Genomic DNA, 102785 nt, shown 5'->3' with positions numbered 1-102785 from the left:
CACAACATCGTATCAGCTCAGACTCCTGAGCGCCTGACTCCCCTTTCATTTGAGTCCAGGTGAAGTAAAACACACCTTATCTCAATCTAAGATCATCACAAAGCTGCTGTTTACGCACACATTAATTTATCTGTTCTCTCTTGTAGTTTGAAATACGCAGTGTGTGGTAGGGAGGGCTGTGGTAGCTGGAAAGAAGGGAAAAAAGAAACCTTTATAAAATAAACTTTTCCTGCACTTTGAACTTGACCCCGTTTGATTCTTAGTGTGAATCTAATCATCTCATTTAACAACAGAAGCCGCACGCAGAGTGATGATGAACCTTCTTAATGGTGAAATTCTAAATAAGTCTCTAACAACCCGACTCTGTATTTTCCTTGATGAATCAGAAAGCTGCTATCTGCTGCTCTTCACGGAGCCGACTGTTCCTCTCACCGCCTGGGATGAAACCTGTGTTGGACGTGTCTTATACGCCACCTTTTGGACACTTAGGGAAGTACACACTAAAATCCACATCATAAAAAAAAGACAAAATCGCAGTTTATAGGCCACAGCCTTTTGTTGTCTCATAGTGAACACACACTTGTTTTTAATTAGTTGTATTTCTAAAAATGAATTGGCAGTGCCTCCAAAAACCATTTCTTTAAATCAGCCAGAGACTGATTATGTAAAAATAAGAATACAAAAAGACATGAGTCATTGCAATAATTTATTTAATGACTTCGAACTGCACAAAGCAGGGACAGATGATTGTGCAGATGAGCCAGACAGTTCTCAAAAAACACAAATATAGGATGCTATTTTTACAGATGTGACTGTAATGGCTTCCTCTTTACAGCCTCAGATGGCACAGTGCATGAAGCTTGCACGAAGAGCAAAAAAAAAAAAAAAAGACAGTCCAACTTGTTGGGGGGTAAAGGCAGACACATTTGCATACCCTGTGAGTCTTTGATGCATCTTGAAATTCAAGTCTAGCCCATAAATATTTGAAAAGGAGAGTGCATGAAAATCAACATTTTTGTTACATTAAATTAACATGTGTTCTTCTCCTGTTCTGCATGGTTAATTAGAGAACACCATTCAGTCAGTGAGTGAGGATGAAGGAAGGGGAAGAGTGGGGTGGGGGTGTAGGGGTGTAGGGGTGCTGCTTTGATTACAGTGCAGCCCGAGCAGGTTTCAAAGGTGTGCAGCTGATTCATGCTTAGGCATACAGTGATTAGTATTCTCGACAAGGGTTCGCAATTATCTAAATTATAAAAGAAGATTCTGAAAGTTGTTCTTTTAAACCTTCGACTACGATATTAAACCAGTTAAGGCTAATGTGTCTCTGGACATGAGATATTTTAGCATTCATAAGCAGCGTATTCACAAATAATGATTATTTATACACACTCTGATGCAGTTGTAAGCAGATTAGCATGCCCTGTCTTCAGTTAAGAGTGGATGCTCATAGTGTAATAATGACCATGGTTTGGTTTCCTTTTTGTTTTATTCACCAATGAGAATATGTTCTCAAGCATTAGTGACACATCAGCGAGCCGTGGCCTTACTGGAAGAACATATTGGTTTTACAGTTCATCCATCAGTAATCTGGCTTGTCCTAATTGTCCTGAGTTTCAGCAGCATAACATACTGTACATCCACCTCCACAGATGTAAACAAGCAGAACCTCCACAAAACCAACATGACTTAGTCATTACTGCATTCCAAATGATGCAATTAACTCAAACACTATTTGCATACATGCAAATAAATCCTTCTCTCTCTTTCTCTCTCTCTCCCCCATTTGGACTTGTGCAATGTGGGATGCTCTGTTCTCATTAGATGACCCAAATCCCCTATACATGTAACTCTGGATTTCATCAAAGTTTAGTCAGGATCTAATATTTCCTTTCAAGTTAACAGCAAACCACTGATTAATCATGTTGAAATAAGGGCCGCAACATGCCAATTCTAATTATACAGTTATCAGGGACATCATCGCACAGCCCCGTGCCAGCTGTACTACACATTTACACATATACCACAAACAAAAGCTTGTGAATATTGATCGATAAAGGAGGATGTTTGCACGCCATCATTAGAGGTCCCAGAATATTTCCTCTACAGCAACTAAATAAACAGTTTCATGTGTTCCAGTAAACTCACAATTTCAACTTACAGGACTTCCCTTAAGCAAATAATGCATGTATTAATATGTGTATTACCTTGTTTTATAGATCTTTTCATTGAAGTCACTGAATGTAGAACAGTAAATTTCCCCTAGTTTAGTGTGTGCATGTAGATGCTAGATTAAAAAAGAGGCCCAGGGGCATTTGGTTCATTTACAAGAGCAATTGCTTTTATGTACAAAAAGCCCAATTCACTGTAGGTATTGTAAAAGCCTTCCATTTAAGGAACACAAGACTAATTCATTGTTCAACAGAACACCTTCTCAACTCACACTTAATCATTTATGTTGGAGGAATTGTGTTCTCTTGCTATTTAATGTAGTAAACGTAATATTCAATATTTAACATGTTTATCTCCCAAATGACACCACAATTGAAAAAAGGGTTAAATAATAAAAAAGGTATTGTTTTAAGTTTAAGTGGATACTGCAGCATGACTGTAAGTCAGCCTTCCCTCTATTCTTTTTATAGCGTGCACACACGTTGGGAAGAATATTCAGTGATTCCTAACTCTTCAATTATTCAACAAATTCCATTTCTTACATATTAAAAAATGTACCGTATGTGGGACTTGGAAATGATAAAACAGCATAAAATACTATTTTGAAATCAAAGCACCTATTGCATTGGCTTTCTTGGTTTTGTATTTGTACAATTGGACTACAATCTGGATCCCCACGGTGTGCGTAGCAGGGCACCCCGGCTGCGTTTCCACTGTAGTGTAATCCTCAGACATTCAATGCAAGTAACAATAATATTTATGTGATTGAAATATGTATCACTGGGACTCACTGTCAGATTTCCTTCTCTGTGCGCCTATCATGGGAAAACTGTGAATATGTTACACATGCATTGTGCAGTGTAGTGAACAATATAGATCTGAGAACAAGGTCAGGCTCCTCAGCATGCTGTCAAGAGGCTCGCTTTTGCAAACACAGGGCAGGTAAAAAAAAAAAGTCAAAGCCGAATCAATGTCACTTTCAAGATACTATAAACAGACAGAGGCTCTTACAGGTTAGGATTTTAAATGAAGACATTTTATTTATTATATTTTATTTAAGGTACAAAAACTACTTGACTTGAAAACATCCCTGTCAGGATACCAAGCAGCAGACTCTCCTCCTCTGAAGAAGCATTTCTGAAGCCAGTAAGTATTTAGTAAAGGATTAATGCGGGAGGCCTTGATTGCGTTTAACAGAACAGGACCCAATTAGCATAATAGGCCCTCTTTCATTCTCTTTGAAGTCCAGAGCATAGAATAACAAATGTATATGAACCACCAGCCAAACGTCAATACATGGAAATGCCACAATCCTCAGTGGAGGGTCTTGGGTGATTTTTTTTTTATTTATTTATTTTTTTGCAGGAGGAGGGAAAAACATCCTATTTTATTGCAAAATAAGCAAAACAGAGGATGCGATTGGTCTTCTAGCCACCAGGGCCAGCATGCTCTGTGGGGCCCTGATCCTGGAGGAGAGATGGAAGCAGAGAGAGGATGTGGCTGCCAAAGGGAGGTGCATCCTCCCTCTCAGGTGTTTTTCAAAGCACACCGCGATGCGGATGAGTGAAAGTAATTGCTCTCCAATTAAAAATAAAGATGTCACTTGGGAGGGAGCCGCAAACACAAAGGCTAAGTGAGCAAAAGGGAGGGCGAGGGCACAGTATCCTTTAAAAGGGAGCGCATCACATCCTGGTGTTAATGTGGCGGGGTGATTCATGAGAAATGCAACTTGATAAATATTTGTGTTGAAAACTGCTGTATTTGGTAATAACCGCACAGTTGCAGATTCTATTTAAAAACGTACTCATGCATACATATATTATTTTCCTTTTGAATCAGAAGTTCAATACATGAATTTCTCGGAGGTTTCTTTTACAATTGCAACAGAGACATAGTTCATGATTTAAAGATATGAATTCTGTACTTCAGAATCCGGAGTTATTAGTATCCACCTTCTTGGTTGAAAATACACGGAATTAAAAATGCCCTTTTGAGATGGAAAAAGCTTTGAACTTAAGAAACATTTCAAGAAGCCTCTCCTTTTTTTGTATTGAAAGTTCACCTCCTTTGAGCATGCCATAGTTTGGTTCCTTTTTCAAATAATAGACTCAAGTTTAATAGGTCAAGGCAATCAATGTGAAGGTTCAAAGAGAATCTTGGAGCTATGAAGAGTGCACATTTTGTACTTTTCCTTTGTACATGATTTGAATAAAAACAGTCGATAAACAGAATCAGTGAAATATAATGAAGAACAAAGGCCTGTGCCAGGTTAAAAGATAACAGTTTTAAATGCAGGTCTGGAATTTAAAGAGCAACACTATCCTGCTCCTGCAGTGGAATGCGACCGACCACTCAGAACTCAGACTGAATGACTTTATTGTTCGTCATTATGTCGATTATAACATCTAATGAAGAGCATTAGATGTTTTTTCCCCTTAATGTTGAAGCTATGCCTGCCTCACACTGGAGACTTTTACATCTTTTTCTGCAGTGTGATGCTTTGTTGGTGACTTTGAAACCTTTCTGTGGCCTGTCAGCGGTGACCTTGCCAGTTGTCTAATGTGTGTGCTTCTAACTGGCTGTACAAGATACACAAATGTTGTAGTCTCCGCTTACAATGTTTAAATTCTCATTTTTTTCCACCACAACATCCTCTCCTAGCACAGCCACCGTGTTCTTGTGGTTAATATGCCTTCGAGACTGAGGTAATAGGTCATACTCATTCAAATAAATTTGCTATAAATAATATACAAAGAAGCAAACACTTAAAATAATGAAATAAATACATATGTGAAGGAGCAGATACTGTGTTAATATCTTTAATATTTACCTTTTTTATAAATTTTCATTGTCCAACCCTCCCAAGTCACACAAAAAATATGTGAAAGGTTATTCTTATCCTGATGTAAGCAAAAATAAAATTCATTTTGGCAAGCCTAAAGGAGACTGGCAGTGCTACAGGTACATACATACACATGAGACTTCAAGTGGTTTGGTGTAAGAATAATATTGACAAAAATACTATCATCATGATGCATTTAGTACTGCTTCTTCTTTTGTACCTGAAGAAAAAAAGTTTCCAATATCGATCACACTGCAAGAAAATGCATTTCAGTCATGACAGTGTACAATTCAAAGTGCAATGCCTTGTATAAAACATCTCGTTATCATTGTCAGATTAACATTTGTTAGACACTTCCATGGTTAATAATAAGCACAGCAGCTCCCACGGTAAAGTCTTCTCAGGAAAGTTGCTTTCAGCAGCTTAGGAACATTTTAATGAGTCGATGCTGTGTGAGCCTCAAACAGCAAATGAAATGTTTGCTACTTTTTTCTTTCTATTGCTGTATATAAAGATGTCACAAAAACTTGAAAATCCCATGGAGAATCTGGTGGTTTGTTGTCATCGTGGATTAGCACCTCAGTGTCCAGAAATTGCTTGAGCTGAAAGATAAGAAATGAGTACAAAATAAGAACAAAATAAGCAAAAAGATATCATGCTACAATTTGTAGATTAACCAAATGAATTCTGCTTTGAGATGTTTGGAATAGATTCGAGCTGATTTATAGGGATGCACCCCAGTCAGTACAGAGTTTACAAGAGCTCTGCAGTGGTGAGTGTGTAAAGTAACTTCCATTCAGACAAACTGTAGTAAGTGTATCATTGTAGTGACCTGCAGTTTCAGTGTGTTCATACATCCTCAATACACAGTTTCAGTGTGTGTATTTGGTTTCATTCTTGATTTTATTTCTGACTGAAAGTCAATGGGGAAACCTGATGACTTCTGACACAGTGGAGGGTTTTTTCTGATGAATGACAGCTGCCACACATGATTTTATAAATAGTGTTTACAAATAACTAAACTGTGTGTTCTACAAAATCAAAATGTAGTTTCACAATAATTTAATACACAGCTGGATGTGTGTGGGCACTATAAGCAGCACTGCTTGCTAGAAGAGCCTATATCTTTGTATAAGAAGGGGCAGACTAAAGTAATCACTTTATCTGAGCTGCCAGCCATTTCCTTCCTGTCAAACAACTACAACTGTCATATGTGTCTGGTCTCGTTTACATAAGTAAATGTGATAAAAAAAAGGAGGGGACTGCTCCTTTACGATTGTCAGTAGGTAGTCATGCATTAAAACTCAAAGCTGAATGCACAACATTCAAACACTGAAAGGAAGACAGATTGAATTAGTAGCAGAAAGATGCACCAGAAAAGTGGGGAAAAATGATGATGTGTACATTCAGACATCAATCAGAGCTTTGTGGCTTCAGGCTGAAGTTAGTAGTGACCCCTGAATACATGCAACTGTCATATTAATGCAGCCCTAAACACATGATATATAAAATATTAAAGCCTCACACACAGAACAACAGCAAATGAAAGACCATGCAGATGCACATGTTTGCAAGGAATAAAAAAATCTTATAAAGTATGACACAGTCTTGATACAATAGCTGCACTGTACTGATAGTGGAGGGGTACTGGTCATATAAATTAATTACTAGGAAGTTAATTCAGTGATAAAATATGTTAGCATTGGCTGATTTTTTTTTAAAGTGATAAAGCAGCCTTCTTCTTCCTGTACTTACAGTAACAACAGTGATATTGCACTGTTTGGCTGCCAGGCTACAGATGGGGAGCTAATTGGTGCTGAGGAATACAGCTGTGCCGACTACTGATCTGTCAAGGTGCTAAATCAAAAGGTGTCTCTTTTGTTAATTATACACAATGCTACAAACAGTCGTGCTTGTTTCAGCCCTTTCTTTCCTCAGCCATCCATAAATATTTTGGCAGTGATACAAAAAAAAAAAACAATTTACACACAATTATCACAGTGGGTTGAGCAGACTGCCTGCAGATGTTTGTTTTGATTATAATGGGAGCAGAGGCAGGCTTTTCCTAACCTAGACAAGATGTGTGTTTCCAACAATCACAACAGAGCAGTGAGCGTGCAGAGAGCTGCGAAGCTGAGGATAAGTGGAAAAAAAAAAACATTAACGTCATAAGACATGCAGGTAGCGGCCTTACTTTATTTATATTATTGTTTTTGTCGTGTTAGACAAATGTGTAGTGAATTCCGTTGTTTAGAGGAGAGGGAGGCGCCAGAGATACAGGAGGAAGAGGAGGAGGAGGAGGAGGAGGTGGTGGAGGAGGAGGAGGGGGCGGGGGAGGAGGGTTAGGGAAGTTAACCTGTGGTGGGACTGCAGCGTGAGGAGAGGACAAAAGGAAAAGAGAGAGGACAGAATGTTAGTGTTTAGTCAACCGGAGAGTTTTAAGGCAATATTGAAAACACAGAACAGCGAAGTATCAAACTGTTGAAAGTCTGTCACTATATTTTTTATTGTTTATCTCTCTTTAATGGTTTAGTTTTATTGCTACTCTGGAAAGTCAGCTCAGAGGCCATTTCCTCTAGGTTGAGATTAGATGAGAGCTAAAAAAAATTCACAAATCAAGATAATTGATCTCGTGACACTAAATGAATGGCTGGTTTTATCGCAGCAACCATTTCATCTCATCTCTTGACTCAATGTTGAAAATAAGCAATGCAAAATTCACATACACAGTGAAACTGTGATACCATATATAAATGGTATTAATATTTGTACTATTTTTTACAGTGTCATCAAATATAGAGGACAAGGTTGCAACTCCAAATTCACTGTGAAACAGCATCTGAAATGGCTTATTTACATGATATTTACATTAAGTTTACAAACTCTATGTGCTTTTTTTCACCTTCATGCTGTAACCTGCAATTTTTGTGAAACATTTCAAGATGTCTGATGAGAAAAAAAGCGCATTAGGGAGGTAAATGGGTGTAGTTAATATCTTCCATCACATCAGTCATAAAAAAAACAGCAATGAATAGCTGAAGAGGTACTACACAAAATTTGGGATTTGTTTCAACATCCCTGACAAGTAATTACCCAATGATTTATCAGCTCTGAATAACAAATTAAACAATCAAAAACACCTTTTTAATACATACTGTATGTAATTGCAGTGATAAATATATCTGCTTTCATGGTGGCATTACTGAAGGCTCTCATGCATAATACTGAAAAAAAAGCCTCTTTTAATTTGGGGATTTGAAAGTGCACCGACATCCCTCACTTTAACACCAAAGGGAGAGAAAAGTCATTGATTCAGTCTCCACTGACAAGATGCCACTAGTTATATTCTCTGGCATTTCTCTATGCTGGAAATAATGTTATAATTGTTGACTTTGCTTCACTGTGCATATTAAGCTTCCACATGTGCTGACAGCTTGAGTGTTACTGTGTGTGACAGATATATGTGTGCATAGGTGAGTGTGTGTGTGTGTGTGTGTGTGTGTGTGTGTGTGTGTGTCTCAGCTAGGCATACAGACTGACAATCTGCTGCAGCTACAGTGAAAATTAACTTGCCTGTCTGCTGTGGAGTATGAAAGGGATGAGATGTGAGCGCTGTGTCTTTTATGCAGGTTCAGAGCTGCGTTCAAAGCAGCAGCAGCAATGGTATGCAGATGGAGAGTAGAGTTTGACTGGGTCATTGATCAGCTCACAAAATGGCCTCATCAAGAGATTCCTCCCCTGTCTAAAAGATTCTACACGGATTGCAATTAGAGACCATGTGAGCTCCTAATAAGGAATAATGTTCACTTATTAGGAAATGAACAGCCGTATTGCTCGACTGTGCACCTTACACCCTTCTCATCAATGCAGCATTCTTGAAAGGCTGCTTCCCTCTCTTTATCCCTTTTTTTACCCTAAAAGATGTCAATTTGATGCCAAGATAGATTTCACTCAAACTGCCAGCACTGGTGCCTTTTTTTTACATTTACAGATACAGTAATCATTCATGTGGAATCATTTTTCACTACCTTTACCGATCTACACTCTCAAATGGACAGTAAAACTTTTAAATTACATAAACGACCAACCTGCCACAAGTTTGCTTTTAAGTGAAGCCTCTGAGGCGAGAGCGTAGGACATGGTGATGATCCTCTCCTGCTCCTGTAGCGCTGAGTCCAGTGCCACCAGCCCCACCTCTGGCTTTTCCACAGTCACTGTTGGTGTTATGTTTTGCACACTGTCCCAGAAGAGAAATAAAACCACCAAATTACCAACACACACGTCTTGCTGTACACAGTGAAAGACTGTATTCAAGCGGCTAGATGTAAGAAAATCTAATAATAATACATGAGAAGTTTATTTTAAATTAGTCTGCACTTAAACTCTACCTGGACTTTGCCAAGATGCTTTTGATGCGCTCCACCTTACGATGACGCTCCTCCACCTCCTGAGGACTAAGTGGCTCCTCAGGCTCTGAATCGACATAGCGCTCTGGAATCAAGACTTTCTGAGGCTTGGATAGCTAGAAAACAGACGTAGTGTGTGCACTTAGCCACAAATCTGCTTAAAAATCAGGAATTGTACAAGTAGAGGTAGGCATGAGCAAAATGATAATAGGCAAGGAACTTGCATAGATAGAAGAGGATTTTCATAAACTGTATTTTCAGAGCACTCCATCACTCAAGTGTATTAAAGTTAAATCCTAACTTGTACAGTCTTTATGGTTTAACTTAAAGGAATACATCATGTTTTTGCACTCTTGTGTTCCACCAGCACCAGTAGCCCAATGACTTTGTAATTTCAGTTATCTTCATCAGCTGTACTTCCTAGAAAAGGAAATTTACCTCTTTGCCGAGGTCCAGGTCATAGTCCAGTGGTTCCAGGTCGACCTCGTGGGTGGGGGTGGGTGTAGCCATGGAGCGGAAGGTCAGCCATTCATCAGAGTGCGAGCGGGGTCTCTCTTTGTGCTCTGGAGGTCTTTCCTCCCCCTGGACACTCCTAACTCCCTGAGCCTCCTCCCCCTGCACAGCCCTCTCGAGCAACTGCAGGTCAAACTCCTGCTCTCTCTTCCACTGCACAACGCACACAGGAAAAATACAGACTGTGAAACAAACCCCAGGATGCTGCCATCAAGTCGTCTTGACATACAGTACTATACAACACTTTAGTTATCACTTGCAAAATGAAAAGCCTGCAGAGTGTTTGTGTGTGTTTCACTGTGTGTATGGGTGTGAAGAAGAAAAAAACGGGTACATGCATAGAGTATGCATGCATGCATAAAAAGAAAATAAACACAACATGCTCAACTTCTCTACAACAGTGATAAGAAAGACAGGACAAACAGGAAAGAACGCTTCACTCAAACTGCTGACAGTTCTGCCAAACACACCCTTATCAGTTGCAGTCATGGAGAAAATATAATCAATGAAAAACATGGCAATGAGAGTTCTTCAGAAAATAACTTTTATTTTTGCAAACACATTTTATAAAGTAAGGTTCCTCTAACTAGCATTAATTAGCAGATAAACCCACTGAGCAAACACTGAAATCAATTAGCCTGTGTGCTGATATGAATATCATACAAGGTGTTATCCAAATAAAATGCTTCCTCTCATAAAGTAAATGGGGACACTAGGCCCCAAACCATAAACACTCAGTCAATCTTTATGGACTGCCAAGATGAAGCTGAGATGAGAGGGACTTAAGTAGCTCAGCGTATGAAAATGTTTTGGTCAGTAGAAAATAAGTAGACACTTTCTTTGTCATATACATTCACACACACTCACACTAACAGAGATTAGACACCACAACAGCAGACTTAAACATCTAAATGAGGAGAGACAGGACACACAGTGTGGTAGTATTGTGTTAGAGTGAAATCAACCATAGCCTAAAAATGAGAAGATCACTGATGGAGAGAGATGGACAGTGAAGAACAGTGTTGAATGTGATGGTAGCATGTATCTGAGGTAATTAGTGTGTTATGTGTTTGACAGGCAAGATATATTTATTTCTGCTAATTTTTAGCATCCCATATTTCATGCAATGACATATGTCATCGTCTTTGTGCTACAGTTTGTAAAGCAGAGCCTGTTATCCACTTATCTCTATAGGACTTTTTTTCACATTTCACATTTTAACATGGTACATAAGCCCAAGCACATTTGTAAATAATTCAAATTAATAACGACATTCAGTTATATTGGAAGGTCCTAGTTTTTGCATGTTGGCACGCTGACATTCTTTGCACCTACTGAGCCAACATTAGTATTATTAGAATAACCATTCTTTTTCTACTTTCACAAGTCAAAATGTCTGAAAAGTCTGTAAACAACTTTTTAAATAAGCGCAGTTAGAGTCACAAAGTAAATTATCATACTGCACTATATGGTTTAATCGACTGCACTGAGTGAAGGCATGCATGTAGATCGCCGCTCTCGGTTTGGTTGTCATCATGCAGAAGTGTGATATCTGTTCTAGTAACATACTGATCCCAAGTCTGCGGAGAGCGGGCGCGTCGAGCGCGATGACGAAGAAGAGGCGTGGCGGTCTCCGTGGCTCAGGGTGCGTTTGCGCTGACGGACGAGGGCCTTCTGGTGCCTCTTCATCCTCTCTAGCTGCTCATCAGCACTCATTTTCCCCCTCTGCTGCTGCGCCGGGTCCCCAGAGTACAGACGCTCCAAGGCACTTTTTGGTCTCTCCTGAGAGGGAGGAGGAGGAGGAGGAGGAAGGAAAGTTGACAACAAGAGCAAAAGGTGCAGTGGAAGGCAAAGACAAGAAAGTAAATACAAGCAAACCTCACAGGACAGTAAAACACACAGCAACATTCAAAAGTACAAATAATTATACATTTTTGAAATTTTGATATATGGTCATTTTGTTGGTTATTAGTTCTTATTACTGTTTATCTACAAGATTGTAGTTCTTATTTCAAAATATGTTCTTATATCAAATTTCATCTTAAATCTTAAATTGCATGACAATAAAGACCTTTAGTGGCGTTGTCCCCACTAAAATACTTTTTATTTAATACTCCCCTCACTAACTCCCCACCTGTGAACGCTTCCATGATGGAGCACTTGAGAGAGTCTCAGAAGTATTAATGTGAGCTCCAAATTTCAAAGATTTCAACTCCTGATTAATTCATTCTTGAATATCATTGATGTTGTCAAGAAATGGCGTGACATATTCTTCTATGTCTGTGTATCTGCTGTGACTATTGATCTGCTGTGACTATTGATCTGGGTATTCACTCTGTTCTTTGGAGCCTTACCTTCATGCCAGCTGCTGAGGTCGCTCTTCGGAGGGTCACATATGAGGAAATGCTTGACGACTGATTTACCCTTAGCGAGGAGCCAGCAATTCCTGGGTGGAAGCCAAAAAATATTAAAACACTGCTCTCTTAGTAGTGTAGTTAAAAAGACAAAAAACTAATCCACTCCACCTCTGCTAGGCAGAGTCTGGTAACCTCCATCATGAGCAGACACAAAAACACTGCAGTCTCCAGCTCCCATGAGCTCTGGATCACTTAGGAAAGGCCTAAGTTCCACCTGAGATTCACAGAGAGCTTATGTTAGAGATGCATTCAGACATTACAGCGTACACACATAAAACACATACACACATACTGTATGTACCTTACTGTCTCCATTCGTGTGCTGGCCAGTCTCTCTGTCCCTTTTGCGTTCATCTGACTGTCGTTTGAGGCCGCGTACAGAGGTGTGTCTGATGACTGTCGTCTCCCGGGGCAACGGAGGCACCGCAGGAGGGTGCTCATCAGGACTGTAGAGCTGAGGTAGAGGAGGTCTGGGAGGCACATCTTCCTCACTCTGAAAGAGGATGACTACTGATAAAAGCACGCTATTATTCTAATCAACAGGAGACAGTGACATGCTTTATGTAAGCCAACGCAGGTGAGATAGAGGTAGACTAAACAATGCCTACAGTCGACATTAACATTTAGATTTACATAACATTTACTGTATGTTTTTTAGTACAAAACTTAACATCTGTTTTGTTAAAACTTTCAATAATCAAAAACAAATACATCAATAAATGATTTAATCACCAAAAGATTTATCAATACAGATATTGATTTTCTTTTCTATTTAAATGTCAAATGCATTTATTGGGTTTATTTATGTATTTACAAATGTAATCATTTATGTATCATTTTTTTCTTTGGAGTTCCCCCATTTTTTCCCTCACTGCAATATATGCAAATTAGGGGGCATTTAAAGTGTGCCACGAGGTCAACAATAATAAACATTTACTTCCTGAGTCTTTTTGGCAGTTCTTTCCCTTATATGTATTCACTATATGTGTATCCCTTTTTACATTTTATGAACTAAGCAGTAAATGTATTATTGGGGGGTTAAAAAAAACATATTTATGATCAAATTAGAAAAATTGCCACCACCACTGTTGAAAATTTTAATAGTAGTCTAGTAATTTATGATGATTAATAAATTAATAAATAAATAAATGAAAAATGTGCTGCTAAACTGACGCAGAATAGCATAGAATAAAAATGTATGTCTGTGACAGGGGCCACTTACCCATTTAACCCCACTGATGACAGAGTGGTGTAATGGCTGCTGACTGGGACTGGAGGAGAGCGTAGGGGCGTGGCTGCTGGGGCTGAGGTGGGGGCTGTGCTGCGGCTGATGCTGGGACAATCTCATCTCCATAGCAGACGGGCTCCCAGACACAGAAGGCACTGACGACACCGACACTGAAGGCACAAATTTCCTCTCTGGGGAATTCAGTGTGTATGAACATGTAACATGAATACAAACACACACATGCTGTAAAGACAGTGTTTTCTTTTCCCTGTGGGAACTGTTCAATGCTTTAGCACAGAGCATATAGCTAAGAGCTATAATGATAAGACACAGTAGCAAGAACAGCTGGTTCAATATGTATCACACAGTCAGCTTGTAGCTGGCTTTGTGCAGTCTCACCTGGGTTGGTGACAGAGGAGATAGTGACTTTGTAGTTGGCTTTACTGGTGCTGAGGCCTGCAATGACATCCTCAATCCTCCACAGCTCCTTTCTGATCTGGACCTTTTCTTGCTGTTCAAAGAACCACAAACACATTAACACATTTTCTTTTTTGTAAACTTACTCCTGCAGAGCTTTTTGCCAAAATACATATTTTAATTTGAATCTGATGCGGGATCTTCTAAAAAGATATGAACCACTTATAAAACCTGCTTTTCCTGTGCATATGAAATCAGCAGTTGATCTTTACTATCAACACCATCTGTGAAAGTGACTGCTTGAGTTCACAGAGATGACAGAGTCACAGACCTGAGACAGATCGCTGCGGGTCATCTGTCCCTGAAGGGCTGACTTGAGCCAGTCTACATCTTTCTCCAGCTGGCTGTACTCATTCCATGCATTCTCCATCTCCTGTAGAACAAAACATAACACACCTCATGTGGCAGTAAGGTGTTCAAAGCTGGACTCTTCTGATGCTACTTTAACGGGTTTATGCTCAACCAGCGTGTTTACTTTCATCTTGTCTTGCGGTTTATTTTGTGTTCTTTTAAAACCCGGCTTTTTCACTTTAGCACTAAATATTTTGAATATTAGTGAACATGTTAAGCAAATCATTTTCTGCGATTGGCAGAGAAAGCTTCCCATAAGTTTGTCTGTAGTATCAGGTTTGTCCCCGAAGACTCATTCTGATAGTGACAGTCAACCTGAAACAATGTGCCCGTTACAGAAACCATCAAAAAGGAACAGCTAAAATTAGAAGAGAACAACTTGTCAACATACAGTGCACAGAGTGTAGAAGCATGAAGAGGTTTTTTATTGTAAGTATAATGAACTGTTGCAGTTTGGGTCTTACTGTGGAGAGTTGGGAGATTTCAGCTCTGATGTGGACCACGTCCTCTTGTAGTAATTTTTGCTGATAAGCAATTTTCTCAGCATGAGCCGGCTGATCTCTGTACTCCTCCATCTGCTGGTGGGAAACATCCAGCACAGACTCCAACTTGTCCTACAGAGGGACATGAAAGACACTGTCATAGCATTACAAGGACCATGTACAGACCACACTTAAAGAGCTACTTTATATACAGTGTGTAAGGCAAAAACCTTATCTTCCTTCAAAGTGCGTATTCTGGTCTCTAGTTCTTGCAGAATCTTGTCTTGTTCACACAGTCGACTTAATTTCACCTACAAAAAAAAGACGTTGAAATAATAAAAACACAGGAAAACAAAGGATGCTGCCCATATCTACATCGACTTTATTTTATCCACTGTTTACTTGCACTGAATACAGAGGAGAAAAAATACGAGGATGATAAGATACAGCATCTGTTTACAACACAGACGGACTCCATTCTTGTCTTCATTCAACAGTATTCTACAGTGCAGCCAGATGAGACAAATTGATCGTCTACTGTAGTCTCCTCTGCCTGTCAATAAGGCTCATCTATGTAAAAAGCCCCAAGGAATTCCTCTCATCAGCGCAGTGAGAAATATCAAAAGGCTCTATACTGTCTAGTTTGGGGGCAAGAGCTGGTAATACCCATTATGAGTAATCATAATCAAAAATCCATATTTTCAAATTCACTTTTGGAGAAAGCCGTGTTTACTGAGAGTGACAGATTTGTTTTCCCAGAAATGGGTTATGTGTTTGTGAAAACAACATAAGGCTGCCTAGTTCACAGTCTTTCTCACACAGTGCATTTTTTTTCTCAGATCTATTTATCATTCTGTTCAATTAATAATTAAGCTGTTTTTATTTTGCTGCCATATATTGTTGTTTTTAATTGCATGAAATATTCATTGTTCAGACAAATTTACTGGCAATTTCTTATAAATTGTTAAAGTGGAACAATGCTAATGATGAAAAGCCAGGACATCCATCTTATTTACCTCTATTCAGCAGAAAACAAAGCATGAGAAAAGCAGGATCAGGCTAATCAAACTGAAAAATTTAACAGCTCAACATCTAAAACTCCCATTACATGTATTTTTCCCTTTAAATTGGAAGGAGGAAAATAAAAGCTGTGGTCGATACTCTCAGGCCCTCGTGGTGCAGTGTGGAAGGGTGTCCCCACAGTGTTGCATCGTACATACGTTCCCGTCTCTCTGCACCCTCTTGTTTACCACAACTTAAGGACACACACACACAGACAAACCGCACTAAAACACACAGTAAAGTCAGACTAAAGTCAGCCGTTTCTTTGTAGTGGATTGTCAGAAGTTGGAAATGGAGATCTTAAAGAATAAGAAAAGACGGATAAACAGGGTGCTTATCTGTCTGTTTCTGTAAACCCTGAGAACATAATGATTCACTTACATCTGCGTCACTCTCTGCTATTTTCACAGGCCTTGATGGTCTTTCTTTTTTTAAACTCTCACGTCCAGTAACCTGAAATATTATAATAGTCATTAATAAATTAAAATGTTTAATAACACTACTGAAAATAACATTGATATTAATAATCTCAATTATATGTGAAGCATACAGCGAGACTGCTGAATGAAATTGTGAACAAAGAAAACATGAGCTGGGGGAAAAAAAGCTTTGTGCTTGAAGCTGAGCGAAAACACGTTTGTGTATAAGAGTTTCTGCATCTTTGTGTTTTGAAATGGAAAAAAAAACAATAATTATATAAATAAATAAAAAACCCAAAACTGCTCTTTCCTTGCTCATTATTACTGTCTATTAAACAAGAAGGATATTTTCTTTAAATCATGTTTGTTTGACTTTTAAAATCAGTGTGTCTTTAATGTTGAACTGTGAAGTTATTAGGGCCTCTAATTTCATTTAAATGTGGAAAGTGGGCATGTACAGTCTATATATAGAATAGACTACATTAAGGTGTCAGATTTATTTTGTAAGTTCATAAGTTTGAATTAATTTAGAAAGAATAAAGTATGAAATAACACCCAACATGGAGTGGCATACAGTACATATCGTAATATATATCTAGAGAGCGATGATTGATGGGCCATTAACCCGAGGTGTCTTTATTACATGTGTGGTTTTAAGGCAGAGAGCTTGAAGTCAATAGCTTTTGTATATATCATGGTAAATAAAATTCAGTCATGTCAATCCATCCAACAGTTAGTGAGATATTTTAATCAGTCAAATCAAATTTAGCAAGGTTAAATAAATGTGTCTGGATTTTAGTTTTCCTTTGTATATTACTTCCATTATACGTGTAAAACAATAATACTTCTTCTATTGTTGTTTTAGTTATGATGTTTCTCTCATAATTAGTGTAACACTATGTACAGAACATATAGAGATGGTCAGTCTGAGCGTCCCAGCCAGACATTTTCCAGATAAGTGAGAATTTGTCGACCTTTTTCAGTCACAGTTAGTGATGCATAGAGCTACAAAGTGTGGGTGGATTATTCATGAGACGCCCACACTCAGAATCACCACACCCAACGCAGCAGTCAGGAGAAGTGTGACCGGGAAACTTGGTTAAAGGGCTATTCCTTTTATTTTACATGTCAAAGTCAATTACTATAAATCCTATAAGGGAAGCTTAATAATGTATTCTGTGGTTGTAGAGGGATCTTTCTCAAGTGTGGGAAAATTATTCAAGTGTTCACCAGGATTCCTTTTCTTAGGTTAGGAAATATTATGACAGTCTCATACATGAGGGGCACTGAGATAAAGGATGTCTGTTCAGAAGTATCAATCATCAACCATCAGTACTAGTTACCACAATGAAACTAGAGGCCCTAGAACACATCGCAATCAATATCTGTTTATTTCTCAAAGAGCACAGTTGGGTCATTTCTTTTACTCTAAGGGGCAAAACAAAAGCAAAGTGAAGGTTTCAAATAGACATTCACTGAAATGCTAAATGGCATGCACGGAAGCCCTGTTCCATTCCAACCTCCTTCTAGTCATCTCAAATCTCATAACAGCGACGAAGCATTGCATGGTGGATGATCAGATGGAGGAATTCATGTGCAAAATCCAGCATAATCTCCAGAGATGCATCACATTCCATTTGAAAAGCAGGTCTAGTTCACTTTGTATGCACACCATCCTTACATTCCAACAATACCCAAAACTTGATGTGGGGTTTTCAAACTCATTGTGTACTGAAACGATCATCGGGTCAATACTTTGGATCTGTTTTGAAACAGGAAATGGAGAGGTGTTACAGGCTGTGTTGAACCTTACTGGATGACTGCCCTCCATTCCAAAACATTTTATTTTCCACTGATGCAATGTGGTGTTAAACATACAAATCAATTAGGATCAAATGCTTTGCACAGCTGTGAATGGGATATTTGGCAATAGCTAGTTAAATACAGCAGAGGAGAGGGGAGGCAGTTTCCCTACTTCTAACACTACCATAGGGAATGAAGCACACATGACTTATTTTAGAAACAGTCATGTGGTTGTGAAACTTTATACTATTCATCAGATTATTAATGCAACAAATAGCATTTACACAATAAGAAGACAGTTAAAAGACTTCCATCAGGAGGAGACAATAAAAAGCACAGCGCAGAACAGAGGACAGACAGGGACAGAGGAAACGGGGAGGCAGATGTCAGAGGCAGCAGCAGGAAAACCAGATTGCAGTCCAGAGAGGGGAGATGAAGAAGAGGATGAAAAGGATAAAGTGGCATTTACTTTGTTGGAGCCCACCTTCAGATCTAGATACTCCAGGTCCTTCTTCAGTTGTATGTAAGTATCATCAGCCTTTGAATGAGCAGGGGAGAGATAAATCATTTGGAATGAAGCTGCAAAGGATAATGGGTGACCAGATGAATCCTGAGGCCTTTATTTGCTGTTTAAGCTTTGCTAACAGAACTTTAATTAACTTGCTCTCAATTACAGTGTTCATCTACCTCAGTATTTTTATCTACAGTTAGTAAAGCCAAACTCTAATTAAGTGATCATGTAGTCTCTGAGCTGGTTTAATGCCTCGTGTTTGACCTCATACACAACTGAGCAACGCAGCTTTTGTGCATGACATGTGGTCAAACCGAGCGTTTATATTTCTTCATAAGCATGGAGAATGGCCAGAGGATGGTTGGATGTCAGAAACTGGGTGGAGTCGTCATTACTGAGCACCATTGCAGCTTCGCTGTGGTCGGTTTGTTTTAGAGCAATGTACTTTTTTATTTTACAGATTCTGGCCCGATGGCTGCTTCAGAATGATAACACCAAGAACAAAAGATTCATCCAGCACTCAGATATCTGGATAAAATGTGCTCATGTATTTTTTTTTCTTTTTTTTTTGTAGATGTAGAAAAAAATATATGTATTAATGGGTAGTATGAAATACAAGCACAGTAGTCAGGCAACATGCTTCAAATATGGGATATCATTTTTTACAAATATCACACAAGGCTGTGACAGTAAGTGAAAACTACAAACATAGAAGTTTGATACAGTCCATGCCAACATGGCTGCATAAACAAAACAATTGAGCCATACAAACAGTCTTTCAGAATGACAGGGAGTAATGTAGGGGACTAACAGGGGCAGTGGGGGGGGGCACAATGCACTAGCAGGAGATGCATTAGCACTGCCTTAGGGAAGTATGAGGGTCCCTGACCTGCATGCTGGGGCCTAGAAGGCCGTTGTGCTGGTACTGCTGCAGGTGTGCGAACGCATTGCTGGGGCTTTGCACACCAGCCATCTTGGCCTGGTGTCTCCGAAGCTGAATTAGGAGCAGAGTCAGCTCCTCTGGCTGCAGCCAAGCCCAAGTTTAAGGGCCAGAGGCCAGTGAAAGCACAGAGGGATGAGAGAAAATATTTGATAACCATCTGGGCATTACAATGGCTGAGTTATAGTTGCTGAGAGAGCCAAGTGGTAGAAAGGCCAGTGTGCTGCTGCTTCTATTCATGTTCTCACTTGGAGGAAGGACATATTGGATTTATTAAAGCTGACAACACAGAAAAACATTATATGGTATAACAATTAAACCAGCTACAAAATCAGTGAGCTCTGATGAACCTGTTCAATTCTTGATTTTATGGACCGGCTTTTCTGTACTACTACATAACAGGCATGTTAAATAATGGCACATTATTAAGTTATGTAGTTACAGTAAAAGAGGATCATACCGTTTTTCCATGCAAGCTGGGAGCACTGACAGTGTGTGTGATGTAGCCCATGGCAGGAACGGACCTCCTCTCTAACTGCGAAGTCTGTGGAGAAAACGCAATTTATGGGCTTGTTATTACAGATTTTATAGGATCCAATCAAACAGAATGACTAATCCACTAAATAATCATCAATGGTGTGAGAGGTGGATGACTGTATCACACTGAATTAAAGTTAAACCATTGCCTCCAAGTCTGCAAACAAATCTGACGACACAGCAGATTTATTTTTTTTCATCTATCCCTTTCTCCCTTTCATCAGTCCTCCTCTTATTCGAAACAAGGTGCGCCCTGAGTTTGAGATGCTACAGGGCTTAGAAAATTTGACGTTTTTGCTTAACACACAGAATTAGCAAAAACCAGGCCCACTACAGAACCTTAAAAGGACACAAACAACAAGAGATTTAATTAACTACACATAAATTATACTAAACCTGCTTTCTTAAAATAACATTTGTTTGCTACCAGCAAGAGAAGCACTGTAAGCCATTCCCTCTGAGATTCCCATGCCATAATTTTTTTGCTGTATAATAGGTTTTTTATTTAAATGCAAGATCAGAAGAAAGAGACCGCCGCTGATGTTTGAGATACAGTAGAGATGTTTATAGGGTGCTGAGGAGCCCTGGGCAAATTGGATTAGCTGCTAATAAAACATACTTCTTAATGATATTCCACAGAGGCATACAGATTGCTATTACTTAAGCGTACTCTAGCCAGAGAACACTATCAGCCTCAAAGATGCTGGGTGCACCAAAACTAAGTGTCGACTAAATTTAGTTCCCATCCCAAACATCGCTCTTGCACAGTCACTGTGGCTACCTTTGTTATAAATGTATGTTCCTCTAAAGAGGTTTCCATAATTGTGCATCGCTCTGTTTTATAGTTGTAATTAGTGTCTTGACACTTGGGTGACTGATGGAGGAAACAGAGCGTCTGTGACACTTTGTTTACTTGTGCAGGGCCAACGGGTTGGTTACAAGGCTTGTGTGTGCTGGCAAATGTGGTGATGGTTTGGAGGGAGATCTTTTCACATGTGGAGGGTGTGGTCAGGAGACAGCGTAGGGTGTGGATAACAGGACGTCCCCTCGCTCCGTCTCCTGTGGCGGCAGTGGTGCTGTCTGAGCACTGCGACGGTTTAAGGGAACGGCAGAGTTTTGAGTCACATATGCTCACACCACCTGTGGAGCGGGCCTGGGTGTGGACTGTGTGAATCTGCAGATGATTCACATGAGAATCAAAGTGTGTGCTGGAAAGTTGGAGCCTTCTCATGCTCCTCATGCTAATCTTCCCATGGTGTTCCTGTGTGTGAGCTCACAACATCAATACACACCTCACATCCACTATCCGAAGCTACCGTGAGAATGGGACCTTTTGTTATTCAGCTCACTGCATGTGACCAATGACAGGCTACTGATGTTTGCTGTGGGCTAGTATTACAGCTCCAATGACTGACTATCACTATGGCTGGCATATGAGTGTAGCTTACGATGAGTGTGAACACTCACTTATCACTCTTATTTTTCCACCTAAATAGCCCTGTTCCCAGCTTTACATGACACAAACTACTACAAAGATTTCTAGAAAACATTAAATTGATAATCAAATTAATGGCTAATCTAATTTATGTTGATCGATGAATAAATGACTCAATAACTTATTTCAGACTCAGGGCAAACCACCTTTTTTCTTATGTGTAAGTGTCGTACCTGAGAAAGATGTGCACAAAAATGGCCGGGGGAGTTTGATCTTGTGCTGTCCCCAGGAGCAATTTCATCCAGGGGCCTGACTGTGCGTCTGTCTGAAGGCGTGTGTGGCCTGCGTGGGGACAGTGGTTTGAAAGAGGGGGGCACTGATGGTGGGACTTCACATGGTGATGGAGGGACAGAGATGGAGCGTGGCATCTCCACAGTAACTCTGAAGGACGAAGAGTCTGTAAAGTTAGGCCCAGTGTAGATAGGAGCGGTGGGGCTGCCATGGCGGAACTGCTGCCTCTGCTGCCACTCATACAACTGCCATACCATCCCCTCCTTGGAGGCCATTCGCTCATCGGTGGACATACGGAAGTGGCTGAGGCGGTCGTGGGCGTACTTATAGTCACTTGGCAGGTTGCATGTTGCAGGAGGTGAGCTGCTGCCAGATGGGAGACGGGGGGACTTTGGCAATGACTGATAGGTGATGTCTGCTGTGCTGCATTTGGGTTTTAGAGGAGGAGTTCGTTGAGGGAGGTTGTACTCAGCAGAGGAAGCACTGTTACACAGAGACACAAAAAGGTCTTGTAATAGCCACTAGAGGGAGCCAGTTATTCAAGGATGTTCAACACTAGCCAAGCTACTGCCATAGAGAAAGGTGAGGTGATGCACAATGACTGTGTGAAGGCAAACTGACCTTTTTGGTGGGTCCCCTTTTTGAACTTTGACCCACTGCTCCACCTGAGCCAGCGTGTTCTTCCTCTGCACGTGTTTTTCTGGATCTGTCCTCGAAACAAAACTCCTCTGGTAGACAAGATTTCCATTTTGTTCTGGTGGTAGAGCCACTTGGATCACAGTCTGCTGTCCACTTTTGTGACTGGCACCATTGACAGCATCTGGAGACAGTCTTTCTACTCTTTCCTGTGGGGCTGACTGACTGACTTTCCCCTGAATCTCTAATCCATACCTCACCTCATCTGCATGAGCCAGTCTGATACCATTGTTCTGGATTTCCTCTCTATCTGTCCTTTGAATGCTTTCTGACTGACTGACTGAGTTCTGGTTGAGGTGGATGTGGTTGGTCTGTGGGACTGCCTGCTGTGCAGTCTTCTCTGGTTTCTCCACCTCTCTGTGGAAAAGTGAAACAAGATGATTAAGTAAATTAACAAAAAGTCATATAAAAATGAAATGAGCTGCTTTGGATACACTGGTCTTGAATGACAAAGAGCATGAGCTCAAATGTTATTACACTTACAATTATTTGACCGTCATTTAATTCCACTTCTTGACAATTTAGTATGATGAAGTGCAGCACTATTGTTGAAGCAAGGGATTACACAGCATTAAACAGTGAAATGAGAACACAATGGGCACTTCAATTAACCTTAACTGAACCTAAAGGTAATTTTCTAATCCATTTCCAGACTGTGCATATGGTCGGATTAATTACTGAGCTACTTTCTGAACAATAACAGGAGTTATTCATTCAATTTCTATCTACACCTTTTTATACATTTCAGTGGAGAGGAAAGCTGGAGAGCCATTGCAGAGCAAATCCCCCGGGAGCTGCACTGACAGTCACTTTGTCTTCATCAAATAGCGTGGCTTAGCATTCCACCATTCTTAATGTGTTCAAATGATAGGACTTGAATTTCATTTTTCATTGTTATCGTTATCTTACTGTTACTAAGGCAATGATTTTAAACATCTATTTTTTTATTGTTATCAACAATTTCCAATTTCATACAACTGAAGGTTGTTAATATTATTTTACTGTAGATAATTAAGACAGATTACTTCCCACCAAACTCTGAGGATTTTTACTGTTCATTTATTTTACTGTACTATGTATTTATTGTACTATGATATTTGTCTCTAAGCAGGGATACAACTAGAAATGTAACATTGTACAAGTACTGACTTACAATGGCCTCTAGGTGGCAATACTGCATCACCCATTCAAACTATGCAGTACATTCAGATACTTTTAAAGGTGTCTAAATGTAGTTCGTAATGCATCTACCACAGATGCAGTATGCATTAAAGATTAGACTATAACTGCAAAGAAAACAATTTTGCTTAAATCTGCTTAGCAGCAGAGAGTCTACTGTTGGGTATGAGCTGGCAATATGATGCAACACATCACATCTGCAGTTCAGCAGGTCAAGATACAGTATGCACACACACACACACATATACAGAGTATATACTGCATCAGTTGCCTCCTTAGCACTGCAGTCCAACACTGAAGTTTCTACCTCAAACAGTAACTGAGGTATCGACACTGTGTTAGTGAGTCACTGTCACTAACACAGCAGATGATTAAATACTTCTATTTGAGTGTAACTGTGACAACCAAGTTCCTTCTCTAATATAACCTACAGACATATTCAGTTCACAGAGAATGTTGTGCTTTATGGAAAGTGCTGGCACTGCTAGAAGCCCAACCAATTGGAAAGGTGGATCCTCTTCTCTGTGGAGCAAGACCAACCTCTTTATAGTGTGACTCTGCTGCATCAGTGCAGCCTGGTTCATGGCCCGGATCCAGCCATTCATGTCCTCCTGTGTGTCCGCACTGAAGAAATATGTCCGCATCCCGCAGTGTTCCGCCTGTGAGCCAATCACAGAGTTCTTATTGTAAATGTAGGAGCGCATTCCAGTATGGCTCGCCTATCAAAGAGACAGAGAGAAAGAGAAATGGAGAGGATAAATATGAAAGCTTTTCACTGAAGACATTAAAAAGCTGCCATGGAGCCTGCAAAGTGAAAGTGTTTACTGACAGCTGTCAACTTGGTGAAGTTTACAGCATTTTACTTTAAAAAAAGGGGGGAAAGGGAGAAATTTGCTGCAGTAGAAACACCATTTTGTTGTTTCTTGCAAAAAAATCATAACACAGGATATATTTCCCCACTGCTTTAAAAAATCCCCCCTTAGCATACAGAAGTTAAGACACGAACTGCAGGGAACGACCACACAGCAGCAAAGGAAATGCAGTTATGGGCTCCTTTCACTACTACAGTCAGGACACACATACACACAAAACCATGCATCAAAAGTATTAGCTTACCTTTTATATCATAACTTCTGTATGGTGCTGTAAATCTAATAGCTTGTGTTTGCAAACGAAATGAGTCATGATGCTGTTAAGCAACCATGTCACAGTAAAGTTGCATTCAACAGTTTTTGCACATTTTAGTTTATGTACTGTTGTTTCACTTGAATATAACTTTGGCATCGCTCCATTGATATGCAATGCAATTAGAGAGGAGAGTGAAGAAAATGGCCACCCCCTCTCTGCCATGATGATGGAGATGTGATAACGGATAAGTAGCTTGACAAGACAAATACCAGAGCCACTCATCTTACATGTGATGTGAGTAATCATCCAGCAGAATAATCTCTTACAACTAACCAGATTTGTAAAATTAGCAACTGATTGATTAACTTACTAAATATCTGGACTGTCTATACATTTTCTTTTTGACTCAGTGGTTCATAGTATCGAATGTGAAATTAATGTGAGGATTATTGCTGACTCTTTCTTTGAATATTATACACCTGTACTGGATGAGCATTGCACCATTTTTGTGGACCTCACACTGTGCCTACAAAGACAGTCCTTTGATGAATATGCAATTTTCTCTACCCAATTTGCTCACAGAGAGCACGAAAATAATCACAAATACATCACTGTCCAAACTCATATGGACTGCACTGTACACGTAAAATAACCAATAACAACCTCACGGCTAAATTAGCCTTCATATGTGCTCTGGCATTGTCCATAGATGACTTGCTGTAGTCATGGCCATTCATGATACAACTTAAATGCACATTTTGCAATGTGCATTCAGTAGCTAGATGGCAAATATGAATCAAAATGAGGTGAGGATGTGTTCTCCACTGATGAGTCCAGAGTTAAATCAAATACCTATTCATGCAAGACTCCTGCGTGATTCAGGACGGCCGACCACAGAGAACAGTACTCACTCCGCCCGCGCAAACACACCGGGTCACAATGGGAGGCAATTGACAAACAGGGAATGAGAGAAACACAGTGAGATGAGCAAAAAATAGGAGAACAGAAAACAACAGGAAGTTACAGCTGATAAGTGCTGGATCAAAAAAAAAAGACAGAAATGGCTCCAGCAGGAATGAGTAACCGTGGCAGCCTCACAGGGGCTTTGATAGTTTACAATCAGACACATCCTTGTGGAATCACAGCACAAAGTATCAAAGCACGTTCCTAAAACTTCAATCAAATTCATTTGGAGAATAATTTTCTCACCATCACCATCTTACATAGCTCTAACAGTCTGAAACGACACCATCTCCTGAGCTGTTGTCATGCTTGCTTAACAGCAACAGACATTTTCCAAAGCACCTCACATATATGTAATGAAATCCTGTTCTTTAATGCATGATGGCTCAGGGTGAAATGAAGAAAAAGTGGGGGTGGTGGGTGGGTCCCCTAAATATAGGTTGGTACAGCCGAGCCCTAACTCATCTTACCTAACCTTACAGATACTCCCTGACAAGCAGGAGGAGACGGTGAACTGGCTGAATGTATAATTAATATTCCAAGCAGCACACTTATCATACAAATTCTATTGTATGTAATGTGGTCTTTAAAAGGCAGGAGATACAGTACAATATACAGTGCAAGCGCACACATTAACATTCACACTGGGGGCATGCACACAGACACACAGAATCCAAAATCCCAAGTACAAAGGAGCTGAAAGGATTGCAGCAGAATGCCCTGAAGCTGCAGTGGTGCATCAGATGCTCGGGCACAGTTGGTCTCTGTGTTTCCACAAAGTAAGAGTTAGATAATGTCAACCTACAAAGACACATGAACACCTATGCTGTTTTTGCCCAAAGCTCAGGAGTTAGCACATATGTTTTGTAATTAGCCATACATTTACCAATCTGTTGCTTTAAATATAAATTGAAATCATCATGCACGGCAGTACTGCAGCACCTAAACACAGTTACAATGTACATTCTTACATCCATTTATAACCCATGTCAGGTATGCTAACGTGATCAGGTCGTCTTCTGCAGACTGTGACCAGAATACTTAAATAGCAGTACTGTAAACCTGCAAGTCTGTTAAAAGTTTCATCAGACTTACTGTTATACAAGAAGCCATAAAAGTAAATAAAATCATCCATCTCTTCACACAAGTACAAGACAGAAAAAAGACCATCAGTAGCAGTGAATTATTTTCGAAAACAAAATGACAGGGATACGACAGCAGGAAATTTCTAACCAGAGGACACCTGCGAAGAGCGCAGTGTGAAAGGAGTGGTCACAAATACATTACAAGCTACATTTCTACACGATAACTTCATTTACAGAGCTTACTCAGTAACACTTCAGCGTTACCTTGAAAGCATATTTGCGGTTTATGTGGTCATCAGGGTCAACGGGTGAAATGACATAACTGGGCAGAGGGATGCTGCCAAGCACTGTTTCTTCTCGGCTGTCTGTGAAGTGAGAACACACACAGACACACAGAGTTATTGTGTTGTGTGTGTTATATGTTGTCACAGGCATTCAAAACAACATCTAATTCTGCCAAAATCTACGAGTGGCTTTAAATTTACGAACAGCAGGCAAATTAGTGAAGGCATAATTCATGGGTGACTCTATCTGTCTCTATGAGGTTATGTGGCAGCATGTGGCACAATGTGGCTTATCTATTATTCAGTATGATTAATGGAAGAGTGGAGGTAGATGCTATGGCAACACAAGCATAGACTACACCCTGTAATAAAAAGCTCAAGTTTATGAGAAAGGAAAAGTTGAAGGAAGAGAAAGCTGAGGGAGAGTAGGAGATAGCAGGAGGTGGCATGCATTTAATTACATGTGTCATTGATCAAAATGACAGCAGAGGAGATCACTAGGTGCCTGATTTCATTTTTTTGCCAGTTAAACCCTGACCAAGTGTCCTTTTCACAGACTCACCTTTGTAGTAAAACAAGCAGTAGTCTGACAAAACAAACCACTTCCGTTTCCACAGTCGCATTCCAGAGCTGTCCTGGAGGTGAAGGAGGAAACGCAGCACACAGTGTATTTAGAACTCCTCCTTGCAGGGACACATTTTAATTCTCACTTTAATTAAAAAGTGTAGTTTGGGAATAGCATGCTCGTTAGCAGTGATCAAGGGGAGAGGAGTGTGTGCATATTATTAGAACAATAATTCAACTTGTTTTATAAAAGCTGCAGCCTCTACAGTGCTGTAGCTCTCACTTTTGTACTTTTTTTTGGACTGTGTAAGGGTAATTGAAGCATTCATGAAATGAAATACAATGATGGATCATTTGTTCCCTGCTGTAATCAGTTATACAGTAAATGGAAGTTATTTGTGATTATGCCAATGTGTTTGTGCTGTCTTTTGGATAAGCTCACCTGTTTATAGAGCCAGCCTCTTACCACAACTGGGATGTTGAGGTTTCTTTTAATAGCATGATCTCTCTTGCCAAAACTGTGTACTTTACCGCCACCTCTGGAGCCCTGCAGGAAACAAAGAAAACCCCCAAAGAGCTTATTGTGTGAGCACTCCATTACCACTGACATATTTTGGATGTTAATGTATAATATGCACAATGTTTGGCCTTGGTCCAGTATTGAGTTAAAGCACATGAACACCATGTTGTTGTTGCATCCCTGTCAGTACACTACACTACTGCAGACCTCTGTATGACTTCTACCTGTGAAACTGAATAAGAAATCCTGGAAGGGCTTTGTTGTCTTTTGTTGACCTGGGATCAGATCACAAAAATATGGCAGCAAAAAACAACTGGCTATTTCTGTGGATCCGTGTGTCTACTTATAAAATCGGGTGTATTTTTAGACAAGGTCTCCATTTCTCAGTAGTGTTTTTTTTTCTACAAAATTATGTAGACAATTATGTAGTGGTGTGCAAAATGGGCAATTCTTATATAGAATGTAATTGCAGCTTTTTTTAGAGTGCAAATACAAGTTGTTCTAATACATTTTCACAGCAAATAAATGTTATAAAAATGAATAATTATACATTAGAAAAAGATTAATAGGATAATGGTCTGATTAAACCAACCAACCGAAAATATATTTTATTCTGCTGTAAATTTAAGAACATCCACAAGTAAAACACTCTTGATATGAATGGTGGCTAGACCCTTAAAAATAAGAAACACTAATGCTCACCTTTGACCCTGAGGTGACATCCACTGCTGCTGAGGTCACCGCCTTGGAGGACTCTGTGACCATGCCGGGAGATCTCTGATTGGCCGCTGACTTGGACATACGGGATTCTATCCTACAGTTGAGAAAACAGCGTAGGAGATCAGTGACACAGACAGGATGAGAAACACTGGACAGAGATTTTCCCTCTCAGCGACTCTGACAAGCTACAGACATGTAATGAACTACAGTGCAGCCCTGTGCTGAGCTTTCAGATACGAAGGATACGACTGTTTCCTGACACCAACACGAGACTTATCACAGCCAATGGCTTTGCAGCGGATGTGTCAACAGTGACCACAACACCTCAGTAGCACTTGGACTCACATTCACCCCAGGTCATAGATCTTATACACAGGAAAAATAACACCTGTTAGGTACATCACTCCTGGCCTATTGACAGCTGGTATAGGTTCCAACTCCCCATCAATGAGATCTCATTGCCAAAGTGGCATGGATATTATCTAAGTCTATTATCTACTTAAATTTGGGGGAATACTGGGCATGTGTTTTTGGTACATGGGAACAAGGTGATGATATTTTTAACCTAGAGTTCCACAGTTAGCATTGATGATAGCACTGTTATCAGAAACATTCTGGATTATGGAGTTTCTTTAAGGATGAGTGTGAAAGAATTGGTGACATCTAGTGGATAGGCCACAGACTACCAAATGACCCGGTCACCGCGTCCTGTAAAACACTAAAGATTGCTTTACAGTAAATTTCACAATAGGCTACTTGCAGACATCCGAGGCTTGTAATGATGCACTAGTTATCTTGATGGCCTCTTTACAAGATGTTACATCATGACCACATTTTCAATGGCTTGCATCATAACTACTCAACAATAAGCTTATTTAATCTTGGGAGAATTTTAGAATAACAAGATAGTGAGGCAGCCTAATGATTGCAGTTAGTGTAGCACGACTCTCCCTATTGGCCAAAACATATCTCAAGTACAATGGGCATGAAAAGATTTAGTATGTACATAGTTCAGCGAGGATGTTAATATAACAAGAAGCAAAAGCAATATACGTTAAAATCACAATACTGGAAAACCATATTTTTCAAAGCTTGATCTGTGTAAACCACCGATGACAACGCAGACTCTAGCACATTCAAGGTACCAGTTTTGACACAGTTTTACTGGCCATCTTTTTGCTTTAAGAAAACACTAAGAAAACCAAGAAGTGGTGCAGTAAGTCATTGACAACCTTTGTATGGTGTGCCAGCAAAAGTAGTCCATTAATGTTCCCATTTACTGCCACTATTAATGTAAATAGTTCAGCATCTTGTATTGTCTACTTTATACACTGAGTTGTAGCAACATGACTTGCATTAATGATCTAACCTTGGTTTCCACTATCCATTCATTTATTTTCTCTCTCACTGGCCTACAAAATAACTCACACTTAATCTCTTTCTAAGAAGGTATAACACTTCTAGGCAACATCAAAACCTGATCTTACAACAGAAAACAATGTGTGACATAACAATGCAGCCAGAAACTGGCTGAATCATTCCAGGAAGGGGTTAAAAGCAGTACTGAAGCTGTTGTTTTTTTTCCTGTTTTATGTGCTGCACTGCTTTATGTAAGGAAAATGAGATAAGGTAGAGATGTATGTCAGAGACTATGGCAAAATAATAGCAGTAAAGGAAAAAGAGAGAAAGAGAGAGACCACACTGGAACAAAACTTGCAGTATCTGCACTCAAAGCTTGGAGTGCAGCCAGAATTTTTACAGGATGTTTCTGTCGTATCAAGGGGATGCTGCTGTTTTATGTGAAGCTTTCATACTGTTTACCACCACTGTCATTGGAACAGTTCCCTAGGAGATTTGTTGTGGCATGTGGAGGAGAGGAGCAATATTTTACATTGTGTAGTGTCAGGAGTGGAAAGTCACTAAGCTCCATCTGTCCCTGGTTCGCTTGCTATGATTGAAATGAAGGCATATTTGACATTCAGGTGGTGGGCATGCATGAGGGGCGTTATAGTGTAATAATCCATGGCACACAACTCAGAGGCTTCAGGCTGATCGACCTCTCTGTGGGGAGTTGCCTCCTGCAGCTCCTTCCTCCTTCCTGCTCTGTCTTTGTCTCCAGGGAGAACATTGTGTTTCTCCTTACTTGGAAGTGAATTGGTGATTCATGGAAGAACCCCACTTCCTATCTAGATATCATTATACACTGACTAAACCTCATACTATCATTGTGCCATTAAATTGTCGAGGTTATTGTGAGGTTAAGCCTGCATTGCAACCATAAAACTGCAACCCAGCTGTCACACACTTACACATAAAATCTATTCTTTTCCGAGGAGGATAGAAAAGAATGGTGCAAAAACAAGTAAATGAAAAAACTGACATTCTTTCACAAATTCTTTCTTTTTGAAGTGAGTTTGTTCGTCACAAATAGCACAATATTGTGTTTCCTCTGGCTTTGGAATGAAAGAGAAAGTCTGTGTTACAAAATAATGATGCAGCATTTCCCATGGAGTGTCTACTGAGAGGTGTTTCAATAGTGTTGGTGTGATGTAAAAACATCAGTGTAAATTTTCCCCTTGTGTGGTGGAGGAAGTACTGAAGCTTGGTACTTAAGTAAAAGTACAAATAACCAGCAAAATATATACTTAATACATAAAAGTAGAAGTGCTACATCAACAATCCTACTTAAGTAAAGGTCTTAAGTACTTACTTTTAAATGTACTTAAAGTATTAAAAGTAAAAGTACTCATGCACCAAATATATATTATTGATTTCCATTGCAAAGGATACATGAACAGGTTAAAATAATCAAAGAAATTATCTTAAAATTAAAATTGACAATGTGTAGTTAATTTACATTTCCAGTACAGAACCAGCTATGGACAGGTCCGTGTGTCATGAGGCAGGCTGTGGGCATCAAGTGAACAGAGTGGCTGGTGATAAAAAAACAGGCATTCACCATTTTTACTGTGTAAGTATTCCTGCTGTAGATTAATGTTATGATTATTGTTAACCAGACATTAATGGATGGATTTGTGTTAGCAGAACAGTAGCTAACTAGTTAGCTAAATGAGCCAGTGCACCGGCATCATGATTGAGGCACAGAAACACAGCTAGCAGCGGTGATAATAGCTGCAAAATGCAATGGACTAAAAGTATAAAGTATGCACTATTTTTACTTAAGTAAAGTTACGAAGTACAAATACTTAGTTACATTCCACCACTGTCCATCATAACAAGTATATAGTCTCTATTAACTACTCTACTAGTATACCCAGCTATGAACACACAGGGAATGAGTTATTATCATTCATTGTTAAGACATTTAATTGTTGATTGATTTTATCCAAGTTAAATGCCTCTCTGCAGTCTAGCCCTTAAAACCCAGACATATCTGTCTTTCACTTCCCATGACTTGTCAGGTGTTTGTGGGCGGAGCACAAACCTGATGCCATTCTTACTATAACAAGTTTTACAAGAGTAGAAGTGTCATGTTGAAATAAGTATGCAAGTGAAGCACCCATAACTTAATAGTACACAAATCCATGGCTCACCAGATCAGGACTAGAGACAAATGAATGACAGTGTGGAAGATTCCGATGAATCACTTCAATCAGTTTCCTGCTGCTTTAAATGGCCAGAATGTGGAGGCCACATGCTTGTCTCTCAATGTGCTTCTGCTTATAGTGGAATCTTTGCTATGCACGATCATCTTACACCAACCAGCTTAAATACGATCACACACCTGCTGCCTTGTACTGTGTTCTAAACCTGTCGTGCAGCTTTAACGGCTTTACACGATGAGATTCAATAAATCCAACCGCCATGCCATGACAATATATATGGCAGTAAACAATGCAATCCTGCCATCCTCACACAATTCCAATTCTCAAAACATCATCGAGCACACGGTCTGTTTTTATGACTCGTTGAGAAGAACTGCTCAGGTGAACCAAAATATAATAAAAGCAGACATTTAAGCAGAACTTTGCTGATGGATGTGACAAATTTATGAACACATCATGGTCAAAAAAGCAGAAGAGCTGGCAGAATTCATATCCAGTGCCATTGGAGTGCAGTCAGTTTTACTTAAAGTATTGCAGTGCCCTTCATTTATTGTTCTATGACTGCTGCTCAATTCTGATGAACACTTAAATGGAAGTGGGCCGCTTTCACTGTTTGTCAGTACAGTCAGCGAGATGCATGAGGACTGAAAATAAAGGGAAATTTTGTTTCCCGGTTAATTTATATCAGTACACATTGCAAACTAAAGCATGCAGCATTCTGCATCCTTCATTTAAAAAGCCAACTCACCTATCTTGTAGTGTGTATTCTGTGTTTTCAGGGGAAATCTGTCCTGTTACAGGATGTCGAAATGATGTAGTCCTCAGGTTGTGGCTGCAAAAAGTGAAAAAAGAAGAAAATGAAACAGCTATAAAGTCATTAATCATATTCCTGACTGATCAACGCTCTGCACATCTGTTTCGCTACATCAATTTGAAGGACACTAGAAAACCAGAAGTTTCTAAGCTTACAATGACACCTCTGTAAAAAAATATAAATAAAAATAGCAGCATTACAGCCAGCCATGGCTCATATTCTTTTCCACCACATGTGTGGAACTCGGCACTCTTGCTAAGCCAGCTCCCCAAGCCTATTGATTTTAATTAGATGGGACCATTCATTGCTTTAAATAGAGCATAAACGTATGTTACTGTCACATGAAAAAGCGACAGTAGACAGTAGTGGTTGAACCAGAAGGTTTGGGCTTTGACACAGTTTTTGTTCATATGCATTAATCTATGATATACAGTATTTATCTATAGTTAAACTTCACATATGTTGAGATACTGTATTGCTATCTATTATCTCATCCCTCTAGATTAGCTAGGCTAACACTGCTTGGATATACAAGCATTAAAAAGAGAAATGTGCCATTGTTCTATTTAATTATGCACAAGCTCATATCTCAGGGGTCATTTTGGGTTTTTTGAGTAATCTGAAAGACAGTTACTATTTTTTATCTGGCAAAAAGACACACAGATTAACTCAGATTACTGTGTCTCTTGCCATTGCAAAGTGATGGAGTGCAGACACGGATGTCCTCTCGCTGCCCTTGGAATGGTTGGTTTTGTAGAATATTTCATGAAGGCTCTCTACCTATCAAACTTACTCTCTGCTAATAGTGTTATTGAGCATTTGTCTACTTTGTCATCTGTAAAACACGTCGTATCTGTGACATATCATTGTGGCATATCACCATACTACTAATACAGAGACTTCACCTGGCATTGTATAACTTGTTTGGCCATGAATTGATTGTAACAGGTGTTCATTTATATGCAAATGTACTACATTCTAGCTTTCAGATGCTGCTGGCTCTCTAACTCTTTTTTAGACGTGTAATTAAGTATAAGTGTTACACAACATGTCATAGGATAAAAAGTGCATCTTATCTGGTAAAATAATGAGACAAATGTCCATCATACAACAAGGACAACATAAGTCAGTGTTCTAGTTAGGTTAAAGACTGAGAGCTGTATTTGCAGTATTAACCAAAAAATTATGCTTTCAGGTTTTTGTGTGTGGTGCATTTAATTTCCCCTGACCCTCTTTGATTCTCTCCTATTATCATCATGCACAGTTTATTGATTCATCGAGGCTGGGTAATGCTGTGCACAAGCCTGCAACAAAAACACATTAAATACTGCTATGCAGAGGCATAACATCACAAACACAGCTCTGTATGCAAAGATAAACAAATGACTGAGATAAACATGTTTACACTATCTCCCCCTTAAAGTGTACCAAGAGCAAAGGAGTGACTGTATTCAGCAGTAAGCAGGCAATTCTCTAAAGGACAGAGTGATAGAAAGCAGAAAGCAGTTCTTCACTGCATCATCATGCAGCAAAGGGAGGAGAAACAAACTGAGCAGAGTGGAAAGATTTATGAGTTGACATTTCAGCAAAGTTCACAGGGAATGATGCAGTCCTGCCTGCACAAAAAGCATGACATCAAACACAAACAGCACTTTACATTTAGGTACAGTATACACTGTGTCATATATTCACAAAAACACAGAGAAACACACACACAGGCTACTAACAATACCAGTTACTGGTAACAGCTCATAATTTTCTGAGCTACATGGGGCTCATACAGCACTGCACCAGCCTCCCCTGTTAATTAGGAATCTGCATTCTTTGAGGCTTTTGTTTTAGCCGCATTACTTCTGAACTATTTGTCACGGAATTTGCAGCATCCCCAGTAAGTGTACAAACAGTGCAGCACAGTAGGTCTATTTGTTTGCAGAAAAATGGCTTCTATTGAGGCCTGACAGCACTGAGCTAAAGGGGAGATTTTACTTCTGCTGTACATAAACTACCAATCTGCACTAGTGTCTGCATTAGCTGTCAGAGCTAGTTGGATGCCATGTATGTCTGGAAATAATGGACTGCCTTCATATAAAACATTATCCAATGAAAAAGTGACACCACACAGATTATTTTATACATACAATACAAAAAATATCTTATTAAGTTAGTCATTGTGCAGAGGGAAGTTTTCATTCCAAAAACAGCCACTAACATGTTCTACTGCGCAAGAGCAACAATCATCAGGTCAAGTACAGTTTCTGTTTCCGTCAGGCCAGAAAAAGAAAACAAACAATAACAGGCATTTCTCCATGAAAACAGCTTTAAGAAGGCATCTCTCAGTGCCAAAAGAAATAGCTTTTTTCCTCCTTAGATCCTTAGAGCAGCTAATTAACAACTGTATATGCACTAAACTAATCTTGGCGTTTAGACGACTTTAACTGCGAATAGCATGAAATCTGAGACTAGTGTCAGTCTGGTTTAGATTCCAGCCACGGCTTAAATAAATATGTATAAACAGCAGCACTGCTACTCTCTCTCCTTGCTGCAACAACTGGGATCTGGATCCATACTTCAACCCTGGCATGCCTTTCCTTTTTTTTGCAGCAAAACAATAGGCTCAGAGTAATCCCTGTCCAACACAAGGGCTAAGTCTTGGCAGCAAGGGCAGCAAGGGCACCGCTCTGTGCACTGAATACCTCTCTCTTTCTCACACCAACAAAAACTGTACCCACTACAAGCACAACTCTCTGCTACTATTAACTCCTCACATGTCCCGGTCTACAATACAAATAGAGGAAACACTCTCACCTGTTGTGAGATTATGAATCATTATGAATCAGCTGCTGCGGTGCTGCAGGTCACGGAAATCCTCTCAGCATTACTGTGGCAGGTGGAAGATGCAGAGGGAGTCAGTCAGTGGCAGCTGGCATCCACAAAGAGCAGAGTAAAGTGGAGCCAGCAGGATGTGGGCTGAAGGGAACGCTCTTTATCTCCATATTCTCCTGTTTGAGCTTGCCGTCTGAGTTTCATCCCACACTTGCTGTGTGGCTGCAAAGAACTATCTCCCTCCCATCAGGGGAATGCCTCACTTGATTATCAGATCCTCCTCCCTTCCCACTTTCTTTTCTCCTCTTTCCAGTTCTCTCTACCTCTTTCTCAGAATTTACTAGATGTTATTTATTAATTAATGAAAGTGTGAGCTATGCAGGTAAAGCAGACATATGTTCATGTTGTTTATTTCCTAATTTTCTCAATGCAGCCATGCTTATTAACCAGTGTCAGGTTGCTACTACAATGTAAAAAAGATTGACAAACAATCTCAATGTGATTGTTTGTCACACATGTGTACCACTGCAAACCTCTGAGTGGCAGCATTGCAGCTAAAATAAAGAACACAAGAGGAAATGCTAATAATTTTGCTGTCCACAGTTAGCAGTTGCTAATTTATTGCTCTTTGTATGCTTTTAAAGCTCACATCAACAAAGAGTGAAGTTTCTGAAATATACCTTCACACATGCACAGTATACCCACCGTGGACTATTTTAGAAAACCATTCAACACTTATATGAAACACACTATTTAAATCAAGGTCTAGAAATATAATGAAACCTGAAGAGTACATAACCCTTTGAACTTTTCAGGCATTTTCAAGGGCACCTCAGAGTATCTGATTTTTGAGGCTTAACAGTAACACTGACCTGTGACCTAAGATTGAAAGTAATCCTGGGGAATGCAGAGGGATCAGGTGGTACCAACACACTGTAGGCTTATAAGAAGATAGTGAATCTGACAGACAACCAATAGCTTGTGGGCTCAAAGTACAGTGGTACAACAAATGTCAGAAACAATAGCCTGCATTTGATCTTGCATTTTAAGTCTGAGTGAAGTAGGGGTGTGCGATTTGACGATAAATGATCGTGAAGGATTTGAACGTACCGGCGATCTACCAGAACGGAGAGATCGTTTTATCGTCCATAGAGCATGTTCTATTAATTGCAATTCTATGTTCGCGCAGACGCATGAGTTTTTTTTCCTCGGCCAACTCTCAGTGCGCTTAATGTGAACCTGACCAACCAATGACAGCCTCCCTGTTAGGAAGCTACGGCTGAAAACGAAAAGAGAACGGAGCAACTGGTCCCTAAAAACAAACTCCACCGTTATGTTCGGTGCTGCCGACAGCGGCGGCGCGTGTTCTAAGCCTGTGTGTGTGCGCGCGCGACGTGTGTCGCGGTGGAAGGGCCGCGTGTGTACGAATGTATGCTACGGGCTATGGGCAGCAGTGGCTCAGTGGGGGCAGCAGTGGGTCAGTGGTGAGCAGGGTTGTCCAATAACCGGAAGGTCGGCGGTTCGACCCCAGCTCCTCCCTAGTCATTGTTGTGTGTCCTTGGGCAAGGCACTTTACCCGCATTGCCTCCAGTGCACTCACTGGTGTATGAATGCGTATGAATGAATCGGCGGTGGTCGGAGAGGCCGTAGGCGCACCTTGGCAGCCACGTCTCCGTCAGTCTCCTGTGGCTACCACTGGTAGCTTACCACTGCCACTGTGTGAATGTGGTGTGAAAGAATAATGCATCTCAATGTAAGCGCTTTGAGTGCCTGCCCAACAGAGCAGAAAAGCGCAATATAAGACCAATGCATTATTATTATTACTACGAGCACGTACGCGCCCACCTCTCTGAACATTACCAGCTCGTTATATTCAGGTTCGCTGCTGTTGTGCCGTCAGCAGCTCTTCTAAACCTCTGTGTGTGTGTGTGTGTGTGTGTGTGCGCGCAGTGGGAGGGCCCCATGTGTACATCAGATGCAGACAGAGGCAACAGCTGATGACGTCACCAAAATAATAACGCAGGCATTTGATGAAGAGGCTCCATATGAGGACTAAACGGTGGACAGAGCTGACAGCAGCAGCTCCGTTTGTCCTTAGATATGATTCCCATGAAAGTTTGATCATTTGTTCTAAATCACATTGAACTTTAAGAGTTACTTAAGTCTCAATACTGTATTTATTGTTTAACCTTAGGAGGCACACTTCAGTCTGTTTAAATGACTGTTGAATAATACTTTACAGAACTACATTAGTCTTCCTTTTAACCTATTTGAAATAAAACTTTATTTTGTTCTGTAATTGTTATTTAAATTTTCATGTTTATTGTAAACTAATACTGAATGCACGTTGTTTGCCTTTAAAATCTACTGATAGTTTTTTTTTTGAGTAGGCTACCTGAAGTCATTTACACAGAAACATGCAAATTAGTGTCAATGTAAAAACAAATCGTGATAAAATCGAGATCATGATTTTATCATTAAAGAATCGTGATATAAATTTTTTGCCATATCGCCCACCCCTACTGAGCACTGCGTCGGACTTAAACCACCTCATCCATAAACTGTAAATAAAGATGGACAAAGTGGCTCCGCCTCCACCCGTTGAAGGTAACTCCACCTTGGAGCCAGAGAGAACATCACTCTCCTAATGTTTTCAGCATTGAGCTCAACACAAACAGGATGCAGTTTACTTAATGTTTCCCAATAGCATCATGCTAAGTTACAGTTAGCTGCTGAATGCTAGCTGGCCGTTTGTAAGCTGCTTGAATGTGTAATTAAAGCTAATGATTGGTCTGCTAATCATGTAAGCCTGCTGGGTAGGGTTGTTCAAATTAATTAAAATTTAGCATCCAGGTCTGCCTCGAGCCCCTAGCTTGTGGTGCTCTGTTTTCAAGATTCAAGATTCAAAGGGCTTATTGTCATGTGCACAGTATAGAAACTGGTTTCCCTGTACAATGAAATTCTTACTTTGCTGCTCACACTGAATGCCATAAAGGTTTAAGAAGTCAAAATAGAATAATTTGCAAAAGAGCAATTTGAAGAGCAAAAAGATGCAAATAAGTACACAAAAATATAAACTATGGAAGTAAATGAAGCTACATACATATACATGTAAATGTGCATGTGTGCTACATCAGCTGTTGTGCAAATTGAGCAGAGAATGAATCATAGTGCAACTGTCAGGAGGTAAACAGCTGTACATGTGCAGTTGGATTGGATATTAAGGTGCATAAAGAAAGAAATAGATAAACAGTATTGCAGTTACTGTTACTGCATGCAAACATGTCAGCATGTAAACAGTCAGTGTGTATGTGCAGGGTACAGTCCATTTTTTACTGTTGTGTGTGTGTGTGTAAAATTAGAAGGCTAGCAATCTAAGCTAGCATAGCCAGCCAGAAGTAACTTAGCTAAACTGCATATCTGCTAGCATCCTAACTAAAAAATGTACACTTGAAAACTCCTGCTGATCAGAACCTGTCACAAACATAAACTTATTTATTTGTCTTTCTATTTACTGTCATTAGGTTTTAATTTTTTTGTCTGAGTGTTTCGGTTTGGACACACCAAGCACTTGTTCAGAGGGTGCAACCCCCCATTAAAATACATGGGATCTGCCCTGAGAGGAGTAACAGGAGGCTGACACACCTCTCTCTCCAACATTACTTAAGCTTAATTAGGCAGGCAGAGCTGTTACCATGGTGACAGGCTGTCACACAAGAAGCATACAAAACAGCCATATTTGTAGTCTTTATCAGACTTTAGGCATTATATCTGTCATATTGATCATCCTTCAGCTGTATAGTATTCGGTATTACTTCTTTGTCAATCATTATGATATCTGCCATATTCATCGCTATGGAGCTGTTTGCTACATGTCCACATCGCATATACTGTGTTGTAGAGCAACATCTTGTGATTCTGGCGGTGTCCATATTTTTTGTCTGAAGGCTTCAGTTGGGACAAAAACAGAAGTTGTTTAGAGGGTGTTTTTACATTGGAAACACATTAGGAGGGGGACAGAGAGAGCTGCAGTCAGGGGCATTAAGAGCAGCAATAAACATTCAGGTTGCCATGGATACAGGCAGGCATGCCTTTGATTCAAAGGCATACCTTTGATCCTGTGTTAGCCTGTCACCACGGTAACAGCCCAAAGGTATATAAAGGTACACCTTTTTGCAATAAAGGTATTGTTGGTCAGTTCCAAAGACAGACACAGCAGGATATTTTGGGGAGTTCCGTGGAGACGAACCTGCCTGAAGTGCAAAGCAATAGGCGTCCTAAAGGAGAATAATTTCAAGCGTGATTACTGGACTAAACGCGGAGAACAGAAGGATCAGAGAAGAAGGAGAAACACATCTGCAGAGGAGGCTAACATCTTAGCAACAGGTTTCTTCATACAGTCAGATTCGTGGTGAGTACTAACAGTAGTGAGTGATAAGTGCAACTTCATCGCGTTCATTCAAAGAGAGAGAGGGAGAGAGAGTCGTGTGCATTTACGCACATGCTGTGTGTGTGTGTCTGTGCGTATTGGGGCGAACTCCATTCTGTGTGATAGAGAGACCAGAGAAATGTAAACCCAGGGACTGTAGAGACGGTGGAGCTCTCTGTGAAGTTACATTGATGTTAGACTCAACTCAAAAAAAAAGCTGGGAGGAAGCTGTTGTCTACTTAAAGTTACAGTAGATGGTATTATTTGGCTGATGATCTGTTGTTTGCCATATCTGCAATGGACATAAGGAGAAGGGTTACAGGCTGGAATTAGTAGATCTGATTCCAGAATCGCAAAACAACATGTCCACATAAAAATCATTTAGTCTCCCTAAGCCTCAGCTATTATTCCAAGATCAGACAATTCACCTCCTATTCAAAGCAATTATCCAGCTGCTGTTCAGATTAATTCAGCTGCTCTTATGACTGATTCAGCTTGTGTTCAGAGTAATTCAGCTCTTGTTCTGCCATTCAGCTTCTATTCATATGCATTCTGATGTGTTTTTTTAATATTTTTAGAGTTCAAAGCAATGCTTCAGCTTCTGCAATCAAGAGAGAAGCGCGAGAAGAAAGAGCGCCAAAAACAAGAGAAGCGTGCGATGAAAGAGCGCCAAGAACAAGAGAAGCGTGCGATGAAAGAGCGCCAAGAACAAGAGAAGCGCGAGAAGAAAGAGCGCCAAAAACAAGAGAAGCATGAGAAGAACGAGCGCCAAAAACAAGAGAAGCGTGCGATGAAAGAGCGCCAAGAACAAGAGAAGCAAGAGAAGAAAGAGTGCAAAGAACGAGAGAAGCGCGAGAAGAAAGGACAGACGGTGAAGCAGTTTATTGTGGAATCAGACGGCTTGATCACTGGACTGGAAAAGGCCAACGGGACCGTCCTCACAAAAGAAAATGAAAATCTCAGAAAGGCTGCCGAAGAACATACCCAGTGTTCTTCCAAGTATGAGGAGCTGGCCAACGAAGCCTGCACTCTGAGGAGTGACCTACAGAAGGCCAACAAGACTGTCCAGGAAAAAGACAGTGTGATAAACCAACTGTCAGAGGACAGGTCCTCCTCAGAAGATCAGTTGAAGGAGTGTGTACACCAGTCTCTGACTCTGCAGCAACAGGTGACTCTAGAGTCACGGGTAAAGTTGGAACAGCTCAGTGAAAACCTCAGAAAGGCTACCGAAAAATATACCCAGTGTTTTTCCAAGTGTGAGGAGCTGGTCAACGAGGTCTGCACCCTGAGGAGTGACCTACAGAAGGCCAACAAGACCGTCCAGGAAAAAGACAGTGTGATAAACCAACTGTCAGAGGACAGGTCCTCCTTCAAAGATCAGCTGAAACGTGAGCAGGAATCAAGAGAAAGCATTGAGATATACCTTGATGAGCTCAAGAAACATAACAGCAAACTTCATTCAGAGGTGGTTTATCAGGCTAATGTCATTACTGACCTGTCTGCTGAAAACACTCATGTCTGCAACGAACTGGCCAAGAGCAAGGCCAGGTTCAGACAGTTGAAGGAGTGTGTAGACCAGTCTCTGACTCTGCAGCTAAAGGTGACTCTAGAGTCAAGGGTAAAGTGGGAACAGCTCAGTGAAAACCACAGAAAGGCTACCGAAAAATATACCCAGTGTTTTTCCAAGTGTGAGGAGCTGGTCAACGAGGTCTGCACCCTGAGGAGTGACCTACAGAAGGCCAACAAGACCGTCCAGGAAAAAGACAGTGTGATAAACCAACTGTCAGAGGACAGGTCCTCCTTCAAAGATCAGCTGAAACAGGAGCAGGAAGCAAACGAACCAGAGGAGCTCAAGCAACGTGACAGTGACCTGATTGCTGAGAGCAAGGATCCCTGCAACCAACTGTCCAAGAGCAGGGCCAAGTATAGACCGTGGGACCAAAGAGCTGGTAGAAAGACTGCCAACACGATTAAAATCACTGTAACCTCCAAAGAGAGAATGTGTCACATAGACACCAGAACAGATCAAGGCCAAGGTCACACAGTTGGAGGACAGAGAGCAGGAAATCCTCCGTGCTCCAAGATGGAAAAAATTACAGAACCCACCAAAGAAAGAATGTGTCGCAGAGACACCAGAACACAAATGGGACAGGCTGTTCCACATACACGATCAAGGCTACCTAGACCAGGACAACCTACATGACCAGGAATACACAGACTACCAGGACAGCCGGGACTACAACAAAAGTGTAGACCACCAGGACCGATACAGCCTGGGCAACCCGAAGATGGGGATAGGGATAGTTGTGGAAAGGAGACAGGCGAAAGACAGACAGGAAGAAGTCGCGCGCGACGTGTGTCGCGGTGGAAGGGCCGCGTGTGTACGAATGTATGCTACGAGCACGTACGCGCCCACCTCTCTGAACATTACCAGCTCGTTATATTCAGGTTCGCTGCTGTTGTGCCGTCAGCAGCTGTTCTAAACCTCTGTGTGTGTGTGTGTGTGTGTAACCTATTTGAAATAAAACTTTATTTTGTTCTGTAATTGTTATTTAAATTTTCATGTTTATTGTAAACTAATACTGAGTGCACGTTGTTTGCCTTTAAAATCTACTGATAGTTTTTTTTTTGAGTAGGCTACCTGAAGTCATTTACACAGAAACATGCAAATTAGTGTCAATGTAAAAACAAATCGTGATAAAATCGAGATCGTGATTTTATCATTAAAGAATCGTGATATAAATTTTTTGCCATATCGCCCACCCCTACTGAGCACTGCGTCGGACTTAAACCACCTCATCCATAAACTGTAAATAAAGATGGACAAAGTGGCTCCGCCTCCACCCGTTGAAGGTAACTCCACCTTGGAGCCAGAGAGAACATCACTCTCCTAATGTTTTCAGCATTGAGCTCAACACAAACAGGATGCAGTTTACTTAATGTTTCCCAATAGCATCATGCTAAGTTACAGTTAGCTGCTGAATGCTAGCTGGCCGTTTGTAAGCTGCTTGAATGTGTAATTAAAGCTAATGATTGGTCTGCTAATCATGTAAGCCTGCTGGGTAGGGTTGTTCAAATTAATTAAAATTTAGCATCCAGGTCTGCCTCGAGCCCCTAGCTTGTGGTGCTCTGTTTTCAAGATTCAAGATTCAAAGGGCTTATTGTCATGTGCACAGTATAGAAACTGGTTTCCCTGTACAATGAAATTCTTACTTTGCTGCTCACACTGAATGCCATAAAGATTTAAGAAGTCAAAATAGAATAATTTGCAAAAGAGCAATTTGAAGAGCAAAAAGATGCAAATAAGTACACAAAAATATAAACTATGGAAGTAAATGAAGCTACATACATATACATGTAAATGTGCATGTGTGCTACATCAGCTGTTGTGCAAATTGAGCAGAGAATGAATCATAGTGCAACTGTCAGGAGGTAAACAGCTGTACATGTGCAGTTGGATTGGATATTAAGGTGCATAAAGAAAGAAATAGATAAACAGTATTGCAGTTACTGTTACTGCATGCAAACATGTCAGCATGTAAACAGTCAGTGTGTATGTGCAGGGTACAGTCCATTTTTTACTGTTGTGTGTGTGTGTGTAAAATTAGAAGGCTAGCAATCTAAGCTAGCATAGCCAGCCAGAAGTAACTTAGCTAAACTGCATATCTGCTAGCATCCTAACTAAAAAATGTACACTTGAAAACTCCTGCTGATCAGAACCTGTCACAAACATAAACTTATTTATTTGTCTTTCTATTTACTGTCATTAGGTTTTAATTTTTTTGTCTGAGTGTTTCGGTTTGGACACACCAAGCACTTGTTCAGAGGGTGCAACCCCCCATTAAAATACATGGGATCTGCCCTGAGAGGAGTAACAGGAGGCTGACACACCTCTCTCTCCAACATTACTTAAGCTTAATTAGGCAGGCAGAGCTGTTACCATGGTGACAGGCTGTCACACAAGAAGCATACAAAACAGCCATATTTGTAGTCTTTATCAGACTTTAGGCATTATATCTGTCATATTGATCATCCTTCAGCTGTATAGTATTCGGTATTACTTCTTTGTCAATCATTATGATATCTGCCATATTCATCGCTATGGAGCTGTTTGCTACATGTCCACATCGCATATACTGTGTTGTAGAGCAACATCTTGTGATTCTGGCGGTGTCCATATTTTTTGTCTGAAGGCTTCAGTTGGGACAAAAACAGAAGTTGTTTAGAGGGTGTTTTTACATTGGAAACACATTAGGAGGGGGACAGAGAGAGCTGCAGTCAGGGGCATTAAGAGCAGCAATAAACATTCAGGTTGCCATGGATACAGGCAGGCATGCCTTTGATTCAAAGGCATACCTTTGATCCTGTGTTAGCCTGTCACCACGGTAACAGCCCAAAGGTATATAAAGGTACACCTTTTTGCAATAAAGGTATTGTTGGTCAGTTCCAAAGACAGACACAGCAGGATATTTTGGGGAGTTCCGTGGAGACGAACCTGCCTGAAGTGCAAAGCAATAGGCGTCCTAAAGGAGAATAATTTCAAGCGTGATTACTGGACTAAACGCGGAGAACAGAAGGATCAGAGAAGAAGGAGAAACACATCTGCAGAGGAGGCTAACATCTTAGCAACAGGTTTCTTCATACAGTCAGATTCGTGGTGAGTACTAACAGTAGTGAGTGATAAGTGCAACTTCATCGCGTTCATTCAAAGAGAGAGAGGGAGAGAGAGTCGTGTGCATTTACGCACATGCTGTGTGTGTGTGTCTGTGCGTATTGGGGCGAACTCCATTCTGTGTGATAGAGAGACCAGAGAAATGTAAACCCAGGGACTGTAGAGACGGTGGAGCTCTCTGTGAAGTTACATTGATGTTAGACTCAACTCAAAAAAAAAAGCTGGGAGGAAGCTGTTGTCTACTTAAAGTTACAGTAGATGGTATTATTTGGCTGATGATCTGTTGTTTGCCATATCTGCAATGGACATAAGGAGAAGGGTTACAGGCTGGAATTAGTAGATCTGATTCCAGAATCGCAAAACAACATGTCCACATAAAAATCATTTAGTCTCCCTAAGCCTCAGCTATTATTCCAAGATCAGACAATTCACCTCCTATTCAAAGCAATTATCCAGCTGCTGTTCAGATTAATTCAGCTGCTCTTATGACTGATTCAGCTTGTGTTCAGAGTAATTCAGCTCTTGTTCTGCCATTCAGCTTCTATTCATATGCATTCTGATGTGTTTTTTTAATATTTTTAGAGTTCAAAGCAATGCTTCAGCTTCTGCAATCAAGAGAGAAGCGCGAGAAGAAAGAGCGCCAAAAACAAGAGAAGCGTGCGATGAAAGAGCGCCAAGAACAAGAGAAGCGTGCGATGAAAGAGCGCCAAGAACAAGAGAAGCGCGAGAAGAAAGAGCGCCAAAAACAAGAGAAGCATGAGAAGAACGAGCGCCAAAAACAAGAGAAGCGTGCGATGAAAGAGCGCCAAGAACAAGAGAAGCAAGAGAAGAAAGAGTGCAAAGAACGAGAGAAGCGCGAGAAGAAAGGACAGACGGTGAAGCAGTTTATTGTGGAATCAGACGGCTTGATCACTGGACTGGAAAAGGCCAACGGGACCGTCCTCACAAAAGAAAATGAAAATCTCAGAAAGGCTGCCGAAGAACATACCCAGTGTTCTTCCAAGTATGAGGAGCTGGCCAACGAAGCCTGCACTCTGAGGAGTGACCTACAGAAGGCCAACAAGACTGTCCAGGAAAAAGACAGTGTGATAAACCAACTGTCAGAGGACAGGTCCTCCTCAGAAGATCAGTTGAAGGAGTGTGTACACCAGTCTCTGACTCTGCAGCAACAGGTGACTCTAGAGTCACGGGTAAAGTTGGAACAGCTCAGTGAAAACCTCAGAAAGGCTACCGAAAAATATACCCAGTGTTTTTCCAAGTGTGAGGAGCTGGTCAACGAGGTCTGCACCCTGAGGAGTGACCTACAGAAGGCCAACAAGACCGTCCAGGAAAAAGACAGTGTGATAAACCAACTGTCAGAGGACAGGTCCTCCTTCAAAGATCAGCTGAAACGTGAGCAGGAATCAAGAGAAAGCATTGAGATATACCTTGATGAGCTCAAGAAACATAACAGCAAACTTCATTCAGAGGTGGTTTATCAGGCTAATGTCATTACTGACCTGTCTGCTGAAAACACTCATGTCTGCAACGAACTGGCCAAGAGCAAGGCCAGGTTCAGACAGTTGAAGGAGTGTGTAGACCAGTCTCTGACTCTGCAGCTAAAGGTGACTCTAGAGTCAAGGGTAAAGTGGGAACAGCTCAGTGAAAACCACAGAAAGGCTACCGAAAAATATACCCAGTGTTTTTCCAAGTGTGAGGAGCTGGTCAACGAGGTCTGCACCCTGAGGAGTGACCTACAGAAGGCCAACAAGACCGTCCAGGAAAAAGACAGTGTGATAAACCAACTGTCAGAGGACAGGTCCTCCTTCAAAGATCAGCTGAAACAGGAGCAGGAAGCAAACGAACCAGAGGAGCTCAAGCAACGTGACAGTGACCTGATTGCTGAGAGCAAGGATCCCTGCAACCAACTGTCCAAGAGCAGGGCCAAGTATAGACCGTGGGACCAAAGAGCTGGTAGAAAGACTGCCAACACGATTAAAATCACTGTAACCTCCAAAGAGAGAATGTGTCACATAGACACCAGAACAGATCAAGGCCAAGGTCACACAGTTGGAGGACAGAGAGCAGGAAATCCTCCGTGCTCCAAGATGGAAAAAATTACAGAACCCACCAAAGAAAGAATGTGTCGCAGAGACACCAGAACACAAATGGGACAGGCTGTTCCACATACACGATCAAGGCTACCTAGACCAGGACAACCTACATGACCAGGAATACACAGACTACCAGGACAGCCGGGACTACAACAAAAGTGTAGACCACCAGGACCGATACAGCCTGGGCAACCCGAAGATGGGGATAGGGATAGTTGTGGAAAGGAGACAGGCGAAAGACAGACAGGAAGAAGTCGCGCGCGACGTGTGTCGCGGTGGAAGGGCCGCGTGTGTACGAATGTATGCTACGAGCACGTACGCGCCCACCTCTCTGAACATTACCAGCTCGTTATATTCAGGTTCGCTGCTGTTGTGCCGTCAGCAGCTGTTCTAAACCTCTGTGTGTGTGTGTGTGTGTGTAACCTATTTGAAATAAAACTTTATTTTGTTCTGTAATTGTTATTTAAATTTTCATGTTTATTGTAAACTAATACTGAGTGCACGTTGTTTGCCTTTAAAATCTACTGATAGTTTTTTTTTTGAGTAGGCTACCTGAAGTCATTTACACAGAAACATGCAAATTAGTGTCAATGTAAAAACAAATCGTGATAAAATCGAGATCGTGATTTTATCATTAAAGAATCGTGATATAAATTTTTTGCCATATCGCCCACCCCTACTGAGCACTGCGTCGGACTTAAACCACCTCATCCATAAACTGTAAATAAAGATGGACAAAGTGGCTCCGCCTCCACCCGTTGAAGGTAACTCCACCTTGGAGCCAGAGAGAACATCACTCTCCTAATGTTTTCAGCATTGAGCTCAACACAAACAGGATGCAGTTTACTTAATGTTTCCCAATAGCATCATGCTAAGTTACAGTTAGCTGCTGAATGCTAGCTGGCCGTTTGTAAGCTGCTTGAATGTGTAATTAAAGCTAATGATTGGTCTGCTAATCATGTAAGCCTGCTGGGTAGGGTTGTTCAAATTAATTAAAATTTAGCATCCAGGTCTGCCTCGAGCCCCTAGCTTGTGGTGCTCTGTTTTCAAGATTCAAGATTCAAAGGGCTTATTGTCATGTGCACAGTATAGAAACTGGTTTCCCTGTACAATGAAATTCTTACTTTGCTGCTCACACTGAATGCCATAAAGGTTTAAGAAGTCAAAATAGAATAATTTGCAAAAGAGCAATTTGAAGAGCAAAAAGATGCAAATAAGTACACAAAAATATAAACTATGGAAGTAAATGAAGCTACATACATATACATGTAAATGTGCATGTGTGCTACATCAGCTGTTGTGCAAATTGAGCAGAGAATGAATCATAGTGCAACTGTCAGGAGGTAAACAGCTGTACATGTGCAGTTGGATTGGATATTAAGGTGCATAAAGAAAGAAATAGATAAACAGTATTGCAGTTACTGTTACTGCATGCAAACATGTCAGCATGTAAACAGTCAGTGTGTATGTGCAGGGTACAGTCCATTTTTTACTGTTGTGTGTGTGTGTGTAAAATTAGAAGGCTAGCAATCTAAGCTAGCATAGCCAGCCAGAAGTAACTTAGCTAAACTGCATATCTGCTAGCATCCTAACTAAAAAATGTACACTTGAAAACTCCTGCTGATCAGAACCTGTCACAAACATAAACTTATTTATTTGTCTTTCTATTTACTGTCATTAGGTTTTAATTTTTTGTCTGAGTGTTTCGGTTTGGACACACCAAGCACTTGTTCAGAGGGTGCAACCCCCCATTAAAATACATGGGATCTGCCCTGAGAGGAGTAACAGGAGGCTGACACACCTCTCTCTCCAACATTACTTAAGCTTAATTAGGCAGGCAGAGCTGTTACCATGGTGACAGGCTGTCACACAAGAAGCATACAAAACAGCCATATTTGTAGTCTTTATCAGACTTTAGGCATTATATCTGTCATATTGATCATCCTTCAGCTGTATAGTATTCGGTATTACTTCTTTGTCAATCATTATGATATCTGCCATATTCATCGCTATGGAGCTGTTTGCTACATGTCCACATCGCATATACTGTGTTGTAGAGCAACATCTTGTGATTCTGGCGGTGTCCATATTTTTTGTCTGAAGGCTTCAGTTGGGACAAAAACAGAAGTTGTTTAGAGGGTGTTTTTACATTGGAAACACATTAGGAGGGGGACAGAGAGAGCTGCAGTCAGGGGCATTAAGAGCAGCAATAAACATTCAGGTTGCCATGGATACAGGCAGGCATGCCTTTGATTCAAAGGCATACCTTTGATCCTGTGTTAGCCTGTCACCACGGTAACAGCCCAAAGGTATATAAAGGTACACCTTTTTGCAATAAAGGTATTGTTGGTCAGTTCCAAAGACAGACACAGCAGGATATTTTGGGGAGTTCCGTGGAGACGAACCTGCCTGAAGTGCAAAGCAATAGGCGTCCTAAAGGAGAATAATTTCAAGCGTGATTACTGGACTAAACGCGGAGAACAGAAGGATCAGAGAAGAAGGAGAAACACATCTGCAGAGGAGGCTAACATCTTAGCAACAGGTTTCTTCATACAGTCAGATTCGTGGTGAGTACTAACAGTAGTGAGTGATAAGTGCAACTTCATCGCGTTCATTCAAAGAGAGAGAGGGAGAGAGAGTCGTGTGCATTTACGCACATGCTGTGTGTGTGTGTCTGTGCGTATTGGGGCGAACTCCATTCTGTGTGATAGAGAGACCAGAGAAATGTAAACCCAGGGACTGTAGAGACGGTGGAGCTCTCTGTGAAGTTACATTGATGTTAGACTCAACTCAAAAAAAAAGCTGGGAGGAAGCTGTTGTCTACTTAAAGTTACAGTAGATGGTATTATTTGGCTGATGATCTGTTGTTTGCCATATCTGCAATGGACATAAGGAGAAGGGTTACAGGCTGGAATTAGTAGATCTGATTCCAGAATCGCAAAACAACATGTCCACATAAAAATCATTTAGTCTCCCTAAGCCTCAGCTATTATTCCAAGATCAGACAATTCACCTCCTATTCAAAGCAATTATCCAGCTGCTGTTCAGATTAATTCAGCTGCTCTTATGACTGATTCAGCTTGTGTTCAGAGTAATTCAGCTCTTGTTCTGCCATTCAGCTTCTATTCATATGCATTCTGATGTGTTTTTTTAATATTTTTAGAGTTCAAAGCAATGCTTCAGCTTCTGCAATCAAGAGAGAAGCGCGAGAAGAAAGAGCGCCAAAAACAAGAGAAGCGTGCGATGAAAGAGCGCCAAGAACAAGAGAAGCGTGCGATGAAAGAGCGCCAAGAACAAGAGAAGCGCGAGAAGAAAGAGCGCCAAAAACAAGAGAAGCATGAGAAGAACGAGCGCCAAAAACAAGAGAAGCGTGCGATGAAAGAGCGCCAAGAACAAGAGAAGCAAGAGAAGAAAGAGTGCAAAGAACGAGAGAAGCGCGAGAAGAAAGGACAGACGGTGAAGCAGTTTATTGTGGAATCAGACGGCTTGATCACTGGACTGGAAAAGGCCAACGGGACCGTCCTCACAAAAGAAAATGAAAATCTCAGAAAGGCTGCCGAAGAACATACCCAGTGTTCTTCCAAGTATGAGGAGCTGGCCAACGAAGCCTGCACTCTGAGGAGTGACCTACAGAAGGCCAACAAGACTGTCCAGGAAAAAGACAGTGTGATAAACCAACTGTCAGAGGACAGGTCCTCCTCAGAAGATCAGTTGAAGGAGTGTGTACACCAGTCTCTGACTCTGCAGCAACAGGTGACTCTAGAGTCACGGGTAAAGTTGGAACAGCTCAGTGAAAACCTCAGAAAGGCTACCGAAAAATATACCCAGTGTTTTTCCAAGTGTGAGGAGCTGGTCAACGAGGTCTGCACCCTGAGGAGTGACCTACAGAAGGCCAACAAGACCGTCCAGGAAAAAGACAGTGTGATAAACCAACTGTCAGAGGACAGGTCCTCCTTCAAAGATCAGCTGAAACGTGAGCAGGAATCAAGAGAAAGCATTGAGATATACCTTGATGAGCTCAAGAAACATAACAGCAAACTTCATTCAGAGGTGGTTTATCAGGCTAATGTCATTACTGACCTGTCTGCTGAAAACACTCATGTCTGCAACGAACTGGCCAAGAGCAAGGCCAGGTTCAGACAGTTGAAGGAGTGTGTAGACCAGTCTCTGACTCTGCAGCTAAAGGTGACTCTAGAGTCAAGGGTAAAGTGGGAACAGCTCAGTGAAAACCACAGAAAGGCTACCGAAAAATATACCCAGTGTTTTTCCAAGTGTGAGGAGCTGGTCAACGAGGTCTGCACCCTGAGGAGTGACCTACAGAAGGCCAACAAGACCGTCCAGGAAAAAGACAGTGTGATAAACCAACTGTCAGAGGACAGGTCCTCCTTCAAAGATCAGCTGAAACAGGAGCAGGAAGCAAACGAACCAGAGGAGCTCAAGCAACGTGACAGTGACCTGATTGCTGAGAGCAAGGATCCCTGCAACCAACTGTCCAAGAGCAGGGCCAAGTATAGACCGTGGGACCAAAGAGCTGGTAGAAAGACTGCCAACACGATTAAAATCACTGTAACCTCCAAAGAGAGAATGTGTCACATAGACACCAGAACAGATCAAGGCCAAGGTCACACAGTTGGAGGACAGAGAGCAGGAAATCCTCCGTGCTCCAAGATGGAAAAAATTACAGAACCCACCAAAGAAAGAATGTGTCGCAGAGACACCAGAACACAAATGGGACAGGCTGTTCCACATACACGATCAAGGCTACCTAGACCAGGACAACCTACATGACCAGGAATACACAGACTACCAGGACAGCCGGGACTACAACAAAAGTGTAGACCACCAGGACCGATACAGCCTGGGCAACCCGAAGATGGGGATAGGGATAGTTGTGGAAAGGAGACAGGCGAAAGACAGACAGGAAGAAGTCGCGCGCGACGTGTGTCGCGGTGGAAGGGCCGCGTGTGTACGAATGTATGCTACGAGCACGTACGCGCCCACCTCTCTGAACATTACCAGCTCGTTATATTCAGGTTCGCTGCTGTTGTGCCGTCAGCAGCTGTTCTAAACCTCTGTGTGTGTGTGTGTGTGTAACCTATTTGAAATAAAACTTTATTTTGTTCTGTAATTGTTATTTAAATTTTCATGTTTATTGTAAACTAATACTGAGTGCACGTTGTTTGCCTTTAAAATCTACTGATAGTTTTTTTTTTGAGTAGGCTACCTGAAGTCATTTACACAGAAACATGCAAATTAGTGTCAATGTAAAAAACAAATCGTGATAAAATCGAGATCGTGATTTTATCATTAAAGAATCGTGATATAAATTTTTTGCCATATCGCCCACCCCTACTGAGCACTGCGTCGGACTTAAACCACCTCATCCATAAACTGTAAATAAAGATGGACAAAGTGGCTCCGCCTCCACCCGTTGAAGGTAACTCCACCTTGGAGCCAGAGAGAACATCACTCTCCTAATGTTTTCAGCATTGAGCTCAACACAAACAGGATGCAGTTTACTTAATGTTTCCCAATAGCATCATGCTAAGTTACAGTTAGCTGCTGAATGCTAGCTGGCCGTTTGTAAGCTGCTTGAATGTGTAATTAAAGCTAATGATTGGTCTGCTAATCATGTAAGCCTGCTGGGTAGGGTTGTTCAAATTAATTAAAATTTAGCATCCAGGTCTGCCTCGAGCCCCTAGCTTGTGGTGCTCTGTTTTCAAGATTCAAGATTCAAAGGGCTTATTGTCATGTGCACAGTATAGAAACTGGTTTCCCTGTACAATGAAATTCTTACTTTGCTGCTCACACTGAATGCCATAAAGGTTTAAGAAGTCAAAATAGAATAATTTGCAAAAGAGCAATTTGAAGAGCAAAAAGATGCAAATAAGTACACAAAAATATAAACTATGGAAGTAAATGAAGCTACATACATATACATGTAAATGTGCATGTGTGCTACATCAGCTGTTGTGCAAATTGAGCAGAGAATGAATCATAGTGCAACTGTCAGGAGGTAAACAGCTGTACATGTGCAGTTGGATTGGATATTAAGGTGCATAAAGAAAGAAATAGATAAACAGTATTGCAGTTACTGTTACTGCATGCAAACATGTCAGCATGTAAACAGTCAGTGTGTATGTGCAGGGTACAGTCCATTTTTTACTGTTGTGTGTGTGTGTGTAAAATTAGAAGGCTAGCAATCTAAGCTAGCATAGCCAGCCAGAAGTAACTTAGCTAAACTGCATATCTGCTAGCATCCTAACTAAAAAATGTACACTTGAAAACTCCTGCTGATCAGAACCTGTCACAAACATAAACTTATTTATTTGTCTTTCTATTTACTGTCATTAGGTTTTAATTTTTTTGTCTGAGTGTTTCGGTTTGGACACACCAAGCACTTGTTCAGAGGGTGCAACCCCCCATTAAAATACATGGGATCTGCCCTGAGAGGAGTAACAGGAGGCTGACACACCTCTCTCTCCAACATTACTTAAGCTTAATTAGGCAGGCAGAGCTGTTACCATGGTGACAGGCTGTCACACAAGAAGCATACAAAACAGCCATATTTGTAGTCTTTATCAGACTTTAGGCATTATATCTGTCATATTGATCATCCTTCAGCTGTATAGTATTCGGTATTACTTCTTTGTCAATCATTATGATATCTGCCATATTCATCACTATGGAGCTGTTTGCTACATGTCCACATCGCATATACTGTGTTGTAGAGCAACATCTTGTGATTCTGGCGGTGTCCATATTTTTTGTCTGAAGGCTTCAGTTGGGACAAAAACAGAAGTTGTTTAGAGGGTGTTTTTACATTGGAAACACATTAGGAGGGGGACAGAGAGAGCTGCAGTCAGGGGCATTAAGAGCAGCAATAAACATTCAGGTTGCCATGGATACAGGCAGGCATGCCTTTGATTCAAAGGCATACCTTTGATCCTGTGTTAGCCTGTCACCACGGTAACAGCCCAAAGGTATATAAAGGTACACCTTTTTGCAATAAAGGTATTGTTGGTCAGTTCCAAAGACAGACACAGCAGGATATTTTGGGGAGTTCCGTGGAGACGAACCTGCCTGAAGTGCAAAGCAATAGGCGTCCTAAAGGAGAATAATTTCAAGCGTGATTACTGGACTAAACGCGGAGAACAGAAGGATCAGAGAAGAAGGAGAAACACATCTGCAGAGGAGGCTAACATCTTAGCAACAGGTTTCTTCATACAGTCAGATTCGTGGTGAGTACTAACAGTAGTGAGTGATAAGTGCAACTTCATCGCGTTCATTCAAAGAGAGAGAGGGAGAGAGAGTCGTGTGCATTTACGCACATGCTGTGTGTGTGTGTCTGTGCGTATTGGGGCGAACTCCATTCTGTGTGATAGAGAGACCAGAGAAATGTAAACCCAGGGACTGTAGAGACGGTGGAGCTCTCTGTGAAGTTACATTGATGTTAGACTCAACTCAAAAAAAAAGCTGGGAGGAAGCTGTTGTCTACTTAAAGTTACAGTAGATGGTATTATTTGGCTGATGATCTGTTGTTTGCCATATCTGCAATGGACATAAGGAGAAGGGTTACAGGCTGGAATTAGTAGATCTGATTCCAGAATCGCAAAACAACATGTCCACATAAAAATCATTTAGTCTCCCTAAGCCTCAGCTATTATTCCAAGATCAGACAATTCACCTCCTATTCAAAGCAATTATCCAGCTGCTGTTCAGATTAATTCAGCTGCTCTTATGACTGATTCAGCTTGTGTTCAGAGTAATTCAGCTCTTGTTCTGCCATTCAGCTTCTATTCATATGCATTCTGATGTGTTTTTTTAATATTTTTAGAGTTCAAAGCAATGCTTCAGCTTCTGCAATCAAGAGAGAAGCGCGAGAAGAAAGAGCGCCAAAAACAAGAGAAGCGTGCGATGAAAGAGCGCCAAGAACAAGAGAAGCGTGCGATGAAAGAGCGCCAAGAACAAGAGAAGCGCGAGAAGAAAGAGTGCCAAAAACAAGAGAAGCATGAGAAGAACGAGCGCCAAAAACAAGAGAAGCGTGCGATGAAAGAGCGCCAAGAACAAGAGAAGCAAGAGAAGAAAGAGTGCAAAGAACGAGAGAAGCGCGAGAAGAAAGGACAGACGGTGAAGCAGTTTATTGTGGAATCAGACGGCTTGATCACTGGACTGGAAAAGGCCAACGGGACCGTCCTCACAAAAGAAAATGAAAATCTCAGAAAGGCTGCCGAAGAACATACCCAGTGTTCTTCCAAGTATGAGGAGCTGGCCAACGAAGCCTGCACTCTGAGGAGTGACCTACAGAAGGCCAACAAGACTGTCCAGGAAAAAGACAGTGTGATAAACCAACTGTCAGAGGACAGGTCCTCCTCAGAAGATCAGTTGAAGGAGTGTGTACACCAGTCTCTGACTCTGCAGCAACAGGTGACTCTAGAGTCACGGGTAAAGTTGGAACAGCTCAGTGAAAACCTCAGAAAGGCTACCGAAAAATATACCCAGTGTTTTTCCAAGTGTGAGGAGCTGGTCAACGAGGTCTGCACCCTGAGGAGTGACCTACAGAAGGCCAACAAGACCGTCCAGGAAAAAGACAGTGTGATAAACCAACTGTCAGAGGACAGGTCCTCCTTCAAAGATCAGCTGAAACGTGAGCAGGAATCAAGAGAAAGCATTGAGATATACCTTGATGAGCTCAAGAAACATAACAGCAAACTTCATTCAGAGGTGGTTTATCAGGCTAATGTCATTACTGACCTGTCTGCTGAAAACACTCATGTCTGCAACGAACTGGCCAAGAGCAAGGCCAGGTTCAGACAGTTGAAGGAGTGTGTAGACCAGTCTCTGACTCTGCAGCTAAAGGTGACTCTAGAGTCAAGGGTAAAGTGGGAACAGCTCAGTGAAAACCACAGAAAGGCTACCGAAAAATATACCCAGTGTTTTTCCAAGTGTGAGGAGCTGGTCAACGAGGTCTGCACCCTGAGGAGTGACCTACAGAAGGCCAACAAGACCGTCCAGGAAAAAGACAGTGTGATAAACCAACTGTCAGAGGACAGGTCCTCCTTCAAAGATCAGCTGAAACAGGAGCAGGAAGCAAACGAACCAGAGGAGCTCAAGCAACGTGACAGTGACCTGATTGCTGAGAGCAAGGATCCCTGCAACCAACTGTCCAAGAGCAGGGCCAAGTATAGACCGTGGGACCAAAGAGCTGGTAGAAAGACTGCCAACACGATTAAAATCACTGTAACCTCCAAAGAGAGAATGTGTCACATAGACACCAGAACAGATCAAGGCCAAGGTCACACAGTTGGAGGACAGAGAGCAGGAAATCCTCCGTGCTCCAAGATGGAAAAAATTACAGAACCCACCAAAGAAAGAATGTGTCGCAGAGACACCAGAACACAAATGGGACAGGCTGTTCCACATACACGATCAAGGCTACCTAGACCAGGACAACCTACATGACCAGGAATACACAGACTACCAGGACAGCCGGGACTACAACAAAAGTGTAGACCACCAGGACCGATACAGCCTGGGCAACCCGAAGATGGGGATAGGGATAGTTGTGGAAAGGAGACAGGCGAAAGACAGACAGGAAGAAGTCGCGCGCGACGTGTGTCGCGGTGGAAGGGCCGCGTGTGTACGAATGTATGCTACGAGCACGTACGCGCCCACCTCTCTGAACATTACCAGCTCGTTATATTCAGGTTCGCTGCTGTTGTGCCGTCAGCAGCTGTTCTAAACCTCTGTGTGTGTGTGTGTGTGTAACCTATTTGAAATAAAACTTTATTTTGTTCTGTAATTGTTATTTAAATTTTCATGTTTATTGTAAACTAATACTGAGTGCACGTTGTTTGCCTTTAAAATCTACTGATAGTTTTTTTTTTGAGTAGGCTACCTGAAGTCATTTACACAGAAACATGCAAATTAGTGTCAATGTAAAAACAAATCGTGATAAAATCGAGATCGTGATTTTATCATTAAAGAATCGTGATATAAATTTTTTGCCATATCGCCCACCCCTACTGAGCACTGCGTCGGACTTAAACCACCTCATCCATAAACTGTAAATAAAGATGGACAAAGTGGCTCCGCCTCCACCCGTTGAAGGTAACTCCACCTTGGAGCCAGAGAGAACATCACTCTCCTAATGTTTTCAGCATTGAGCTCAACACAAACAGGATGCAGTTTACTTAATGTTTCCCAATAGCATCATGCTAAGTTACAGTTAGCTGCTGAATGCTAGCTGGCCGTTTGTAAGCTGCTTGAATGTGTAATTAAAGCTAATGATTGGTCTGCTAATCATGTAAGCCTGCTGGGTAGGGTTGTTCAAATTAATTAAAATTTAGCATCCAGGTCTGCCTCGAGCCCCTAGCTTGTGGTGCTCTGTTTTCAAGATTCAAGATTCAAAGGGCTTATTGTCATGTGCACAGTATAGAAACTGGTTTCCCTGTACAATGAAATTCTTACTTTGCTGCTCACACTGAATGCCATAAAGGTTTAAGAAGTCAAAATAGAATAATTTGCAAAAGAGCAATTTGAAGAGCAAAAAGATGCAAATAAGTACACAAAAATATAAACTATGGAAGTAAATGAAGCTACATACATATACATGTAAATGTGCATGTGTGCTACATCAGCTGTTGTGCAAATTGAGCAGAGAATGAATCATAGTGCAACTGTCAGGAGGTAAACAGCTGTACATGTGCAGTTGGATTGGATATTAAGGTGCATAAAGAAAGAAATAGATAAACAGTATTGCAGTTACTGTTACTGCATGCAAACATGTCAGCATGTAAACAGTCAGTGTGTATGTGCAGGGTACAGTCCATTTTTTACTGTTGTGTGTGTGTGTGTGTAAAATTAGAAGGCTAGCAATCTAAGCTAGCATAGCCAGCCAGAAGTAACTTAGCTAAACTGCATATCTGCTAGCATCCTAACTAAAAAATGTACACTTGAAAACTCCTGCTGATCAGAACCTGTCACAAACATAAACTTATTTATTTGTCTTTCTATTTACTGTCATTAGGTTTTAATTTTTTTGTCTGAGTGTTTCGGTTTGGACACACCAAGCACTTGTTCAGAGGGTGCAACCCCCCATTAAAATACATGGGATCTGCCCTGAGAGGAGTAACAGGAGGCTGACACACCTCTCTCTCCAACATTACTTAAGCTTAATTAGGCAGGCAGAGCTGTTACCATGGTGACAGGCTGTCACACAAGAAGCATACAAAACAGCCATATTTGTAGTCTTTATCAGACTTTAGGCATTATATCTGTCATATTGATCATCCTTCAGCTGTATAGTATTCGGTATTACTTCTTTGTCAATCATTATGATATCTGCCATATTCATCGCTATGGAGCTGTTTGCTACATGTCCACATCGCATATACTGTGTTGTAGAGCAACATCTTGTGATTCTGGCGGTGTCCATATTTTTTGTCTGAAGGCTTCAGTTGGGACAAAAACAGAAGTTGTTTAGAGGGTGTTTTTACATTGGAAACACATTAGGAGGGGGACAGAGAGAGCTGCAGTCAGGGGCATTAAGAGCAGCAATAAACATTCAGGTTGCCATGGATACAGGCAGGCATGCCTTTGATTCAAAGGCATACCTTTGATCCTGTGTCAGCCTGTCACCACGGTAACAGCCCAAAGGTATATAAAGGTACACCTTTTTGCAATAAAGGTATTGTTGGTCAGTTCCAAAGACAGACACAGCAGGATATTTTGGGGAGTTCCGTGGAGACGAACCTGCCTGAAGTGCAAAGCAATAGGCGTCCTAAAGGAGAATAATTTCAAGCGTGATTACTGGACTAAACGCGGAGAACAGAAGGATCAGAGAAGAAGGAGAAACACATCTGCAGAGGAGGCTAACATCTTAGCAACAGGTTTCTTCATACAGTCAGATTCGTGGTGAGTACTAACAGTAGTGAGTGATAAGTGCAACTTCATCGCGTTCATTCAAAGAGAGAGAGGGAGAGAGAGTCGTGTGCATTTACGCACATGCTGTGTGTGTGTGTCTGTGCGTATTGGGGCGAACTCCATTCTGTGTGATAGAGAGACCAGAGAAATGTAAACCCAGGGACTGTAGAGACGGTGGAGCTCTCTGTGAAGTTACATTGATGTTAGACTCAACTCAAAAAAAAAGCTGGGAGGAAGCTGTTGTCTACTTAAAGTTACAGTAGATGGTATTATTTGGCTGATGATCTGTTGTTTGCCATATCTGCAATGGACATAAGGAGAAGGGTTACAGGCTGGAATTAGTAGATCTGATTCCAGAATCGCAAAACAACATGTCCACATAAAAATCATTTAGTCTCCCTAAGCCTCAGCTATTATTCCAAGATCAGACAATTCACCTCCTATTCAAAGCAATTATCCAGCTGCTGTTCAGATTAATTCAGCTGCTCTTATGACTGATTCAGCTTGTGTTCAGAGTAATTCAGCTCTTGTTCTGCCATTCAGCTTCTATTCATATGCATTCTGATGTGTTTTTTTAATATTTTTAGAGTTCAAAGCAATGCTTCAGCTTCTGCAATCAAGAGAGAAGCGCGAGAAGAAAGAGCGCCAAAAACAAGAGAAGCGTGCGATGAAAGAGCGCCAAGAACAAGAGAAGCGTGCGATGAAAGAGCGCCAAGAACAAGAGAAGCGCGAGAAGAAAGAGCGCCAAAAACAAGAGAAGCATGAGAAGAACGAGCGCCAAAAACAAGAGAAGCGTGCGATGAAAGAGCGCCAAGAACAAGAGAAGCAAGAGAAGAAAGAGTGCAAAGAACGAGAGAAGCGCGAGAAGAAAGGACAGACGGTGAAGCAGTTTATTGTGGAATCAGACGGCTTGATCACTGGACTGGAAAAGGCCAACGGGACCGTCCTCACAAAAGAAAATGAAAATCTCAGAAAGGCTGCCGAAGAACATACCCAGTGTTCTTCCAAGTATGAGGAGCTGGCCAACGAAGCCTGCACTCTGAGGAGTGACCTACAGAAGGCCAACAAGACTGTCCAGGAAAAAGACAGTGTGATAAACCAACTGTCAGAGGACAGGTCCTCCTCAGAAGATCAGTTGAAGGAGTGTGTACACCAGTCTCTGACTCTGCAGCAACAGGTGACTCTAGAGTCACGGGTAAAGTTGGAACAGCTCAGTGAAAACCTCAGAAAGGCTACCGAAAAATATACCCAGTGTTTTTCCAAGTGTGAGGAGCTGGTCAACGAGGTCTGCACCCTGAGGAGTGACCTACAGAAGGCCAACAAGACCGTCCAGGAAAAAGACAGTGTGATAAACCAACTGTCAGAGGACAGGTCCTCCTTCAAAGATCAGCTGAAACGTGAGCAGGAATCAAGAGAAAGCATTGAGATATACCTTGATGAGCTCAAGAAACATAACAGCAAACTTCATTCAGAGGTGGTTTATCAGGCTAATGTCATTACTGACCTGTCTGCTGAAAACACTCATGTCTGCAACGAACTGGCCAAGAGCAAGGCCAGGTTCAGACAGTTGAAGGAGTGTGTAGACCAGTCTCTGACTCTGCAGCTAAAGGTGACTCTAGAGTCAAGGGTAAAGTGGGAACAGCTCAGTGAAAACCACAGAAAGGCTACCGAAAAATATACCCAGTGTTTTTCCAAGTGTGAGGAGCTGGTCAACGAGGTCTGCACCCTGAGGAGTGACCTACAGAAGGCCAACAAGACCGTCCAGGAAAAAGACAGTGTGATAAACCAACTGTCAGAGGACAGGTCCTCCTTCAAAGATCAGCTGAAACAGGAGCAGGAAGCAAACGAACCAGAGGAGCTCAAGCAACGTGACAGTGACCTGATTGCTGAGAGCAAGGATCCCTGCAACCAACTGTCCAAGAGCAGGGCCAAGTATAGACCGTGGGACCAAAGAGCTGGTAGAAAGACTGCCAACACGATTAAAATCACTGTAACCTCCAAAGAGAGAATGTGTCACATAGACACCAGAACAGATCAAGGCCAAGGTCACACAGTTGGAGGACAGAGAGCAGGAAATCCTCCGTGCTCCAAGATGGAAAAAATTACAGAACCCACCAAAGAAAGAATGTGTCGCAGAGACACCAGAACACAAATGGGACAGGCTGTTCCACATACACGATCAAGGCTACCTAGACCAGGACAACCTACATGACCAGGAATACACAGACTACCAGGACAGCCGGGACTACAACAAAAGTGTAGACCACCAGGACCGATACAGCCTGGGCAACCCGAAGATGGGGATAGGGATAGTTGTGGAAAGGAGACAGGCGAAAGACAGACAGGAAGAAGTCGCGCGCGACGTGTGTCGCGGTGGAAGGGCCGCGTGTGTACGAATGTATGCTACGAGCACGTACGCGCCCACCTCTCTGAACATTACCAGCTCGTTATATTCAGGTTCGCTGCTGTTGTGCCGTCAGCAGCTGTTCTAAACCTCTGTGTGTGTGTGTGTGTGTGTAACCTATTTGAAATAAAACTTTATTTTGTTCTGTAATTGTTATTTAAATTTTCATGTTTATTGTAAACTAATACTGAGTGCACGTTGTTTGCCTTTAAAATCTACTGATAGTTTTTTTTTTGAGTAGGCTACCTGAAGTCATTTACACAGAAACATGCAAATTAGTGTCAATGTAAAAACAAATCGTGATAAAATCGAGATCGTGATTTTATCATTAAAGAATCGTGATATAAATTTTTTGCCATATCGCCCACCCCTACTGAGCACTGCGTCGGACTTAAACCACCTCATCCATAAACTGTAAATAAAGATGGACAAAGTGGCTCCGCCTCCACCCGTTGAAGGTAACTCCACCTTGGAGCCAGAGAGAACATCACTCTCCTAATGTTTTCAGCATTGAGCTCAACACAAACAGGATGCAGTTTACTTAATGTTTCCCAATAGCATCATGCTAAGTTACAGTTAGCTGCTGAATGCTAGCTGGCCGTTTGTAAGCTGCTTGAATGTGTAATTAAAGCTAATGATTGGTCTGCTAATCATGTAAGCCTGCTGGGTAGGGTTGTTCAAATTAATTAAAATTTAGCATCCAGGTCTGCCTCGAGCCCCTAGCTTGTGGTGCTCTGTTTTCAAGATTCAAGATTCAAAGGGCTTATTGTCATGTGCACAGTATAGAAACTGGTTTCCCTGTACAATGAAATTCTTACTTTGCTGCTCACACTGAATGCCATAAAGGTTTAAGAAGTCAAAATAGAATAATTTGCAAAAGAGCAATTTGAAGAGCAAAAAGATGCAAATAAGTACACAAAAATATAAACTATGGAAGTAAATGAAGCTACATACATATACATGTAAATGTGCATGTGTGCTACATCAGCTGTTGTGCAAATTGAGCAGAGAATGAATCATAGTGCAACTGTCAGGAGGTAAACAGCTGTACATGTGCAGTTGGATTGGATATTAAGGTGCATAAAGAAAGAAATAGATAAACAGTATTGCAGTTACTGTTACTGCATGCAAACATGTCAGCATGTAAACAGTCAGTGTGTATGTGCAGGGTACAGTCCATTTTTTACTGTTGTGTGTGTGTGTGTAAAATTAGAAGGCTAGCAATCTAAGCTAGCATAGCCAGCCAGAAGTAACTTAGCTAAACTGCATATCTGCTAGCATCCTAACTAAAAAATGTACACTTGAAAACTCCTGCTGATCAGAACCTGTCACAAACATAAACTTATTTATTTGTCTTTCTATTTACTGTCATTAGGTTTTAATTTTTTTGTCTGAGTGTTTCGGTTTGGACACACCAAGCACTTGTTCAGAGGGTGCAACCCCCCATTAAAATACATGGGATCTGCCCTGAGAGGAGTAACAGGAGGCTGACACACCTCTCTCTCCAACATTACTTAAGCTTAATTAGGCAGGCAGAGCTGTTACCATGGTGACAGGCTGTCACACAAGAAGCATACAAAACAGCCATATTTGTAGTCTTTATCAGACTTTAGGCATTATATCTGTCATATTGATCATCCTTCAGCTGTATAGTATTCGGTATTACTTCTTTGTCAATCATTATGATATCTGCCATATTCATCGCTATGGAGCTGTTTGCTACATGTCCACATCGCATATACTGTGTTGTAGAGCAACATCTTGTGATTCTGGCGGTGTCCATACTTTTTGTCTGAAGGCTTCAGTTGGGACAAAAACAGAAGTTGTTTAGAGGGTGTTTTTACATTGGAAACACATTAGGAGGGGGACAGAGAGAGCTGCAGTCAGGGGCATTAAGAGCAGCAATAAACATTCAGGTTGCCATGGATACAGGCAGGCATGCCTTTGATTCAAAGGCATACCTTTGATCCTGTGTTAGCCTGTCACCACGGTAACAGCCCAAAGGTATATAAAGGTACACCTTTTTGCAATAAAGGTATTGTTGGTCAGTTCCAAAGACAGACACAGCAGGATATTTTGGGGAGTTCCGTGGAGACGAACCTGCCTGAAGTGCAAAGCAATAGGCGTCCTAAAGGAGAATAATTTCAAGCGTGATTACTGGACTAAACGCGGAGAACAGAAGGATCAGAGAAGAAGGAGAAACACATCTGCAGAGGAGGCTAACATCTTAGCAACAGGTTTCTTCATACAGTCAGATTCGTGGTGAGTACTAACAGTAGTGAGTGATAAGTGCAACTTCATCGCGTTCATTCAAAGAGAGAGAGGGAGAGAGAGTCGTGTGCATTTACGCACATGCTGTGTGTGTGTGTCTGTGCGTATTGGGGCGAACTCCATTCTGTGTGATAGAGAGACCAGAGAAATGTAAACCCAGGGACTGTAGAGACGGTGGAGCTCTCTGTGAAGTTACATTGATGTTAGACTCAACTCAAAAAAAAAGCTGGGAGGAAGCTGTTGTCTACTTAAAGTTACAGTAGATGGTATTATTTGGCTGATGATCTGTTGTTTGCCATATCTGCAATGGACATAAGGAGAAGGGTTACAGGCTGGAATTAGTAGATCTGATTCCAGAATCGCAAAACAACATGTCCACATAAAAATCATTTAGTCTCCCTAAGCCTCAGCTATTATTCCAAGATCAGACAATTCACCTCCTATTCAAAGCAATTATCCAGCTGCTGTTCAGATTAATTCAGCTGCTCTTATGACTGATTCAGCTTGTGTTCAGAGTAATTCAGCTCTTGTTCTGCCATTCAGCTTCTATTCATATGCATTCTGATGTGTTTTTTTAATATTTTTAGAGTTCAAAGCAATGCTTCAGCTTCTGCAATCAAGAGAGAAGCGCGAGAAGAAAGAGCGCCAAAAACAAGAGAAGCGTGCGATGAAAGAGCGCCAAGAACAAGAGAAGCGTGCGATGAAAGAGCGCCAAGAACAAGAGAAGCGCGAGAAGAAAGAGCGCCAAAAACAAGAGAAGCATGAGAAGAACGAGCGCCAAAAACAAGAGAAGCGTGCGATGAAAGAGCGCCAAGAACAAGAGAAGCAAGAGAAGAAAGAGTGCAAAGAACGAGAGAAGCGCGAGAAGAAAGGACAGACGGTGAAGCAGTTTATTGTGGAATCAGACGGCTTGATCACTGGACTGGAAAAGGCCAACGGGACCGTCCTCACAAAAGAAAATGAAAATCTCAGAAAGGCTGCCGAAGAACATACCCAGTGTTCTTCCAAGTATGAGGAGCTGGCCAACGAAGCCTGCACTCTGAGGAGTGACCTACAGAAGGCCAACAAGACTGTCCAGGAAAAAGACAGTGTGATAAACCAACTGTCAGAGGACAGGTCCTCCTCAGAAGATCAGTTGAAGGAGTGTGTACACCAGTCTCTGACTCTGCAGCAACAGGTGACTCTAGAGTCACGGGTAAAGTTGGAACAGCTCAGTGAAAACCTCAGAAAGGCTACCGAAAAATATACCCAGTGTTTTTCCAAGTGTGAGGAGCTGGTCAACGAGGTCTGCACCCTGAGGAGTGACCTACAGAAGGCCAACAAGACCGTCCAGGAAAAAGACAGTGTGATAAACCAACTGTCAGAGGACAGGTCCTCCTTCAAAGATCAGCTGAAACGTGAGCAGGAATCAAGAGAAAGCATTGAGATATACCTTGATGAGCTCAAGAAACATAACAGCAAACTTCATTCAGAGGTGGTTTATCAGGCTAATGTCATTACTGACCTGTCTGCTGAAAACACTCATGTCTGCAACGAACTGGCCAAGAGCAAGGCCAGGTTCAGACAGTTGAAGGAGTGTGTAGACCAGTCTCTGACTCTGCAGCTAAAGGTGACTCTAGAGTCAAGGGTAAAGTGGGAACAGCTCAGTGAAAACCACAGAAAGGCTACCGAAAAATATACCCAGTGTTTTTCCAAGTGTGAGGAGCTGGTCAACGAGGTCTGCACCCTGAGGAGTGACCTACAGAAGGCCAACAAGACCGTCCAGGAAAAAGACAGTGTGATAAACCAACTGTCAGAGGACAGGTCCTCCTTCAAAGATCAGCTGAAACAGGAGCAGGAAGCAAACGAACCAGAGGAGCTCAAGCAACGTGACAGTGACCTGATTGCTGAGAGCAAGGATCCCTGCAACCAACTGTCCAAGAGCAGGGCCAAGTATAGACCGTGGGACCAAAGAGCTGGTAGAAAGACTGCCAACACGATTAAAATCACTGTAACCTCCAAAGAGAGAATGTGTCACATAGACACCAGAACAGATCAAGGCCAAGGTCACACAGTTGGAGGACAGAGAGCAGGAAATCCTCCGTGCTCCAAGATGTAAAAATTACAGAACCCACCAAAGAAAGAATGTGTCGCAGAGACACCAGAACACAAATGGGACAGGCTGTTCCACATACACGATCAAGGCTACCTAGACCAGGACAACCTACATGACCAGGAATACACAGACTACCAGGACAGCCGGGACTACAACAAAAGTGTAGACCACCAGGACCGATACAGCCTGGGCAACCCGAAGATGGGGATAGGGATAGTTGTGGAAAGGAGACAGGCGAAAGACAGACAGGAAGAAGTCGCGCGCGACGTGTGTCGCGGTGGAAGGGCCGCGTGTGTACGAATGTATGCTACGAGCACGTACGCGCCCACCTCTCTGAACATTACCAGCTCGTTATATTCAGGTTCGCTGCTGTTGTGCCGTCAGCAGCTGTTCTAAACCTCTGTGTGTGTGTGTGTGTGTAACCTATTTGAAATAAATTTATTTTGTTCTGTAATTGTTATTTAAATTTTCATGTTTATTGTAAACTAATACTGAGTGCACGTTGTTTGCCTTTAAAATCTACTGATAGTTTTTTTTTGAGTAGGCTACCTGAAGTCATTTACACAGAAACATGCAAATTAGTGTCAATGTAAAAACAAATCGTGATAAAATCGAGATCATGATTTTATCATTAAAGAATCGTGATATAAATTTTTTGCCATATCGCCCACCTCTAGAGTGAAGTAAAACATAAATCAATGTTGTGCAATTCTACTAATCACAAGATAAAAGCGGCCACTTAATTTAGCTGAGCTGCTGACTTAATTTCCAGACCAGTGCAATTAGCTGTAATGAATGTATCATTAATATCAGCAAGTTGTTAGTGTGCAGATGATATTCTTGTGTGGAGTCCACAGAATAGGATTAGGAGGAAATCAAGGATGAGCTACACACATGACAGGCTAAATGAGGTACCACAAACCGTTCCTGAACCATCATTTCAGTGCACTGACATCTCATCCATTCAATGTACATGTGATACAGGGTGTGACAGGAGGACATCATCATCATCATGAAAGCGAGAAAGATATCACAAACGTCCAAAAACAGTCTGTAGTGTCCCAGGCCTAGGAGGCAAAAATAATTAAGCCTTAATAACTATGGTTTGTGGAGAGTACCCAGACAAGGGGAGCTCATTAAGGAGATAAGCACTGAGCAGCAGGATTTCCACATGTTGACTGACCTTTTTCAGTCTTATAGAAGAGCACTGCAGCAGCCTCGCTGGGCATCATTTCCCTGACATTTCTGGGAGAATTATCTGGGCAGTCTCTCCAAAGAGTTACTGGTAGATTTCCCTTTGATTCAATATGAAAACGAGGTGAACCAACTCCACATGGACTGAGTGGATTTTTCTTGTCATTGCACTCATTCACTAGGATCATCATCATGTTCATCTTCATCTCCAAGCTAAGCTGACAGTGATTACAACCCTGCTGAAGAGTCTACACATGCAGGCAGTCTAAAACAGGATGAATGAAACAGGAAAACCTTGGTCAAAGCTCTGTCTTTATGGAGCGTGTAGGCATCCAGCAAACCACTCAAGTAGCACTGAGCAAAGACGGGCTCAAGCAGGCCCAGTGCAGAGCTGGAACAGGTGCACAGACTTGCCAGTGCCTGAAAGACTGTTCAGACAAAGACTTTGGCAGAAATTGAAAGAACTGTCAACTTATTAGCATTCAGCACACGCACGGTTCTGACACAGCACATTTCAGTGCAGCCACAATAGTCCTTCAGGCCATGCTGATCCAAAACATCAACAAGGTAACATTTAATTGAATTACAGTGTAAGAAACGCCTCTGTTGAGCTAATCATTAAGAATAATGATGCACAGTAACATCGACCAGAGTACTGATGGGCCAGAAACAATGAATATCTTTTCAGAAGTAAAGGCGCACTGGATAAAGGTCAAAGTTAGCGTGCACACTAAGGTGCCATGTTTACATCAATGTCAATGTTACAAGTCAGGTATTTTCCCCTGTGTGAACATAGTTTTACACACTGACTTTAAATCCCCCACCAGCACCACCAAAACAAAGCTGCTTTTCTCCATGACAAATTGAGCAGAAGGTGCAAATCCAAACATTCTCAGTAGGAAGCTACCCTTCTCTATAGCCATGCTGCATTTAGAATACACCTGATATATACACTCTTGAAATATTGCCTTTTGTAATTCTAAGCTGATTTGAAAGTTGAGAGACTTTGGCAAATCTCATATTGGTGTACTGAAAAGCTTCCGGAGATGGGATTTTGTAAAGCAAATGTCTGTTACAGTGACAAAAACCCATAATCAGCACTAGCATCACAACCTGACAATGCAAAAGAGATGCGATACAGTCTGCAGTCAGGTCAGACAGATGTGATTAGTCTCAACAGTAGCTCTTAGTTGCAGCTTGAGGTTATTATCGGACTTCATCTACTGATAACAAATTATTAGATAAACAGACCATTCCATGTCTAATCAATAAGACAAAGTGATAGGCTGGAAGAATACTAATCTTTCTCTTGCCAACTTTAAAATGAGATTAGCTACATCCTCTTTTCTCTTGAGTCATACCCCCAATGTGTTCAGCACATCAATAGGGAAGGTTCAAAGACATCCCTCTCTTCTTCACCAACCCACATATAAATACATACAAACCTCCAGAGGACGGAGTCAAACCTTTATCATCAAAGGTCTGAGCAAACCTCACATACCAAACACCCAGCCCCAGGTTAATGAGAAGTAACATGGGGCAGCAAGACACACTGCATTCAAACACTCTGGTCAGAGAGATGTAAATGACACTAAAAGGAAGAAAGTGGAAGCACAAGTCATCAAAGGGCAGCAGTAAAAACTGCACGTTGGCAAAACAAAATCGACAGCTGCTAGTCCTGCTCATGCTCTGTATGGTACCCAATACAGCTAGGATCCCCCAGTGTTTCAGACTGCTGAATTAAAAATGCACCAAGCACCAAGCAAATGTCAGAAAAAAAGTATTTTATTAAGTCATTCTGTTGAGCGGACTGTGAAATAACATATACATGTTTCTGTTACACGTTTAATTTCAATATCATGCCTTGTGAAATCTCATGCATTCTGCAACCAGTTATTTTTAAACAACATTGCAAAGCCAAAAACAGCTAATCACTTTGCTGTGCAATGTAGGACAGATGGGGATGTGAAGTGTGGGGAGAAAAGCAAAGAGTTTGGGCAGGGAAAAAAAAGAGACCAGTGGGAATAGTAAACTCTGTCAATACCATTATTGCATGTAGCTAAACAGAAAAATCAGTGATAACAGTACTTCAGAATCTTAACACATGTAGAAAACATCAAATAATCTCTTCTGATGGCAACAACAGAACCAATATCCAGCAGCTGGAGTCATTTTAACAAGTGTAACCACTGAAGACCATTTATAGTGCAAAAAGGATGCTGGTAACTGATTAAACTTTTATTACATATCCTTGAGTCATAATTCATTTGAATGTGACCGAGTCACCCTTGAATTCCTTCAAGGAGCTCCACCCATGTGTGGGAGGCTTAACTAGCAAAGCAATGACTGCACTGTCAGCAGAATATAAATTAAGATTATTAAAGGGCTTAAAGATCTCAAAAATAACAAAGAAAGAATCAGACACGAAATAAAGATGTCACGTCCCCAACTCATTCCACTCAACCTCACTGTCCTGATCCACATCCAGGTTACTTATGGATCAAAACAAGGCAGTGGATATTAGCAGTAATGACAGAGGTTCCAGGTTAAAGACTTCCTGTACACACCAAATATTTCTAATACCAAACAAGAACACATTATGTTTATATTGTAGTTGGGCTATATAGTCTTTATAGTAGCATCCCCCACTATGTCCCATCCAACACCTACTCACCATCTACACAGCAGGACCAAGATTATTGAGCATTCACACATATATGCATGTATTTACAGAGCAGAATATTTAATTCATCCTGCAGGATAGGACAGTAATCTCAGAATATATACGTCCTCCTTCCACTTAACTGTGTTTGTCATTATTCATACAAGGAACCCCGTCAGCACTGTCACTGCATCTTGCTCATGATAAAATTGATTCTGCATTAGTAATATAGATGGTGCATCACAAGGTGCATATGTACAGTCATATAAAGAGTCTGCTTGTGCTGACTGCAGCACAGATGACAGCCATGGTTGACATGATGCCTTCAGAATAAAAAAGAAAATAATTCAAACACAGCTGTCATTAAACAGTACCATATGGACAGTTTTCAAACATGTGTAAAAGAAATGAGCAGCTTGTTCATCACAATGATTTCCTTCAACAAAATAACAGACAGGGACTTCACCCTATCTCAGATCTAATCAATCAACGCCGCTCGCTATGGAAATACACCTTTCAAATCTGATTGTATCAATGTAAATATGGCCTACCTGCAGGCTCTCAGTGCTAGCCCCACACAGCAGCAGCTGTCATGCAGGCCAACTCTGAGCATTTTCCTCTCTTCAAGCTCGAAAGACACCCAACGATGGTGCAGCAGCATGAATCTGCCTGCTTGAGCCAAAGTAAGGAAATCTGTTTTACTACATGGACATTCCTCTGAACACCACAGAGACACAAATTGCATATGTTCATGGTCAGATTATCTGTCTGATCTCTAAACCACATAATCCCACAACATCAAAAATAAACCAAGTACCCCCCTCCCCTCCATATCAAAATGAGTAACAGACAAGCTACAGCATGATGAAGATTCCACACAACTATATGATCATTTCAGTTCACCTTAGACAAAATATAAATGAGCGTGTAGTGAGGTGACTGTTCCAGTACCTAAAGCTAGACACTTGTGATGGCTCATCCTAAACCTGGAAGTATGCTAGAATACAATGTTTTCATGTTGCTATACCTGAGCCTCCTTTTATAGTAAGAGAAACAAAACAGGACAGGCATGGATGAATTTCATTGTATCCTTTAGGACTGCATTATCCAGGGTAACCAGGGTAATCCCTGTTTTCCAGTACACTTCATGAAACCCATGTCATTGCCAGTGCTTTTGTCCAAAAGCAGGGAAGCAGATAAACAGCCACTGGATCCTCTAACAATCGGATTCAGCTCATGCTGTGAAACATCTCTAAATCCCTTACACAATCGTGTCAGAGACATTATTATGTCATCCCACCACTAAATACCCTCCACCTAACTGCAGCCTTCTATAATACACACAACAAGGAACCACATTCACACACATGTAAAAATAATTTTGTTGTAACAAGACAGTGAAGGAATGCATCATACACTGTGCAGATGCTGACAGATGCACACTAAATTCGACTAATTCGCTTCGATTTGGTAGAGTGCAAACAACTAATTGAACATTTAAGAATAAACAAACTATATATGTTAAACAAAATGATTAGTCTGGTGTTTTTTGCTGCAGACAATCTTGTCCCCGAGGGTGTCCAAGGCTGTACAGCACAACAAATATTTTGCTGCAGTAGGCCTATCTCTACATCAGTATTTGCTTCTATGTATCAGCAGAGGAAATAAGACATTTCTGACTCCTTGGCAAATGACTTACTGCTCACATGCTTTCGGAGGACATGCACACTAACTGGGCTGTCTGTTTTGTGTCTGTGTGCGTCTGTGTGCATGTGTCCTAGGAACTACCTGCATGCATTCAGATTGACTCCAGACCCTCTCACAACAGAATCTGAGCAGACGTACAACACAGAAGCACAAGCTGCAGGTAAACCGTGTCCAGGTGCAGATTTACATTACAGTGACACAAAGAGTTAACACAACACACAACTGCTACCAAAGAAACAAATGGATGCTCTCTGTTGCTTCCTACTACATTGCTGATCTGGACCATAAGAGATACCCTTTCTTGAATTCCTGACTGAATATCATCAAAATGATGTAAAAAAGACATAATAGTAATATATTTAAAGCTGAGTCACACAAGTCCCTTTTGGTTGCTGAAGCATGTAGGACATCACGTTATAACAAGGAAATTAAACTGATGGATTAAATAAATTAGGTGAGGTTCCACTTGGCTGGCAGAGGGTAACTGCATTTAAAGGCTATTTTTAGCTCTGTGTATCCTGCAGCCTGTAGAGAGTTAGTAGGCTTATTAAGTCAGACATGAGTGGAGGAAGGTAGGCCACATCTGGCCAGCAGGATGGAGCTTTTACAAGAACAGTCACTAGCATGGAATTTCTAACCCACTCACAGAAGCTGATCTAAATCACCGTGTGGGGAATTTAAAAAGGTCATGCACAGAGAATACACTCCTTTTTCAAATTCTTTAACCTTCTGTTAGATATCACCATTATGCCTATTCTTAGAAGCAGCATATCTGTCTTTTAGGGGAGGTCACCTCCATAATCTAATACTTTTACTTCTGTCCACTGCACCTATTTCCATTGTGTCATTTTTCACATTGAGGTAATTCAGCCAATCAGGCATGACCTCCATATCAGATATGCATACAAATGAAGAACTGTGGCTTTTGGCCACAGTTCACCCTGTGACTGTGGAATGAAAAGGGGAGGATGAGCTGGCTTGGGTGTAACCGGGCTGTACTTACTGGAAGTGACTGGCGATGTTAACCTCACTAAGAACTAGAGCAGCTTAATGCTGACCATTAGCTGTGTTATAAATGTCGCTAAAAGGTACACTCTGCAATAAAAACATTATTGATTGAAAGCTGTCAGCCTTGCTTATTTGCTGATCATAGGTGAAATTTTGCGGCCCGGTGTTTACAGCCTGCTGCCTCTGTGGCTAAGAGCACAGCAGGAGGGCTGACTGATGAGGGCGCATATCCAGGAATGATAAATAGGCTAAGTAACCTTATCGCTGCAGCTGACGAGACCCACACATGAATGATAATAAGCTTGATGCATTTTGCATGGATGTATGAATGACGAGATCTGTAGGGTTTCCATGTCACATACTGACTTTAAACTGATACAGAGTAAAAACTGGATTTCAGTCCAGTTCAGTCCAGTCTAACGTAAAACACACTTCAGTGGTGATAAATGCAAATTCAATATTTATGCTACTATATTACTTTAGTTTAGTTCAAAGGAATCAGCACACAGTCAGTAAAAAAAGCTAAATATTCTACTAATGCATGGAATGTAGAAGATGAGATATAAGTCTGTATATGTACCATATAGCAGATCAGTCTGCCTGGTGAGAGCTAGAGTCTGACAGCAAGTGTGCCAAAGGATTGAAGTAAACAAGCACTTTCCTTTGGCTCACTCAAAATTGGGAAGAACTGCATAAAACCCCCGCAACAGTCTGGCCTATGGAGATTTCCCAAATTAACCATGTATATCATAATCAGCCTAAGAGATCACAGTTCTGCTGACATCAACATAGCGATCAGTGACCTGAGATCATGAGGCACTGCAGTGAGCATCCCACTCTCTCTCTCTCTCTCCCTCTCTCTCTCTGGGTTCTCAGTCCTGTAAACACTGCTTCATTAGTGCACATTGCACTACATACGGTCTCCAAGGACAATACAGTTTGTAAAGGTATAACATTAAGCAGTATTTTGTGCCGCATAAACACATGATAGACTTTTCTAAATGCATCTAAATTCTCCTACCTGCTTGTACTTAACAGCATGCAATCCAAAGCCCTCTCTCCTGCAGCTGCCGGAGAGCTTTAGCTGACACACCTCCTGAGTGGCTACGTAGCAGTACATTCCCACATATGTGCTAGCGGAAGGGTTGGGATACACACCTGTGAGCCGCTCCATACACTGGCTGCCGCCTGTAAAGAATGCGTGAGGTTGATTGTCCCGGCTGGCCCAACATATTAGCTGCAGGTCTGTGATTTGCTATGCTGTGCTCGTCTCAGTGGTGCCTGAGTGTTTGTGTGTGTGTGTGTAATTCTCTCAGCTCGTAGTGCTGCTGTTGCTGACGTCCTCTGCTGAGCACCGTGTCGTCAATTCATTCAAAACATCCTCTTTCCCGCCTCTCCTGTGTTGGAGCTAAATATACATGCAATCGCTGAACTGTCCCATGTCTCTTTTAGCAGTAAGCCTGTGATTGGTATTATTAAGGCCAGTCAACCACACTAATAAATCATGTAAGAGGCCTCAGACCACCAAGTGAAACCATAGGTACAAAGCATTAGCCATGACTAATATAATCATAATCTCTTTTCTTACATGCCCTTCCTGTGGTGGTACTCTTTCTCCTCCCCTCTCTTCTCTTCTAATGTATGCATTCCTCAGCAGATCTCTGCCATCAGAGCACTACCCTGAACTGGACACTTTCCCTGCTCCATTCCCACTGCAGTCATGCGGGCAATACACAGAGGAAAAGTAAGGAGGAAGGAGGGAAGAGTAATTACAGTGAGGAAACAGTAAGAAGAAGGGAAAAAGAGATGAGGGAATATACCGGTATAGATGATAGTAGCAAAATAATAAGGGTGTTATGCATATACTTTATCTTAGTACTATGTTGAAGTCCAATCCCTTCCTATGCATTTCATAAACAAGATGTGTTGTTTGACACTAATCTCTCTAGGGGCAACACTACCAACCTGTTCACTCAACTTCACCTCCATCATTCTGCAGATTCCTCTACAGCAGAGAGAGTAAATTGCAGTTAGTTTGCTAATCAACATGACATCTTACATCAAGGTCTTAGTGTTGTTATAATTCTATTACAACAACAAGATACACAGTAAGCAACTAACATAGTATATGTATTTTTACAGTATTTTAGAGAACAGGAAAAATATCATGAACGTCTTCCGAAGTACTCTTGTTATCACTATTCCTCTGATTCACAACACATTGTTGCTCAACAGCCAACAAGATTACTAATATAAAGACTAAAAAAATCAACAGGAAATGCTGTAACAAACAGCAGATGAAGAGTGGAGAGCCTGAGTTGGGCTGACATCAGACAACATGAGAAATGGAAGAGAAGGCTGGGCTGTGACCCAACAGCTGCAGAGACTGATGACTCTGCCATGTTACAAATGTCTTCTATCAGCTAATAAGAGGCGTTGGGGGTTTAGGTGAAAAATGATTTCTGTACCAACAAAAGACTCAAGAAGTAGTCAAAGATAAAACTGACAATACCTGCACACACACACAGACATGAACATGTAGCCAATGCACTCAGCTGATGGTGCCCTCATTTCCTGAGTTTCATACTCTGCTGCTCTTTCTCATCCAGCTATACCCTCCTTCACATCATATTAGCATACCCCAGGAGTCAGTGGCACTCGCACTGCAAGGGCAGACCTCTTCAACACTGTGGAGATGATACCAATCTGACAGATCACTAGGTCAGACCACCACCAATGATCATGTGAATTGTGTAATAGCCATTTCTTAGAGTAGGTAATTTAACATCCCATAAACCTGCATCATACAAACCAGCTCAAATTTCAATGTCTATGGTAAATACCGGAATGACAAGAAAAAAATGATCACCTATGAAGTCTCCTGCTGTCAGGAACATTACTATATTATTTGAGTAAAATGTTACAATAATAATGGCCTACCATAAGAAATGATAGAATGATCCAATAATACTGAGCAATTTTCCCAAGCACTGTACACAATATAATGTGATGCATCATTATATCTACCTATGCATCACTCTATATCCAAACTATGTAACTCTGAGTTACTCTAAATACATTGTGTATCCACACCTACATGATTGTAGGGATTTTATTTGTAATCGAGTATTTTATGTATAAGTTGAGTTTTTTCATTCATAAAGTAACATACTACCACAGCAATAAACCTGATCAAAACAACATTAAAGCAGAAAGAACAAAAAGTACAACACTGTTTCCAAAACTCCAACTCCAACTCCAACTCCAACTGCCTGCTGCTTAAACAGTCCATTATTTCCAATACATCTTTGATAGGCATTGAATCTTCTCTGTACATGCTGCTACTCACCAGTTAGTGCTCAGATGTGGAAAGCAGCGAGTCTCAAATGTCCAAGTCTCTCCTGTATGGAGTGTCTCTTTCTGCCTTATAGAAACTGAGTCTGTTAAACTGTGGGCTATATGGGTGTGCTAGAAAGGACACAAAGAGGGGTGTCAGATAGAAATAACTGCTGTTTCAGCCCTCTCTCTCTCTACTCCTGATCACTCAGTAACACTGCCAGCACTTACTGAATGTAGCTCTGCTTAGCCTCTCTGGGGAAGAATAAAACGATAACACTCCATTGTTCAGCCCCTATATGGAAAATGAAGACAGAGGAAAGGGGAAGGGCCGGACCTGCAAAGAAAGCCCGAAACCACAACTCTTTCTAGTTACAGCAGATGAGTAGTTATCATCTCAGTGTTGTTGTCCAGCAAAGTGCTGACCTTGGTCTCTGACTGCAACCAGAGCCTTCCGTCTCACCCAGAGTCCTCTTTATCAGATCGCATCCCAGTCAGCCAGAGGGGGAGAGACAGGGATGGAGGATGGAGAGAAAAGAGCTGAATGGATTGCTCAGGCTGCTGCAGTGCCAGTTCGATAATCCACAGACAGACATATAGATAAGAGCAGAGGGCTGGAGAGCGGTGTAGGTGGATCCATACGATGGACAGCCAAGTCAACATTCGTATCCCACTTTATCTCACCTACATTAAACTTTTGTTTTACTGGCTACTATATAGCATACTGAATCTGTCAGCAATAATAACACTGTCTAACTAAAATGATATCCCCCAATCCATCCAGGCAGCAAATCAGAAACCCATCAAACCATAAAAAAGGCTTAGGAAATATGGCACAGGTCTTACAGAGTTAATAGAATAAACCTGCTTACAGAGACAGGACAATACAAAACCACTGGACATACACAGGAAATGGATGATCTGATCATGAAATGAGCAAACAAATATGAGGTAAAGAAGAAGCAATGGATACCACAAGTATAAATGAAGCTAAACTTATAAAATATATTTTTCAGTATGAAAGCTCTGCACACAAGGCAAGGTTTGAGTTGAGACACTGTGTCTCATGTGTCATCTGACAAAAGATAAGCAAAGCTAAAGTGATATATCATCAAACTGTCAAGCAGACAAAGACTCAACAGCAGTATCTAGTGGCTACATATAAAACAACACTACACCTCCTACTGTACATACTCCACTAGGTGTGATCTAAAGACAGACAGGTGGGTACATGATTACTGAGTCCACACAATCATTGGACATGAAAACTGATAACAGTGATCTTAATTCATCAATCACAAAAACTGGGAATAGACAAAAAAAGAAGAATTAATTGGATCGTGAATACAAAATCAGCCTTGCATTTCGGGGATAACAGCATCTCAGCACTAAGGCAAATTAAATTGGATTGGATTGCAAGAAATAACACAGCTGTGTGGTCAATGTGTTCAATAAATGCTGCAGCAAGTGAAATTCCTCTAACCGCCACATCTGCTCTCTCTAGCGTTGGCCCGAGCAGCCTTTTCATTTATCTTCTTCACACTCAATAGTCCATTAATGGGAACAGCAATATTCAATCAGTATTCCACAATGAGAAACATTTTTCAGAGCTCAAACACTCAATCTGCAGCAGGACATAAGCTTATTGAAGTGTTTGTTTTTCAGGTTTCAGACAATTTACCTTAAGGAATATTTGGGAGGTAAAACAAAAAGGACAATTATTGTTATAAATCTCAGGCAGAAAAATCCATGCAGGGCTTGAAAGTGCTTTGTGTTTAAATGCAGAATGCAGAATGTCTGTTAGTCCAATGTTTTTTAAATCAGGACATTGCACCATTCCCAGGTCTCACAATCTGAGATGCAGCTTGGCCTCACATCAACATGTGTAAAGCAGAAATGTTTTTCTTGTTTTGATTTAGCTTTAATTGTGAAATATTAGTCTGTGCAACACTAGAACGGAGGCACAAGATGTTGACATAATACTACCTTCAAACAGCTGTGTTGGTTACTCCCTCAGAGACACATTAGCATTCATCTGTAGCTCTGTTTGTGACTGTAGCTACACAGACGCTGAAGTAAATACTCTGTGTCCCTTCAACCCTTCACTTCTAGTTCCAGCTTCTAACTCTGTCTGGTCCAACTTTTGGAACTGAGCAACGTAGTGCACACTGGGTCCGCTAAAGCTGCAGATCACATGAGAGAGTGGAAAACAGTAAAAGCCTTTGAAACAGTATACAGCTCAAATTTAAGCTGCCTTCATATTGGTCATTATGTTGTTAGGCTCGTTCACTGCATCATCCATCTTTCACCTGCTAACCAATCACATCTCACCGCTCTGGTGAGATGTGGGACCTGCTTCTCTCTGCAGTGGCTCCAGTCACACTCAGGCTCTGACAGAATGCGGCAGAAAGAACTATCATCTGAATTCAATTATAAGGATATACAAACTTTTCTCCAGAGAAGCAGCGGAAATAACTCAAGTGCAGAGCATCCTTCTCTAACCACATGACAGAATGAACAGAGAAAAAAACATCAAAAATATACCTTTATCCTACATCACATATTCAGATTTTTGGCAGATTTTTGGCATTCAAATTCAAATTCAACCCATCACATTATATTACAGCCACACAAATCATAATAATATTGCTACAAAAAACACAGAAAGACATAACAAGTTTCACTATGACAATATCATTAAACCAGTGTTACCTTGTCTCAACCTGCCTCTCCTCTTTCTCGAAACCAAGAATCTCAGGCTCAGCAGACACATCTGTTTCATGATCAGTCCGCTTGCTGAGGGGCAGACAGCTGCAGCAGCAGGTCCCCATCCCGACTCGGGCATCTCCCCCGTCCTGCTTCTGCTCTGACTCCTGCTGCTCCAGCCCTGACTTCTCAACCTGCTCAAACTGTCTGGACAGTAAATGACTCATTCTAGAAAATGTCTATCATCACACAGAGCACACCTCAGCTCCTAATGTATTCATTCATTGCAGCGTCCTGGGTTAAATACTGCAAGTCCAATCTAAGGCCTGATGGAAAGCTTCCTTTCGATTCTGCAGCACAAACATCCAGTGTACCAGACACTAAATCTACTCTTTGTTTTCACCATATTAATTCAGTTCACTGCTTCATCCTCCAACTGTGTTTGTAGGCTGAACAGTGAGTATTGTTTAACTGTCACAAGCCTCGTAATAAGTCAATGTGATATTGACAACAAAGCCTTGTTTATAAAAAATACTGTGACCTCAAGTGAGGGTTCAGGCCGCCTCACATGCAAGAAGGCCAGACAGATGCATTAACATGGAAGGATTCCGACATAATACAAGGACGTACTGATAATGACAGCCCATTTACAACCTCTGACATAATTCTAATGTCAATTTTCTGCACCGGCTGTGAACACTGTAGCTATCTTCACTGAATTAATCCTTCATGCTTCAGCAAGGTTGTGTCTGTATGTGGGAAATGTAGATGCAAAGACTGACAAAAGAACAGTAAATGATATTGTGCCAGTTTTACCTTGAAATGTCTTCACGCCTGTTCAGTCAGTGTTCTGCGTTTTGTGAAAAACTAGGACCAAGGTCTAGATACCATAAATTATCATTTTATTTTTCTCTTAGCTTGTATGAACAAAATGCATGACAGTAACGCCTCAGTAAACACTTAGAATACACTTAGTCTGACCTGCAAGTAGAAATTGAAGAAGTCACTATTACTCAGTTCAGGTAATGTAATAATTACATATCATTTATAAATATATCATTTATAAATAAATTTGTGTATTTGGATTTTGACTGATCAATCGCAGCATTTTATACTTTACTATTGAAAACAATGTTGCTAAATGTGGTAAATTTAATTTTAAAGGACTATTTCACATAAAATTGTCCATTTCTTTAGCAAATAGCCATGTATTAAGCAGGACATCATGCCACGTACTATATAATTTAACCTACATACAGTATATCAAGTATCTGAGTAATAATGATAATGTTAATTCCAAATATTTAATATATATAATATATAAAACATGACAATTGAATGAATAAGGAAGACTGCTGAGACTTTTTATCTTCTTCTTCTTCTTCTTAGATTAGATTTGTTGGAGAAAAACATCTCAACCAACAAAGGCAGATTCAGATCAACTATCGATTTAAAAAATGAAGACAACATTTTTCCAGTAAATGCTCCCATCATGCTCACCCACAGTCTGTGTGGTCTAGTTTATATGCCTTGGTGTAAACAGCTTTACTTTGCTGTAGAGTTCAACAGTAAATAGATTCAGCAATTCAAAGGTGCTTGTACTACACTGAAAGTGATGCTATCAGTAACAAGAAATATCATGTCCTCAGTGCTCTGCGGCACAATATAGAGACCTTAACAATGATGGCTGATACTTATGGACAAGAAAGTACAAGAGAAGCATCTGTATGGACACAATTTCTCACAATAATCACGCTCCAAATGGCAGTGAAAATAGCAGAGGCTGAGATGAACCCAAGTTAGAGGGCAGGACTGCACACCTGCACTTTATAAATATGTAATGAATATTTGCACACATGTTGTAGAGCAGTGGGTGTGACGGCATCTTATTAAGTGGAACATCTGGATGAATCTAATCACATATCCAGTATCATCAAAATCTTCCGGGCCTAGTTGATACATGCTTGCTACTTACATACTCACATAAATAGGACAGTAAATTTATGCCTATCGATTTAGACTTACTGAGTTTTAATTTTACCTTAAGTATACACAGAGGACGGTTTAACTATAATGTTACCCTCAGCTCATCCTTGCTGAACCAAAGAGCTTTCCTTTGATTTGTATTCACAGATGTGTTTTCAGTCTTTCTTCATTACCTCCCAATGCATTTTCAAACAACGTCCCTTTATAATCAGTTCCCTATACAAATATAAGGTTTAAATTAGAGGTAAAGTTCTGAGCCTTAATCTGTGCACTGACTATCTCTGAAAGAGGAAAAGGTTTGACCTTGTCACTGGAGAGTTTTTGCTGCTTCTTTTAGAAGAAAAACTAAACAAAAAACTCTACTGTCTTCCTGCCTCAGCTGAAGGGAGGAACAGCAGGGAGAACACTTTAAAAGCGATGCTTGTCAAACAAAACTCATCTCTCAAATCCACTGTGGTTAAGTTGTCTCACACAAAACAGTCCTGCACGACAAAAAAAACACCAGAAGTTTTAGGTAACTTTTAAAAGTTTGAAAGTTAAGGCCAATTGCCAAAGGTACAGTCTGACACTTGGAAAAAGTACACTATGTGACATATATTTCTTGACAGATCAAAGAGGTAACCTTTACAGATATCTCTCAAATAAACTGGATAGGAAAAGGTTGTTAGAAGAACCTTGAGGTTAGTTTTACTCCATCGCTTTTTTTTGGCAATGATGTTTTGGACTCAGCAATGAGGCATAGATTTGACGTGTTTGCAGAAAAATAAAGCTTCATTAAACCAGCCATAAGATAATGGCCCATTGGGACAATACACTTCTTTTTTATCTCCTGTTAAACATGCTGCTTGATAACTCCCAAAACACCCCAGGGCTAATTAACTCTCGCTGCCCTGGTCAAAATATTCAGATGTGCAAAAAATACAAGCACAAGCTAAAAAAACATAATAAAAAGCAGGACAACATTAAGATAAATGATCATCAGAAATCATCAGAAAGAAAGAAAGCAATGAAGTTGAGAGATACTGAGTCCACAAAACTGGTTGATAGGTTAGTCAATATTTACTTGTTTACCCAAATTCTGTTCAGTTGGACAACTGCTGATGTTGCTTTAAAAAGTGCTACATCAGTGGTGTTTTTGGCAGGTTAAGTGCATTCATTTACAATTCATTAAGTTTAATGAGGCAACCTGATAAAATATAGTCAGTTCCCCATGGCTGGTTCAGTTAATATGCAGAGGTTTTTAATAGACTGGTTAAGGAAATCCGCCTTTAGTTGACCTACATCCTTTCAAGTTGACTTCAGCCCTGGTCGGGTAAACCTTTTTTTTTGGTGTGAACTTTTTTGTGTGATTTTTTGTGTAGATATCAAACACTTCTTCCTGGACTGTCCCACAGCATTGTATGCCCATTCAACAATGTGAACTGTGTCCTCGACAGGACACCATTGTACTTCGGTAGGGTCATTTTTTCCCCTCAGGGAGCTATAGAATTGCACATTTCCTATGCTCTGTGAGTGCCAGTGATGTGGATGAAGGTAAACCTAACTGAAGTCAGTTTCCCCCCAGCTTTTACTAGAAATTACTTGATAGAATTTCTTGATGAATATGAGATTAGACTATTTAGTTTTCATTTACTTAAGATCAGCACCTTTCAGACATGCAGACCTACAACACGGACCTCTTCCATCTGTACTATGATCTTCTGGGACTGAAATGGGATGATTCTGGAAGACGATTTTCAAACTGGGTTACTTCCATGGAGATTTGCCAAAAGTATGACAGCCAGACTCACTCTATTTCAATCTGCTGCCACGGATGACAACACACCTTACACATTAGTTCTCACAATCTTCTGTGCATTCCACACTTTGGCCAATTGTTTACCATTGTACCAACTTAAATGTCGCCTAAACTATGTTATGACAAAGTGCTGATAAACTCTCAGAGCCTTTCTATAAACCGAACATAAGTGACCATTGATCAGATAGCTAAGGTCTGCAGCCCGCAGGCTGACACACGGTGAGGTGTAAATAAATGTGAGTTTTTGCCACAGCCGCAGTGTCTGAACAATTCCTCCTTTGTACTTCAACTTAGCTCAATTCCTCCATCAACACACAACAAATCTACCGAGCGTTGTCATGGCAGCACCATTCGGACTTCAGTATACTTGAGCTTATTGACGTATACTTCCTGGACAGTCAAGAGATAAGAAGCTGTGCTAAAGAAGTTATCCAGTTTAAAAACAGCAGCAAAAAAAATACAACTCACCTAAATTAAACATTTTACAGGCTATCAACCAGAAAAATAATACTTGTGTTGATTAAAATGGTTTGAAATGTGGCCACCGTCCAAATTTCCCCTCTCCAACCTTTTTTAATGTGATTTTAAGGTATAATCCCATTGAGTCAGAGCAATCTTTAGTGTCTTCAGGGTTTGAGCCAAGAAACATTAATAACAAAAGCATATCTTAAGCCAAGGCTGTTAAGATAATTTTTGATAGTAGGCTGCTTTTAACGATTAATCTGCCATACCAACACATGTCTTGTCTCAACAGTGTCACAGTAATAAATTAACCAGGTCTGTGTACTCACTCTAAAAGCTTAATCAGATGAGTGCTAACGTAAAAGCCAGGTAAGCTGGACAGAAGCATTTTTAATCAATTATTCTGCCAGTTTATGGGATTAATAAATATTTTGTATATTAAGTGACATGAACTTCTAAAATATATAATGTACCGGTATGTGTATAAATTCCGACAGACCACGGTGAGTTTTCAGGCTATAATGTGTGACAAAGAAAAGCACAAAATCCTCCCATCTGAACTGTTAAAAAAAACAGCAATTATTAAACTAAAATTACTATTTAGTTATCAACATACTTGCACATGAAGCTGATAAATCTATCCTTCACTACAAGCCACATTTCCTGTAGTACCCACTGGACAGATACAGAGACCTGGCATTACCTGTGCCTGCAATAAATCAAACAAACCAACAGACATAAAGTCCTTCACAATGGAAAAATGACAGCTCACTGTCAACAAAGAATAAAAAAGTGCTGCGCTCATTACAAGCTGTACGCCAATCAGATGTTTCTCTCAGCAATTAAAACACGCAACGTGGGACTTCATAGTCACATGGTTAATTAAACAAACACCAATATGAGAACCAATACACACAGAAAGATGTGAAGTGCTGCTCAGAATAAGCTGAATGGTAGAATAGAGCAGAGGCTTGTTCCTGTACACTGTTTGACTCTAAGAAAAAAAAACAGGATCTGTCCACAGAGCCAACCGGGCAACCATCTAATTTCAGAGCCTTGACATTTAGGCAGCCATACATTACAAAACTTCAATGTGGTATTGTTCTTGCTTCTTTCACAAAAAGTGAGTGAATGAAGGAAGCACAAAGGCTGCCTTGATACTGTACACAATATGTGTCAGCGACAACAAATTTCTTAGCTGAAACCTTTTCATGTGTTGTTTAAAGCTCTTTTTTTAGTGTATCTGTTGTGTGCAGTGCAATCTGTCAGAACTCTTGGAATATGTTTAACCAGTGTTACCAATAGTAATTCTGAATGTAACAGCTGCAGGCCGGTGTCTGCAGAGGCTTTTGTTGTGAACTGCAGCTATGTGGATGCTACTCTCTCCATACAGGCCCTCTGTCTGGAATAAATGGGGCAAACTAAAAGGGGTAGTCCTGTCATAGCTCTTAGACTTTAAACAAGCTACAGTGGGAGGAGATAATAGCCGGGCTACCATCACCCCATTTTTATGCACATTTGGAAGTATTACATGAGAAACGTGAGATGGAAACACCGAAATTTGAAAAAAATAGGTTTGTGCGGGTGCTTAAGATAGATAGATAGATAGATAGATAGATAGATAGATAGATAGATAGATAGATAGATAGATAGATAGATAGATTATCATTTATGCATGGTCCAGATCCAGATGCCTGATGTACATCTATGGCATAATGCACCGCAGATGGAAGAGCAAACTAAGGCACACCCACACCGGGAAAAAAAAAATCAGACAGCTTCTGTCATACTTTTTTGTTTTTAACGTGAAAACTTCACAGCGCAGTGTGACTTTGAAAATTCTGTCCTCCCTGCTTCAATAATGCAATCATGCCATACATCTCTGTCACCACATAGTCACACCCCTCTCCTGCAACCTTTACAGTCTCTCTCTCTCTCTCTCACTCATGCACTGCCACACACACACACACCATGGCTGTACACCTATCTAATGGAGAGAGTGGAGGTCCTGCATGGAGGATGTGAGGAGAATTTTAATAGGCTTCTTCCTGTCCTGCAAGGCTCTGCCACCTTCCATGCACACTGCAGGCAGAGATAATTGGTTTCACCTATATCCAATGGGACTGCTGTGTGTTAATCCAAATGTTGATGTGTCTCTCGGGTCATTTGTTAAGTGCATGCTTTTTGGATAAATTAGCGCAAACGTGTTAGCACAAACATGTGAAAGCAGCATGGTGACAGAAAGGAAATCCACTTCACGTCAAAACAGCAACCAACGAGCAAACATGTGCAACAACGCGCACTCACTTGATGAAGTAGCTGGCTCCTTCTTCCGTAAAGCCCTCTTCCCATCCTCTGGGCAAATCTACAACATGAACAACAACAACACACTGAACGACCCGCCACAGACAGAAAGCACACCGCAGCAAACACACACACACACACACTTAAAAACACAGCAAAGGGAAATGTTTCCAGGCAAATCAGATCATTTGTCGCGTACCTGACCGGATCATATGTCCCGAGTTTACAGGTTCACCCGTGCGTGGATGTAGCCAAGTAGTGCTGTGACTTTTATCACTGCAAGAAAGACACCTGTTACTTAACGATAATAAAAAAACAACAAAAACATCCACAACGCCTTGTAAAGTCAACCAGCGTGCAACAGTGAAAGCCGCTCACTTAATAAAGAAGACGCGGCCATCCCTACAAACTCCATACGACCAGTGGTCAGGTAGGGTGTCCCGTCCGAGAGGTGCCGCCATGATCTCTCCTCTCCGGCTCGGCTCGTCCCCCCTCTCCCTCTCCCTCTCCCTCTCTGCCCTTTCTCTCCGCAGACTTTTCCCAGGAAGCCCACATAATACCACCGCTAGGGCTGCATAGTTTTTTTTAAAGGGGAAGAATACCAAAGTGAGCAACACACTCCCGGCAGGACTCAGTGCGGAGCAGCCTAAAACCCACTTCAGATTTCTGCAACGCAGTAATGAAGTCCAGGCTGCTGGGTGTCGACTTTTAGACTTTTAGAAATAATATGAAATGAATGAAAGCACATGACCGTCTGGGACATCATGTCAATGACTTTTCGCACATATATAGACAAGTGGCATAAAATGTCATGGAATAAGATTTTATGTAAATAAATGATCACTTTATGTTTTTTCTAATGGATGTGCCATCAGATCTCATTTCATCATTTGTCACAATATGAGTAGAGGTCAGTCCCTGAGAGATGTGCACACTTGTGAATCAGCATCTGTAATTAGACAAAATGGCAGAAAACCTTTAGGTATACAAAAACACAACATTGTGCATCAATGAGAAAATGATTAGTCACAATTATGAGATTTTATATATTATATTGAAGCACATATATCTATGAGATGTCATAGAATGAGCTGTGATTATACCATGTTGAGGTAATGTGTGAAAAATATTGACAATAAACCAACAACCTTGAAACCACAGACAGTAGTTTTCGAGGTGAATAGTATTGTTATCAGACCATGTATTAATGTATTAGTGTGAAAGTCACAACCAAGGATAAAGTCATATAAGGGATTTCCTGGTTCAGCAAGGTGATGCTTTGGTCTTGAAACAAAGTTACAGTAAACAAGAAAAACTATCAAATATTTATCTTTCAATTCAATTTTCTTGGCTTTGCAATAACACCAAAGTAACAGTAGGCCACATAAAGTGGTATTATATTATGAAAAAGATGTGTGGATGCGTGCTCCGGAAGCCTTAAAATAAGTTTGCCAGCCTCACATCACCTTCATTGCAGTCACTGTTTGAGGACGGGAAGCCTTTTCTGACCATGACACATTAGAATAATGCTTACACTGCATCAAACAGACCTGCCCAAATTACCACTACTGTCCATAAATTTCACTTGGGCTGTGTCAGATCAGGCAGTGTTCAAAGTCACAGTAGTGTTGGCTTAGTCTCCTGAGTGTTAAGCATCATGAGTGCTGTTAAATATAATTATTACTATAGAGGAATGGAGTATCACACAGATATAACAGACTAAATGAGAAAATCATGCTGCATTTTGGGAAACTGTAGCTCTGCATTAGAGGGTTGGAGACCTGTGACAGCCGCAACCCTGTCTAGAATAATCAATAATACTACCAATAAATCCATTTTGGTGTCACTTGTTGTGTATTCTTCAAACAATCAGCAAAACGACCAGCAGAGTGGCGAGAACACTGCGGTGTAATCATCTCACAGCTGCACTCAGTTGCTGTTATTTGACCTTGCTGTGATTTATCATCATCGCAGCTACACAGACATCCATTTACACATACTAATTTACACACATAGTAGTTGCTGCACCGTCCAGTGCAGCTCTGCAGTATATGGACCCTCCGCTGCTGCTGCTGCTGAATCCTGCCTCTTGGCTGCCTCTGGCTCACAATGCAGCAAGGTGACTCAATGTTATTGTCTTCTCCTCAGAGAGCCTCCTCCTGCTGAATCACAGAAAGGTGCAGAAAATGAAACAGAGATTCTCTTTGTCTGACTTTCAGCTTTACAGATACCTTGGATCTTAAATTATCTAGCAGAGGTCCACAGTGGAAATCAATATGATCTTTTTGCAATTGCTTTTCCCCACCCTTAATGTGGGCAGAGTGAATAAGTGGGCACAGGTGTCTCAAAGGATCTGAATTATTAACACACAGTGTATGGATGTTGTTTAGACAGTAGCCTCTTTGTTCATTATGCGGCACATTTAATCATCGTATAGCTGTTGATTAAAAAGAAGTGCTGATCTTCCCATCTGCTTTCTTTCATTTTTCCATTCTAGTAGTTATCATCTAAGACATTGATTAATTGCCTTCCAGCTCACTGAACTATTACACTGACATCTATAGGGCAGGAATGTTATATTTAGTCATAAGCTCATATCCACACAAAATTAGGTTCACTGTCCTGGTTTTTGAGCAAAGTTTTGATTATAATATTGTTTCTGATTTTTGGCTTTTTGGTCCTTTGATTTTAAACCAGCCTAAATGTTTTGGCCTGCTGACAGTTAATAAACAAAAGAATATTCATTAACTTAGAGTGCATGCAATAATTGACATGGGCTGCATGTGTGGTCTGGTATTAGATTTGTTATAAGGCATTGTACATCACTTGAGTATTTACATGTTTTGTAATAACTGGAATATAAATTTGTGAGGTAGGGACATAAATGTGATGATAGCTCTATGGTCTAGTTGGGGGAACAACTTTTTTACTAAATCAGTTTTTCAATCCTCTCAATCCCCAAAACACACACACACTACTCATCCAGCTGTCTGAGTGATGGCCGTTATGTTACAGTAGCGCCCTCCTCTGGAGAGATGATGTCACTACACGTGGGTCTAATGATACTATACTGTACTGTGTCAGTTGTATGGCTGCCACATCTCCAGTTCCACAATGGTTGTTAACTCAGTCTGTGATTTTACAAACTGGTTGTGTTACATTGTGCTACAATGACAATCAATGTATTAAACACATGACAACACAAGTATACCAGTAAAGTGACTTTGAAGGAATGCCTCCATAACAACTGAATTTTAATCAGCCTATTTGAAGATGAGTGAATTGAAAGGAGTCTGACCATCTGTAAGCGCTGCTCAGGTTCCATGTAGGATCTCCCCATGAGGTTTGGGACTAGTTCTGGGTTTAGAGGTGAACTTGGAACCATAAATCACAAACTGCAGCTCTCTGTGCTAAATAAAAGCTGACAGTTTATGGGACTGTGCATGTTGTTTTTTTGTTTTGTTTTGTCTTTTTTAATAAGTTCAGACTGACAAAGAAGTACACAGAAGTGTCCCACAATTGGTTGCGTAGACTCTAAGGCCTTAATCCATTTTTCCAATCTCGGCTGACGTGAGGCGTAGAGCCTCAAGTGAGACATTTCCGTAATAGTCTCAGAGAGTCAAATTCATCAAACATTGAACCAAAACTCTGTGACCTTCCTAACCCTAACCCTAGCTGTAACCCTAAACCTAATGCAGAGCTAGGGTTAGCATCTCGGCCGTCGTGAGACATAGAGCCTCAAGTGAGGCATTTCAGTAATGGTCTCAGTGAGCCGAATGCATGCCAATAAAGTAAATACTTACTAAAATTATATATTATAGGATAAATAATAAAATATAACAACATCAACAACAACAACATGTGGGACACAGGTCACAAGTCACTTTATTGTGGTGTGTATTTGTTTTCCAAGGTTTTCACATGGTTTGAATTGTTTGCATTTTGAGTATTATACTTTGTCAGCTGAAACAAACCAACAAACCTTCAGTATAAGTGTTTGAGAACCGCGGCCCACAAGAGCTACAGCGCCACCTGCTGTAAAAATGAACGAAATAAAAATAAAGATTCGTTTAATTTAGTGTTCGAAAGTAAAAGATGAGTTACAGAGTCGAACTTCCCAACACTAGCGTGTAACCAGGAGTTGGTTGTCCGTGTTTATATAGTCCTCACATGGCACCGCCTACCTGCTCCTTCGTCATCTCGCCACGTACGATTCAATGCAACCTAACTTGCTAAACCGTTTGAAAGAGGGCCGAAATGACCAATCGGACGACTGTTCTCATGAACACAGCCCACCGTACTAGCTAGCAAGCTAGCTGCCGACATCTCTCCAGCTGAGAGGAAGAGAAGATGAGGTCCAGGATTCATAATAAAGTAAGTATTACAGTGACACACCTATGGTGTTCTTTCCTGGAACTGTTAATATCACGTTTAGTGTCATGTCAGTGATATTACCGCACAGACTAACCGCATACTGTCACCTCGAGTTTTCATGCGAAGCACTTATTAGCCAAATCTGTCAGCGGCAAGGCTAAAGCTAGTATCAACAGCTTCCTCTGGAGCTTAGTAGCTAGCAACTAATGTACAGGCTATGGAAGCTATAAGAGACCAGCTTTGAATGAGACCAGATGAGGAACCTGGACACAACACGGGGTCTTACACATGGACACGCTGACTGTTTACCTTCACATTCTGTAAAGTGTAAATTTAACTGTAACTACCATAATACTGTTTTAATTGTTCCTTCCAGATGTGTTGTAGCCGGGCCCTTCTGACCGGCTGGGCTCTACTGCTGGTCCAGCTGCTTTGTTTAGAGGCAGTTCCCATCAGTATAGACAAGACAAAAGTTAAAGTGCCAGAGAAAACGCCTGAAGAGCCACCAGCAAGTGTGGTAATAAATACATCTGCACATAAAAATAAATATTCAAGTAATGTTTTCTTTTGTTTCAGGCAGTGTAAAATTATGAGCCTTGGTTTGGGTATATGTTTTCCATCTGATGCAGTAAATAACCTGATCAAAACATAGATACTAGCTATCTTCTGTTATAGAAGTTAAGCTGTTGTCTGCACTTTGTTATAGCTAGAGAAAACCATCCTTTGTTATTAGGTAATAAATGGGTGTTATTTAACCAGAGCTGGAGTGTAGCAATTTGCAGACCACAGTAACAGTTTATACATGACTAAACTTGTCATTTCTGCATCAGTCTGAATCTGAAGAGGATATTGTTATGTTGGTCAACAGCAAATGCATGTAAGCAGCATGTAAGCAAAATAGTTTGCTACAAAGAATTAAGCTCATTCTTTATTAGCATATAAAAAGCTGGTGATATTAAATGTTAATACACAATGTAACATATTTAATCTGATGATCACCACAGGATTACTTAAGTATAATGCATGGATTTTCACAAGTGACATTTTGTTTGTTGTGATTTCCAGGACACTGGACTCCACTATGACCGCTACCTGCGAGAAGTCATTGATTTTCTAGAGAAAGATCAACATTTTAGAGAAAAGCTTCACAATACAGACATGGAGGACATTAAGGTATTTTGCTTTTCATTTGTGTATCACAGTGGCATAATGTTTCCGTCCGCGTGAATTTAGTGTTAGCAAATCATTACTCTTCCTTGTAAAGTGTTGCACTAATTTTTGCATAAATTATTTGCAATATAGCAAGGAAAGCTGGCCAAAGAGCTGGACTTTGTCAGCCATCATGTCAGAACAAAACTAGATGAGTTAAAGAGGCAGGAAGTAAACCGACTTCGGACCCTGATTAAGGCCAAACAAGACATTGAAGGAGGTAGTGGCATGTCATACACTATATTATATATGGTTATATATATGTTTGAAGTAAAGATACTCCAAATAAACTGTTGAGAAAATAAATGCTGTTTGTCAAATGTATCCCTTGAATAGACAGGACAGTGGACCACCAAGCTCTGCTAAAGCAGTTTGAGTACCTGAACCACATGAATCCACACACATTTGAAGTGGATGATCTGGATCGACTCATCAAATCGGTAAGCCTCATTGCTGCTTCTTGTTGCCTTTGAGCTTCGTCATAGGAAATGTACAAAAAAGAGGCTTTAGAGAAAAGTTGTGTCTTTGCACAGTGATCTGGAGCCATAGAGATATGGAAAACAAGTCTCTTTAATTTTTTTTTGCATTCACTTAGGTGCCTTTCATAGAATATTTCCTGTGCCACTGACTGCCACACACCAATTGTGAATATTTTCACCTGCATGTTTAGCACTCAGAGAGGCAAACACTGCTACTTATTGCATCAGCAGGTCTGGCACATCCAGATGCTGCTTTCTGTACTTCAGACATTGACTTTTGCGATAAGCTCTCAAACGACATTTTCTTTTTTTCTACTTCTGCGTGAATGCAACTCCACACTCTTGCATCAGGTTGTTAGCAAACTAAAACAAGAGAAATACTAAACACTGAATTGTGATTCAGCTTGTATAAATCTTTCCAGGTAGGCCAACAACAGAGAACATAAAAGTTTGGAAGTGCGGCTTTGCGTCAGTTGTAACAAAGTAAAGGCAGTTAAGCCTTTTATATGTTTTCAATTGCATGCAGGCCACTAAGGATCTGGAAAACTATGACAAAGAGAGACACGAGGAGTTCAAGAAGTATGAAATGATGAAAGAGCATGACAGGCGTGAACACCTGAAAACACTGGATGATGATGATAGAAAGAAGGAGGAGGAGCACTATGAGGAGATGAGGAAGAAGCATGCTGACCATCCGAAGGTTAACCACCCGGTAAATGATTTAGGAGTATATTTGTATTTTCTGGCATTTCCTAAATAGTAGGAATCTTCAGCAGTGGTTTTAAACTGTTTTTACGATGCATTTTTTTTTCTTCATGTGATAGGGAAGCCAGAATCAATTGAAGGAAGTGTGGGAAGAAGCCGATGGCTTAGATCCTGAGGATTTTGACCCTAAAACCTTTTTCAACCTGCATGGTAAGATCCCTACCAACCAAATAGTAAGCATGTCATTCAATTTTACAAAGTACATTTTGTCAGATGTATAATGCTTATAACACAGATACCAATGGAGACGGGTTCTTTGATGAACAGGAGCTGGAGGCATTGTTCACCAAAGAGGTAAAGTCCTTACATCTGATTTATTGGTAAAGGTTTATTAACTGGTCTTTGCACTGACTGTTGGCCTCTGTGATTTCAGCTGGAAAAAATTTATGACCCCACCAACGAAGAGGATGATATGGTGGAGATGGAGGAAGAGAGGCTACGTATGAGAGAGCATGTTATGAATGAGGTACAGCAAGTTGACTCGGGCTCGTTTTCATGGTCAACCATGTTTATCTGTTACCTAGACCTTCTTATTGGCTCTATAGATAAAGCTCACTGCTCATGTCTTCTTTATAGGTTGATTCTAACAAAGACAGACTGGTGTCTTTAGATGAGTTTTTGGTTGCTACAAAGAAAAAGGAATTCTTGGAGCCAGATAGCTGGGAGGTGAGACATGATTTATGACACTTTATCATGATGATTGTTTAGAACAATTAAAAAATGTATGTGTCAAAAGATGCAGGACTGTAATGAGCAGTGTCTCATTTACTTTGTCATGTTCAGACTTTGGAGCAGAACCAGGTTTATACAGATGAGGAGATGAAGGAGTTTGAGGAGCATCTCACTCAGCAAGAACAGGATCTCAACCAGAAGGCCGTTGACCTCCAAAAACAGAGGGAGGAGCTTGAGAAACAGCAGGAACAGCTTAATGCACAGAAAATGGAGCTACAGCAGGTAAGTAGAGGTACACCAGATCTACAGTGAGTGTGGAAAGGTGACTCTGATCTGACACGACAGACATTTCACTTAACACTAAACTATCTACATAAACTGGGCACGTTTAAGAAATATTTAAATCATCATTGCAGGCAGTTGAGCATATGGAACGGCTTAGGTCACAGAAAGTAGATCCACCTCCAGAGGTTCACAGTGAGTGTTGATTACACCATTATCCTGTATTTTGTTTGAAGTTGTTTGGTTTTAAAGACTTGAAAACTGACTATGTAAACATGGCTCTTTGTTACAGTTGAAGGAAATGCCATCCCAGAAATAAATGCAGTTGACAACCAGTTGCATTTTGAACAAGATGCCCAAGCACCAGGGCATCAACCTTTACCACAGGATCCTCAACATACATCTCAGGAACACCATGAGCAACAAAATCAAGACCTGCCCCAGCAAGGTCTACCCCAGACACACCAGGATCTACCACCAGGTCATCAAGAAGTTGCACAAGGCCAGCATAACCTGCCATAACAATGCTGACAACAATCCAGAACCAGACTTTTGCAGCATCTCCACTCCTATGTACAGAGGAACAGTCCCATCTCAGTAAAAGGCCTCCTTAACCAGCATGACCAGTATTTGGGTTTTTGCAGTACACTTGAAGTGAAGGAGAATGGCACAAAAGGAATCCCTGTCATCCCTGAATTACAACAGAAATATCACCTGACGTGGACTAGCTCCCTAAAATGTTTGTACTTTCAAGGACTTGGTTTTATCACATTTGATCAGGATTGTTTTGGTAATACAGTCATACATAGTTTTTCCCCTTTTTTTGCATTTTGATGATCAAGACACCTGCAAAACTAAATTACATGTATGACATGGTGATGTGTTTTAATAGACTGTATCAGATATTTCAGAAACTGAGGTCAAGAAACATTTTAGATTTTACATCATTACATGAAGAGTCTACAAAAGCTGAAGGTACACTAAGGCAGATGTAAACCATTTCTGTCACCTCCAACTGCCTCCATGACAAAACATACAGTCTTTTACCCAGATACATAGGGTCAGGTTGTTCAGTCCGTCTGTGTATATTTCTACTTTCTACTTTTGCTACATGATAAATGGTGATTTTGTTCACCGTTGCACTCTGTTATCTACCGTTAAATATCATTTTTCACGTGTACAGTCTCGAAACTGAAACTATGTGCTCTGCCTATAAAGATATGGCACATAATTCAGATTTTGGGTCTACACTGCTGCTGCTGTCTTGTATTTTGCTAAAATAAAGGTGCTAGATTGTTAACACAGAAAGTGAAATCCCCCCAGAAAACAGACTACAATCACAAGTCTCACAGAATCTTCTATGGACAGTGTAGATGTGTGCTTCTGGAAATAACTTGTTAATTGTTAAACAGGGAGAGTGAGCAAAGGATGGATCTCTGAAATTACACATTTGTTTTGTTACACAATAGAATGGGCATTTCTGTTTTAGTTTTTCATGCACATATGTGTATGTTCCACGTTTATTTATAAGTTGGATCATAATTGATCATGATTTTAAATTGGTGGTACAACATTGATTTTCAATTAAGGTGTACTTTTACAGTAATCATCTGCATCTAAGAGTATTTGTTTAAACAACTATGGCAATGGATTTTCTTACAAGACATTAAGGGATAAAGCTTTGAATGGCAATGAGCTAAGTCTGATCACAAAATCTGTCGGGTGTGATCTGAAAGCCTGTCGGATCTGTGTCAAGTGCATTTCTTGGTCAAACATATTTGTCCTTACAAATTGCTGGTTTGGAGTTGTTGTGCTGATCAGGTAGATTTTTCCATGCAGTATTGTTGTTCCTTCTGGCTTGCAGACTGTTGCCATGGCAAACAGGTGTTTATGGCTTATTTTTACGTTTGCATCAAGCGAGAGAACATCTCTGCCTTACTGTGGTTTCATATTATACATTTAGAAAAGTTTTCTCTCTTTTTTTGCTGTGTCATTTGTTTTTTTTTTGCGTGCCATGTGTTCCTTTGGAACAACACTGCATTATAATTTGCACAAAACGTACAGGTGGTGTTTCTGATTGCTTGCTGCTGGATAAAAGTCATTTGACAAAGCTGTACACCTCAGTTTGAGATAATAAAACGGTTGACCTTTTCTTTTGTCCTACACATCTGATAACATTTCCACCTTATTTTTTTAAATAATGATTTTCAAGTGATGTGGCAGTCCTTTAGACAAACCTTGAATGGCGTGTACTTCTTATTGTCTAATTACTGGCAGTCTTATTGTCTTAAGTTTGTCCCATCCCATGTAACCAAATATGCCATTTCTAAACATACAAAATCAAAACAGAAAAAAAAATTAGTCTCATAAACTTAAGGTAATAGGACACAACTTTATTGAAACAGTCATAACCAATAACATCAGTGTACAAAGAGGTGATGGCGCAAGAGGTGACAGAGGGCTAAAAAAAATTAAAATGCCTTTGTGAAACTAATACGATTGAAAATAAATCGTGGCTGACAGCACGGGGCAGAGGAAAATCATTCTCATGGAATCAGATCGAAAGTGGCAGGGTATTTTTTGCATTTATTTTGTACAAAAAATAAATTAATGAAATCTTTCAAGTTTACAGGAATATCTATTTGTTGTTTTAACATCACACAGACTTGCTGATAATCCTACATGGTCGTGAAGTTCAGCATTTTGTGTTAAAATGTTAAGAGGATCAAGACAGACCAAAGCAGACTGACTGATAAGTAGGCCAGGAGTTAAAAAAATAAGATTACCAATGAGAAACAAAACCTTGTTATAAAAGTGAGCTGGGGAAAACACATTCAAAATCCTGAATGTTCAACGTGGCGCAACATAACGGTTCTTGGAATCCTTTAGGATCGCATTGCTTGAGCGTTACCTCGGGACAAACCTCGAGGGCCCTGGGCAGCTCCTCGCTTGTAGCCTTGCTGATATCCCTCCTTGAAGAAACATTACAAATATATTACCCGTCTGATAAATTTGAAAAGACAAATTCAAAGCAGTGACTAACATGAGTCTCTTACCCGCTGGTAGGTATTGTTGGAATAGTCCCGAGAGGCGTTAAATTGGGTTTGACCATAGCCACTGCTGGGAGCATTTGAGAAAGGAGGACGGTAGCTTTCATATCCCCCTGATGACAAAGGAGGACAGTATTAATGATAAAGATACTGAACTGAAGCCACGTGATTATTGTATTTTTATGGAACTGTTTAACACCAATACCTCTAAATCCATTGGAGGAGCCTCGATATCCGTTCATCATGCCTCGGGCATTCCTGGGCCCTCCCCTGGGTACTGCCCTGCTGTTGTAAAAGGACTGGCCAGACTGTCCAAATCCAGCACCTGAAGAGGGATCTTCATGGCCTACTACTGAGGCCATGACCTGATCCTGGGGCTGGAACCCACCTACAACTGAACAGAAATGAGACAGGAGACTTTAAAAGTCTGCATTTAAGTGTTTACTTTAAAAAAGTTACGAAAGCTTCAGTTTTTCTTTTGCTTTTTACAGAAGTACCCATTACCTGACTGTAATCTTTCCTGTGGGATGTCAGGCTGGTCTACAGTACTCTCTGATTGGCTGCTAAAGCCCTGCCCATAGCCACCAGGATATTGGTTGGGCTGCTTCAGAGGGTCAGCTTGGCTGTCAGTGGTTGGAGGTACAGGTGCATTCATGTTAAAAACCTGCAAAAGGAACAGAGGGGTTTTCTGTATTTGTGTTTGTACTAAAACAATACCTTGTGCTTATTTTGTAGTTCTGAGAAGTCGGTTTTATTCTAGTACAAAAAGGTTGTTGCCTGTTTTAAATGGGGCACCAATTGTCAACCTGTTCCGCTCATACTAACAAAACACAGGAGCCTGATATATTCCAACAAAATAATCATCTTTACTGTTGGCATTGTTAAATGGACCGAGACGGAAAGCGTACCGCTTGCACAGACTGGAAAGGTGCTGCGTTGACATTGATGCCTCCAGTGTGGGTGGGTTTGGAGACAGGTGGGAAGGCAGAGGACAGTGAACATGGGGCGGGAGACTGTTCAGATGACAGAGACATTAAGGCCTGGGTTGGAATTTGGAAGGCAAGGAATGGGCAGAGGTCAGAGGGAGAGTTGGGATCTCTTAGTCTGCACCTAAATGCTCCCTTCTACAGTAGACTGAAATACTAAAAAGAATAAGTCTGTCATACACAGTGGGTATCATGACACACAATTTACACAATACAAGAAATACCTGTACTACTCTTGCTATTCAGTAGTTGCACCACTTTTTCAGGCAGCACAAAAGAACCAAGTCTCAACACACATTTGCTGCTGTGCTTTCACTCTACTTACTTGTGAGGATTCTTGTGGTCCAGACACTGTAGATGTTTGAGGGAGTCTGGACTCTGGGTGGACTGTAGTGAAAGAAAATAAGACAAACTCTTCACTGCTGCACTGCATGCGAGGATCATATGCCCACAAAAACAGTGACCAGCCAGGAAGTCAATTGTTCAGAGTAAGAGTAAATTAACTGGCACTCACTTGAAGGGCCGCCCATCTGCTGCAGGTCCACAGTCTGCACAGGTTTCATTGGCTGAGCAGACACAATAGCCGGGTCCAGAGCTTGGCCATCAAACTCCAACACAGAGTCCTACAAGAACCAAAAAATATGTCTGGGTCATGGCTACAATCACCCTCTCTGAGGAGCAAGACATCACGGTGCATGCTTAGCCCCTTCACCTGCATGAAGTTGTATGTCCCTTGCATTTGGGCCATCAGGTCTTGCACCACCTGCTTCCTGGCCATTGGGTCTGCAGGAGGAGAGGCAGTGACTTGGTTCACAGTAATGCTTGGTTCTGGAGTCAGGTTGGCTGGGGCCTGATGTTGAAGGGAATTCACCATCTGTTTAACACATGACAAGCACATTAAAGAACCGATAAATACTATTACAACAAATATGCTTTGAGGCATTAAAGACTAAAGTGATACAGCACCTGAGCCTCCACAGTCCACTCCTCTACTTGGTCTTTTTCTGTACTACTGTATGTAGTTTCTGGAATGAACTGTCTGTTGACAAACTGTAACACAAGTAAATATAGTAAAAATGTGACATTTGTGACAACAAAAAAAATCCACTGGTTTGTGATTTCATGAAACGCTTCAAAAGAAAAGTCTCACCTCTGTAGTTTCCACTTTAATTGGCTCTGGGTATTTTTCATTGGCTAGTCCTTCTGGAAAAACAGCAAAAAAGTCTTCTGGGTCAGATATACACATACAGTATATGTACTACATAAGACATATCTATTGATGTGTTATTTACCAGGTTCTGATGGCTGCTCCCCAGCCTTAGAGTCAGCCACCACAGTCTGCTCCGCCTGTTCCTCTTCATCCTCACATGTTCCATTCTGATGAGTTTGCGCTCTGTCAAAGTAACCACTCGACAGCACTTTGTCCAAAGTCTCCTTCAGTGTCTTGTCTGAAACAAAAATAGAAGTCAGAAAATAATGGCCTAATTATACACAATGCCTTACTTCAGTATTTCTGTTAAAGAACTGTGGCATGTTTTCTGAGATGCCTGGAACAAACTATGGTATTTTGTATCAGACTACAGTGTACCTTTGAGTATTGGTATCATGATGATATCCCTTTTTAAGGGCAATAATAACACATATTTTACTGTTTGCAGTACTTCATGTGAAAATATTTGATACATAAAACTATTCATGCCATTTATTTGTTAATAAAGCATTTTTGTGGTGGCCAACGTCTTAACTTACATGTGGTCCCCACCACAGGCTTGTCTCGACCTTCAAGCAGTTCCCACAAGTGTAAAGAGGCTTCTTCGTATTGGTCAGTCAACCTGCAAATCACACGACAGGATAAATGCACAGTGTACAATAGTAGCCATCTTTTTTTAGTATTTTTCCTTGAAACAGTGAATATCTTTTACATATTTGAGCTGTAATACAAATGCTACTGAAAATGCTACTGAAAATCACAGGCAGCCATACCTGACGTCATAGTTCCTATCAGGTCCCACCAATTTGTAAAACTCATCCAGGGATGTGAAGTCAGCATCACTGAGCAAAGGTGAACCAGAGGTATCAGGCCGTTTAAGGTCCTGCCTGACGCTGTCATCTCCCAACTGATCCAGTAGGTACTGAAGCTCCAAAACCGTCTTCAGCCGCCGTTGTTCCATTTCTTCCCGCTGTAGCTGTTCCCGTCTTGCAGACTTCTTCACTGCTTTTTGAACCTGATCAAAACACAATGACAGGTGCATTTAGTTTCACATGGTGTCCTTAAATTATAATCCTGTAAAGTTTCAAAAACACAAAGGTAGACAATTTTAAAGAACACCAACAATTGATAATAAATCACTTTTATGTTTGTTGGTAACCAAGCAAAGTCTTAGTATAGAACTAGCTTTTGCAAATACAAATGAACTACAATAATGTAGGAATTTTATATAAACACGGCCTCTAAATGTTACTAACAAGGTATACTAGTACAGATAAAATAAATGAACAATTTTATCAGCAAATTCAAGAAACACAAAAACTGTACCCACCTCCTGGCCCAATGCCAAGAAGTTCTTTTGCAACTCTCGACCAAACTCAAGGTTGTTGGTGATCTCTTGATACTTTGTCAAAGCCTCCTTCATGCACATCATGGAGAAAAAGAAAGTACGTGTGTGTCATTCAAATACACGCTTAACACATTAATAAAACAGGGCACTGTAATATAAAAGGATATGAATACAAGCATGTGGATTACCAGCTGATCCTGATTTAGTCTCTCTCCTTTATCTTTCCTTGCCTGGTAGTCATCGAGTTTAGACTGTAAGAGAATTGAAAAACATGACATGTTATATAGTAACTAAGACAGATTAATTTTTATTTAATAAATAAAAAACACTTACATCGCACACATCCTGCAACCCACTTTGCATTCAATAATTTAATGATCTAACAACACATTCTGACAAAACCATAGATACCTTTTTCTTTTCCATATTGCGGACCTTCTTGTCAAGCACACCAAGAAACTGCTTCATGGCCTCAGATGGACTTCCATTTCCCAGGTCTGGAAAGGCAGACTGGAAAGCATTGTTGCCGACTGTTGCTGAAGGCATCTTGAAAGGAGATATGTGTTATATACGTTAAAAGATTTAACTACATGTACTATACATTTGGGGTAATGCAGGGTGTATAAACAGACTTCTACTATAAAGCTACTATAATGGCATAAGGTGTATGTTGCCATGTCATGTTTGATGACATCAACCACTCTTATGCTGTGGGTACCCGAGATTCAAATTACGTGTCGTTAAATGATATGTTTTAAACATGACACTGCTTTGCTTATAATCAAAATAATAAACACAACACAATGAGAGAGTGAAAGTGACAACTTGCCAACTAGCTCATACAAATCCACTAGGCTTTTATTTGGGCTAAGAAGCTCATAAACCCGATTAAGGATGCCCTGAGATACAGTACATGTTTGCTAAATTGTTGGATATTACTTAGTGTGCGTGTGTGTAGTTAGGATGGGAAATATGCGGAAAGACGCCTAATTTATTCTATGAAAGAAAGTTGAAAATGAGAAAGTCGGCCTTCACTTCAAAGTTGAAAATCTGACCGTTAGCTCCCTTAGAGATACCGGCTAACATTCCTGCTAGCAATACGCAATTAACATTATGTCGCATGATGTGGTAAAGTCATATTTTGGCTTTGTTTGCAATATTAAGTGTTTGACTTGTACTAGGTTAGCTAGCTGCACCATATTATTTTAATAAGCGCAGTTCTCTGTTCCTAATCTCTCCGTCCCATTGTGTTAGCTGATAGCATGCTCGGTAACGAGCTGTAGCCAATACTCCGGGTTAACCGGATGTCAGTTAAAACTCATACTGAAATCGATTAAAAAACAGTTATACATAGAAAAATAACCATCATTCTACGTCGTTTAGCATTAACAATGAAAAACAAAGAGCACCTCTGAATCCCGCGACAACTCGTGTGCGGTCGTCTCGAGTAACAGACTATACAGACGATATACAAAACAAAATCAGGGTGGTCATTTGATGTTGATGTAGCATGCATCCCATACCTTTATACTCTTTGTCTTCAAAGAGATTTCCTTTTATTGTGTTTAACGTTTGCCGTGTAACGTTAAATGCAGTTCGTTTCTTTTACTTTAAGTGGTGTTTTTTCTAGAAGGATGCTCAAGCTCACACCGGCCAATGGCTGACTAGCTGCTGCTGCTGCTGAGCTAATGGTAATGGCTACAAGGACCCCTCTAGTAGTCTAAAGACTGCCTGACTGTAAAAACAGAAAATTAAAAGACTCGCTCTCGTTACTACTGCTGTTTGGCCCTAGAACTCTACCGTTGACAGTAATGTATTTATTTCGTTGAGTTTGTTTTGCTCTTCGAAAAAACAATTTTATGTAATGTATATAATTTTTTTTCGTGCTATCATCAAGTCAATTCGCTGGCAAGTTTAATGAATATGAAGATAGTCAGACCACAAAAACTGCTCATTGTAATATCAAAAACTGAACACAAGATGGCGCATGTGTCTTGTTATAATTGCAGATTAGACTGACACTTAATGGATAAACACACACACACACACACACACCGTTTCTTCTGCTGTCTCAAACCGTCCTCCAATGTGTGGAGTGTGGTGTCGAGAAAAGTAATTATTCTTCACATCAGTTTTCCTTGCAAACATGTTCCTTAGTAGTAGCCTACCTGTTGAAATAATGGAACTAAAAGCAGCAAGTTAAATACAGCAGAACTACACAATGTTTTCTAATTGATAAGCAGCCTGTCAAACTGTCAATAATGAACCGAAGAAATTCACACATTTAGGCTTATACTGATTAATTGTTGATGTATTGTTTTGATTTTTTATATAAATATATAATATATAATTAACAATTATCAATGTATAACTATATAGTAGAATATAACATTTTAACTTTGATGTCACAATGCTGTAAAAAACAAACAATATAAAAACCAAATACAGGGATTTGAACCTTTCCAATGGACTTTCACGCTCTGCAGTCACACCTCCTGTATGATACGTGTGTCTGGCTGCTGAGTCTGTGAGGTGGGGGTGCACGGACCCTCGGTTCCTCTTTCTCTCTGATGTGGGTTACTGAGTAATGGCCGTACATCCTTCAGTGCTCCTCTCCTGCAGCACATCTGACTGGATTAAATATGTGCAGAGGATTTATTGGCTGAAAAACCACAAGAGCCCCACAAACACTTTAGCCCCACACCACTTGTAGTTTTGCAGTCCAGGCCAGCACACAAATTCATCTGCTCCCCCTATGGCTTTTGCTTTCTCTGTCTAGCTTTATTGTTTTTTTCATCCTTGGCCCTTTTCTCACTCTTATTTATCTTATATAGATGTATATATAACCACACCATTATCAGCCACAGAGGTGTATTCAGCATCTTTCCAAGCATCTTGGGTGAGTTTTTTTTCCCCAGTAGGGCGACATTAATAATTCATGATGCACATGTGTTGCAGACAGATAACAAGCATCTCCACTTAACTGCCATAATTATCATTATTGCAGCCAGAGAATTTTATTCACCATCATGCAATTTGCGATTCAAGTGACTGAGGTTTGATTTTGGGGTTTGGTTCAAAGGTGGATGCGTTTAAAGTCTTTTAGGAAAAACCCATTTTAAATCCAAATGCA

At 40.9% G+C, this 102785-nt stretch overlaps 3 protein-coding genes across 14 annotated transcripts; 1 reads left to right on the top strand and 2 right to left on the bottom strand.

The window, feature by feature from the left end:
* Window positions 1-5104: 5104 nt before the first annotated feature.
* On the bottom strand, window positions 5105-85775 carry plekha7b (pleckstrin homology domain containing, family A member 7b). Of its 10 annotated transcripts, none has more exons than XM_028402509.1 (27): window positions 85656-85775; window positions 85477-85553; window positions 85281-85338; window positions 33337-33420; window positions 29005-29116; window positions 28225-28329; window positions 27781-27853; window positions 27199-27299; window positions 24299-24477; window positions 22505-22936; window positions 21826-22366; window positions 20081-20164; window positions 18639-18707; window positions 16329-16400; window positions 15116-15196; window positions 14868-15017; window positions 14324-14425; window positions 13975-14086; window positions 13570-13766; window positions 12649-12840; window positions 12456-12561; window positions 12285-12376; window positions 11500-11712; window positions 9856-10083; window positions 9400-9533; window positions 9100-9248; window positions 5105-5613 (listed from the first exon to the last, which is right to left on the bottom strand). In XM_028402509.1, exons 1-27 carry the CDS (start codon window positions 85736-85738, stop codon window positions 5591-5593), a joined length of 3849 nt encoding a protein of 1282 aa, XP_028258310.1. In that variant the 5' UTR covers window positions 85739-85775; the 3' UTR covers window positions 5105-5590. The 10 variants fall into 10 exon arrangements, with proteins under 10 accessions (XP_028258310.1, XP_028258305.1, XP_028258307.1 ...); XM_028402504.1 differs by lacking the exon at window positions 5105-5613 and adding an exon at window positions 7233-7378; XM_028402506.1 differs by lacking the exon at window positions 5105-5613 and adding an exon at window positions 7233-7378 and having other exon boundaries at window positions 13570-13745.
* Window positions 85776-89525: 3750 nt separating this feature from the next.
* On the top strand, window positions 89526-95210 carry nucb2a (nucleobindin 2a). Its single transcript, XM_028401425.1, has 13 exons — window positions 89526-89651; window positions 90028-90168; window positions 90717-90824; window positions 90954-91080; window positions 91197-91300; window positions 91866-92051; window positions 92164-92254; window positions 92340-92398; window positions 92478-92570; window positions 92681-92770; window positions 92888-93058; window positions 93193-93253; window positions 93351-95210. The coding sequence occupies exons 1-13, from the start codon at window positions 89628-89630 to the stop codon at window positions 93578-93580; spliced, it is 1485 nt and encodes a 494-aa protein (XP_028257226.1). The 5' UTR covers window positions 89526-89627; the 3' UTR covers window positions 93581-95210.
* Window positions 95211-95430: 220 nt separating this feature from the next.
* Window positions 95431-101348, bottom strand: caprin1a (cell cycle associated protein 1a). 3 transcript variants are annotated; one of them, XM_028401422.1, is made up of 17 exons: window positions 101176-101348; window positions 100064-100198; window positions 99841-99903; window positions 99635-99721; window positions 99078-99319; window positions 98844-98926; window positions 98387-98542; window positions 98245-98297; window positions 98061-98144; window positions 97807-97968; window positions 97609-97717; window positions 97420-97481; window positions 97017-97148; window positions 96613-96772; window positions 96314-96502; window positions 96115-96221; window positions 95431-96030 (listed from the first exon to the last, which is right to left on the bottom strand). In XM_028401422.1, exons 2-17 carry the CDS (start codon window positions 100196-100198, stop codon window positions 95944-95946), a joined length of 1911 nt encoding a protein of 636 aa, XP_028257223.1. In that variant the 5' UTR covers window positions 101176-101348; the 3' UTR covers window positions 95431-95943. The 3 variants fall into 3 exon arrangements, with proteins under 3 accessions (XP_028257223.1, XP_028257224.1, XP_028257225.1); XM_028401423.1 differs by having other exon boundaries at window positions 97017-97121; XM_028401424.1 differs by lacking the exon at window positions 97017-97148.
* Window positions 101349-102785: the final 1437 nt, after the last annotated feature.

The sequence above is a fragment of the Parambassis ranga genome, chromosome 3, assembly GCF_900634625.1.
Source record: "Parambassis ranga chromosome 3, fParRan2.1, whole genome shotgun sequence".
NCBI classification, from domain to species: domain Eukaryota; kingdom Metazoa; phylum Chordata; class Actinopteri; family Ambassidae; genus Parambassis; species Parambassis ranga.
The sequence above is the reverse complement of the archived record's forward strand: the minus strand, read 5'-3'. Positions and strand labels throughout refer to the sequence as shown.

Bases quoted from the DNA above. Each gene is read 5' to 3' on its own strand.
- nucb2a (XM_028401425.1), top strand. From the start codon at position 89,628: ATGAGGTCCAGGATTCATAATAAA. The intron at 92,399-92,477 runs GTAAAGTCCTTA...CTGTGATTTCAG, and splicing joins AGGCATTGTTCACCAAAGAG to CTGGAAAAAATTTATGACCC. The intron at 93,254-93,350 runs GTGAGTGTTGAT...TCTTTGTTACAG, and splicing joins TCCACCTCCAGAGGTTCACA to TTGAAGGAAATGCCATCCCA.
- caprin1a (XM_028401422.1), bottom strand. From the start codon at position 100,198: ATGCCTTCAGCAACAGTCGGCAACAATGCTTTCCAGTCTGCCTTTCCA. The intron at 99,320-99,634 runs GTGGGTACAGTT...TGTTTTGATCAG, and splicing joins TCTTGGCATTGGGCCAGGAG to GTTCAAAAAGCAGTGAAGAA. The intron at 97,969-98,060 runs GTGCTGTATCAC...TGTGTTAAACAG, and splicing joins AGTGGACTGTGGAGGCTCAG to ATGGTGAATTCCCTTCAACA.
- plekha7b (XM_028402504.1), bottom strand. From the start codon at position 85,738: ATGGCGGCACCTCTCGGACGGGACACCCTACCTGACCACTGGTCGTAT. The intron at 28,330-29,004 runs GTGAGCATTAGT...TGTTTCCTGCAG, and splicing joins ATGTCACCTCAGGGTCAAAG to GGCTCCAGAGGTGGCGGTAA. The intron at 14,426-14,867 runs GTAAGACCCAAA...TTTGTTCTACAG, and splicing joins AAATCTCCCAACTCTCCACA to GAGATGGAGAATGCATGGAA.